The 143,858-nt window shown below is 31.6% G+C and overlaps 14 protein-coding genes, 1 long non-coding RNA gene, 1 other non-coding gene and 1 pseudogene across 21 annotated transcripts; 5 read left to right on the top strand and 12 right to left on the bottom strand.

The window, feature by feature from the left end:
- Positions 1-7,043: 7,043 nt before the first annotated feature.
- LOC108342976 (N-terminal acetyltransferase B complex auxiliary subunit NAA25) lies at positions 7,044-24,963 on the top strand. Its single transcript, XM_017580935.2, has 19 exons — positions 7,044-7,373; positions 7,462-7,618; positions 8,183-8,301; positions 8,436-8,510; positions 9,577-9,670; positions 15,286-15,404; positions 16,285-16,355; positions 17,263-17,404; positions 17,521-17,696; positions 18,395-18,600; positions 19,348-19,478; positions 20,223-20,299; positions 20,843-20,917; positions 21,057-21,249; positions 21,667-21,786; positions 21,872-22,010; positions 23,175-23,215; positions 23,345-23,596; positions 23,900-24,963. Exons 1-19 carry the CDS (start codon positions 7,227-7,229, stop codon positions 24,605-24,607), a joined length of 3,042 nt encoding a protein of 1,013 aa, XP_017436424.1. The 5' UTR covers positions 7,044-7,226; the 3' UTR covers positions 24,608-24,963.
- Positions 24,964-34,229: 9,266 nt separating this feature from the next.
- On the top strand, positions 34,230-36,935 carry LOC108341002 (laccase-3). Its single transcript, XM_017578598.2, has 6 exons — positions 34,230-34,533; positions 34,636-34,787; positions 34,983-35,227; positions 35,377-35,505; positions 35,750-36,700; positions 36,798-36,935. Exons 1-6 carry the CDS (start codon positions 34,420-34,422, stop codon positions 36,926-36,928), a joined length of 1,722 nt encoding a protein of 573 aa, XP_017434087.1. The 5' UTR covers positions 34,230-34,419; the 3' UTR covers positions 36,929-36,935.
- Positions 36,936-38,270: 1,335 nt separating this feature from the next.
- LOC108341003 (SWR1 complex subunit 6) lies at positions 38,271-39,557 on the bottom strand. Its single transcript, XM_017578599.2, has 4 exons — positions 39,281-39,557; positions 39,059-39,164; positions 38,652-38,758; positions 38,271-38,550 (listed from the first exon to the last, which is right to left on the bottom strand). The coding sequence occupies exons 1-4, from the start codon at positions 39,383-39,385 to the stop codon at positions 38,347-38,349; spliced, it is 522 nt and encodes a 173-aa protein (XP_017434088.1). The 5' UTR covers positions 39,386-39,557; the 3' UTR covers positions 38,271-38,346.
- Positions 39,558-42,329: 2,772 nt separating this feature from the next.
- Positions 42,330-45,966, bottom strand: LOC108341499 (cation/H(+) antiporter 24). The gene is made up of 3 exons (XM_017579174.2): positions 45,061-45,966; positions 43,939-44,979; positions 42,330-42,548 (listed from the first exon to the last, which is right to left on the bottom strand). Exons 1-3 carry the CDS (start codon positions 45,964-45,966, stop codon positions 42,330-42,332), a joined length of 2,166 nt encoding a protein of 721 aa, XP_017434663.2.
- A 12,371-nt stretch (positions 45,967-58,337) lies between these two features.
- On the bottom strand, positions 58,338-60,180 carry LOC128197423 (uncharacterized). The gene is made up of 2 exons (XR_008249957.1): positions 59,844-60,180; positions 58,338-59,336 (listed from the first exon to the last, which is right to left on the bottom strand). It is a non-coding gene; the product is annotated as an uncharacterized LOC128197423 (long non-coding RNA).
- A 12,015-nt stretch (positions 60,181-72,195) lies between these two features.
- Positions 72,196-72,516, bottom strand: LOC108341498 (anthranilate synthase alpha subunit 2, chloroplastic). Its single transcript, XM_017579173.2, has one exon. The coding sequence runs from the start codon at positions 72,514-72,516 to the stop codon at positions 72,196-72,198; it is 321 nt and encodes a 106-aa protein (XP_017434662.2).
- A 4,099-nt stretch (positions 72,517-76,615) lies between these two features.
- LOC108342247 (probable protein phosphatase 2C 26) lies at positions 76,616-79,345 on the bottom strand. 2 transcript variants are annotated; one of them, XM_017579993.2, is made up of 11 exons: positions 79,148-79,345; positions 79,005-79,056; positions 78,773-78,852; positions 78,492-78,573; positions 78,232-78,302; positions 78,033-78,112; positions 77,787-77,884; positions 77,319-77,442; positions 77,159-77,241; positions 76,895-76,943; positions 76,616-76,815 (listed from the first exon to the last, which is right to left on the bottom strand). In XM_017579993.2, exons 1-11 carry the CDS (start codon positions 79,342-79,344, stop codon positions 76,763-76,765), a joined length of 969 nt encoding a protein of 322 aa, XP_017435482.1. In that variant the 5' UTR covers position 79,345; the 3' UTR covers positions 76,616-76,762. The 2 variants fall into 2 exon arrangements, 1 of the variants encoding a protein (XP_017435482.1); XR_001833357.2 differs by having other exon boundaries at positions 76,794-76,815; positions 77,159-77,236.
- Positions 79,346-79,428: 83 nt separating this feature from the next.
- Positions 79,429-79,499, top strand: TRNAG-GCC (transfer RNA glycine (anticodon GCC)). The gene has a single exon. It is a non-coding gene; the product is annotated as a tRNA-Gly (tRNA).
- A 44-nt stretch (positions 79,500-79,543) lies between these two features.
- Positions 79,544-80,346, top strand: LOC108340902 (uncharacterized). The gene is made up of 2 exons (XM_017578467.2): positions 79,544-79,661; positions 79,734-80,346. Exons 1-2 carry the CDS (start codon positions 79,631-79,633, stop codon positions 80,159-80,161), a joined length of 459 nt encoding a protein of 152 aa, XP_017433956.1. The 5' UTR covers positions 79,544-79,630; the 3' UTR covers positions 80,162-80,346.
- A 135-nt stretch (positions 80,347-80,481) lies between these two features.
- Positions 80,482-84,221, bottom strand: LOC108340901 (uncharacterized). The gene is made up of 10 exons (XM_017578466.2): positions 83,854-84,221; positions 83,675-83,760; positions 83,525-83,591; positions 82,293-82,435; positions 81,827-81,875; positions 81,588-81,725; positions 81,425-81,505; positions 81,169-81,345; positions 81,007-81,093; positions 80,482-80,903 (listed from the first exon to the last, which is right to left on the bottom strand). Exons 1-10 carry the CDS (start codon positions 84,109-84,111, stop codon positions 80,841-80,843), a joined length of 1,149 nt encoding a protein of 382 aa, XP_017433955.1. The 5' UTR covers positions 84,112-84,221; the 3' UTR covers positions 80,482-80,840.
- A 1,419-nt stretch (positions 84,222-85,640) lies between these two features.
- On the top strand, positions 85,641-89,521 carry LOC108341497 (sugar transport protein 1-like; annotated as a pseudogene).
- Positions 89,522-91,053: 1,532 nt separating this feature from the next.
- LOC108341496 (UDP-glycosyltransferase 87A1) lies at positions 91,054-94,185 on the bottom strand. Its single transcript, XM_017579172.2, has 2 exons — positions 93,696-94,185; positions 91,054-91,928 (listed from the first exon to the last, which is right to left on the bottom strand). Exons 1-2 carry the CDS (start codon positions 94,156-94,158, stop codon positions 91,054-91,056), a joined length of 1,338 nt encoding a protein of 445 aa, XP_017434661.1. The 5' UTR covers positions 94,159-94,185.
- Positions 94,186-97,319: 3,134 nt separating this feature from the next.
- LOC108341019 (uncharacterized) lies at positions 97,320-102,084 on the bottom strand. Its single transcript, XM_017578622.2, has 5 exons — positions 101,816-102,084; positions 100,452-101,568; positions 100,035-100,178; positions 99,475-99,660; positions 97,320-97,665 (listed from the first exon to the last, which is right to left on the bottom strand). Exons 2-5 carry the CDS (start codon positions 101,517-101,519, stop codon positions 97,585-97,587), a joined length of 1,479 nt encoding a protein of 492 aa, XP_017434111.1. The 5' UTR covers positions 101,520-101,568; positions 101,816-102,084; the 3' UTR covers positions 97,320-97,584.
- A 10,682-nt stretch (positions 102,085-112,766) lies between these two features.
- Positions 112,767-113,594, bottom strand: LOC108341495 (LOB domain-containing protein 12). Its single transcript, XM_017579171.2, has 2 exons — positions 113,342-113,594; positions 112,767-113,263 (listed from the first exon to the last, which is right to left on the bottom strand). Exons 1-2 carry the CDS (start codon positions 113,495-113,497, stop codon positions 112,904-112,906), a joined length of 516 nt encoding a protein of 171 aa, XP_017434660.1. The 5' UTR covers positions 113,498-113,594; the 3' UTR covers positions 112,767-112,903.
- A 12,311-nt stretch (positions 113,595-125,905) lies between these two features.
- On the bottom strand, positions 125,906-130,402 carry LOC108323715 (protein DOUBLE-STRAND BREAK FORMATION). Of its 2 annotated transcripts, XM_017556288.2 has the most exons (5): positions 128,414-130,402; positions 128,137-128,344; positions 127,764-127,907; positions 127,283-127,427; positions 125,906-126,334 (listed from the first exon to the last, which is right to left on the bottom strand). In XM_017556288.2, exons 1-5 carry the CDS (start codon positions 128,467-128,469, stop codon positions 126,132-126,134), a joined length of 756 nt encoding a protein of 251 aa, XP_017411777.1. In that variant the 5' UTR covers positions 128,470-130,402; the 3' UTR covers positions 125,906-126,131. The 2 variants fall into 2 exon arrangements, with proteins under 2 accessions (XP_017411777.1, XP_052734995.1); XM_052879035.1 differs by having other exon boundaries at positions 125,907-126,334; positions 128,137-130,402.
- A 97-nt stretch (positions 130,403-130,499) lies between these two features.
- Positions 130,500-134,624, bottom strand: LOC108343209 (transcription initiation factor TFIID subunit 15b). 4 transcript variants are annotated; one of them, XR_008249888.1, is made up of 8 exons: positions 134,154-134,624; positions 133,945-134,068; positions 133,051-133,810; positions 132,615-132,765; positions 132,372-132,453; positions 131,940-132,144; positions 131,785-131,821; positions 130,500-130,697 (listed from the first exon to the last, which is right to left on the bottom strand). XR_008249888.1 is itself a non-coding variant. In XM_017581329.2 (6 exons), exons 1-6 carry the CDS (start codon positions 134,620-134,622, stop codon positions 132,033-132,035), a joined length of 1,698 nt encoding a protein of 565 aa, XP_017436818.2. In that variant the 5' UTR covers positions 134,623-134,624; the 3' UTR covers positions 130,500-132,032. The 4 variants fall into 4 exon arrangements, 1 of the variants encoding a protein (XP_017436818.2); XR_008249887.1 differs by having other exon boundaries at positions 131,785-132,144; XR_008249886.1 differs by having other exon boundaries at positions 130,500-131,821.
- An 829-nt stretch (positions 134,625-135,453) lies between these two features.
- On the bottom strand, positions 135,454-139,717 carry LOC108342063 (glucan endo-1,3-beta-glucosidase 9). The gene is made up of 2 exons (XM_017579768.2): positions 139,195-139,717; positions 135,454-136,706 (listed from the first exon to the last, which is right to left on the bottom strand). Exons 1-2 carry the CDS (start codon positions 139,539-139,541, stop codon positions 135,599-135,601), a joined length of 1,455 nt encoding a protein of 484 aa, XP_017435257.1. The 5' UTR covers positions 139,542-139,717; the 3' UTR covers positions 135,454-135,598.
- Positions 139,718-143,858: the final 4,141 nt, after the last annotated feature.

Here is a 143,858-nt window from a genome sequence, read left to right as displayed (position 1 = left end):
ACAAAAGTGAATTTCTGGAAAAATCTCCCACTCTCTCTCACGCGCACCTTCTCCCCTTCCAAACTCAGAATCTCCATTTCTCCTCCTTCTCTCTAGAGCCCTTCTCCTTCTCTCTTCTGCAACTTACCCCCTTTTTCTCCGTTCACGTTTCAGCACCGTAGGAACGTTCCCTGCACCGTGAGCTTCATTTTAAACCGAACAACTTCCAGTTCTGGTAAGTTTCACTTGGACGCTCGTTTCTGGAGTTCTGGTAAAACTGTATTCCGTTGCATGCAATGGTGTGGATTAAGCCCTTCATTTTCTTTTGGTTAGTTTAGTTGGAGAGCTTAAGAGAAACGTTGAGAGAGCCTCTTTTAGACGAATCAAGATCCACTCATTTTAGGACGATTACTACTGAATCCGGGTAAGGGAAGCTTATTAGATTTAATTCTTATGATGTTACTGTACTGCATGTGCGTTATGTGTTGTTTGAAGTATGATTTATGATATTGGATGTTGGGTATATGATATTGGATGTTTGGAAATGATGAAATGTTTTATGGTTTGGTTAAACTGAAATATGAGCTGTATGATGAGAGGAATGCATGAAAGTATATACTGAGAAAATGTATTTGATATAAATGAAACTTTGAATATAAATTCTCATATGATATGGAACGTTCGTTATTGAAACGGTCTTTGACCGTTCGGTATTCTCAGTAAATTCTTTGAAATAGTCGAACCCTTTCATTTGGAAAGGATTCTATTTGAGGACGAACGTCCTCTTATAAATAACTTTACGTTTGAACGTTCGGCCAAACGTAGATATCCTGAGTGTTGTGTGAGGATTTGAGAAGTTTGAGAATACACCTTCTGATACTTAGTCATATTGTCAAAAACATAACTTCACCATTACAACTTATATAAAATCCTATTTCTATGATTTTGAATCAGCAAATGGTCTCGACCCATAGACGTACGTCCCAAAGCGTACGTGATAAGTAGCGCTCGGTCTTATACCGAACGCTCGTCCCCAAGCGTAAGTGATAAGTAGCGCTCGGTCCTATACCGAACGTTCGTTCTTTATCAACGAGCTGAAATAGCATTCGTCCTGAATTTCCATAAGCGTTCGTCCATAAATTTAAATAGCGTTCGTCCAATAGATCTAGTAACGTTCGTCCAAGACTTCAGTGACGTTCGTTCAAAACTTCATTAAATGCCTATTTTCGCGCTCGGTCATTGACTGGCTGTTGGTCTCCTAAATTACCTCGTGTCCGGTTTATTTATCTAAATCAGTTTGTGATGTATCTATCCATTGGATTTGTTTCAGAGTTATTGAACTTAAATTATTCTAAGTATTTTCCAGATCGTACTAGATTCAGTTCATCTAACTGAGTCAAGTTAATATGAAGTCCATCTAATAACCTGTATTGGTTTTATTCCACTCGTGAACGAACCTTCTTGGTATTGTATTAACGTTCGTCCTCTATTACAAAGAGGGCTGGACGTTCGTCCTTTTATGAAAGTGGAACTAAGAATGAAAATGTGAATAAGAGGAAAGATTAAGATGTGCGAATGGGGTAAGAGATGAAATTATGATTGTTGAATTTGAACGAGCGTTCTAGGGAGGAACGACTCTTGGTTGGAAATTGAGATTTGTAAAGTATGAAGGTGGTAAGCTTAGCTGGCGGGTCATCCTGATATTCTGTGAGTGCTCGTTCTCAAGTAGAGAGGAGTATGTCATGTGTGGGAATGACAGGAGGTCTTAGTCCATAACTGTAACTTGGACAGAACGGACTAACCTCAGGTGGCTGCTGATGAGTATTCCAGCTATCCCACCTGGGTGCACGGACGTCGTAGCTACACATAATTCATACCGTCCGGACAGTCGGTCTAGTATCAGGATTTTGATTGAGTTAATGGATGAATTGAATGTATGTGTTGTGATTCATTTGATGTATTTGATATGTATGAAATGTATGTTTGACTTGAATTAAATTCAATAAGCTTATCCTTGCGTTTCCTTTGTGTTGTCTGTATATGTGTATCCGTCTTGTCCTTGCAATGATCATCCGTGTGGATGTGAGCAGAAGGAGAGGCTTCACTGGAGCAAACGCTTGAAGAGGAAATCATAGCTGGGGAGAATCTCGTAGAAGTAGAAGTGAAGGCCGAACTGTAGCGCGTTCGGTTTTTAGTTAGTGTATTTAGGATAGCGGCCGCTTGTGAGCGAGCGCCCTTTTGCTTGATGTAAATACTTGGACGTTCGGTATTTTATTTTGTAAACTGTTCGTCCTCATTGTTTTGTAAACGCTCGTAACTTATGTATATGTGTAAGGCCGTTCGGCCATTCTCGAATTTAACCCCTCTTATTTTAGGACTGTTTTGCCATATTAATACATGTGATTATTCTAAGTATATAGTTGATGACTGTATAATTTTGGAATGTTACACTATATATCTATCTCATTATTGAATACTAATTTCATCTCTTATTTTCTCCCTTTCTCTATCAAACAAACTCTTAAGCATAAAAAGGTATATTTTTATTCAAGAGAAATAAAATTAAAACGGACAACAAGACAATAAAAGAACATAATCAATTAAAAAATAAGCATAAAAAGGTATATTTTTAAAATGATCACTAAATAAAAAAACTGTTGCAAATTTTCTAACAAAAAGGAACTAACACAAATCAAACAAGCTCTTAAGCATGTGATTAGATGTTTAAATTTTAACTCTGTCGTATGAAAATGATTTAAAACAGAAAATCTGAATGGAGAATGAAAAATGTGAGAAGTGTTAAAAATATGATAATTAGCTTAATTTGGTGTATAAAGTATAAATGCAGCAGCATGCATAACCTCGAGGCTGGTTCTGGTATGAGTCAACTGAGTCAAGTGCATGTTGTTTTGGTTTTGTAGTTAACATCCCAAGAAGCTTTGATCTCTAGGCACGGGATTCAGATTCAGATTATGGTCTTCATCTTCCGCCATTTTTAACTATTGTCACTGTTTCAAACAAAACAACCAAAAAGGGAATAAAATATAATTAAGCATCTAATTAACAAAATAAAACAAAAACAGTTGGTAGTGGATGATGAACGTGGTAACCAGATTTTTATTTATTTTTTATTTGATGCATACGACAAAATTTAGGATTTGTACCTTAGTACCATTTCCCGTAATTCTGATACGTCTTGGACTTCGGATTACATTATTATTCATATTAATTATTTTTTCAAGATCTCCCATATCCTCATCACCCACCCCAATTTTTTCTTTTTCCTTTTTTTCCCACTTCCTATAATAACTAATACACATTTCTCCTTTCTTATATATATGTATGGAGAATTCAACCTTAACTTTTATTAGGGTTAAATGGATCATGTCAATTTTGTTCACTTCGTTAACCCAATACCATGATTTCAATTTTAATTTCCAGATTAAATATTTTTAAAAAATATTTGAGGGTGAAACTCCTTATGATAGCGTTGAATAGAAGAAAGAAGTAAGACAAACAATGGTAAACTTGAGAACATTAAGTATAAACCCCAAAGTTAAATGAAACATGAAGAAGAAGATACATAAATTTAGTATATTAAGATTTTGAATTAAAAATAATGTTATAATCTATTCTATGTATATATATATATATATATATATATATATATATATATATATATATATATATATATATATATATATATATATATATATATATATATATATATATATTAGTAAACCAGAGTCAAATTCATCTTAATAACGGTTTAAATGGATATGATATAGAGTAGTATCACATATCCAAGTAGTATCACATGACATGGTTTATTTTGAGTGAAAAATATGAGTAGTAGGTGAGATTAGATGTTTGATGATTATCTTCTTTCCCATATATATGGTTTTGCATGTTAAGTAAAGCTTAACCTCAAGTTCCTCGGGATGTTCTTGCAACTACCAAATCTAAATATAATTTTGTAAGCACTGCTTCATGTTTCGAAACATTGAATGGGATCTTGGAGAACGAAGATCGAGATCGAGATCAGTTTTAAGCATTGATGTTAACTGGCAAAAGCTATATAAATTGTAGTATATGATTTGTATCCACGAGTGGGTTAGTATCCAATCAAATCTAATATTAAAACAAGCACTTGGTCCTAGATAAATTAGGTTATGTAACAATCCATGCATATTTTAGATGGTGCATGCATCGCTTTAATTGCCATCAATCACATAAAATGGAGATATCAATTTCTTACTAATTATTATATAAATATACTTACTTCTTCCTTAGATGTCATACTTACACGTTGTAATAAGAATCATTTATGTAAAAAAACTAGTGCCAATTAATTACGTTTTTTATCGAAAAAAATATTATATTATAAATGAAACACTTGGGTGATTCGATGTACTTAATTAGATACCTAAACGATTATGCATGTGTTGAATTATCTTGTATTGTGATTGTTATCGTGTATAGATATGATTGTGTGGTGGCAGAACTCATGGGGTATAAAATATTGGTCAAAGTAAAGGTAGAGTTATGCTTATTTTAAAGTGTTGATTTTATTTGGTTGTAAAAATAGATAAAATCTCGAATAATTTTTTTTTTTTGAGATGTTTAGATTTATTACCTTTAAAAAATTATTTATAATGTGTTGTACAAGTTTTTTAAGATACAACAAGAATTTTTTAAAACTTTTTGATGATATCAAAATTATCAAGAAACTCTAAAAAGAATAAATATATCCGGAATAATAGAAGAATAACAAAAGAAAAGAGAAAACTAAATATATTTGAGAGGGAGATAAAAGAACATGTGTTCTATGATTTTGGAAAAACACTAGATACATTTTATAGATAGAGGAATGATTCCAAGATGGACTAAAACTCATGACAATCCAAAAACACATTGCACCTTGTGATGGAAAGCGAGCAACGATCTTCACAATATTTGTGGCTATTAAGTCTTGCATAAGAGATCGTTCAACAACAAATTTGTTGCAACGAGTTCGAGTCACAAATCTATTTTAACGAGTTCAAACAATAAACAAGTTCAACTACTAAAAAAACTTCTATCAACACAAACTCGATCAATACAAGCTCAATCAACATAAAAAAACAATAAAACTTTTCTAATATATTTATAACACAGATTTTATAATTGATATTATACTTAACTCGTTACTTGTAGTGTATTTTTTCTAGGAAAGTTATGAATGTTTGTCAAGAGAAGAAATAGATTCTGTTTTAATATATATTTATTTATCTGTTACACTCTCAAGAAAATAATTAAATGATCGATATACAAGTAATTCGTGATGTTAATATTTTTAATCATGTAAATGCAAATATTTATGGGTGTATTCTATATAGATACTAAGATCGTCTCTAACATATTTTGCGTATCAAGCGATGACTATAAAACTTTGTTTGACAAACTTCTTCACCTATGTAAAGCATCTACTTTGGTGCAAGTGAACATATGTTGCACCAATTCAACATCACATGTATAATTGTTCAATCTTTTTGACCTACATAAAAAAGTCCTACTCCCATAATTGATATCAACTACTACTTTACCTATTTTCTTATCCAATTATCTTGATTATTAACTTTATTACTATCCATAATAATGCTAGTGACAAATTCAGACACAATTTTTTCTTCTATAATAAAAATATTAATAGTCAATGCTAGTGTCCAATTTAGAATTTAATTAAAAAATTAATTATAATTTTTATTAATAAAAGATCATAATTTTTAGTTTATAAATTAATATTTAAATTAATTATTATAGTGATTAATTATTGTTGGTGTCTAAAATTGATTGGTATTTAAAGATTTTTTTATAGTGAAGATAATGTTATAATTATTATAACATATTTAGATATTGTTTTTGTATGTCAACTTATGGATAATTTATTTTATATACAACATATTTAGATCATAGTTTTGCAATTCTGGTAATTTATCTAAGTTTGTATTTCAAATCACAATTCAAGTTTTCAATCCAATTTTAAAAGGAAAAAAATCCTACCTATTTTATTTTTCATCCCATAATGGCAAGTTTGAGGAAGTTTCTAAATACAACACCCTTTTTTCTAAGTATACCTATGACATTTTTAATATAAATCCTAAAATCAACCCAAACCACCATTTTTGCTAACCACGCACTTGAATTTCTAGATAAGTTGGTTCACAAAAAGGAAATGGTATGATTTGGAGTATTTTGTGATTCGGGATAGTGATTTGTGATTTGGAGTATTTCTAGATAAGCATTTTTAATAAAAAATATCTAATAAAAATTTATAGGTCATCAAATGATTAATTGTAATATGGCACCTGGTTAGTTTTTTTTTTTTTTTGTCATCGTGACAAAGATAAGAGTTTTTCTTGAACTTTACTCTGTTTCTATTTATTTCCTTATTTTTATAAAATTAAATTAGGCAATCATAGAATAAGACTGAAAGAAAAATGATCCAACGTTCAAATAAAATACCAAAGATAGAGCAGCCATTTTAAAAGTTACAGGGGTGCAGGTAGCAATAAGTGGTGCAATAAGTAAAATTAAGGTCTTTAGGCCTATAATAAGGTATTACAAGAAATCAAATTGGACTTCTTGGGCCGATTTTAAATTAGAATATGACGAGTGAAATGAGATAAAATATGGTAAGAACAACAAGTATTTAAAAATAGAAAAAAATTATAATTACATCAAGACATGCGTATTTCTTTATTTAGTATCTAACATACCTTTTTGACAAAAACATATCTAATTTGGCTGCATTCCACGAAAGGGAAAAAATTTTCCCACTTTTTTTTTCAATCGAATTAAAAACATAAGTTATTCACTCTTGCCGCCAAGTCACCCTATAACAATTAATTATTTAAAATCAGATTTGGTAATAATTTAGAAGAGGAAATAAAAGAAGAAAAAGAATAAAGTGTTAGAAGAGGGAATGAAATTTAGAAAAAGAAATAAAATATTAAAAATCTTTTATATGAAAATGTTATAGTAATATTTTGATATCTTTAGAAGTGAAGTTCACTTTCACTTTATTTTAATCTAAGCCCATCGCCGCTGTTGTACTTTCAGTTTCAGTTCTTTCTTTCTTTCTTTCTTGCTGCTAGGTTAGGTTTTTCTCTTATTCTCTTTTTCTTCCTCTCTGTTTTGTTCGTGACGGATTCGACCAAGCAAAAAGTGTCACTCACTCACTCACCTGGGACCTTCGATTCATTCCAATGGCAACCAAGTTCGGCTTAGCCGGCGGCATTCCCGAACGCAAGGTTCGTCCAATATGGGACGCCATTGATTCCCGCCAGTTCAAGAACGCTCTCAAGCATGTCACCACGCTCCTCGCTAAACACCCTAATTCCCCCTACGCTCTCGTAAGAACCCTAATTCTCACCTTCAATGCATTCATTCTTCGTTCTTTTCCAACTCACGTTGTCTTCGTGCCCCTGCTTTTCCATTCAGGCTCTCAAAGCGCTCGTGATTGAACGGATGGGGAAGCCTGACGAGGCCTTTTCCGTTGCGCTCAATGCTAAGGAGCTTCTCTACGCGAACGATTCTCTGCTGATGGACGATCTCACCCTTAGCACGCTTCAGATTGTGTTTCAGCGACTGGATCACTGTTAGTCTCTTTTATTTATTTTTTTTATTTTTTTGCTTATTGCTGTTATCATTATTGTTTTTGTTGCATACAATGTTTTAAGATTGAAAGTAGAGATTGAACTGGCCAGAACTTCGAGATATTTGTCCGTTCAACTTACTAATTTTGATGCTTTGTAACAACTAAACTTAAATTTTCTATTAAATCTTACAATCTACCTACATTTTGTTTTGGTTCTTTCGTTGTGTTTTAATCCTAATGTTCGAATTCGTGGCTCTTTCCATGCCGTTGCTTAGCTTTGTTAAATCCTGAGATGCTTAAAAAGTCAGAGACTAGAATAATAAACACTAGGAATAAAATAAAAATTGTGGTCTCTGAATTAATTATTGATAACAACTATGTAACAACGAGGAATAATGAAAAAAAAAACATGACAGGGATTATTGAAAAGAAGGTAAAGGGATGACAATGAAAAAGTGGATTAATTACATGGATCTAGAACATATTTAAGCCTATCAAATAAACATGGCTATTTATTTAATTGGTTATTTGTGTGTTGGTTGACTAGAGTTTGTGTTTCTGCAGTGGACTTGGCTACTGGGTGTTATGAACATGCCTGTAGTAAATTCCCTGGTAACTTGGAACTAATGATGGGGCTGTTTAACTGCTATGTTCGAGAGTATTCGTTTGTGAAGCAACAACAGGTTTGTGTTTGTATGTATGAATGTATGTTTATGTTATATATATATATATATATATATATATATATATATATATATATATATATATTTATTTATTTAATTTTAAAAGTTATGTTTTTCTGTTGTCTAATTGGCAGACAGCTATCAAAATGTATAAGCTTGTTGGAGAAGAAAGGTTTCTTCTTTGGGCAGTTTGTAGCATCCAATTACAGGTTCTCCCCAGTTCAATTTTTAACTCTAAATTATCTTTTGCAGTGTCTATTAAAAGAGTTTATTTGAATGCACTGTCAATTTGAAAGGGGATAAACATGATCAGAATGTGAAATTTCATGATATGATGGATTGATAAGAAAATAAAGTATATTTCAAATGTCATGATCACTGCTAGTACATTAGTTGTAAGTTGGTATCTTTACAGTTAGTGGTGGCCTATATTTTAGTTTTTTTTTTTTTCATTTCTGTTATTCATTTTAGAATGGCCATAGGTTTAGTTAACTGTTGATTTTTTTCCCTTTTCCTGTTTCTTTTTCATAGTAGTTGTTATTAAGTATGTGCTTAATAAGTCTGTATATTTTTTGGCTTCTTTACTGCTCAGTTTCCAGTACATAATTCTTCAAAGAACATGCAAACTCTAGGGAAGAAAAGTTATGTAGTGCATGAGATTTGTAGTTCGCACCAGACATTTTTACACTATGCAATAAAACAATATAGTTTTAAGATGTTTTACATCAAGCTTGTGTTGATATCAAGGGATGTCTGACACCAGACTGCAGATCTATATTGCTGCTGATTGCAGTATTTCAACAATTTGATCTGGGTTTCAGGTTCAAGTTTTGGTCTCATTCATGATGAAACTGTATAAGTGTCTTAAACATATGTGAATCACGATTCAGTTATGAACTTAGTCATATTGCATTGCCTGTATTGCAAATAATATCCAACTGAAAGTCTTTGAAGCAATAACCATCAATGTCATTTATTATGTTGCAATAAGATGGTTTTGAGTTGGGAACTTTTGTTGATATCAATATTTGTTTGATAACATAAAGCAAACTTCTAATTGCCCTTGTGCTACTTGTTTGTAACTTGGCTTTAAAACATGCCGTACCTTATGCATCTAGGTTCCTTGTGAAATTTTCAAAATCAATAGTTCATTAATGTGACATTCTTTGTATTTTTTGTTCAGATATATTAAATTATTCATAGTGTTGGGCTTGATATTTATTCACTTAGAAAACATTTTATTTACTTATTTTATGGGAACTGGGCTATTCATAGGTACTTTGTGGCAGTGGAGAAGACAAGCTTTTATTTTTAGCTGAAGGCTTACTTAAGAAACATGTAGCTTCACATAGCTTACAAGAGCCCGAAGGTGATTTTCTAATGCTATTGGTTATTTTGATAAAAATAAATTCATCTAGATTGAAGGAGAAGATAACACAAATTTGAAAATAAGATATCCTCCTAAGCAATGAAAATACAAACGTAAGAGATAAAATCATCAAAGAAGCAAAGATAACCAATATGTACACATGTATGAGGAAAACCTTTATAACAAAACCACCAACTTTACGTTAAGTAGAAGCCAAACACCTCATCTTATCCCAAAAGAAGTTGCTCACCTGGGAAGCTTCCAAGAGATGAGAATTACATTCCAACCAAATGCTCTAATCTATGAAGATCGAACATGCCTCTTAAATGGTGCTTGTGTTCAACATGGTCGAACATTGACACACATTTGACCCTGTAGGACATGTATCGGTGAAGTGTTCAATTTGAATAATGTTTTGTTGGGTCTATGACACAGTTTTAACATGGTTTCAACACAATGTTAACAAGGATAGATACAATGATTTTCCAAAATATTAGAAACTTGTTGAGTAAGTTTCTATATGATTATAGAAGTGAGAAGAAAATCTTATATAATAAGAAATATTTAGATTATATATGTATTATTAGGAATGTATTTATGTATTCTCCTATCATATCTTCATATAATGTGGAATTTTTTGAAGTTCTTAATTTGTGTTTAAATGAATCTTAGCTAAAGTATCTTTTTCAATGATGATGATGATCAAGAGGGGAATGGAATGTCTTAAATGAATAAGACTCTTTTCACTTTTTGAATTTTAGATAAATGGATTAGATTCATTTATGTATTAGTTGACAATATGTTTAGATTGTTATATGTGGCTAACCTTTTTATAGATGGTTTTGAATATATAAATCTTGATCGTGCCATACATTTTGGAGATTATGCATATCATAGTATCTGTGTCCAGTGTCCATGTTAGTATGCGTGCTACATAGGCTCTGACTTGTAAGCATTAGCATATACTGCACCAGTGTTATCGAATTTTGGCCATGGTGGAAACTGTTAGAGGTTTCCCAACCTGTTGCCACAACAAGGCAGTGGTGAATCAGGTTTTCCGTGGTGGTCCATGGCGGCTGGTGGTGGCGGAACGGTCATGTGGGAAAAAGCAGGCTGGAAAAAGAACTTAACAAAAGAGAAGAGAAGAAATGGGTAGTTGAGGCTTGGAGAAAAAGAACAGCAGATGCAAGAGACATGGCAGTGGCGGCAAGGGAGAAAGAAGTGATAACCAGCAGCAAAAAGCCTAATTGCATCCATAGTTTTATGAATTTTGTAAAATAAGGTAAGAATTTGGGCCAAGCCCACTAACAAAATTATTTAATCTAACCTAATGTACAAAACTCCTTTTACCGTTCGTTACTGCATTCACCAGCAGCTGCAGTAAAATTTTATTTAACCTAAAACAATCCCTCCTCTCCCTTTTGCCTTTGCCACCTACAACCACTACTGCTGTTACTGACTGTCGCCGACTACCGACAGCCGCTGTGCGCCGCCAAGTCTTTTTCTTTTTCAATTTTGTTATTCTTTTTTCTACTTCTCTACTTTCACTATAATTATTTTGCAAAAAATATACCTATTTTCCAGCAACAATAATGGCCAATGATCGGGATAATTCAAGAGCATCTCACAAAAGTGACCTGGGTTGGAAACATTGTCAACCGATGGATGAATCAAATTTAAATACTACTGTTTGTAATTATTGTGGGAAAGTTATGAAAGGAGGAGTTATTAGAGCAAAAGAACATCTAATGGCAATGAAGGGTATTGTTGCTGCTTGCTCCGAGATTCAAAAAAATGCGAGAGAAGAACTTTGGAAATTATATAGAGAAAAAAAGGCTGTTCCTCCGTCAATCCTGGATATAATGCAGTCAATGATAATCATGAGAGTGAAGATGAAGTTGAAATTTCCACTTTAGTAATGATAAAGGGAGAAATAGGAGTGGAAGAAAAGGACCAATGGATATGTTCTGTAGAAATCCAACTGCTTCATCAATATATGGCCCACAGCCAATGATAATCGTGAGAGTGAAGATGAAGTTGAAATTTCCACTGCCAGTAATGATAAAGGGAGAAATAGCAGTGGAAGAAATGGACCAATGGATATGTTCAGTAGAAATCCAACTGCTGCAATGGAGAAGAGAAAAAATGGAAAAACTAAGGCAAGCATCAAAGAGGCATGTGACAAAATTTAAAGGCCTCAGTTCATCAATATATTTCTTGGTTTTGGTGCCAAGTAGGCTTGTCATTCAACCTTGTGAGGTTGAAAAGTTTTCAAGATATGATTGATGCCATAGGTGCTTATATGGACCTAATTTACCTGCTCCTACTTATCATGAAATCAGAGTTCCACTTCTCAACAAGGAAGTTGACTACACTGAGAAGTTGTTGCAGGATCATAAATTGCAGTGGAGCAAACATGGTTGTTCTATTATGTCAGATGCGTGGACTGACCAAAAGCAACGATGCTTGATTAACTTTTTGGTGAGCTCCCCTACAGGGACAATGTTTGTCAAGTCCATTGATGGTTCTAAATTTGTGAGACAGGAGGAAAACTATTTGAGATGCTTGATTCCCTTGTGGAGGAAATTGGAGAAGAAAATGTTGTTAAGTTGTAACAGATAATGGGAGCAATTATGTGTTTGGCTGGTAAGTTGTTGGAAGAGAAAATGCCCCATCTCTATTGGACTCCATGTACTGCCCATTGTATAGATTTGATGCTTGAAGACATTGGAAACTTCCTTTGATAAAGAAGACAATTCAAAGAGGAATTAGTCTTGTTGGCTTTATCTATAGCCATTCTAGTATTTTGAGTTTGTTGAGACAATTTACAAATAAGAGGGAATTAGTAAGACATGTTATAACAAGGTTTGCTACCTCTTATTTATCTTTACAAAGGTTGCACCAAGAGAAGGGAAATTTGAGAAAGATGTTCACATATGATGAATGGAGCAATAACAAGCTACTTAAGCTAAGGGGAGGGAGGCACAAACATTATTCTTATGCCTTCATTTTGGAATCATGTATTTGATCTCAAAGTCATGACTCCTCTTGTTCATGTGCTTCATCTAGTGAATGGGGAAAGAAAAGCAGCTACGGGCTATATATATGAGGCAATAGAGAAAGCCAAGGAAACAATGAAGTTATTCAACAACAATGCAAGTAAATACAATGATGTAGATCGCTGATAATAGATGGACATGTCAACTTCATCGCCCCTTGCATACAGCTGGTCACTTTTTGAACCCAAAGTTCTATTATTCCAACCTAGACATGGAATATGATTTGGAGGTTACAAATGGATTGTGTGCTTGCATGAGGAGGTTGGTGCCAAGTAAAGATGTGCAGCAAAATTTTTTAATTGAGTTGCCTCTTTATAAGAGTGTAAGTGGACTCTTTGGTGATGATTTTGCCAAAGAATCAAGGAAGACCACAACTCCATGTGAGACACTTAAACGCTTTCTAAACTGCACAAAGATATAATGGTTACATTCTAAGTTACTTTTTTTGCTTTTGTAGCTCAATAGTGGAAGAATTATGGGCATGCAACTCCCAACTTACAAAAGCTAGAAATCAAGATTTTAAGTTTGACATGTAGTTCATCGGGATGTGAACGCAATTAGTGTGTTTTTGAGCAAGTAATAAGATATGACTGGTTTCATTATTATCTTCTTTAAAGAGTGAGGAAAGAAATTAATTCACATTTTACTCATTCATAATGCAGATTCATTCAAAGAAAAGGAATAGGTTGGACCACAAAAAGTTGCATGATTTGGTTTATATAATAGAGAACTTGCTCAAAGATACGTTATTAGGGATGAAGTAGATGCTATTGTATTGAATGAATGTAATGAATGGTTAGTGGGAGAAGTTGATGATAATAATGATAATAAAGTGTGTGGAAATGAGTTGGTTTTTTATGATGATCCCACTCCTAATTGGGAAGTTGTTTATGAAGCTTTAGGTGTTGGAGAACTAGTAGTTTATACAAGGAGACAAGCAACCATTAAGTGGTGGTATTGTTATTGGATCTTCCCATGCTTCTAAGAAAGGTCCAGGTACAATTCCAACTCGAACACCAATTGGGAAGGGTTAAATAGAAGACTCAAATTGGGGTTTAGAATGAATTGCATGATAGCACTGATTCTGAGTTTGAAAGATTACTTAACTTTGAGAAGAGTCTCTCAGAAGGTGAAGAGGAGGGATATGCCCGTTGGATGATAATATTGAAGACTATGTTGGGATTGAAGAAGAATATGATGATTAGAAACTTAATATATTTATTTTATGATTTGTTGTTATTTTATGTTTTGAACTTCAAATTTGTGGTGTTTTGATACGATGTTATTATTATTTGAATTTTTAGACATAATATAATTACTTTTACATTAGAATTATATGTGGTGGTATTGTATTTCTTTTGACTGCTGTGTTTCTGCCATAACCCGTTATGGTTTCCATTATAATTTAATAAAGGATATCTGGGTTGCTGATATTTTCCAGTTATCTGATATCGATAACACTGTACTGCACATTGCTAGAACTGTTGACCTTTTTCACTTGCACCAAAACCAGCAAACTGTTCTTCAAATACTGGTAGAAGGTCCTTTGACACATCTGATATTTTCCAAAGGTGCTAAACAAAGATCATAAAATCCAGCTACAGATCAGTGTCAAATTTCATGTGGAACTGACCCTTAGCTTGTAACACTCCTTGCAACTCGATGAAATAGCATTGTGATACAGGGACTTATGTACTAACAGAGTATACTTTTATATGTAGATTGTTTAGTGATTAATTAGTCAGAGTTAGCCAACTGTCATATAACAGTTGGATGCAGTTAATTGGGTTATCAATTTGTCATTCTTTTTTACAGCTGGAGTTAGTTGGGCTTAGGTCTATCTTGTAGCCCAAGTTATTCTGTTGGAGTTAGATAGCCAACTGTGATTCTGTTATGACTGTTGGAGTCAGTTGGGGTTCGCCAGTTTTCTTTCTATTATGGCAGCTGGAGTTAGTTGGTCTTAGATCTAGCATGTAGCTCAAGCTATTCCTATGTATATATAACTGTGTTGTTAGCTCTTGTGTATTTAATTCAATTTTATATTTAATAAGACTTCATTTTCCTTTTTCTCTCATTTCTGAATTCTTTATGGTATTAGTAATTCTATTATGGAGAACTTTTCAAATAAAGTGTGGCCTTAGGGGAGAGGAGCTTTAGACTTTGAAATAGGTTTATCAATATGGAGCTTTAGGCTTCCCACTTTCTGGATGAATGATTTTCATTATGAAACCATAGAAGGGGGTCAAGAGACCAAATTCTTTTTATCTGGACCAGAAGATAATATAACAAAGTCAAGAAGGCTCAAAATGGACTCCAACTCGAAGGATTCCTTATCATTTAAGTAACAAAAGGTGAAAATTCCAAGAAATAGTAGAATCTTTAATTGAACACTAATTAGTGTTTAAGCAGAAAGATGAAAAAGACACGAGAAACCCTTTCTAGAAGAGGAATGTCCTGTGCTCATTCCTTCTTATCTATTATGATCAATCATTAATCTTTCTCGTGTAATTGAGTATACCATGTGTGCATGTTTTAAATCTTTGAAATTGGTTGCAGCTCTTACAATCTACATTTCTATATTGGAACGACAAGCTAAGTTTGGGGATGCCTTAGAAATTCTGTCTGGGAAATTGGGATCACTTTTGATGATTGAAGTTGATAAGCTACGGATGCAGGTAATCTCAATAGTTCTCTTCGAACTTTCTAATTTGTGTTTAGGTTTTATGTTCTGACTTTCATACATTGTTTGTTGAGTATAAATGACCATTTAGTTAAATTAAGGGTACATTGGTATGTGTATGTTGCTCGTTGGAAAGTCATAATCATGCAAATTAGTATGTTCCATAATGTTCCGTTTTGTATGGTATTATCATGATTTAATATTTGGAAATTGACCTTCAAGGCAAATTCTTCTTCAAATGTCTATTCAGAAATGAAAATCTGCACGGAAGTGGATTTTTAGATTCAAGCTATAATTTATTATTGAAAGTGCGTTTTTTTCAAGGATTGTAGGAAAAAATATTGGCTTTTAATTATGAAACACATCAGACGTATATAAGGAGTCAGAGATTTGCGAAATGTACTAAACTGAAAAATGTTGTTAGGCCTTAGAGGAAGTTTTGAACTTCCAATGTTTAACCTTAGAGGAACCTTTGAACTTCTAATGCACATAATAACATTGAAGTATGCTGCACTGGAAAAAACACCATAAGACTAAGTCTTTTGTACCCTTTTAGCTGTATTGAAGGATAAACCATTAGGAAAATTTAATTTGCTTTGTGCTAGGTTTGTTTTGATGGCTTTATGTGGCGTTCTTCACATATTTTCTTTCAATATTTTCCCTGTTTGAAATGCAGATTAATGAAAATCTTTTTTCTGATTTCAATTTTACTTTTCAGTATTGTTCTATCTTATCCTCCTTTATGTTTTCTTTCCTTCCAATTCCAATATTGTTATTCTTTTATAGAATAGAAAAAATCAGCAGAAATCAGAAGATTTTTCTTTTCTTATTTGACTTCTCTTATCAACCTCTATACTTTGACTTTAAGTTGACAGGGGAGACTTCTGGCTCGGGCAGGTGACTACACTGCAGCGGCTGATATCTTTAACAAAATTCTGGAGTTATGGTATGCCTGGGTTTTGCCCCTATTGTTTATACATAAAAAATAAAAAATTAAAATTGTTCACTGGTGGTAGTTGTTAATGGATAAAAGTGTTATTGGTTTTATCAACAGTATCATTAACACAATGTGTGTAAAGTCTGCTAAAAGTTGAATATGGAATAACCTACTATTATATCTATTCTAGCATCTTCTTTTCCCTTTTGGTAATTCTGTACTTCTACATAGTTCAATGTTCATGTTAGCCAGGTCTTTAGAGGTAAACTTATGGACTAGTAGTAGGAAGGTGGGTTCTGAATTGTTTAATAACCTGTGGCATGTAGGCTACAGAAGTCTCAAAGCTTGACTGTCCACGAGATGAACTCTTATTCTGTCATTGGCTGTGAAGCAAACTTGATTTTCATGATATTAATTTTCAATTGTAACACAGAAATTGTAAACTGTACTATTGACTTTCAACTGTTCTTTGTTCTTGTTTCTTATCGAAATTTGTGTTGTTGAGCATACTTAAGATTAAAAAGAGAGAAAAAATATATTTTGGAGGGTTTGAAAGACTCCTCTTATGATCTTCTATTTATAATGATAGAATTATGATACAACGGGAAGATGAAAGATCACTAGACTGCCCTAGACTCCTAGGCATAGAACTAGGTACAGCTGGAAGAGGTTTTCAACACACTATCCCCTACTTTAGACTTAATAATTACTCTAACATACATAGATTTAATAAACATTCTAACAAGAATGAAATTTTATGTTGTACTCTAAGATATGGTTGACTTGTCAATGTAGTTGTGAAGTGATTTTAAAATGTTTGTCCTGAATTAAACTCATTCATGGTTTTCTTTATGCACGTCTCTTATTTTTGTTCCCAATTTTTTTCTTCCATTGATATTGTTTCATCATTTGGCAGCCCTGATGACTGGGAGGGTTTCCTTCAGTACCTAGGCTGTTTGTTAGAAGATGATAGTATTTGGTGTGATGAGGCTGTTAATGATCCGGTTCATCCCCCAAAGTTTGTCAACTGCAAAGTCTCACACTTGACGGAAGAACAGGTGAATGTTTAGTCTATGGTCGCCATTATTTGTCATTTATTTATGCATAGAGTGACCATTGATTATTTTCACAGAATTTGATTCCTGAATAATTGCAAACTACTATATGAATGCAGTTTGACCGTCAAATATCAATCGCTTCCACATGTGTACAAAAGTTGCTAGCAGATACTGTTAATAACTTGATAAGGTGTCCATACCTGGCAACTATAGAAATTGAGCGAAGAAAGCATTTGTATGGGAAAAGAAATGATGACGATGTAATGGATGGCATTGTGCAATACTTTTGCAGGTACGTTATGGTGCAGAAGTTATCATTCCTGTGATTTCTTTATTTCCTTTTGAATATCTTGCATGTAAAGTGCTTTACGGGAATGACATTTGACATTGACTAATGCTACTGGGGAAAAATCCAATGGATTTTAAAGTCTAGGTTTGTGGGTTCAGATCTATTTATTCGAGGGCTTAGTTTTTTTAATAATTGTAAAGTGTGAAAAATCCATTTTTGATTTCTTTATGTCTGCATTACTTTTGTTCTGTTCGAATATTTCAATTCTGTGCCATTTGCCTACTTTTGTGGAGGTTTTTAACATGATTTTCTGTTTTAGGATTAACTAGCTGTATTAGTTATTCTTCTTTAGTAATGTTGTCCCTTGTACTTTTAAAGTAATGCTTGTAAAAGTGAAGCTTTGTGGGTTCAGATCTATTTATTCAAGGGCTTAGTTTTTTTAATAATTGTAAAGTGTGAAAAATCCATTTTTGATTTCTTCATGTCTGCATTACTTTTGTTCTGTTCGAATATTTCAATTCTGTGCCATTTGCCTACTTTTGTGGAGGTTTTTAACATGATTTTCTGTTTTAGGATTAACTAGCTGTATTAGTTATTCTTCTCTAGTAATGTTGTCCCTTGTACTTTTAAAGTAATGCTTGTAAAAGTGAAGCTTTTACAATTTTTTTTTTTGCTTAAGAACTCTGCTTAATTTTTCACAGGTTTGGTCACTTAGGCTGCTTTACGTCCGATGTTGAAATGTTTGTTCAAGTGCTCACTGCTGATCAGAGGACAGAACTTTTGGAGAAGTTAATGAAAGTTCAGGACACTTTATCAGCTCCGCCAACCAAGGCTCTTGGGCTGTCTATAAGCTTTTTCAAAATTAAACAATTATTGCTTGGGGACATCTCCACACCTTGTGCAAGGGGTGGGTGTTGTATTGTTGCATACTAACTTGTCTGGATTAATTCTTTAAATCTTCTCATTGTTATTCCAATGCTCTGCCCTTTAAGATATATAAACCATGTCTGCATTATCACCTTACAAATTAAGCTTTTAGTGAGTTAGTCTTTCAGTGTTAGATCCTCTATAATCAAATGTAAGTAATTGAATCCTTTTGTTCATCGTGCTTTAATGAGTGAGCATGTATTTGATCCTCTAGCCCTAAGGATTATTTTAATGAACAGGAGAAATTATTGTTTGATACACCTAATATTCTGTCTATAAAAATTTTTAGTACATCCTTAAGATATACAAAAAAAAACAAATTTATTATCAGTAGTATTATAAACTGTCAAACTTCCTTTTTGTGTTCCATGTGTCACAATATGCTTGACTCTCCTTTTTATTTTTCTTTTGCATTTTAGAAGTGCAGGCCTCCTTGTTTGCTTCTCCTACCAATGCAGAGGATAGGGTCATTGTCTAGATGGTTTAATTCACTTCTAAGCTTGTTCATATCTTTTTGATTGAAATTATACTATCTGTTGAAGTTGATATCTATGTTTTGCATTCTTTTCTCCCACCTTCATAATGGCGCTCCTTCCTGATTATTTTATTCCAATATAATTTTCTTTCTTTTTGGATCTATCAGTGGAAACCTGTCTTGCAGTTCAGTCTGTGCTTCATATTTTAATTGTTAATGTAATGAATACAAACTATTCTAAACTTGTCTCAGATCTTGAGGCCTCTTGTGTTCAAATGTTTGAGATGTATTGCACAAACCTTCCACTTTCAAAAGATTTGGATCCACAGGAGGGCACATATGGTGAGGAGCTGCTTTCAATGATATGTAGCATTTTGGTCCAGGTATGTTGTATTAAATTTATATTTTGTAATGCACACTGAAAAAAAAAAGAAAAGTGAAGGTATTCTATTCTTATTATAGTTTTGATTCTTTTGGTTGATTCATGAATCTATATATTTTCCTACTTATTTTGGGTGGGGTGGGCAGTGCCAGGTCGGTAAGGAAACAAAAAAGATTTAATGTTAGGTTTCAAGGCTGTTGCTGTCAATGTAGAATAAGTAGAAATATTGACTAACTATTTCTTATTTTATGTATCAAACTCTTATAACAAAAGTCATTTGTCAATTTTGTCTGTGTTTTCTTTCCTTTTAAATTGATATTTTACCTCTGCTCTTGTCAGTTGTATCTTACTGTTTTTCTTCACTGATTTCTTGTTTTAAAAGAACCCAATTATGGCTTTAGTACGAGGGACTGACATGGGCCTACATGCTTAGTTTAACATTGAACTTGGTTTTAACTTATTAAGAGTTTCCCATATTGTATTCATTCTAAACCTGAGTCTTTTATTCATTCTATAGATTTTTTTTTTCATAAAAATAACTTAACCAAGTGTAGTAAGAGAATTTAAAACTACACTTTCTCAATTTAAATTCTTCAGTTTGCTTTTGAATTGTAGGATTCTAATGTGCAATATATGTGACATTGGTACTCATTTCATGGTTTATAAGTATGCATCATCTGATTTTTAACATTTCAAATATCTATACAATCATCTGACCACTGTTCACCTCTTCTTGTTTGTATAGTTATTCTGGCGTACTAAAGACGTTGGTTATTTGGTTGAGGCAATTATGGTTTTGGAGTTCGGCTTGGCAATACGGAGGTTGGGATGACTGTTTTGCCTTATATATATATATATATATATATATTGGAATCTCCCATGAAAAATGTATTAACTTGAGAAAACATTTCAATGTGTCTTGGGATATATTTGGCAAGTTCATTTTTGTGCCTTTATATGTTAGTATACTAGTTTGTGACACATGCTCAGTACTGTAATAATACCATTGTGCATTTTTTTGAATTACTACATTTAGGAAAGCGAAATTGCAACTATATGATGTGTGAAAAAAAAAAACTGTTATTGGGCTTCAGCTCATCATTTACAATTTAATATCAACATTTTTAGGATTTGTCTTGATTTTCAAGTTAGTATTACATGTTTTTTGCTGTCTTTTAAATTAGTTGACCGAATTAGATCTTTCCATATATATTATTTCTTGTATTTGAAGAGTTGAGTTTATCACTACAAGGTTACCTATAGGTACATGTTAGCTTTTGACTTATGAACCAATGGATGTTGCTATTGGTAATGGTACAGTGTATCGTTGACTTTCTCAGTTTCTTACTCCTTGTCTTTAATCAGATATGTGTCACAATACAAGATCTTGCTGTTGCATTTGTATAGCCACTGCGGTGCTCTTTCAGTGGCACATGAATGGTATGGTAATTCAATTTTATAATTTTACATTATTTCATAGAATGTCTGTCATGCTGATTGGTTTATGTACATGTATTTCTACTCCTATGACTAATTTCTTGCCACTATCTTATGTAAAGCATATTTTTCTTCTCTTCAGGTACAAGTCGCTGGATGTCAAAAATATCTTGATGGAAAGTATATTGCACCATATGTTGCCTCAGATGTTGGTATCTCCTCTTTGGACCGAATTAAACAATCTGCTAAAAGATTACTTGAAGTTTATGGATGACCACTTCAGAGAATCTGCAGATTTAACGTTTCTTGCATATCGACATAGAAATTACTCAAAAGTATGTATACCAGATGTTTATAATTTCTAGAGACTTTCCATTGAGTTGCAGATGCTTATAATTTCTAGAGACTTTCCATTGAATTGAATTACGTGGAGCATATGAATGCATAAAGCTGCAATTGCAAGTTGGTTTTCTTTTTTGGAACCCTTTATGCATAAAGTGGTTTGATTATCTATGCTAAGTTACAGTATTCAAATATGAGAAGATCATCAATCTTCCTCTAGTGCCCCTCTCCCAAAAGTAAAAATTAATATGAAGCACAAAAGGGTTTTATCAACGTGGTTCTGCTCATGTTAATGTAAAAAAAGATGTACTCATTGCATGATAATTTTCTGTTCATGTCAGTTCTGATGTAATGTTCAAAGAACAATGTCATGGAGTTGATTTAATTGACGATGCAATGTGATATTCCAGGTAATTGAATTTGTCCAGTTTAAAGATAGGTTGCAACACTCTAGTCAGTATTTAGTGGCCCGAGTTGAAACATCCATTTTACAACTAAAGCAGAATGCCAATAACATTGAAGAAGAAGAGGTGATTCATGCTTGAATGTAGTCTATTTTATCACCTTTCTTGATAAACTTGAGTGGTAGGGTTAACCAGTTTAGATTTTTCTCAGGGTGTTCTTCAAGGCATGAAATGCGGTGTTCACTTCCTTGAGCTGTCTAAGGAGGTAGGGTCAAAGTCTTTGACCTTCAATGAGGACTTGCAGTCACGGCCCTGGTGGACACCATCTTCAGAGCAAAATTACCTTTTAGGTTAGCTTTTCAATCATATTTCTAGCTTAGGTTGTTGTATTCTTGCAACTTTTGGCACCAATATATTAAGCAAATATCGATCTGTGAAGTATGTGCTAAGTTATCTTATGTCAATTTGATGTCTTGGCTTCAATGAAAGGTAATGAAAGCTTATGCAGTACTTGTTACCTGTGTATGTTGTTGTTTCATTACAAGTAGTTTAACTTGATATTAAATTGTTTCTTAACTTGGTTTCCTTGAGTAGATAGTTGTTAGGGGCTGGTGAGTATACGAGAGAAAGAGATATATGAGGGAAAAAGAAGGGAACCGAACGGTAGAGGACGTGGGCCAAAGGGTGGAGCACGATGGTCGAACGGTTAATAACAGGAAGCGAGCTGACCAGTTGATAGAAGGTGGAGAGGGACCTAGCCGAGCGGTAGAAGGAAGAGAGAAATAGGACCGAACGGTTGGGAGTAGTGGGAAGCATCCTAACTGACACAGCAGTTAGGATGGGCGGGACATTTATTAGAATTTATGGTCGTATCTCAGGATATAATTATATATAGGCTAAATAAGGATAAAGATATTCTTACCAGATAATCATAATAAATAGACATAATTATGATTATTCTTTACCTTTTCGGGAGGGAGTGATTAGGAATAAGATAGGGGAAACCTAGGGGGAAGGGTATGCTTTTGATAATTAGCTTTTGTAAGAGAGGTTATGCTCTCAGGTAACTGACGCAGATCCTGCTCCCAGTTATTGGTTGTTATCTTTGACTCAGTATTTCTATTCAATAACAGTGGTATATTCAGTAAATTTCCATTGTTCCTTATCATTGAGAGTGTGTGAGTGAGCCTGCTGGTTACGTCCCATACTCGGGTACGTAACAATAGTCAATTTAGAGTGATTGGACAGACTTAAAGAATAGGGTTGCTTGTATGGAGGAATATGTGGGCTTGTAAATCTAAATAAAATGGAAAATTATGTGATTGGGCAATTCTTATAGCTAGTAGGGCTCAAACGTATGTGTATGTGTGTGTTTTTGTGGCGTATAACTGACTAAATGCAGTTCCAAATGTCATGGTTTGAGCTTCAGGTTATAATCTGGTATTGTTTTTGTATTGTATATAAGTTTGTTGATCGCTGTAATATGCATAATGGATGGTTGCCTTGTGTTTCAGGGCCATTTGAAGGGATTTCTTATTATCCGAAAGAAATATTGGTAGGTCAATCCTGTCCTTCATGTTTTGTGGTTGGTTTATGTTCTTTTCAGTAAAAAACTGAACTATCTATATGGGTCTTTTTTTCTCACACCCCTGCCTTTTATTGCATGGTTTGTCAATTGATGTAGACCAAAGATAGGGAAGCAATTTTAAAGAGAGTCGTTGAAAAGAAATCCCTACTTCCTCGGATGATCTATCTTTCGATTCAAAGTGCTTCAGTATCAGTCAAGGAGCATGCGGAGGTCAATGGTTCGGTTACCCCGGACATTACATCGGAGCTAAAATTGTTGCTGGAGTGCTATGCAGAATTTTTGGGCTTTTCTCTGACTGAAGCAATAGAAGTGGTCATGGGTTTCCATAATGAAGAAAGTTCTTCTGTGGTATGTTTGTTCAGTTTTTATGCTGCTGTTAAACTATTTCTTAATACAAAAGCTACATGATTATTTTTCCTCTCAGGAGCTGAACTGACGTAACTGTGCCATGATATAAACATATTTTATATTTGTATTAATAATATAGAAAATGATGCCTGGTGTTACAGAAAAATGAGCTGTGTGAGGTATTATCTTTCGGAGTTGTGAAACTGTTTAGGCTGTGTTCAAGTTATTTATTCTGCTTGAAATATCTTATCTTACATGGGTGCTTCTTGGAACTTAATCCATCTCTTCAAAAAATGTTGGCAGGTTTCTGACTCCAACTTGATTGACTGGTTGAATTTCACTGTATTTTTAAATGCTTGGAGCTTGAGTTCCAATGAATTTGTGAATCCAGAAGGAAATGGATGTAGGCCTCGAATTTGGAATATCTTAGATTCTTTGCTGGAAAAGTATACTCTAGAGAAGATTAGGTCCATAGGGCCTCAGCTCTGCTCTCCTTGGAGTGGCATTGAACTTCTGATACAGTTAGTTACAGAACCTTTGGCGTGGCATGGACTTGTTATCCAATCTTGTCTGAGATCCTGTTTTCCATCTGGTAAAAAGAAAAAGAAAAGTGGATCAGCTTATCATCAGTCTAGCTCGAATATGGCTCATGCTATAACAGATTCTGTGGTGCATTTATCTCATGTGTTAGAGGATGTTATGAAATGGATTACTGAATGGATGAGAAAACCTGAAGATGAGAATATGGAGAACATTTTTTTCCTTCTTAACAAAGACGGGAATAATGATGGACCAGGGAAGGTCTTTCGCATGCTAGAAAAATTTATTTCCTCTGTGAACGACGCTGAATTCGGTGATCATATTTCCCCACCTCTCAAGTCTTGGAGTCCTGCTGATGTTGCCAGGAAAATGATTTCTGGGAAGCTTAGAGTACTCATGGAATTTGGAGACATATGTGACTCAAAATGGAAGTTATTACATTCTTTGAAACAGCAGATAGCTCAACTATGAAGAATCCTCCATATTATTTCTGCATGACAAACCGCTTATCAATTTGAAAATACATATATCAATGCCAGGGTTTGAGAAAATGTGTTTCTTTCCTGCTGTTATTTTCATTGCCTTCATCTACAGAATGCCATATTGGAAAAGCCTCTATGGAACAGTTATCATGGTTTGTGGCTAGCTCATTGTTCGCTTTTGTTATTTATGGTCCTTTTCTTGTAAAATTTTCTGGAGTGTACATTAAAATCACACCCACCCACCCCCTTTTGAGCTGTCGCCGGATTTTCGTAAGTGTAGTCTGAGCAGAAATTTTGGCAGTGTATTGATTCGAATTTTTTTAATGAAAGTAAAATTTTAAAATATTCTCATGATGATATATGCATCATTATTGCAAAATCCCATATTTGGTTAGTAACGGTGCAATTTTCATTCTCGAGAGTGAAATGTTCTCGTATATTGCATTTTTATTAGTATTTCGTTTTATCTTTTATTGCGTTTATATTCCACTCTAAATTTAGTTAATTTTAATTTTTGCATTTACTCTATAACTTACCATGAATTTGGACTTTAAATATTTTTAAGTATGAGGACAAAGCTTGACAGAATCTGTATTTATATTTTTTCTTAATCTTAGAAATTTCATTTTTATTTAACATAATCAATGAAATGGATTATTAATAGCATGTGATTAAAAGTTAAATCTCAACTGGTAGTATAAGACTTGTTAGTAGTTCTCTTGAAAAATCTCATTTTAATTTTTTTCTTTAATGTGTAACAATAAAGATATTTTGTTATTATTAGGAAAAAGGAAATATGTTGTTAGATGCATAAAATCCTCGTATGATAAATAAAATATTTAGGAAAAACGAAACATGTCCGTAAATATATAATGTTGGCTTTTAGCTCTTAAAAAAAATATTTTGCTTTTGTTTTTCATTTATGACAATGTAAAAAGGTCCCATTTGACGTGGTTTTGTAAGTGGGGGACTAAAAGGAGTTAGTTAATTAGGAGATTAAAAGATGAAAACATGAGCAATCACTATTCACAAGGAAAATTGTCTTTTTAACAATTTTCTTTATAACTTTTATATAAAATCTGCATAGTGATTTGTGATTAATTCATTTTAAATATTTCTTTAAAAATAAATTTAAATAAATCAATAAAATAATAACATGTAACTTATTATTAAAAAAATGTTATAAAAATTTATTAACATATCATAATCTCTTCACAAATTTCTAATTGAAAGAAACTATTCATAAAATGTTGCAACGGATCTATGACGTGAGCAATGACTTCCACGGAATTTTGTGTATCTACCATTTGCAATTGCATTTAATCAAATGATTTTAGTTAGGTAAATCACAAGGTTCACAATTTTAACTCAAGTGGGCTCATTTAACAAAAATTCAAGCAGAGGGGGAAAAATAAATTTCTTTGGAAACTGTGTAGGGAGACTTGGCAAATACATAGGTATTAAGATCTGTGCATCGTACGCACAAATGAAATAAATACTAAAAATTCTTCTTCTACGGTTACCACTTCTGCTTTTTGTTTTTAAATTTCAAATGCTCAGAATATAATTAGGATGCTTTCGTAAGAGCTCCGATATTTTAAATTTTTTGAACGGTCTATTACAGTTCAAACTGAAAATGGTAATGTCACTAAATGGCTTTTATGATGCAAGTTTGATTTCGGATGGTGCTTAGTTTCAAAGCTTTTGTTGGTTTGTACGTCTGATATTATATTCAACCAACAACATTGAAACTTCATTTCCCAAGAATTTGAAAAAAAAAAACACTGTTGATGGCCACAGGACAACCTATGCTTTTGAACGAACCAAGCATCCAACCTATCCAATTATGATTGCTCCAAACAAAGCAACTTCGGTCATTACTTTCTTTTAAGGAATGGGTGCTAATACCTGAAACGTTAAAAATTAAAAATAAAAAAAAATAGAAATTTTATAATATAATTTACTTTGAAGTTTCTATATTTAATTATATAATTTACTTTGAAGTTTCTCAACTAATCGAGTGACACACGCACGGATTGTTTATTTTTATTTGTTAATAATTGTTTTTATTTTACATATAAAAATAATAAAGTAGGAAAATTATTATATAATGAGATATTATAAAAATTAGGTTACATTGTTATAATTGTAATTATTGAAATAATTATATTATATGTTTGTTCGATTAAGTTCTTTCAGTTAGTTTTTTTGGTCGAGCTAACTAGGCTGAGCTCTCTTCAGGTACACCTCTTCCGGGCTAAGCTCCTTCAAACCAAGCTCCCCGAGACTAAGCTCACCAATATAGAATTCCTTCAAGCTTTGTTGTCTAGGTCGAGCTCCTCTAATCTCAAGGCCAAGATATCTAAGCATATCTCTTCTAGGATGACCTCTTTTAGGTCGAGCTTTATAAGCCGAGCTCTCCATCAAGGATAAACTCTCCATCAAGGCCGAGTTATCCTTCATGGCCGAGCTCTCCCTCCAAGTCTAGCTCTCCCTCAAGACCGAGTTATCCTTCATGGTCGAGCTCTCCCTCCAAGTCCAGCTCTCCCTCAAGGCTAAGCTCTCCCTTAAGCCAAGGTCCTCCAGGTCAAGCTCTATAGGTCGAGCTCCCTTAGCATGAGCTCCCTTAGCTTGAGCTCTTCTAGGCCGAGCTCCTCTAGGCCGAGCTCCTCCAAGCAGAGTTATCCAAGGCCGAGCTCCAACATACTGAGCTGTCCAAGCCAAGCTTCGCCAACTCAACTCTCCAAGGTCGAGCTCCTTTAACCAAGCTCTCTAAGCTCCTTTAGTCGAGCTTCTCCTAGGTTGAGCTCTTTAAGGTCGAGCTCCTTGAAAGATGAGGTCCTTCAACTGATCTCTTAGGGTTGAGCTCCTTCAGCCAAGCTCTCTAAGGTCGTGTTCCTTCAGCCGAGCTCTCCAAGGTTGTGCTCCTATAGCCAAGCTCTCCGAGCTCCTTCAATCGAGCTCCTACAAGGTTGAACTCTCCATGACTTCTGTAATATCCCGTTTTAGGAAGTCATAATTAAAGTATAAAACACTCTATAACACCCACATGACTCATCGTCAAAACACTCAGCATCACCCCAAGCGACCCATCCATATTGTCTGATAACTGAGTTACACCCCTAAACGAGCTATTGTTTAATAACTCAGCTACACCCACAGACAACCTATCCTCTAACAATTCAGTTACACCTAAAAAAGATCCATTGTCTAACAACTCAGTTACACCTCTAGATGACCCATCATATAACAACTCAATTACAACCTGAGACTATTCGTCGTCTAACTGTTGACAAAAGAAGAATTTTGATGATAATGATGTTTAGAGAAGTTTTGAAGACTTACATAATGAATCAATTCAAGATAGACATTTAAAATCAAATAATCTTGTTGTTGAAGTCTTGTACCCCCTAGATGTGTTTAGGCCCCTAGACGATCAAGAATCTAGAATTCAAGTGTCTAACTACTCAAGTGTCTATGCACTTAAGTGTCTAACACCCGAGACGCGTCTAAGACCTCAGATGGTCTAAGACCCTAAATGCGTCTAACACCCTAGATGGTCTATCATCCCAGACAGTCTAACACCCCAAATCATCTAACACTCAAGACCATCTCACACCTTAGAGAGTCTAACACTCTAGACACATCTAACACCTTAAACGGTCTAACACCCCAGTCTGTTTAACATTCTAGATCGTCTAACACCTCAAATCATTTAACACCCTAGATGTGTCTAACAGGTAAACGGTCTAACACCCCAAACTGACTAACACCTCGGATGCATCTAACATCCTAGACGGTCTAACACCCCAGACGTGTCTAACACCCCAAATAGTCTAACACTTAGACGGTCTAACACTTAGACGGTCTAACACTTAGACGGTCTAACACCCTAGAAAGTTTAACACCTTAGACCATCTAACACCCTAGATAGTCTAAATCCTCAGACCATCTAACACCCTAGACGGTCTAACACCCCAAATGGTCTAGCACCCGGAACAGTTTAACACCCAAGACCGTCTAACACTTAGACATGTCTAACACCCGGGCGATCTAACGCCCCAAGCTGTCTAACACCCAAGACCTTCTAACACTAAATGGTCTAATACCCTAGACAGTTTAACACCTCAGACCATCTAACACCCTAGATAGTCTATTACTTCAGACCATCTAACACCCCAAATGGTCTAGTACCCCAAACGGTTTAACACCCAAGACCGTCTAACACTTAGACACGTCTAACACCCCTGGCGATCTAATCTCCCAGGCTTTCTAACACCAAAGACCGTCTAACACTTAGACGGTCTAACACCCTAGACAGTTTAACACCTCAGACCATCTAACACCCTAGACAGTCTATCACCTCAGACCATCTAACACCCCAAACGGTCTAACACCCCAAATGGTCTAGCACCCCAAACGGTTTAACACTCAAGTCCGTCTAACACTTAGACACGTCTAACACCCCTAACGATCGAACGCCCGAGGACGTCTAACACCCAAGTGTTGGGTTATTGGGCTGCCTTCTTATGTGGAGAATAGGCCCAAATAATGTGGACTTTTATGTCTCACTAGGTCAAATAGAGATGGGTCAGATTAGTAGGGCACATTAGAGTCATTTGAAGAGAGGCAAAAGCCAAGTAAGAGAAAAAGAAAGAGAGAAAGCCATTCCCGCATAACCCTAAACCTGCACTGGTGTTTTCGTCGTTGTGAAGTCGTTCACCGTTGGATCGAGCTGATTTTTGGACAGTAGGTTCCAGACATATGGTTCTTCATTCTAAGCATTCGGATCGTCAATCGGAGGTCTAGATTGGGAGAAATCGGTCCCACACCAGCAGCCCTGTTTTGGAGATTTTTCATCTTCTTTGTTCTCATTTGTAAGCATTTGTGCTTATTTAAATTGTCTTATTGAACACATCATTTGGTGTTATTATTAGAGACTCTTTTGTACCTTATTATTGATCATAGTGGATTTTTCTTTGGTATGGACGACTCGAAGTTTTTACCCTTGCATTGAGGGGTTTTCCACGCTAAAAATTGTTGGTGTCTCTTTGTGCTTTGGATTCTATTTTTGTTCTATTTGTTTGGTGCTCCTCACAGATTCTCGCAAGAAAGGGGGATTGAATTTCCGCTGCGTTATTACTGTTTGATAAGTTGTTATATTTTTGACCATTTCCCCCATCACCAAGACCGTCTAACAATCAATAAAAAAATTCACCTCCTCTTGGTTTTGTATAGACTTTAAACATTCCGTTGTATATTTCTAACACCAACAACTTAGTTACATCTTCAGACGACCCATCATTTAACAACTCAGTTACATCTCCAGATGACCCATCATCTAACAGCTTAGTTACACCCTAGACAACCCATCGACTAACAACTCAGTTTCAAGCTTAAAGCACAATACTACTAAAGAAAATTCTCTAGACTCCAAGTTTTCATGTTAAAACTAATTTATCACTTAAAGTATTCAATACACCAACCCAACTCTTACATGTTCCTCTAAACTGAGTGTGAAAAGGGTTGAATAAAATAACAACTCGTAACATATTCAAAATTTCAAAAGTTGTTAAATGTCAAATCAGTATAATGAAAATGAAAAAAAGATAATGGTTTGGAACAAGTGTCATTCATGTACAATGGACAATTTTAAAATTTCTCTACGAGTAGTAGTGAGTAAATGACAACAAAACCTCATAAACACACAACTGTCATATTTTCAAAGGGAGCATTTTTGAAATTTCACTAGGGGCTTGTTTTCTGAGATAAATACTAATTAAATCTTAATATATTTTAAATAGAATTAATTTGGTATCTTTCGTTAAATTAATGTTAAGACCATTTGAAAGGTGACACGTTTTAAAATCTGGATCATCTTTTATCTTACCGTCTTTCTAATTTGACATGGAGCATCTTTTAAATTTTGACACATAACATCTTTCAAATGATTTAACACGTGACGACTTTATTCTAATAGTAAATTCTTTAACATCTTTATTATCACCTCTAGACTTACATACATCTTATTTTCTCAACTAAACACTTTTAGTGTAGACGTAGTTTAATTATATTTTTTGTTTGAAAAAATATAAATTTATATTTTGAAAAAAATATCAAAACAATATTTAAAATTATAGAAATGTAGAAATTTTGTTTAGAAAAAGGTTTTATTTAGAAAAAAAATATAAAATATAAAAGATTTTAACTTAAATTTATAAAATTTTTAAAATAGAACAATTATTAAAATTTATTAAATATATAGAAAAAATATAAAAATATAGCAAAATGTAGAATTTTTAATTGAATTTCATAAAATTTTGAAAATATAAAAATTATAGAAATTTATCTTAGAAATTTTATTTTAGAAGAAATATAAAAATATATTAATTTAAGATATTTGAAATAAATTTTATTATTTTTATTGTATTTAAAGATGTAAATGTAAAGAAATATTTTTTTAAACATAGAACAGTTAGAATATTTAAAAGGATAGCATGACTTTGTTTTTATGTCAAAATTCAGCTTCAATCTCTCAAGAGTTGAATTTCAATGTGATCATTCTGCACCAGAAAACTAATCAAAATTTAGTTCTCATACCGGATTTTTAAATGTACCTTTGTTGTTCAAATTATTAAAAGAAAAAGGAAAAACAAAATTTTGAAAAAAAAAAGTTGCATATAGAGACTCTAACTTCTATTTTTATATTTATTTTCTAAATAATTTTTTTAATAAATTTTAATACTTTTTCTATTTGATAAATTTTGTAAATTTCAATTAAAAATTTGATATTTTGTGATATTTGTAAATTTCTATTTTTATATTTTTTTGTAATTAATTTTTTTCTAAACAACATTTTTATATTTCTATAGTTTTAAATATTCGTTTTTAATGTTTTTTAGAATAAAAAATTATTTTTTCAAATAAAGAATAAGAAAACTTGTCAACAGTAAAAAGAAAAAATAAAATGCATGCGGTGGTAATAATAAAAATGTGAAAGAGTCTACTATAGCAAAAAAATTCACACCTAATTTTATATAAATTTTGACACGGTGACATCTTCTAAACGTCGTAATGTCAAATGAAAAAAAATTAATATTCATTCTATTCCAATTGAGTAAAATAAATATATAATATAAAAACCAAATTATTATATAACTTGATAGAAAACTGTTTAAGCATGTTTTAGTCTCCGAAATTTTGGATAAACATTTTTTTTACTTTTCCAAATTTAAAATTAATTTCGTAATTTTAAAAAATATTTTATTTTTATTTTTCTGCCCAAAACATCATTAAAGATTCTAATTATATAATTAACAATTACAAGTCGTTGATATGTTAATCTACTTAATTTTTTTTTTGTTATCATAAAATTTTTAATCAAACTTATTTCGTTGATATGTTAACAAATATTATAATAAAAATTGTTTTAGTTAATCTAACTCAGAACTGGAAAGTTGGTAGATCGATTGGACCAAACAATGTCCTTAGTTTGGTGATATAAAAAAATGTGGTTGAGAGGAGAAAATGGCACAATTGTATTTGAAGAAGTATGGTCTTAAAAGTTGTATGACTTCTTTAAATTATGGCATGAAATGATAGAAACAATTGCCACTTGTACGTTGGAATCAACCACGACTTCTCATCACTGCTACTTTTTTTTTTATGTTCAAACAAGTACTCTGTACACTTAAACCGTACAAAAGAAACAGTGTTCTTTCTAACCACCCAACAAAATCTAAAAATTCAAACTCATCTTAATTGCCTTTATTGTTTTTTCTTTCTTCTTAGCTTTTCTTTTTTCCCAGCTTAAGTTATTACCATATGCCACTGTCTCAGAATAAAGGAAATGGGGACTCTCAGGTTTATATGTACAAAATCTCAATCTTCACCACGATATATTTTTCTTTACAAATGTTAGAGAATGCTTTTTTTTATTATTGATTAAATTTTGTTGAAAATAAAAAAATGTAATGGATTTTGTATTTTATTTAGTAATCTCCTTCGCCTGATTTTATAATTTTCAATAAATATTGTATTAGTTTCTTATTTATTTTATTTATTTATAGAAGTGTACGAGAGTTAAGTATTGATCTTATTAAACGTGTATTTACGAATAGGTAACATCTTAATGGTGACTTTAAAAACATTTATCGGTGGGAATGAAATTCTTTGTTATTTTTAAGACCTTTGTGAATATAATAAGTATGCATGTTATGAAATGAGTATTTCTCTCTTTAAGAAAATTAGTTGTATTTATAGAATCAACATAGACTATAAACTTATGTTTTTATTAGAATAATACTTACCTCAAATATATAATAAGAGTGTAATTAATGATAAATATTTTATTATAAATAATAAACATATATAATACTAAACTATTAAAATTAATTATGACATATGAATATTGTTAAAATAAAAGTAAATTTAGACTAGTTGATAACAAAGAAGCTTAATAAACCTTATTATCTCATGTTTTTTAATATATCTAGACCAAATAACAACATGTACAAAATCTCAGCATAAAAGTCATAACAAAGGGCTTACAAATATACAGAGAGATTTATTATTAACAAAAGAATTTAAACTATATACGAGTCATGTCTTTATCAACTAAACCAGCCTTTATCCGCTTACCATATTAGCATTTGGATTGTTGAATCAAATCTAAAATTCTATTATCAACATAATCAAGCCATTGCTAGATCCATTAGTCGTGTATATCAAATTAGAAGAACCAATTTATAATCACATAAATTGCTATAATTAGGCAACAATTTTGAAGTATCATGTCCATCGTTTCATTTGAGTATGATTCTTACCATAAGACACATGGCATGATTACTAACCTTTTTATTTTGAGATTAAAACAAGAAAAAGAAATATTCATAAATTAGAACCAATTAAGGCATAAGTTAATTAAAAGGAGAATGTTAAGTATGCACATTTTACACTAGAAGTGGATTTTTTTTTCTGGTAACATTACTGCAAGGCTTGACAAACTGAAGTAAAATATGCTATTGCATCAACCAATATGTATCCTAACTCATGTTGCTCCTCTTCTGTAGTACATTATTTAGGTTACAACTTCCAATTTAAGTTCAGGGTCAATATCATCATTCACTGCTAATGAGACTGCACCCGAAAAATTAATTAAATAACTGTGATTCTAGCTAATTGTTACTCTGGTTTTGACCAACTGAATAATGCATTGCTCAGTAATCGGGGAATGGAAATAGGAGTGATGAAAATTGAAAATCATTAACCTTCTCTAGCTTAAAAGAAATATGAATGAAGACAGTTAAATGATAATTATAAATTTGCTCCCAAACTCTTAATTATTGAGATAAAGAATTATGTACCCTTGCAAAACAAATATTGAAAACTTCCTTTCTCTCTCAGTAATGAGATGTGGAAATATTGGTTTGGTTGAGTCTAATCTTTCTATTTTCCTACACATAGTTTGATGGACCTGCTTAGAAGATTGCAAGTATCTTACCATAAGAAAACACATTTATTAACTAAAGATGTATTTCTAATCTTTTGCGTCTCTTTTCATCTAAAAATAACACAATCTAGTATTCATTCTACAGTTGATTGCTCTGTGCACCATGCATGTCCTCTACTTTGTTAGACTAATTACTAAATATTAAGAACCTTGTTGACTAAAATATAATGACTCAACAGAAGTATTTCTCTTTCCAGGCATTTCCCTATTTATAAGTCTACAAAATAGCTGCATTTTAAAACAAACCCCCTTCAGCACAAGAAACACAATTAAACAAAACCAGAACAACAATGAAGACTTTCCACCTCCTTGGTAAGCCATGTTGTTCTTGGTTCGTACTAGCCCTGTTTGCTCTCATTGCTTCCCTGGCTTCGGCTACGGAGTTACATTTCCATGAATTTGTTGTAAGTTCTGATTCAATTATATCATGAATTATTCTCTACATTTCTTTAATATGGTTAGAGGTCTTTAGTAATTATCATTCCATCATAATTTGAGTGAAATAGGTTCAAGCTAGGCAAGTGACGAGGCTGTGCAAAACCCAAAGCATAATCACTGTCAATGGGCAGTTCCCGGGGCCAACAGTGGAAGCTAGAAACGGGGATTTTGTGATAATCAAAGTAGTAAATGCAGCACAGTACAACATCTCCATCCACTGGTACATAGCATCATCTTTCTCTTTCACTTTCACATGGAACTAATGCTTGAATATCATACTCTTCGGTCAGAACTTTTCCCCACACTAATGTAACAATAAATAGTTGGTCCATAAGTCGATATACTATGTTATTGATACATACTGAAGCATAAATCTGATCTTCCTCACAAAGTGATAATGGGTTATGTGCTTCAGGCATGGGTTAAGGATGCTGCGAAATCCATGGGCAGATGGGCCGAGTTATGTAACTCAGTGTCCCATTCAACCGGGGGGAAGTTACACATACCGATTTAGAATCAGGGATCAGGAAGGGACATTATGGTGGCATGCTCATACTGGCTTCCTGAGAGCCACTGTTTATGGAGCTTTCATCATCCATCCCAGATTGGGTTCTGCCTATCCCTTCTCTGTGCCTAAGCAAGAATTTCCCCTCCTTCTTGGTACATCTCTAAAATCATCTTCTGCTCAATTCACTTGAATGATGAATCTCCTTCCACTGTGAACAAACTATAACTTAGAGAAAAACATTTAAAATGCGAATGAGCTTCTCATTTAGTGTCATGACAGTTTTACCGTGTTGCTGCCACAGGGCAATGGTTTGATTCGGATATTGTGCTTCTCCAAAGGCAGGCAGACTTTGCAGGATTACCTCCAAATTCATCTGTTGCATATACCACTAATGGGCAACCTGGTGATCTTTACAGATGCTCAAGCCAAGGTGTGAAAATTACTACTCAGTGTGTGCCAGCATTCCTTAACGGTTGAAAAGGATATTAAAATGATTGATAACTTATTTTCAAATGGCAGATTTTCTGAACCTTTAAAGTTTATTTTTATTATAATAAAGTCTTAAAAAGGAAAGATAGCTGAATAAGGTTAAGGTTAAATTCTTAACTACCTTAAAAGCAGTTCTATTTTGAGAGAGGTTCCAGATTCATTGATGTAACGAACACACAATGCAGGAACTGTGCGTGTTCCAGTAGAAGCTGGGGAGACAATTATGTTGAGAATCATCAACACTGCACTCAATCAAGAACTTTTCTTCTCCATTGCCAACCACAGCATGACTGTGGTTGGTACAGATGCAGCATATACCAAGCCCTTTAGAACCACAGTCCTCATGATAGGACCTGGTCAGACATTCAATGTCCTAGTCACTGCTGATCAACCCCAAGGTCTCTACTACATGGCAGCACGCGCCTATGAATCTGCTGTGAATGCTCCGTTTGACAATACCACCACCACTGCAATCCTAGAATACAGATCTACTAGACGCAGTAGCCAAAACAGATCAAGGCCAGTCTTGCCAGCTTTGCCTGCCTTCAACGACACTGCCACTGCAACTGCGTTCACTGCTAGGATTAGGGGGCTTACTCAGATTAAAGTCTTTACGAAAGTTGATGTGAATCTATATTTCATAGTGGGGTTGGGATTAATCAATTGCACGAATCCTAATAGTCCCCGGTGTCAAGGACCGAACGGAACCCGCTTCACAGCCAGCATGAACAATGTATCATTTGAACTTCCAAGAACCACCTCCTTAATGCAAGCGTACTATGAAAGAATACCCGGTGTCTTCACCACAGACTTTCCCCCTGTTCCCCCTGTACAATTTGATTATACTGGGAATGTACCAAGGGGGCTATGGACACCTTCACGGGGAACTAAGCTCTACAAGGTGAAGTACGGCTCGAAGATGCAAATTGTTCTGCAAGACACAAGCATAGTGACCACAGAGGAACACCCTATGCATGTTCATGGATTCCACTTCTTTGTAGTCGGTTCAGGTTTTGGCAACTTCAACCCAGCTACTGATCCACTCAAGTTCAATCTTGTAGACCCACCTGTCAGGAACACCATTGGAACGCCTCCTGGAGGATGGGTGGCTATTCGTTTTGTGGCTGACAATCCAGGTAACGTATTGTAGTACTGTAAAACTTTGCTTCTGCAGTTTGTACCAGCATCACATATTAATCTATTCCATGGTTTTCTTTCACTAATGCAAATCAGGAATTTGGTTCATCCATTGCCACATAGACTCACATCTGAATTGGGGTTTGGGCATGGCACTTCTGGTAGAAAATGGAGTCGGCCTTTCACAGTCAGTACTACCTCCACCGCCAGATCTACCCCAATGTTAAGGTTAAGAAAGCATCAGTAGTTAATAAATTTATTGTTGTGTACTACAAGTTCAAGAATTTGCCAAACAGACAGTATGGCTTTCTGCAGTTCCCATACTAGAATTAAATTAAGCTTAATTGAGCTGTATGTTTGTGGTATGTTGATTAGACGGCACTGTAACTCTATTTAAAGAAAAATAATATTTAAATGATGTCTTATTATTACAAATTTAATATTTCAGTGACAAAAACTATACAATTCTGACCAGTGATAGAAAAAAAAATATTTCAGTACCAGAACCCGATTTCATATCCTACAGTGGAAGAATTGTGCACTTGTTGCAATGTGAAGATGTACTATTCTGTAAAAAGGAGTCCGAACAACATAAAACATGGTACATTTAATTTTTACCAGGTCAACATGAACAAAAATGTGAAGTTCATCCTGACTGTTCCTGATACCTAACATGCAAAGAAATCATTGGACCTCTATGATGGTCTAAATCCACAGCATGCATCAACTGCCATGTTATAAGGTTCATGCACAATAATAAGAAACTAAAGAACATAACAGCAAACTCTAGCAAGTAAGCTTCCCTGGAGATAGTCTAATCAAAGACATGCAGACAAAGTCACAAACAAAGATACTCCATAAGAAAAATACAACAGAATAATCCCAGTGGCAACTAAAGATGATCGAACTGATAACTTAAGTTATTGCAACTACGGACATCAAGGTCACCAAATCAATATTCAATTTGTTAATCAACAAGATAAAACTTGAATCTTAAGATTCATAAACAATGAAAAATTACTTCAAATATATTATATAAATTGTTCAATGTAATAATCTAAAAGTAGAAATAAAAAAAGAACAACTTATATGTCATTAGCATTACAAATCAAAATTATTAACTATGAGTTGGTAAAGCCTTTATTTCAAAAGAATGCAAATGGAGCAATGAATATAACCCAATAGAGTGGATGCACTGAATGAAAAATGTTGAGGAGGAACAATCAACTAAGATAAGTCTAGATACGGTCATTTAATTTTTTTCTTGAGAATTGGTGAAAGAAGTAAATGGAAAGATGACAAATTGTTCAATCGTGTGACACGTATCAATTATAAATCGTACGATCCATGTTGATAGAAAAACCAAATCACGTCAAATTGTAGGATTTGAATTGTGAATCATAGAATTTAATAACTTCGAAGGACATCTTTAGCAAGGTTACATAGATCAATAGGATCAAATAGGGGTCAATATATACAATTTCACCTTGTGACTTAATAACTGAACCACTAGTCTTAAAAGGTAACAAAAGAGGAAAATTGAGCAAAGAGCTTGCTTGCACATAGTGCTGGTGAACACTGATATATAACAAGTTACAATAGTGCGTCCAATAATGTTCTTGTGCGCATTTTTGTGGGCCATGAATTAGGCTACAAATTTTAAGCAACGAGTATCATTGTGCACATTTTGACATCTATAGGAACAAAAGCGCATACCACATCTCACACAAGTGTAATTAGCAGAAAAACCACAAACGGTACAGAAGGGGCGACGGGAGGTTGAGCTTGGAGGTCCAACTGCGGCTTTCCAATAGGAGGGCACGTGAGGTGACAATGATTCTAAGTTAGCCTACAATTGCAGAAGGTTGGTTAACAAAAACATAAACCAAGGCAAAAGTTAAACAGGAGTGTCACTAGTGTGTGTGAATTGTGGTCGATGTAATAACTGACCTCATGCAAGAGCTCAAGGAATGTTCTCGGGGCCCTCCTAGCTTCAAGTGCTTTTGCCTGTCTGGTCTTTCTTTTTGTGCCTTTAGACTGCTTTTTCTGTATATAAACTGTAAAGAAAAGGAACTAAGAGAATTTCAAATTTTGACAAGAATCAAATAATTTTTAAAATCTATACATAATTTTTATAATAGTTTTTAAAACATACAAATTTCACCAAAGGATCTTTAAAAAATTACACTCCCTGAATTTCAATAAAATCGAAGTCCGTGCCCCATTTTACCCTAAAAAAGCACTTTGACTCAGGAAATATCACGTTGGAATTTACTTTCATTCAAGCAGTCGTTAGATGAAGATTGCATGACTCAGATCTTGAATGAATGTTTTCAAAGTAGAAAAGAAACACTAACATTGATCCTCCTCGTCGAGAGAAGCTTCATCATCATCGTTATTGGCATCTGCGATTTCAAAACCCGCATTGTCATTCTCCAAAGCATCCAAGCGTGCAAGTGCCGCCTGAATTAAATTGTAAGAGAAACGCACTTCTATCAGATTCCTCATTCAATTTTATGTTAATACATTTTTTTTTGAGAAATTGGAAAACAGAAGAAGAATTGAGAGGAGATAGCTGCCTGAGTGCGGTTGTCGGCGCTGGCAAGTGCGGCGGCCATTTTGGACGCAACTTTTCGCGTTCGGCTTGACATGCGGCGGATCGAGCTGGAACCGTCGTCCTCCATTCCTAACTCCGTGGAATCACCGACTGAAACGCGTCACCTAAACACGACCTTAATCTTAAAAGATGATATGTGAGAGCTTGACGAGTGCGATTTGACGTCACCACACCCCTGTTTTCGAGGATTTCACTACCTTTTTATTTGATTTACTGGCCGGTGACCCCTGCATCCTCACGGATTTTTTAAATAATGATTTTCAAATTGTATATAAAAATAATAAAGTAACGGTATTATTACGTCTAAACCCTCATTTATTACTCCTATTTTTGTGTCAATCTCAAGTGGATTATCGTTTTTTTTTGTCAATCGAGTCTATAAACTTATTAAAATGAGTTAATTAAGTCCTCTTCGTTAATTTTATCAGTAACACCGTTGTGATACACATATTATTAGTTCAGTTATAAGGATTAAATTATGTAGATATTTATATTTAAAAAAACAGTTTTTGATGTGATAGAAAATTAGAGATTTTTTTCCTGAACTTGCATTAGGGATATGTTTTTTCAGAGTCTTCATCATTATTCACCGTCTTCATCTTTCCTTTTGAGTCTTTTCCTTTCTCAAGGTTCTGGTTTGCACGGCGGAGATGGATGAGCTGAGGGAAAGAGGTGTGTGGTTTCAAATTGGGCCATACGAGATCCGACTCTGGATCCGTGCCGACGCCGCTGATATACTCCGGCTAGATTGCTACTTCGCCAGTGATGAATGTTCTCCCCACCGGGAACATCTACTCCTCCGGGAAGATCTTCGCATTCATCTACCCCACCGGCGATGAATGTTCTCTGATCATGTTATTTCTCTTCACCATTTACCATCCTTACCCAGTAGAATTTTCTCTAATGGAAAGAGTCGGGGTTCGTGCATCGCAGTAGGGCCGCCAGGGTATTAATCAGGATGCCATGATTGTGTGGGAAGTAAGTATGTTCATCCTATTTCATGTTGAGTTGAGATTAATTTTAGAGAAGGGGTTATTTTTTGTTTCGAAATGTCAAAAGAAGCAATTATTTCTTGAAAAAAAAAGGGATTAAGCTAAGCATGCATTTATTGAGTAGGATAATGCATGAGTTATTGCTTAAAGAGAGACTGTTAATTTTAGACATTGAATCCTATTTTGGATCTGTATCTGTGCAGGATTTCATGTCTGAAGATATGATCTTTTGTGGTGTTTTTGATGGGCATGGTCCGCAGGGTCATCTTGTTGCATGCAAAGTTAGGGATGCTCTACCTCTTAAACTGCTATCATTTTTGCATTCTTCTGAATCAAAGCGAAATGGGTCTGGTAAAACTTGCTTCAAAGGGAATGTAAAATCTGATAGTGTAGAATTTGAAAAGGATTCCTCCACAGAGGATAAAATGAACTCTATGGGGATTGCTTCTGTAGTGGGAGCACTGTTGTGACTATAGTGAAGTGGGTAGTAGAAGAGCACCATTTTACTGTTATGATTGTTTCCCATTCTTTTTCAATTTTCTTGATTTCTTATCTTACCAGGGTTCCAATCTGTTCTTGACAATGGCGCAAGGGCAAGCTTCCTTTCCTCTCCATCTTTCTCTGATTTTTGATTGGGTTCTCTTGGGATTTCCTGTTAGTGTATTGCGGTCTTGAAATTGGGATTTCTGGGATGGTTCATTGGATTTTCTATGCATGTTTTTTATCACATTTTTGAAAGTTGGAGTTGAATTGGGATTTTGATTTTGTGTTCCCATCTGTGAGCTTGAAACTGTTAGGTTTAATTGAATTTGTGAGTGGTGGTTGTTGGTGGTGGTTGTTGTTGGTGGTGCCAGTGGAGTAGCGACGGGGGAGGATGCAGAGGGGTAGGGAAGAGAATAGTTGGTGGAGCGTGTCGTGCGGGAGACGTAGATCAGAGGCTCTTTAAATGTTAGGTGGAATTGAGATTGTAAAACACATCACTCACTAAATTTAATCACAATGACACGTCCTCTTAAAAATAATTACAGCCCAACATCTGTTAACACCGTTTGAGAACATTTAACGAAATGGACAAAATTGGCTCAATTTTTCAAAATGTTGGACTAATTTAGGCACTTGACAATATGAGGAACAAAAGAGGGTTTAAACCGTATTATTATGTAACGAGATATGATAAAAATTAGGTTGTATTATTGTGATTATTATTATTAAAATAATTGTATTATATATTTGTTTGGTTGAGTTTATCTATAGTCAAGTTTTTCATATTAAGTTTTTTAGGTTGAGTTTTTTTATTAAGTTGTCAAAATTATACAAGTTGATATCTATTTGATCACTTTCCTTTAAGGAAAGTTCTTTATGTTAACTTCTTTTAAGTTGAGCTTTTATAGATCGACCTCCTTCAAGTTGAGATTTAGAGACAAGGTCTCTAAGTCGAATTTCTCGAGGATGACCAATTATATGAATGGATATTTAAAAGCATGAATTTGAAGTGTCACATTCCAATCTTTTAAAAGCAATGAGTTGTTAAACTAGTATAGATGATAATGATCAAAAAAGTCATTATTTGGAACACGTGTTAATAAATTACAATGAATATTTTGGAACAGGCTAACCTCCTTTAAGCCAAGCTTTCCAGGTCGACTTCCTTCAAGTCGAGCTCCTCAATACCGAGCTCTTCAAGCCGAGCTCTTAGAGGCCACCCTCCCTCAAACCACTCCCTTCAGGCTGAGCTCTCCCTTCAGTTCGAGCTCTCCCTCTAGGCAAAGCTCCTTCCCAAAGCCGAACTTTCCCTCCACATGGAGCTCTCTCTCGAGCCCGAGCTCTCCTTCCATGCGGAGCTCTCCCTCGAAGCTGAGCTATCCTTCCGGACTGAGCTTTCCCTCTAGGTCGAGCTCTCCCTCCACACGAGATCTCCATTGAGGTCGAGCTCTCGATCCAGGCGGAGCTCTCCCTTGAACCTGAGCTCTCTTCTAAGTCAAGCTCTCCCTCGAGGCCGAGTTCTCCCTCAATGTAAAGTTATTTCTTAAGGCTAAACTCTCCCTTCGACCCGAGCTCTCCCTCTGCACCTAGCTTTTCCTCCTCGCCAAGCTTTCCCTCCAGGTCGAGCTGCCCCCACAGGTCGAGCTCTCCTTCCAAGCAAAGCTCTTTCTCAAAGCCGAGCTCTCCTTCCACGTCGAGTTGTCCCTCCGGATTGAGTTCTCTCTCAATGCTAAGCTCTCGCTCCAAGCAAAGCTCCTTCTCAAAATTGAGCTCTTACTCCAGCTCGAGCTCTCCCTCTTGGCAGAGCTCTCTCTAAAGGTCGAATTATCTCTCCAAGTTGAGCTCTCTCTTGCAGCCTAACTCTTTCTCCATGCCTAGCTCTCCTCTAGGCCGAGTTCTTCCTCCACGGCAAACTCTCCTTTTAATGAACAACATTAAAATTCATTGCCAATAATTTGAAATTCAGAGACTAAGAAAAGCACTTTGATGGACACAGGACATCCTATGCTTTTGAACGCACCAAGCATCCAACGTATCCAAACATAATTGCTTCAAACAAAGCAACTTCAGTCATTACTTTTTATTTTTTTAAGAAAATGGGTCCTCAATACTTGAAATGTTAAAAATTAAAATTAATAATAATAATAATAATTTGGATTTTATATTTAATTATATTTACTTTGGAATTTTATATTTTTTACTCGATTGAGTTTTAATATATTTTAAATAAAACTAATTTGGTCTTTTTCATTAATATTTGGAAGGTGTGACATTTTAAAATTCTTGTTATCTTCTCTAGTTTGACTTGTGGCATTTTTCAATTTTTGACTTTTGGTTTAATACCTGACAAATTTTTCCTTTAAGAAACTCTTTAACATCTTTATTATCATCATTAGACTCACATCCATTTTATTTTCTCAACTAGACTCGTTTAATGTAGATGCAGTTTAAATATATTTTTTATTTGAAAAAATATAAATTTCTATTAGGAAAAAATATAAAAATAATGTTTAAAATTAAATATAGAAATTTTGTTTAGAAAAAGGTTTTATTTAAAAAAATATATAAAAATAGAAAATTAATTTGCTTTGAATAACATGAGCAAAAAAAATGTATTCCAAAATTTCTTTTTCTATTGAATTTAGTTAGACACAATAATAACACATTCTTAGACCTCCCACGACTTCACGCCGAATGCTATAACAAAGAAGTTATATCATCATCCCATAACTTTTATTGAAATTGTCTTTAACTCGTCCTATGAGAAAAATGTAGATATGTTATCTGCATAATCAACGAAGTGAACTTGACCCAGTTTTATATTTCATTAATTTCAGTTGTTATGTAAAATGTAGATATATTATCTGCATCAGTTATCATTTAACTGTTTATTTAGTTTTGAATGTTAACGCATAACTTGATAAAAAAGAATGATTTTTTTTTTCTTTTCTTTCTATTTGATCTATACACTTACCTATGATTATGAAGTAAGAGATTCATAACTCTAGAGAACATTTACATTTATCTATTGTTTTGTGAGAAAAACTAGGGTTTTTGTCTTCATCTAAATGCTATTCTTGATATTCAGGTTAATTTGTCTATCTAATAGTTAGCCTCTTAAGATTTGTTGTTGAACAACTAAGACAGAAGCCGAGCCAAAAAAATCTGCAGAAGAAATATAATCTCCTATGAGTCCCAACTCTTCAGTTTCAATCCAATCTGATAAACCAGTGAGAAGAATAGGGTTTATCCCATGTTTCCTTCCCACTATCAAAAGATCAAAAGCACCATCATTCATAGCTTGAATCGCTGCGATCGTTTCTTCTCCATTTCTAACCACCACTTCTCTATACACCACTCTCTGATTAGCCTCATTCTTAACCCAGAACCAAGTCACAATTCCATCATCAAGCTTCTTCTCGATTTCGTTGTACCCTACAAAGTTGTGAGTGAGAAACCTTATAACTGTGAGAGACACCTGAGGGCGAGCAAGCATCTTATCTGCATAAACAAGAGCCTCTCTAGAATCTCCACCCCCAAGAAACAACACGGCAAATCGATATTTACTTCGTTGAAAACTGCCTAAGGTGTTACTGGTCTTAAGAAGACCCTTGTCAACGAAAATTGCCACCGAGCAAGGTGCATTGTTCAAGACTTGCGAATCCATATGGTTATGGACATTCCTGTTGAAAGGTAAGATGATCAAAGAAGCTTCTTGTTCTAGGGCAAGCTCGCATACGTCTCGGAACATGGTCTTTTTTGGGGTGACAGCCGTGAAGAAATGAAACTTCATGTAGGGTTCTTTGAGTTCTTGATGACGTTCAAGCACGTGTATGGTGCTACTCCATTGATAATTGGGAGGCACTTGTTGCTTTTCATGGTCTATGAACAAAGGGTTGACTCGACCTACGAGCTCACTCAGTCTAACAACTGAAACTGAAAAAGGGATGTTTTCGGTTGGATTGGAGATATCAAGTAGATGAGTGAGACCATGTATGTCATCCTGTTCAAAAATGCATAACACTATTCTGAACTCTTTGTCTGGAGGGTGATGTTGAATGTTTCTCCTTTGGTTCACCATGTATGGCTTTGTTGGATCATACAATATAGAGATCAAAGGACAAGAAATTGCTGTCAATGATAATGTCATAAATATCAACAATGAGAAGCCAGGCACCTCTACGAACTGTAATTAAGCACAAGAATTGGGTCAATCATTTACACAAGTGAATGAAATTAAGAAAAAGAAAAGAGTGTAGTTTCTTACGCTTTGTTCCATATAATAGACAAACAATATAAGTTCAGTTAGGCCTCTTAAGTTCATGATGAGGCTCACGGTTAGTCCATCCCTTAATGGCATTCGAAAGAGATGCAAACTAATCCAAGTGGTAAAGAATTTCAAAAGGTAGCCAACAATGATCATGGTAATCAATGGTGATAAAGCGGACCAACCAGAAGCAGTTATGGAATAGAAATCAGTATATGATCCAACCATAATAAAGGAGAATGGTAGAAAGAAATCACCCAGAATTGCTGAGGTTTTCTTTTCAAGTGTTGCTCCCACATAAGGCCCATCTGGAATTGCCAACCCTAAAAAGAATGGTCCAGTGGCAACGGCCATGCCCACTGCATCAGTTACCAAACCCATAACAAAAGCCCCTAGAAGCATCACAACTACAAAGTATTCGTTCACTGGGTGCCCTTCAGCAGTATTCTTGTTGATCCTTATCATTGCAGGTCGAACACAAAATAAAAGGAACGTTATGATCAAGGCAAGAGAAAACATAAACCCGACCGCGCTCATTATCCCAAATTGTCCCATGTGTGCTGCATCAAACGCTAAGAAAATAAACAAACCAAATAAGTCACCAATTATTGCTATGGACAATGATATTCGCCCAGCATCTGAATTTAGAAGGTTAAACTCTTCCAGGATATGGTAGATAGTAAGGAATGATGATGTCCCCAAGTATGACGCAATTGATCCTAGTGACGAAAACTTTGCCAAATTTTCGTCCATGTTCTTTCTCATCGCTAGTGCCACAGCCAACACTGTCGCTGTCGGAATTACAATGCCAACAATTGCAGTAGATATATGCACTTTCCTTGTTTTTTTTAGAAGACCTAAATCTATTTTCACACCATAAAGGAAAATAAAGTAGACGAATCCCATTATTCCAAGGTTGTTTATTATGAACGTTGTTGTCTCTGTTCTTATGTGACTTTGGTACCATGTACTTCTACCCAGAAGGGAAGGTCCAATGATGATTCCACCCTTATACATGAAAATTTTAACAACATATTCGATTAATTAGATAGATAATCATAACAATAACTTTGTTTATAAGGATATATATATAACAGTCGTATAAATGTATTAAAATGAAGCTTACTATTAACTGAGATATGAAAAAAGGTTGTCTTAAGGGCTTAAGAAGAAATCTGATACAACGTGTGATGATGCTGATGAAAGCGAGATTCAACAATATGAATGTGAATGAGTGAGAAAAAGGATTGTCAGTATAAAATATGCCTATAGAATGAGAATGAAATATTGAATGACAAGCAATGGGGAAAGAAATTGTGGAATTGTCCTTCGTAGTAAGCTCAATAGTTTGTTGTTTTTGCACGACCGTGGAAGGATCGAAGAGTTTCTGCCATCCATTGTAAGCTTGTACAAAACGGTGTGCAGGGTAAACCCTTGTCATGCATGAATCTTTCTGAAAACCATGAAAAAACCAGAAGGAAAACTGAAGAGAAACGAATGAAAAAATTATCTCCCAAACGATAGTGGATATACGTTAAAGTAGGAGAACTAGTGTTCCCTCTTCCTTCTATTTCAAAACCCTTTATTCTTATTCTGTGAAATTTCTCTATTTAATGTCATCTAACTCTCCTATCAATATCTTCTGTTTTATTTTTATTAAACAAAAAATATAAAATAACATTTTATTTTGTGAAATTCAATTATATATATCGTATTAATTAATAGATTCATTAGATCGCTATGAATTAATTGCACGAGTTAGTTAGAATATTATAGTCAACTTAAACTTGTACAGATCACAAATTTCTTCAAATTATATATTGAACATAATGCTTCATTTTTTTAAAAATAAATGTACTTAAATAAAAGTGAAAAATTGGGAGAAGCAAAACAATATATTTAAAATTTATATAATTTATATCTTAATAAGTTATTCAACCATCATAAACTTACTCAGCAAGTTCCGTTGTTTTAGTCTAACGGATCCCATATTGGAATAAAGTTCGTTGAACCAAAAATATGTGCACCCAACCGTAATAAAAAAACAATAATACCATAACATATTTTGACACACAGTAAAATTGATCATAAAATATAAATTTTTATATTTAAAAAAAGAAGAAAGTAAAAAATAAATAAAAATAATATAAACTAATATAAAAAATTTAAATGTGTGAAATAATACTTTTCAAATTCAGTTTTGATTAGAGTTGAAGACCATTGCACTAGAACCAGCAACCACTGGTCAAGCCTGACACCCAACTCCCAAGCCACTTAAGATCTCCTGGGATTTAATTTGGGATGTTTCACCCTACACCTCTCCAAGTGTTTCATACCTTCAAGTTCCACATTTGTCTTTGTGATTAATGAAGTTTGGTGAAAACTAAATAAAGTAGTTAACCAAATTATTTAACTATTATTGATAAGTTTATTTAAAATTGATATATTTAAAATTGATATGAAATATTTAAAATATTTTTTAGAATAGTATTGATTATTATTATTTTGGTGTTTTTTTAAGTATATTAAATTATTTATAAATGTTTAATTTATTGTATTAGTTTATGATTTTATAATTTAATTATAAATAATTAATTTACTTTATTAGTTTTTGATTTTTTAATTTTTTTATAAAATAAATTGTATGCCGTTTTTTAATTTATTAAAAATTAAATTGGTATTTAAAATTGATATGAAAATTTTAAATAATATTTTAATAATTTTAAATTTATTAAAAAGTTATAAAAAATTAAACCATAAAACAAAAAATTTATAAACTAAACATCGGATGTCATAATCCAATGCTTCTCCTTTCACATATTAGATATCTGATATATGTTTTTCACAGTTTTTTTTTTATTTTTTATAAAATAAATTGCATGACATTTTTTAATTTATTAAAAATAAATTAATATTTAAAATTGATATGAAAAATTTAGATAATATTTTAAGTAGTTTTAAGTTTATTAAGAAAAGTATAAAAAATTAAATTATAAAACAAAAATATTTACAAACTAAGCATTGGATTTTCATATCCGATCTTCTCTTTTCGCATATAAATATTCTATTATATTTTTCACAGTTTTTTTTTTTTAATTATATTATTCATAAATATTCATTAGATTATTTTAAAATATTTTATTATATTATTTTTAAATGTTTATTTAGATAATTTGTATGAATTTATTTAATTTATTAAAAATTAAATTTATTTAAAATTCATATAAAAAATGTAAAATATTTTTTAGTTAGTCTTAAGTATTATTATTTTGGTGTTTTTTTAAATATATTTGATTATTTATAAATGTTTAATTTATGGTATATGTTTATGATTTTATAATTTAATTATAAATTATTAATTTATTCTATTAGTTTTAAATTTTTTTAAATTTTTTTATAAAATAAATCGTATGACGTTTTTTATTTTATTAAAAATAAATTGATATTTAAATTGATATGAAAATTTTAAATAATACTTTTTAGGTAGTTTTAAGTTTATTAAAAAGCTATATAAAAAGTTAAACTATAAAACAAAAATAAGTTGATTTATCAATTTATCTGGAAAAAGATGGAGAAAGTGAAGAAGAAGAGAGAAACAGGAAAAAAAGCAAAGAAAGGTTTCCAATGAAATTCAAAACCGAAAGAGAAATGTAATAAATATTTCCCAAAAAGAGAAAATTGGGTAAAAGAATCTGGTCAAAGATTCTTTTCGTTTTATTAAAAATTAATGACATCTTAATGAGGGGCATTATAGGTATTTAACAAAATTTTGGGGGTGCAAGATAAAACTCTTGAAAGTATAGGGTGAAACACTCTTTAATTTACTATGTAGTGCCCAATGATACCTGGGTGGCGCAGGATGCTAGAACTTTAAAATGTTAATTTTCATTGGCGCCCAAGTATTGCAAAATATGTCAAATTGTCCAATTTATCTATCTAGGCAAGGCAATTATACCTTTTCTTTATTCAAAAACATCATGGTTTAGTTAGAAATAACTTTAGAGAGAACAAATTAAACTATCTTGTTATAGCTAATCAATGTCGCAGACCATTAATCATATCAAAATATCAAAGTTTAATAATGCCTATCATGGGTTCATTGATTTATTAGAGTTCTTTTTATTCTTTTCAAACATTAAATAGGTAAAATTTAGTTCAAGGAACCAATTTGATAACATTAAAATTTATAACTCAAGTCACAACCTCCATAGTTGAAAAATATATATATATTCTTCAACACAACATATTAAGATAAACACTTTAACTCAATACTTTAAAAGGCTAACAACATGTAATATCTTTTTATCCAAATGAAAATCACATATTTATCATCTGAAGCGATAAAGAGTATCATTCACAGAGCAACTCTTCAATTTAAGATAGGTTTAATCATTTTCGACATCCCTATTTGTGTAGGAATGTCTCAGATAGGTCCTCATTTTGTAAAGTGTATCAAAATGGTCCTTAATTTTGAAAATTGAGATCAATTGAGTCCTTCCCGTTAAGTTGGCTGGACGGCGTTAAATAAATTGATGAGTGGGATGCTGAGATGACGAAATGTTACTGACGTGGCATTGACCTGGCTTAATGGTGAGTTTTTTAGATTTAAAAAAGTGAAATTTGTAAATCAAAACGCAACGTTTTGATTTTTAACATAAACAGCGAACGTTTTATGAGAAGGAGCACTGAAATCGGAAAAGCGTTAATTGATAGTTAAACGAATAAATCAACACCGGTAAAGCTCTTCTGCGTGCTCATCTTCCCCAGCGAATCGGAACCCTAAATCGCTACGCGCAAAGTTCAATTCAGAGAGAGAAGAGACGGAGAAAGGGGAATTGGAGAAATCAAGAGAGGAAAGGAGACAAACCCTAGCGACGGGGCGAGAAGGAAGAAGCGATTGGGGAAATTGGGAATTAGGGTTTTTGAGAGTTTAGCTCAACATCGGCCGCCCCCACCCGCTGCATCACGGACACACCCCAAAACAGGATTTTCTGTTGCCATTTTCCGAATGTGAATTCTCCATCACTTCTACAATTGAAGATGTAAGTAATTAGAGAAAATGAGGAAGAGAGAACCAGAAAGAAAAGACTGAAAAGAATTGTATTATTGAAAATTACAGAAAATACAACAAAGCAAATGTATTTATACAGAAAAAAAGAAACTACTAAAAATGAATCGCAGACCAAGCGACTTCCTAGACCGATCGTCCTAGAGAGGAGACGATCGGTAGTGAGAAGACAATTGAATCTAACGAGCGGTACGAGCGGCAACAATAAGATCTCAATCATCCGAGTGTTAAGGACGAGCGACAACAATAAGATCTTTGTCAGAAGACATCCATTCCACATTCTACTCCACCTCCGCCACTCGCCCTCCAAGGTGCACCGGCACTGCCATTTCCGTCGCCCTCGGACTTCTAGAGTCTTGCCTTGTCACCACAGGCTCCAGGATCATGCTCTTCACCTCCGGACCTGCCACTATCGGACCTGGAATCGTTGTTGATTCTGATCTCCGCCAACCCATCAGAACCCACCATCACATCTTCAACAACCAAGTCAGACACCACGCCAACTAGTGCTCTTTCTATAACCAACTCTCCAAGAGGCTATCTGATGCGTCTGTTATTCTTGATCTCTTTGCCTGTTCGCTCGACCAAGTTGGGGTCGCCGAGCTTCGACAACCTGTTGAGCAGTCTGGTGGATTCATGATTGTCTCCGAATCTTTCGAATCCGATCAGTTCAAGAAATGTCTCGGGCATATGTTCAAGTCTCCCATGGAATCGAAGGTGAGGAGAGCGACGAGGGCGTGATCGGGGAAGTGGTGGTGGAGGAGGAGGAGGAATCCCTAAATTGAAAAAATCAGAACAGATGAATCAGATAAACCAATATAAACTTATGTCTAAAATGGCGAATGCATTGTAGCAGTAGCAATTCTCTTATGCTGAGAAGGTATATAGAGATCGTAAGGTGCCCAAAGAAAGTCCACTGAGCAAGGCTTCTTAGCATCAAGCCTTGTCCATGGCTTCCCTTTCCCACTCCAATGCAGCAAACTGACAGAACCAGGATGCAAAGTTCTGTAACTGTTTCTAACATTATCCCCTCCAAGACCATGTTGGTTCCATCTATGATCAATAGCCTCAACATCACCACCAAAAACTAACAAAAAAGGAGGGAGTGACCCTAACTTGTAGATCCTTCTCTCCTTTTGAATCTCCACCCACCTGCGTCAACAACCTTCAACACGAACCTCGCTCTCGTCAACTAATTTGGGGATTTCTTCAATTTAGGGATTTACAAATTTCACTTTTTTAAATCTAAAAAACTCACCATTAAGCCAGGTCAATGCCACGTCAGTAACATTTCGTCATCTCAGCATCCCACTCATCAATTTTTTTAACGCCGTCCAGCCAACTTAACGGGAAGGACTTAATTGATCTCAATTTTCAAAATTAAGGACCATTTTGATACACTTTACAAAACGAGGACCTATCTGAGACATTCCTACACAAATAGGGATGTCGAAAAGGATTAAACCTTTAAGATATTATACCAGTTTTATACCATACAAAACGGTTTTGAATAGATGATAAATTTTCATCAAATAGTTCTTATAATCTCAATATACCATTATAATCATCAATTTTACTATCAATCAAACCATGTTTTGTCACAACTAATCAAATTCAACTAATTCTATTATAATTTACTAGCTTTTTCATGATTGGATAAATATTTCTAAACTCAAAAGGGTTCTATATAAACTCTATTATATCACAGGTTACACACAAAAAACTCTAATCAACGATTATAACACATCCTTATAACACATCCTTATAATTCATCTTTATAATTCATCTTAAGCGTTTTAACATCACATGTAAACTCTTACACCCTAATATACAAGAAATATACTAACAATACTCAAAAGAAAAGTAAAAGATAAACTTACTTTGTTAAAAATTTTGATATGTTAGTATTGTAGACCTTGATCGGCATCAAAAGTCTAATGGCATATTTCGACTTTCAAACTTATGAATGATAAAATAAAAAATCTAGAGAGAACTGAAAAACAATGTTTAAAAATTAAAAAAAAAATGGTGATTCTCGTGAAACTCGATTAATCAAATATCATCTTTTAATATAACTATTACTTTTAGCATAAATTCATCTTTTTAATCAAATCTCACATACAACAATAACCCTCTCCATGCAACAAAATCAAAAATAAATAATTTAATATTTGAGAAACTGAAAGTTTACTCAAATTAAAATTTTAAATAGGATTCGTTTTTGTTAGTGTTTTCTTCTATCTAAGAATTTTTGAAAGAGAAAAGATAATTGTCTTTCAATTTTAAGAAGAAATTAAAGACAACAGAGTTTTAGAGATATGAAACTTTATTTTGGATATAACCTTATAACATAAAACAATAAAATATTCATTCTTCACTTATATTAAATTACAGCCTTTATACTCATAAAACCCAAGTCCTTACAAGAGTATTCAAGGTTACACTCACCGAAATATTGTACCTCACATGATCTATCTATCTCTCGTATGTTGATTCTTTGGAATTTGATCAATTGGGTATACAAAATTTGATAAGTTCTAGTTTTTGTTATGCCTATCCTATTGTTGTTGCTTCTCATAACAAGTCAAAATTTAATTTTGCTTATTGAACTTTTGGTGGACACAGTTAGAGTTTTTCTAAAAGTGTTTGTATTTTCTCTTATATGAATACTAGCCTTATCCCATATTTTGAATTATTTTTCTTTTTTTATGCTATTATAAAATTATAAAAAATGATGGACAAAACAAGAAAAGTCAAGATAACTTGATTTTAATAATGCTTTCCGTTTCATTAAAAGAATACATTGTAATGGTAAAGAGTGATGCTTCCTCCACAACCCCATCTTCTCTCTCCACCTTTCCAATTTTTTTAAAATTCTAAATTTATCCTTTTTACTTTTTACCTTTACCAATTTTACTTTTTATTTTTTAAAATCCTAATCTTAATTTCCTCATACTTTCACTTTTCCTTTCACTCTCAGCAACAAGCCCCCACCTCCATTATCACTTTTTTTTTCTCTTAATTTCCACTTTCGTTAACACAAAATTTGATAGAAAAAGCAAATTATGCATTGTATAAATTGAAAACATTTATAACTTCTGATGAGTTTTGAAGTATCATGATTTCATGCTAAAAAGTTATTCCCCACTTCCTTGTCTTTTAATAACCAAACTTGAAAATCTATGTTTAAACTTGAAACTCTGAACCACCAGGAAATAACCCTTACCGTTGTAAACCAAATTGTTTAGGTCGCGGGAGCTGAACTTTTCTTCGATGATCACGGGGTGTTCGGTGAATCTCGCAGAATTTGAAAGGAAATGAAAAATGTCCGGTTAACGGAAGTGAAAATTAAGAGAAAGAGAGAAAGTGACACTGGAGGGGCAGGGGTGGGACTTGCTGCTGAGAGTGAAAGGGAAAATGAAAGTGAGAGGAGATTGAGATTAGGGTTTTAAAAAGTAAAAAGTAAAATTAGTAAAAGTAAAAGATAAAAAGAATAAATTTGAAATTTAAAAAAATTGAAGAGGTGTAAGGAGAAGATGGGGTGATGGAGGAATCATCACTCAATGGTAAAATGTAGGAGGAAGAATAGAGGGTAGAAACACGAGGGCCCAAAATATAAATTCCAGGACAGTTGTAGGGCCCTTAATTGCAATCAACAGTAGGCCCAAGAAGAATGAATTTTCGGGAAAGCATTAGAGGAATTGAATATGGTGCAGCTCAACTTTAGCCGCCAAGTGTCAGGGTACAGAATTAATTGAAACCCAGCCCAGTGGAGCCCGTTTTCCTAATCATAATAAATTTATAACACACGTATGAAAAATGTTATTCCGATATCTGTTTTTGTGAATATTCCATTTGTAATCATAAAGATATGGAAAATGATTTTGACGTATGAGTATCCCATTTTTATCAAGAACAAACAATAATATATATCAAATAAGTGCTTTTATCAAATAATGAATTATTAATAATTTGTATTGAAGTTTTCATAGATGTTAAATAGGTTTCATGCCAGAGAGAAATATTTTTATGCACGTTTTTAAGTGTTAATACAAATACTATAGGATTTAGCTCCATCGCACAAAAAATAGATAAAAATATATATATTCATTATATAAATTGATTTAAAAACCATTTTAAAAACTACAAGTTAATTATATGTAAATTCAGTTTTATTGTTATCAGATAAATTTCTGAAATAATTGTTGAATTATACTCCAAAGATAGTGATACTTTAGGTACTTTTAAATTATATTTTAATTTCTTTCTAACTATTTTAATGACTATTTTTTTAACTTAGAAATTTTAGTTTTATAAACAATTTTTCTTTTAATGTTGAAACAACTTCTCAAAATAAAAATTAATTCTTTTTGTAGATTCTATTTTTAAAAAATAAATAAAGAAAACACTTTTAAAAATTGATGGTTTTCAAAATAACTTATTTCTTCTATAAAGGAACTTTAACTATGGGTAGCTGGTTTCTCTAATTTGTTGTTTTCAAAGTAAGAAATGTCAATTGATTTAATATGCTATTTTCCATATATTTTGAATAAATGTTATGACAACTAATTATTTAATTTGTAATATTTTATTAAATATACAGAGTTTCGAGTATTAATTTATGATTATCTTACGGTTGTTTGGATAAATTTTTTATAAGATTCTGTAAGTTAAATCAATTTGTGTGCTCCTTTTTGGAAAACTTAGATAACAAAACGATTAAAAGATCAATTAAGTATATAAATTGATTTAAGTTTATAAGATTTTAAATTTATTTATTTTCTATAAGTTCATGGCCTAATGTTTCCTTATGCTTCAAACTCCTAGCATCATTCATAGACGAAGCTATAAATAAATAGAGGAGGGTTAGTATAAAGTTTTTCATTTGATAAATACATGCTATTGAATTTCATGTGAAATATTTATAGTTATATATTTAAAAACATTAATTAAATCAATAAATAGTTAAAATACATGTCATTAAAAAATCTAAATCAACTTTATACTTAAAATTTCTAACCATTTTTCTAAACAAATATTTATCTAAAAAATAGCATAATACGTATTGTTCTAACATTTTGAATAAAAATTTAACTAAAAGAAATAAGTAAACTGCATTTTGTTTTTCTTGATATATGCAAGTTAACATTTATCAGTCCTACCTAACAAAATGTAAATAAATTATATTATTATTTACTTTTACTTGAATGTTGTACATTAATAAATATTGGGTTTTTTGTTATAATTTATATAATTTAATCTAACATATGTGGTCAAGTTAAGATTTTTATATTGTAAGATTTCGGCTAAGATGATATAAAGTTTAAAACATTGAATTATAAAATAAAATAATATAGTTTTCTCTCGAAAATACTAATTATTAAATAAAATATTAATTAAAGTATGACTCTTTTCTTTAGTAAAATAAAAAATTATAAAAAAATATTATTATGAACTTAATTTTTAATATATAAATAAATATAATATAGAGTGAATTTAAAAATCAGTTTTGTAAAAAAATAAGTTAGAGCAATAGTAAAACTTACCTTTTAATAAATCTTAAAGTGATACTATTAAAAGTAAATTAAAATGCAATGGCTCTTTGAATCTAAATAAATCACAGCAATAATTTTCTATATGAACATGTCCAACCCTAATTAAAGTTAAAAGTTAGTGTGTTTATAGATATAAGTGAGATTTGAGTTAATGGAATTAAATAAAATGGATGGTGTATTGTATTAATTAGGTTTAAAAGTTTGAGGCATTGATGGTGGAAAATGAGTAATTTTCACCAAGCACAATCATTCTGGTCTGCCACTCCTTCCCACTCCCATACTTCAATGCACAAATTAATAAGTTAGCTGTTCTTACAAAAAGACATCACCATCTTCAATTCAATGACACATCTATGCTCTGTTTTTTCCAAACCTTCACCTATCTTCTTAGATGCACACTACCAAAACACACCATCACTTCATCAATTTTTTCTTTCAATCTTCACAAATCAGTTGGAAATTCCTGGAAAAGAACCTCCAAAATTTATTCACATTATAACTTATAGATATTTATTAAGATTTTTACTTATCATTACAAACTGTAACAATTTATATATTTTGGTTAACCAATTAATTAAACTACTGCATTTTTAGCAGTTTTCATTTTTAAATTCAATTGATTATCACATTTTTCAGCCATGTCTTTATGAAGCATGGCTATAAATGACCTTCATTAATACTCCTCTCAGTTTAGTGCTTTTAAAAATGTTTTAATTTTTTGTTTCACATTATGTCCCTAAACATGATTAAGAAGAAATTCATTACAAAGAAATACAAGTCATAACAATAAATAGTCTGAGGAACTGAAAAATAACTAGGTGTAGAAGTGATTTTTTAAACAATAACACTATATTCTTATATTATTTAAAAAGTCATATAAATATAATTCTCTATTAATTTCATTTCATTTTATAAGAATTTATCTTTCTATAATTTTTGTAAACATTTTCTCTGTAATTTCTTTAGAAAGCAAAACTCATCCTTCATCAGAAATCATGTGGGGTTGGAAGTTGTTGAGCTTACATGTGTCATTGAAGGACTTGTTGATATGGATTTTCTACATGTAGATATTAAATCATATACGAGTATAGGTTTTAAGGGATAATAGAACTCTTTGTGATAAAAACTCATAATTAAGGTAAAAGAAACTAGTTTAGTTATGTAAAATTTGGAATTTTTTAATGAACGGAGCTATAACGAGAAATTGAAATTGGTTATATGTAAAATTGATTAATTATAGCAAGATTGTCCAATTTTTCCTATCTAAAGTTTATTTTAAACAAAATAATGCTATTTTTGAACTAAGAAAAAGATATATTTGTCTGTATAAGCAAATTAGATAATCTGTTACGGTAAATTAGTTGGGTGCCCATTGACACGGTTGTGTCCATGAGAGGCGATGTGCGGCAAAAGCACCATAATGGGCACAAAGTGGAACTTATGTTCTAGTGGACCTCTGTGCTACCTTCACTAGGTGGAAATGGGTTAACGATGAATACAAATAATTGAATTATGAATTAACATTTTTAGATTTTGTATTTATGTGTATGTGTTGAATAATTTTTGAGAAGTAAAATGTGATGTATGAATTGTTTCAATGAGTAATATTAAAATGTCTTTGCATATATATATATATATATATATATATATATATATATATATATATATATATATATATATATATATATATATATATAATATGAAAGATTGGCCTATGAGAAGGTCAAACATAGCATCATCGTCTATGGGAACTCAAGTTGCATGAACTGAATTATTAGAAAGGAATGATTTAGGAGTGAAAAGATTGATTAAGAATAGAAAGAACATTAGAACATATTTACAGTGACTGAAAAAGAATGAATTGAATGGCTCATCTTTTTGCTTCATGATTAACTGTAAGATATAAGGTTAATATTGTAGACAAAATTTTCTTAATTAAGCATGTTAATGATGATTCAATTTTGGTTAAATTCATTTTATAATTTCCAAAATACTTTTTATCCTTGTAAACAAGCTATTTACACATATTTTATTATGTAGTTATCACCTCAAAATAAATTTAATGATATATATAGAGAGAGACAGAGAGATGGAAGAAAAACTCAAATATCAATTTTTTTAATAAATTTTAAAATATAAAATATAGTCTTCGTACACTTTAGATACTTGCACAGTAAAATATTCTATTGATGTTCGTATTTTTTTTTTCTTTAATTTGTTTTCTTCTTGCATATCATATTACACAAGAATTTTTTTTATTTGTTTTTTATGAAATCATATATAACTTGTATATGAATAAAAATCTTATTTGCGTTAAATAAATAATCAAATGTTTCATTGATATATTTAAAATTATTTGTATGTTCTAGTATTTATAAATACGGATTGAATTCCACTATTCAACTGTTTATAAAGTATTTTGATCACTTTGAAAACCATAATAGGTTAGCTTTTAGATCTGAAAAAATGATCTGAAATTAAAGTTTGTTGGCAGGAATTATATGGATGGACGTAGGAGATTGAAGGGTAAGTGGTTGTTGTTCTTGTAAGTTTACTTTTAGTGGAAATTTAATGATGAAGATTATGAAAATGTTAATTATGTAGCAGAAAAGAGAGTGATGAGACCGAAGGCCTGAACCAAGTTGCAAAACAAGTCAACATCAACAGTGTAATTTATAATTGATGCAAAAGTTTGTGCAGAAGTTGCAGTTGAATTTCATAGAAACCCTAGACACATAGCTTTCTAGTTCCAAGGTAAAAAAAAAAACAAAAAAAAAAACACATACTAGGGTTTGGCTTTAGGCCAGAAAGAGAAAGACTGCTACCCTCAGAACTCGCCATTAAAAATCGAACTAACTCATTACTCTTCAATAACCCTTTTCACAGGAAAAATATAAATAAAATAATTCAAAAGCAATAATTCAGACCCTTCTTCTCTGCTGTTCAGAACAGCTCGTATCTTTCTTGTGTATAATACTTATCAGTCAACAGGTCAAGCTTCAGAGAGTAACTGCCTTCAAAATATGCGTTACGAACTTTGTAGCAGAATAGGTCCTTCTGAAGAAAAGCCTACAAATTCTAGATCACTGAACAGGCCTCATACAATTAATGCCATCCAAGCTAATATATTATTATTATTATTATTATTATTATTATTATTACTGTATTACTGCATAGTAGGAGTACTGTGAAACTATGATATAAATATAGAATCAGGAAAAAATAAAAATAGTTTGTTATAATATTCAACATTTTTAAATATTATCTGCAATTATAATTTTGACTGCAATATCCCAATGTCCCAATGTTTTGAATCCTGTGATGGTATTGTCTGCAAGTTTTTCCCACAGTGTATCAAGAGAAGTTTGAAACGCTCTAACTAAACCTTAAAGAAATTGAAGGATTTTGTTACAGATGAATAATTAAATAAGTTGGCACAGCAGCAAAGAGATATATATATAGAGAGAGAGAGGTAGAGAAGAAAAGGAAAAAGAAAACATTTTTCTCAATAACAATCCAAAATCCCTTAAATTTTCAAGGGTAGCATACAATTTCTCAAAAGAATTTGCATCACTTGATAGATCTCCAGGCCAATATGCAGATTTTGATGTCCATTTGGCAGAAGCCCTTCTTTTTCCTTGAAAAAAGCACATCTGACAAGAAATTGTGAGCATTAACAGAACGGCTATGCAAAAAAAAAAGTTGTTAAAATCTAAAAAATTGAACTTCAACTCCTGATGGCAGTTTAAAACCATGCAGCAAATTCTGCTTGAAGAACTTCAATCTGTCTTTAAGATGCATACAACAACGTAAGAGAATTTAGTGCAGATAATTAGCAAATTCTTTTCTGCAAAAGAGTTCTTCCACAGCACGAGAAAACGAGGCAAGCTTTTGAAAAAGTTCAGGCAATGAAAGAAAACAAAACAAAGCCAAAACATCAAACGACAAACACAAACAACTAAAAAGTACAAACCATTTGTTTTGAACTAAATAGATCAAAAACAAAGGAAATTAAGTAGGAAAAACAAAGAAACAACATGCATGAAGTTACAAAACCTGAGATGGGAGGAATAATAAAAAAAAAAAAAAACCTTTGCAGGAGATAAAAGTCGAGTCAAAATACATAAAAAGAAAAGAGGTGGTTAAGGAAAAAATCGTACACTCCCAATCGTCATCATATCTTTGAAGATCTTGACTTCAGAACCGCCATGATCAGAACCTACAAATCAAGTAACATTCAGAAAGAGAGTGAGGAAGAAAGAAGCATATATAGAGAATAGTTTTCAGTGAGTCTTCTCTTGCAAGAACATGCATCTTTGAAGATGTATATACAGTAAGAAGAAGCCATGAAACTCAGGATAGACAGCGCCAAAGAACACGATGATGTGAAAAATCATGGCGCTATCCCTCCTGAGCTTTACAGATTCTTCAGTACTCTGTCGGCTACGCAAGGAAGAGTGAGAAATTCTTGGAGAGGATGAAATGGAAGAAAAGAAGGTGATGATGTTTGAGGAGGTAGAATGAAGGGTGGAGAGGGGAATTTATAGGAGAGAAAGAAGGAACGTGGCAATTGAAATGTGAAGATTTTTGAAAAAGGTAAAAGGGTTCTTACTTTTGCACTAGAAATGAGAAAGTAGCAGCAAAATTAGACTGGTGAATGCAGCATGCCATGGTTAATGGTTCCACATGGTCTTGTGGCTGATTTAGTGACCAAACAACTTTTCTTTTTTTAATATCTTTTGTCCAAAAAGGTTATCGCATAAACTATATTTTAATCTCTGCTACGTATTCTTAACCTTGTACGTTGCCGACTACGTATTTTTCTCATAAAAAGACATGAGCTACAGAGAAAAATAACTCATAAGGATTGGAATATAAAATAATAAGATATAAAAGGAGTATTGGAAAGTCTTTTATGTCGCATTTGACTTCTTTTTTCTTGAGGAGAATGTTTTGAAAATGCTACCTCATCATTATACTTATTGATGTTTTTATTTTGTTTCTCCTTAAAAGGATAAGATACAGAGATAGGCTATATACGTGTCAATTCTTATTAAGAAAAATTAATATATTTATTGATTAAAACATCATTTCTTTTTAATGTTGATTTTTATAATTTTGAATAATCTCTGTTATGTTGCTTAGTGAGTGATAAGAGTTTGCATAACTTGGACAAAATTAGATTTGAATTCGTAAAAAACCCGCCTTGCACAAAAATAGTGTGTAAGAAAAAATTAACTTACACGAATAAAGTTTTTTATTATATGTATTTATGGGGGAAAGTACTTTTTAAAATGATTTAAATATATTTTAAAAATTAGGGGAACCATGGTCCACCGTATCACCTCCGTTCCCTACTACAAATTACAATCCTTTCATCTTTTAAATATATTTTAGGAATGATGATAATAAATGTTTAACATATTTATTTAAAATGTTCTTGTTACTTAGTAAAAACTATTAAAATGTAAGTAAATGAAGATATATTAAATAAATTGTAAGACTTGTATAATTACAATAGTTCTATAGTAACTTCAACTGACAACAATTAGTGTGCTTAAAATAACATATCAAAATATAATAAAATAGGACAATTATATAACTTCACATTGATTTAATATTTTGTACTAAATCTTATAAAAAACATTTAAATCTTTTAAACATAAACCACTTTATTTTAAAAGTGATTTAAATTAAAATCAGTTCTGTAAACTTGAAGTTATAAAATTAAATTAGAATGCTTATTCATTTTTTTTTGTTATAGTCACTCACTCTTTATTGTAGGACTAATATTCCTAGTTATAAGCACAACTCTATGAAGTTTTAACATAAATTAAAAATTAAGAGAGTGTATTTATTTATATATATATATATATATATATATATATATATAATTTTTTTTTATAACATAAAGGTGAATGGAATGTTTAATTAATCATTATTTAACAATAAAATATTTATCTTAAAATATAATCAGTAAAATAAAAATAACTTTTTTTACAAGATACAACTTCACAAGCTTTATCAACAACATCCTTCATGCCATTGGCCAAACAAACACAAATAAATGGCCTCATTTATAACCACAAAAATAAAGAGGATTTTGATATAAGAATAAATGAGTTTTTTACAGATGTAAGGGTAATATTTTATTTTTCTTTGAAAGAAAAATAGTTGAAGTTGTGGAAGATTCTCTTTGACATAACTATCATATATAAATATAGTTGCAGAAAGATGACATTGCTCATTGATGATAAAAGTTCGGTTAATGTCACTTATTGGCTGCTCGTGCTTTCTGGTTTCGGTTGATTATTGGGTTTTTTTTGGCATGCATGCTAACAAAACTATTGGCAGAGAAGTTCACGAGATGTAGAACACTTGCATCAATCTTTCAAAATTTGAATCTATTTGAATGTTAAGAATATTTTTCTCATGAGGGTTTCAAGTTTTTTTTTATGCTTCAAATTATTCACATAATAAACTTATATATGTTTTTAATTATTATGAATTTATTGTAATATGTTATTGTACTGTTGAAAGAAATATTAGTATGCTTATAAATAATGTTTACATGATCTTCTTTTTATATATTAATATAGAAGATTTTTATAACAACTAATAAAATTAAAATTTTGTCTGTAATCTTAAATAAAATGTTTGTATTAATAATTTGATGAAATATATTAGTACTGTACAGTTAAATTTTAATTGGAATACACTTATCAATAAAGATTATATTCAAACTCAACTCAAATGTGATCAAAATAATTTTTTTTCTATTTAAAATTGAACTTCAATTGCCCACGATCTGAGAAGAAAAAATTATCTTTCAAGATTTAAATAATTGCATTTATTTGTGTAATACTTCAAACATTTCTTTATTATTATTAGTAATGATAATAATAATACTTATTCGACAGTCAATGATTTCTGATTTATGTAAAAATGAAAGAGGTTTTACGGAAATAAAGTATCCAGTGTGGGACTTCTAATATTAGAAAAAGAAAAAGAGTGGAAGCAATGTGATATTGGCGTTTACAGAAGGTTATATATAACTTATTTCAAAATTGCTTTTCATCATAAAAGTTTATTTTAATTATTTTAAAAACAAAAGAATAATATTATATATGATGATGATGAAGTAGCCACCGTCATCATAACCCTAATAGGAGGTGGAAATAAGTTTTGGAAGTACTTTCCATAGTTGGGCAACAATTTTTATATTCCTCCTACATTTCACTGGATATTATAGTTCGGTTTAACAATAAAAAGGATATTTAGATAAGTTAAAAAAAAAGGTTATTTTTAGTTTTGATCATGAACAAAAATAAAGTTTTACGTTATATTTTAGTTATGGAAAAATTGAAATATCAAATCATAAATAAATAATGGAAAGAAACAATTTGGTTATGGTTTTCAAAATAACCAAAACTTAATCTCTCGTTGATTTAAAAAAAAATTAAAAAATTATTTAATTTTAAAAATATTAGACTTTGATTATTATTAAAATAGAGACTTAATACTTTTAAAATTAAATAATATTTTTAAATCATAAAAGTTATTAGGTTTCAATTATTATAAAATTCGAATCTAATATTCTTAAAATTAAATAATATTTTTAATCAAAAAAATATTAAATTTCAATTATTACTAGAATTAAAACTTAATATTTCTTTATACTTCAGTTCCAGTCATACAAAAGTCTAATGCAGACACTTCTTATAAATGATTTTTTTTTTCTATTCACGTATTAAACCAACACAAAAATCAAACAAAACCCACACATTATATTTATCACATCCAACAACAATATGATTTATCCTTACAACAAGTAAATATGTTAAATATTATTATACATGTATTTTGCACAAGTTATATTTAAGTGTTTAATAAACTTATCAAGTATTTAATTTAATGCAATTATTACTGTTTTTCAACTAGTTGTTATATCTCAAAATGACAGATTATAATTACAAGTCAACAAACTACATTCACGCAACAATTTAAGGGACAGAATATTTTTTCTTCCTTTGTTCAAAGCATTTGGTGACGTATGCTTGAATGTTATCAAACTTATTGTTTTCATGAGTGAGTTTGGGGTCTATGAACCCATATACATCATTCAACCATGTATTATTACTGACACCAAACATATATTTGAACACAACATTTATTTGATAAGTAAATAAAGAAATCAATTAAATATAAAGAATGATTCAGAGGCTTACATCATTCATGAATAAGGGTAATATTTAGTTCTTCTGTCCCCAACATAAGTTTTAAGACATCTTGCTTATATCGGTTGATAAGTGTGAAAAATATTTATTATTCATGCTTATTAATACTCTTAAAATTTTAATTATTCATGAGTTATGTGTTTCCGCATAGAAAAATGTAATAGTTGTTAAGAAAGTTGTGTTATCACATTGTATAGGAAATTGTTACATCATTGAAGGATTTGTCAACATTTTCTTGCTCAACCAGTGATGATTCGCTCAACGAGCATAGTGGTTTGCTCAACGAGTGAGATTAGTTAATAGAGGAATATTTGAGTTTTCGCTTAACGAATGAATACTTGTTCGCTCAACGAATTATGTATTTCAGGGAGTGGTTATTTAGTCAAGAAAGAAAGTGAGGGGGTTCTGGTTAGAAAAGGAAGAGAAAATTTACGGAACTTGATAGAGACTGCTTCAAGACATCAAGACGTTGTTTGGGAAAAGATATACGATGCTTTGAATGAGGGTGTGATGGAATTCAAGTTTGGGGAAAGAAAAGATGTTTAATAAATAAAAACAAAAGCAAAAAACAAAAATATTTTGTGTTGATCAAAATGGTGCATAAATTAAAAGAGAAGGTTGAATTGTGAAAGAATATAGTATGAAATGAGTGATATACATTGGAATTTGATGATTGAATTGAGAATTGAAGCATGTATTTGTTTTCTCTTCTTGAGTGATGATTTTGGATTCAGGAAAAACTATGATTATCTTAGCCAAGCCAAGTTTAACCCTAAAAATACCTTTTGACTTAACCAATGGTGTGTGAAGTGTGTGAACTAGATGATTTGCAAAAGATGATGAAATTCTATGACAAATTTATTGATAAACATGTGAGGACAAACACTAAATTGGTGAGTAATGTTGAATCTTTGATCTGGTCGTTCATATTCTATGAACATGTGAACTTTTGAGTGATAAATGTGTCATGTCATACTTGTTTGAAATCTTTGGGAATGCATATAGCTCTTTCTGGTGTGCAAAATCGTTTTATAAAAAATGTCAGATATCTATTGTGTTGTATGTGTTGTGATTTCATGAGGACATGAAATAATTCAAGTTTAGGGGAGTTGATAATGTGAAAAATACTTGTTTTCATACTTATTAATTATCTCAAAGTTGTGTTTATTCATGAAACAATGTGTTTTCCTCATAGAAAAGTTGTAATAGTAAGTAGGAAAGTTGTGTAGTCATTTGTACAGGAATTTATACATTGGAGTACTGTTCGCAATTTCTCGCTAAGTCAATCATCATTTGCTCAACTACAAGGAAGAATTTTCGCTCAACTCACCATGACAACTCCTTGAGCGAATTGCATCAATTAATGGATAAGTAGTTGAGTTTTCGCTCAACGAATGCTTAGCTGTACACTGAGCGAATTAATTAAGTTTGAATTGGCTTTTAGTTCAAGAAAGACAGAAAAGGAATAACTTCTGACAAAACAAAATACGAAAACATCTGAGGAACTCCAGGAAACTACTTCAAGACACCATTTTCGTCAAGGAATTGATTCAAATGTGTACATTCTAGATGACTAGGAGTATCTAGAACTCTATTTCATTAGAATTGGATGTATTGAATTCGTTTTGATGTAATCTTTCTAATCAATATCTTGTGTTCAAATGCTCTTCTTACTTTTCTTGTCATTTTATAAAAATATAATGAATTTTTAAATGTTAATGTTTACTGAAAAGTAAATTTAAATGTGGACATAAGTAAGAGCAACCAAAAGGAACAATGTTAGCAATAACGCATTTTCTTCTGGTCATTCGTAAGCATCAGATTTTAATGTAAATTATATGTTAAGTTGTTTAAAGAATTAATAATTTAACATATATATTTAGAACTTGATTTAAGGAATTGAATATGAATGATTGAACATATGAAATATTGTTCAAGATGTTACTCTAACGTGATTCAGAACCCAATTTCAGTGAAGCTTTCTTTAAACTTTTAATCTTAATTTAAAGTTTATTATTTTAATATTATTTTATCACTATGAATTCCACAATTATTATTAAATTGATTTTGATAAATGAGTTTAATTAGATTATGTAATTAAATTTTCTTGGAAGAACGATTTTGTATTTACTTTTATTAGTATAATTGAAAAAAAAATGTTATCAGACATTTGTAATCGCAAGTATAATATACGAGTTCCCACCCCCTTAGAAAAGTGAACTTCAAAATCGCATCTATGATTGGTAGATTTGCATATCTATTCAATAGTCATCTTAGATTTTATCTTTATGTATGTTCTTTTTTGTCATCTTATGTTGTCATAAACATAAAAAGAAATTAGTTAACAAATCATAGTAAAACTGGGAAAGAAATCTAAGGTTGTAACGAATATTCTGTTAGTTTTTTTATCTGATTAAACATGAAAGAATATATAACATGTGGTTAGGTTCTCTCTAAGAAAGAACTAGAAGGGAAGAAATGATTACATGTGTATAGGGTTCTTCAAAACATAATGATGTTTAAAGAAGAATATCTGTCTTTCAAGGAAGAAATTGTCTTCTAGATTTACTTATATTCTTATGATAAAGTTTCTGTCTCCATGATAACTTTCTTGCACATTTCAGTCACATAAATATTCAATGAAAATAAAGAATGGAAAAGAAATTGCATCATAATCCAAAAAATTAGATTATATCGAAAAATTGTATATAATTAATTACTTTCATAATTAGTCTTAGTTAGAATAATTTTTTTAAACAAGTTTCCTGAAAAATATATTTATATATATATATATATATATATATATATATATATATATATATATATATAAAGGGAGACAACGGTGGTTTTCTATAAATAAATCATAAATTACAAATTTTAATGTCATAAAAACAACTTATGAAGTTTTTAATAACTTTTTATTGATAAATTTTATCAATAATTTTTTTATTATAATAAAGTATAAAAAAAATTATAAATTTTATTTATTTACTAAATTTGAAGATTATTAACAAATTTATTTTATAATAAAATTATTGTTTTATAATATAAAGATGCAACGTTTTTTTTTATTTAAAATGAACGAAATTAAGAAATTTAATTTGGTGGATCTAAACAAGCCTATAAGGTGAGGTATATATAAATGATGGTGCTAACATATTAATCAAGATTATTAAGTCATGATTATTACTTTTGAAGCATTAGAGTCTTAATGTAAACCCCACAGAGATAGTGAGATTAGTCCTTTGGCCACTAATGTAATGACAACTTACTCATACTTTCCGTATTTAAATAATTAATGACAAGATGTTGTTAACTATTATCTTAACAGAATTAGTAAACGAATCAATAGTAAAAAATAAAATAATTTTTATAAAGTTATATTAGAGAGCCATAAACATACGAGAAACATAGAAGTATTATCTATTGGATCTTGAGTGTTGTGTTCATCCATCATAAAATATATTTTTAATTTTTAAATTTTGATATAAAATTAAAATTTATTCATATCTTAAATTTTAATACAGTTTATTTTTGAAACTTTAATATAATTTAGTTTTTAAATTTTAAAAATATATTAATTTAATTTTCTTAATTCAATTAAGTAATTTTTTATATATAAAATTATATTTTTGACATTTAAAATATGTATATTATTTGATATATTTTAACTGAAATACTAACGTAAAATATTATATAATATAATCATTAAATTAAAATTAAATTAAACTGATTGTATTTAATAATTTTTTAAATTTAAAAATCAAAATATATTAAAATTAAAAAAAAAGTTCTAATTTCACATCAAAATTTAAAAATTACAAATATAAATTAACTTTTTAACAAATTTCCACTATAAAATAAAATACTTTTACAATAAGAACATACTGTGATAGCTTCTTATCTCCGACCAACCATCGTGTCCAAAACAAAGGCTAGCCAATTACCTCTTTCACCCTCTTTTCACGAAAAAAAAAGCTTCATGGATAAGGGGTAGTTTTGGAATATTGAGATGAACTTATGCATTGAGATGCAATTTTTTTAATCAAAATCACCAATATTTCGTCTTCATTATTCAAGCACAATAATCGTAATTAAGGTCAAACATATGTATGCATCTCCAGTACATAATCGTAATTAAGGTCTTAAGCTTAAGATATGAATTTTATTAAAAGAAGTTATTAAAATATACTAATCATTTTTAAATACAACTCCAGTTTATCGAAATACTTTTTTCTTATTTAACAAAATGTAGTTACATTAAACTATAACAAGTTACAAAAATATTAATAGTTGTGTACATGTAATTATTATATGTGTTTGTTAAAAGAAACCTTATTTTCTTTACTTTTATTTTTTGTTTGGCAGTTTTATATTGTTGAATGAACAAGACAGAAACATAAATGGAAAAAAGAAAATTGATGTGGAGAACATAAGAAAAGAGTTTATGTTTTGTAGTAATGTTTGTCGAAACAAAAGTGTGTCAACATTGTTTCTTTTGCAATGTAAGTTCATTGCACTATTACTTTTCCTTTAGTCACACTCAATCTCCCTTTTTCTTTACCTGAATCTTCAATTATATGTCAGAATCTTTCTTCCTCAGCTTCTTCTCTTTTAATAATAATAAAACTAAATAAAAAACATATCATTTTTTTCTGGCTAGCATGATTTAGGTCCTTAGCTATGGCTTCTTTCATGGAACTAACATCTCAAAATATATTAAACAAATTTAGGTACAAATTATATCATCTTTGATTGCTAAAATGTAAAAAGAGGGGTCTAATACTAACATGAGTTTATTAAAGAAACTAAATTATGCCTGGTTGATAAATAAATTATTTTAGAAATGTCAAAATAAGTTTTAAAGAGAAAACTAATCTGATTATCACAAATTTGAGTCAAATTAGATTGAAAAGAATCAATTTTTTAAAAACGATTTAAATTGAATTTATTCATTTAAACTTTAAATAAAATAAGTTTAAACCAGATTAAAAGTGGATAAATTATATATGTTAGTCTGTTGAATAACTTATCAAATGATAAGTCAAATTAAATTATAAAATGTTTTATATTTGTTAGTTTGTCAAATAAATGATAAGTCAAATTAAATTATAAAATGTTTTACTTAAAAAAAATAAGTTAAATTATATATGTTAGTCTGTCGAATAACTTATCAATGATAAGTCAAATTCAATTATAAAATGTTTTACTTAAAAAAAAAGTTAAACTATTTACTTTTACTGAAATTCGTGATCAAATTACTTATATACATTAGTGTTGAAATAATGTTTAATGTGACGTATTTAACATTTAACAAAATAAAATTTAAGGTAAAAAATGACTGGTGACAATTTTATAAATAAAACCTAATTATAGAAGTCGGTTAACCGAGTTCTCCGGATCAAATGTCAAATGATCTGATACAAAACTGAAAAGTCACTGTTTTATTGTCTTTAAACGTCGGTTACCGGCTTCCGACGTCTAACTCAAATCAGACGTCGGCTTCCCCTCCACGGACGTTAAAAAAGTTCGAAAATATCACATTTTAAGCACTAATATTAATTTTTTTACGGCATAAACGTCGATTCTCCCAAACCAGACATCAAATCCTCGGTCAGAAACTACAAAATCAGCATTGAAATGTCACTTTTTTAGACATTAAACATCAAACATAGAAGGGACCGATGTCTAATACACATTAGATTTCAGATCCCCTTCCACAGACGTCAATAAGTTGCGACAATACGCCAAAATGGATTTTTTTAGCAATTAGACGTCGGTAGTGGAGGGGAGCCGACGTCAAATGTCCTTTTAAACCCCAAAAGCTCAGCGAGCTTCATTTTATTTCCCATTTTTGTTTGAGTTTTCGTTTTGTTCGCGTTCTCCATTGTTGCTGCAAAGTATGTTTGATTGATTTTCTTCGAATTAATTTATTTTACATTGATTAACTTTAGTTTGCACAGATTAAATTTCATTTGCACAGATTAAATTTCATTTGCACTGATTAAATTTCGTTTGCACCGATTAATTTTGGCTTATAATGTAGTTTTTTGCATGAGTTGACGTATCTCGACGACGACATTGAGTGCCCAATCTCCATTGCTTGAAATTCATAGTATATAAAATTTTGTGATATGTTGGAGTCGTTTTTTGTATTTCAGGTATGGTAATATAGTAAAAACAAATTAATTTTTTTTTAAAAAATGGAAGTCGCTTTAGGAGGAGTCCAACAATAAAATTGACGTTTGAAAAAGGGGATTCGACGTCAAAATTGACGTCTCCCAATAAAATATTGGATCTAGATTGAATGTTGAATGTAGAAAATAACAAACGTCATAAACTTTTTATGCAGTAATGATAAATCATATTAACTCACTTTAATATTTCATTTCATACTCTTATTATATATATTTTAAAAAATTGATAAACTTAAGGAAATATGAAACATCTAAACAAAATTAATAAAGTAAAATATCAATAATTAAGATAATGAGAAAATAATGTTTTGTATCCAACGTATTATTCTTCATTAATGAAAAATAGATAACATTTTATTTATTGTTTAATATTAATGAATAATATTTAAAATAGTTTTAAATAGAAAGTGAGATGAAATGCATTATTGACAGCACTATGTTGGTAGGTGTGCAAAGCAATTGATTTGAGATAAAGAGGCCGAACCTCACAATTGCCCACCACATTAATTCTCCAAAAATATCTCACACTTATATACCTATGTATGAAAAACAAATTGTATGTTATTCTAACAAAAAAGTAAAACTCTATTTTTTACCTAGTTTTTAGAACTTTAATAAAATATTTATCATTTAGAACTTTAAAATATTATAAAGTACGCGACTTCTATCGTAGTTTTACGCTGTGTGATATGTAGTTTTTCGCTATCGTAGTTTTTTTTTGGTTATTAAATTCTCACCAAAAAAAAATGAATTAAATAAAAATAATACATATTTTTTTCTTTCTAAACAAAGAGGGAAACATATATAAAATTGATAATTAGGCCAAAACTACGAATTATTTAAAAAAAATTAATTTAAAATCGGGAGACCGAAATCACAAATAATAAAAGCTTAAAGAGAGACCAATATTACAATGTAACCTAATTAAATTACTTTTTATAGAAGAAAAAAAAACACGTACATTTTCGTCAATCTAGTTCAGAATATGTAGTTTTAGATCACATAATTGAGTTTAGTGAAAAAGAAGATTTTCTTGTAGAATGAGGAATTAAAATTTTAGTGAAAGAAGATATTTGATGTTTGTGTTTGATGGTATTTTTAACAAAAGTGTCTCTCAAAAAGAAATTGTAAAAGGAAAAAATAAAGTGACGACGCAGCTTGTGCCCTACAATTTGAAACCACTTGTATGGTATATAAAGATGTGACAGGCTTATCCCTTCCTAGTATTTATTTGTATTGCGATTAAATGAATAATTATAAATTTTGTTTGAAAAGAATAAAACTAAATTCTACTCAAATCTAATTCCACATACAGTTTTTGTTTGATAAGTACACAAAATATATACGAGGGAGGGTAAGAAATATTTGTATCATTTTGTATGATGTTTGTATTAAATGACTATCCGGTAGATTACATACTAGATGTTCGATATTCAATACTTACATATTGAAGGGTTAGGAGAAGAATTAAGTGTTCAGTTTATAATGAGATGGGCTAAATATGTTTTTAGTTCTTAAATTATCAAGCGAATTTGTTTTTAGTTTCTCCTTTAAATTAAGCTACATTTTGATCCTTCTCCTTAAAGAAATCATAATTTTTGTCCTCCAAACCCAACGATGATAAAGAAAGGCTAAGGTGGCTCACGGTGGAGTTGCACGATTTTTTTTTTCTGACATTGAGTCAGTCTTTCTCAGCTTTTCTCCCTCCCTCCCTCTCCTTCATCTCCTTCCTTCCATCTTCCACTCCCTCCATCATCTTCACCAAATCCTCAATCATCTTCTCCAAATCCTCTAAACAAAGAAATCCATCACTGCCACCGCAATCACCATCTCTACCTCTCTCAACCCAACCTCCCCACCCAACATCCCTATTTTGTTCCTCGACTCAAAATGAAAGAAGTGAAATCGCTTTTGTTTCAAGACGGGGTGTGTGGGCATAGGCATCTTTGCTAACGAGGTTAGCGATGTGGTGATGGTCGGGGTAGCTGCGGTCTTGCACGTGCGCCATTTTCCGGAAGAAGGGGTGCTTGATGAACTTGTCAGCCTCCTCCGCCACGTGTATGATAAACACACTGAAATTATTGTTTGTTAACTAAAGAAGATTCTGCAAGATCGATGGCACGAGCAAGGGCTGCAACTTTATTCTCGCACTCTCTCTGCTCATCAGCTAGATCACTGTCAGCTACGATTCCCGCCCCAGCTTGGAGGTGGGCAACCCATTCTCTACGTTTGTTCATATGATCCTTGTACGAGTACATCGTATCATAACGAGCATTAGTACGGAAAACTATGGTTCTCAGTGCAAGGGCTATGTCCATATCGCCATTAAAAAATATGCCTCCAAATCCCCCGTTATATGGCCCTCGTCTTGCCACTTCCAACTCATCAATCAACTCCATTACTTTTACTTGTTTTATAACAATCCAATCATTTACATAATGTTCAGCTATAACTACCTCCCAATTAACTCTATTTTTTAAGCACACGTAATATCAGAACTGAATGTGAGTGCCTGTCGTATGATGGACAAAAACTACATTAGCAAGGGTTCTAAAATTGACCTTCGGTGCTCCACTAACTGTACCAACAGGTAAAGCAGCACGCAATGCATCCCAGCTTGTTAAGTTATCTAACAACTCCCCAGTGACCTGCAAATACAGGTGTACTTTACCATCATCTCAGAATAAGCTTCACCAAATCCACGAAATAAACTAATTTTAAAAGTAATATTCATGTTCAACATCTCACGAAACAAGCTCTTAGTCATAATTTCTTTGGCAAAAATATATAGGCCTGTTGGTTTCGATAAACACTGTCCTCTTAGGATTAAGGGAAAACAAAAGATAGGCGCATCTTTTCTAGTTTTTATTTTCAAAGTTCTGACTAAAAACTGGAAAGTGATTAGTCAATATAAGAGTAAACGTTCACTTTCCCTACAAGTGATTGTAAAACAAATGTTGTTGTATCTGACATTAACGGAAACTCGCGACAGTTTATTCTTCAATTTGATAAGAATGACCAATAAAGCATAAATATTGAAGAGATCATCAGAGCATAAAAAATGTTAGATTTTCATGTGTAAATAGAATAGGGATGCTAGGTGGGTGGTGGTGATGGATTTCTTTGTTTGAAGGATTTGGAGAAGATGATGGAGGGAGTGGAAGATGGAAGGAAGGAGACGAGGGGGAGGGAGGGAGAAAAGCTGAGAAAGACTGACTCAATGTCAGAAAAAAAAATCGTGCAACTCCACCGTTAGTCACCTTGGTCTTCTTTTAACGATGTTGGGTTTAGAGGACAAAAATTATGGTTTCTTTAAGGAGAAGGATCAAAATGTAGCTTAGTTTGAAAGAGGGACTAAAAACAAATTCGCTTGATAGTTTAGGGACTAAAAACATATTTAACCCTAATGAGATTAACTCTAATCATAAACAATTTAAGATAAAGTGTAATTATTACTGATTGAATAGTGATTAGGTTGTTATTGATCAAAGACTCACTTTAAAATCTATAAATACAAGTTTCAAGTAAAGAGATAAGTGATTACATTTAATACGAATATAATATCCGAACTATCGAACTCGAGTGAGTGTTTAAATGTTTCAGAATGTAGGGTTAAAATCAACTCCCATAAGCAATGTCAAAGTCCAAAGTATTCAAAGGTTTTTCTTCGCTCCAGATTCAATATAGTCATTCGTCCAAGACCACTTGAAGGACAGTTACAAAAGATGCTCCAATACTAAAGTCTTGTTCAAATACCCTCTAAGGAGTCTTGGACAAATGGTTACAACAGATTTGGAGCAAAGGATATCGTTTGGATACTTTGATTTATGATATTGCTTGTAGGAATTGACCTCGATCCTACACTACGAAACATTTTAGTGTCCATCCGAGTTTGATAGTTCAGATATTAAATGCAATCATTTATCTCTTTACTTTAAACTTGTATTTATAAATTTCAGAGTGAGTCTTTTATTAAAGGTGGTTCAATCACGATCCAATTGGTAGCAATTACACTTTGTCCTAAGTTGTCTATGATTAGGTTTTATTTCATTACAAACTAGATGTTTGATTTTCCTCTTAACCGTTCGGTCTGCAAGTACTGAATGTCGATTGTTCTGTTTACGGCTGATTGGTACAATGTTATTTTATTTTATAAAGCTAAAATGTATTTTATAATATTTTATGAATATATGAATTTTAATTTAATATATTTTTTTGTATATTTAAAAATTGAAATTTAAGATTAAAAAAGTTTAAATCATCATATAATAAAACACGTGGGGCAAAAGAAAACTTAATTAAAAGAATAGAATAGAATATTACATAAATTAAAGGATATTATAATTCACACCTTGGAAGCTTAAGCAAAAATGTCAGAAGAAATTATGTATAACTATAAATTTTGTGGGTAGAGTTATAAAGAGATTTAATGTGTTAAATATTATTCAGAAGCTTGGGTATATCTACCAAGTGAATAAATTTATAAAAGGGTAAAATTATAATTATTTAAAAATCTTATAATAAAAACAGATTTTTCAATAAGCTTTTCTGATATTTGAATTAGACTTTAAAAATAATTTTATAAATGTTATAAGTGTAATCTATCAAATTCTTTTGTAGTGGTTCCATATTTTGATTAATACTGATTATAAGCATCAAAGTGTATTGTTCTTGATTCCAAAATCAAAAGCAACATTACCACATGAAATTTCCTATATGATAAGTTAAAATTACCCAATAATGAACAAAAAAGAGACAATACTAAAAACATATACTGTATCAAACTACATTACACAAAAATGAAAGATGTGTTCATAATTTACCCTCTTGGACTAAAACAATTTGTTGTTGAGGCAAACAAAGACGTGTATTGTTGCTCTTGATCTAACTAATGTAATTTATTTAATATGAGAATTTCAATTTATATTTAATTTTCTAACAAAAAAATAAATATGTATTTTTTTTCCTTAAAGAGGTTAGGTTAAAAGAAATATAAATTCTTTTAAATATAAGTTAAATTTAATTTAGAAATTAAACAAATTCGAATTAGATTGAAAGTGAATTAATCCAGTCACCAAGAATAATTTTTTATTAATTTCTTTATATTTTTTTACAAAATTTATATTTTAATTATATACTACTTCTAATTATGCAGATTGATAATTTCATCTTTTTAAATATTAGAATGATATTCAACAATGTTTAAATAATTTAATATTTAATTTATTTATTTATCAAGTTGCCACTTTAACTTTTAATTATTATCTTTATAATAATAAATAATATATAATAAAATAGATGTTTAATTCTATTCCTGTTATTAAATAATGAGTCCAATCAATTTATTCTATTGTACTATAATAAATATAATAATAAATTAAAAAATTAAAACATTTTTAAATAACTTGATCCAATAACAGGAGAGTAAGCCAAATAGAATCGTGTCATTTTTAATTAAACTAATTCGTGTGAACCATATCATTTCACTGTGATCCCCTGTTCAAACCTAATTAGTAAAACAATTGGTTTTGGTTGTACTGCAAAGATATATTCAATATTTTATCAGAAAATCCAGAAAAAATATAGGGTTAAATATGTTTTTTTTTCCTTAACTTTTAGCGAAAATTGGAATTAGTCTCTCTCTTTAAAACTTTGGCCTAATTTAGTTCCCAAACTTTCAAAATATGTGAATTTAATCCTTTTAACTAAATTTTGTTAGATTTATTTGATATTTCAAATGCGTTTCATGATAGCATTTGAGTTGTTTACACCGTTTGACACATTTTTGATTCAATGTTCACTAAGAAATGCTTTTAAAACATCAAATAAAGTTAACAAAATTTGGTTAAAAGACTAAATTCATACATTTATAAAGTTTGGGAACTAAATTAGTCCAAAGTTTTGAAGAGAAACTAATTTCAATTTTCACTGAAAGTTAAGGGACCAAAAACATATTTAACCCAAAAATATACCATCTTCACTATCATCACCAAACACCAAACAGTAAACTTAACTTTCTTTCTTAGAAATTTTTTTTGAAAAGAATCAAACCTGTAATAAAATTCCAAACACCAACAGAAAAAACTACTTTTAAACAAATATTATCCAAAACATTTACCCACGTTTCCTTTTTTGACATAGTCAAATCTTGAACTCATGTAAAATGGATTTGAAGATTTACGTCTATATTTGACCACTTCAAAAATTGACCAAAAAGATCATAGTCATATAAACCAAATTATTTTATAATCTATTTTTGACGTGTTACTTTACATTCAATTTGCTTTATTGAAACAACTTTACTAACTTTTGTTTGATGTTGTTGTTTAGTTTATTAACTCAATCCAAAAAAAGTCTTCGACCAGCAAGAAAATTCCATTTAAGTATTACTTTACAGAAAGATTGCTTTGATCTTAATACTAAATAATTTATACATTTGATCTCAGCCTTTTAACAGCAGTATAATAATTTTCGTTGGCAGAGAATGTTAATATTCCGTTTATGTGCCTAACAGCCTTTCACTTAAAATTTCAAATTAATAAACTTATTTTACCTGAAATTCTTCTTTCTTTCTTTCAAGTGTTTATGAAAAAAAATTATCCAATGAAAAAAATTGTCTTCTTTCATATGCATAACAAGCAAATCTCATGAACTCACAACCTGACCAACTATTACTGTAATATCATCAAGCTTTCCACCTGGTAGAAAAAAAAAAGGGGTCTGTGAGCTATCTGTAAGGGAAAAAAGAGGTATGTTTTAGAAGATTTTATGACATACCAGTAAGCTTCATTCCAAGAATCTTCTTCCATAAGGGGGGCTTAAAACCCTGGAAAGTTGTAAAGAAAAAACACAACAAAAATAGATAGTTACTTCCTGGTTAGTGGTTGCAACTCTTTCCAAGAATGAGAAACAGGTTTCCCTCACAAGAAGTCATTTTCCAAAATGAATCAAATGATGGAAAGCTATAAGGAACATATAATTTTCTATATAAAAAAAATATGTATTGTTAAGCAAAGGAAATCAATTATAATCTTTTCTTACCCTAGACCTGGCTTCCAAGGAATAGGGGGAATCAAAATTTGAATCCAATGCATGACTGCTTGCCAAGTTAGCTAATGACTTTGCTAGTAACAACATAAATTTCAAATCAGTGAAACTCACAATATCATCAAAATTCCTCAGGTTAATCAAGTATTTATACCAGTTTCTGCAACATCTTTGTATTTAACAATTGTTTGAACAATTTCGTGGTCAAAAACATTGTCAAAAAGGCCATCGGATCCCATGACAATTGTGTCTCCTTCCATCAACTCAACATTGCATACCTGTTTTCCTGCAGAGGTTAGTAAAAGAAAAATATAACAGAAGAACCACATCTATCTCAAATGGAAAATGAGACTGTCCCCTTTGGAAAACGGTGTATTAAATTCTGACTCAATAAAGGTACTACACCCATGGACACTAATGAAGGGGTGTCTCTGCCCTCCAAAACCAACAGTTTGACTGACATGTGAGCTCAAAACACCATCATAACAATACCAATTTAGTTCTTCATTTGACATATGAAACAAAAAATTAAATCTTGCACAGTTTGAAGAGTCAAAACAGATAGAGTGGAAGAGGAAAAAAAGGTTAAACAATAGTACTAGCAAGGATTGTTAAATGGTACCGCTGCATCAAGGTATGTTTGGCCAGCTCTCTCAGAGCTTAGTTGGAATGGACAGTCAAAGTAGTGCTCTTGGGGAGAAATAGAAAAAACTACGTGGCCTGAAGAAAAGCACATAAGGAAAATCATTGGAGAAGGAATTAAGTGTTCTGGAGAAAGATAGGTCCAGAAATTAAAATACACTAAGCAAATTGCATTGCATCTTTTAGAAAATATTATGATTGGATGAAATATAGCACGTGATATTACCATTACGGATGAGTTTTAATCCACAATCCCCAACATTAGCAATCCTCAGAGTCCCATTCTTCTCCAGCATAGCAACGATGCTTCTCAGACAAAAGTACAGATGAGGAAATTAATGGTAGAAAGAAACATCCAACGTGAAAGTCAATGTTTTATTACTTTTCTCTAAATTGGAAATCCAGATAAAATAGGATAAACTTACACAGTAGCTGAGCCTGTGGAGGAAGTAGCAGCATGTGCTTTCCTTATAAGAATTTGAGGATCATAGTTCACCTAAATTCATAAATATTTTAACATGTGTTGAGTTGTTAGAAAACAGCATTACATGCACAGAAGCATTGTTATTGATATGCCAATGAAAATGATAAGAAAAGCATTAAATTCACAAATGAATGTACTTATAACCAAAATTATTCTAATTTAGCAAATTCCTCAACAGAAAGTGTGTTTGTGCTATGCTACCTCCTCGTCTTCAATAAAATTGGAAGCATTAGCAAGCAATTCACGAGGGAACAAAGAAGGATCCACGTCCTCTTCAGCCCAACTGCGACACATAACAGAAAAGTACCATTTAAGAGAGGTTTTTCCATTTCACAAAAAAGAATATCTCAATAAGAAGAAACACAACACCATTTAAACGAAACAAAGGATTATCAAAATTAAAGCTTCTATATTCTTGGGGTTCTTTCTTTTTGGTTTTCGAGTCTTCCACTGTGCAAGAACCAGAAAAGAAAGTAGCATACCCAGAGACCCCATCAGCAACAGCAATGACTCCCCCATTATAGTTGCTAACAAAGAAAGCATCTTCCCCACCTGTGTTAACCTTTAGCAACAAAGACCAGCACTTGGTTAACCAAGAGTACATGTGTTGTGTGCGTCTACAATGATGTTTTATTATTATTCATAAATAACAAAGCATGGAAATGGCTTGATGTTCAAGGGTTTCAGTTCAGTTGGATTGCTATTTGCTACAACCTTTTTTGGATGTGGAATGAGGCAAGTCCCGACACAAAATGATACTTCTGACCTACAATCTCAGAAACAGAAATCAAACCAAAAAACATATTTTAGAAAGGTTCAAAAACACATCAAGAATCAGAAAATGAATAGTAGCTCACCGAATTAAAGGGTTAAGTTCTGAAAAAGAAGAAGAGAACACCACTCTTTTCCTCCTCTTAGCAGTTTCATTGATAGCAGATAGGGAATGAATGAGTTGTTGAGATTGAGAATGAGATATCATTGCAGCCCTCAACATGGGAATTGCCATTGTTTCCCGCTTCAACCTCAGCACTCTCTCTCCGTCACACACTGCCATGAAAATCGAAGTTTATCGTCAATTTGATTTTGCCAAGAAGATATTTATAATTATATAATTTTATTAAAATAAAGTGTATAACAAGCACCAGTGGTCTAGTGGTAGAATAGTACCCTGCCACGGTACAGACCCGGGTTCGATTCCCGGCTGGTGCAAACTTTTTTTTTATTTTTCTGTTTTTCAAAATATTTTTATTATTTTTGAAATTTTCGAAATTTAATTACTTCTTACTTCACGTTCTTCACTGCTTGGTTTTCTTTCTTCATCTTCATTTCAAGTTGCAGAAATGAACGGTGGCGCCATGGATTTTATCGAAGGTAAATAATCCTTTCATTATTTTCTTTGTATTTTCTCAGGAAAATAATTCAATCGCTTTCATGAATACGTAGAAAACGGAAACGGAAGCGACTCAGACGTCAATTCCGATGACGCGCCGGAATACTACCAGCCGATCTCTGCCTTGGACGACGACGAGAGCTCCGACGGCGGGGAATTCAGGCAGCTGCCGAACGGATTCTTCGTGCACGGCGTGACGGAGAATGGGATCTCATCTCTGGATATGAACGATGTCGTAGAGAAAAGCAGCAGCGACGAAGAGAACGAAGAGGAGGAAAGCAGCACAGAGGAGGTCGATAGGGCAGTGGTGGAGGACGAAAACCGCCGGAACGCGCCGCTCACGGAGGAAAACGCGACGAGAGTGATGGAGGCGATGCGCGGAGTGTCCTTTGCCGGAGTGGTTCCGGATTGGGCGGCTCGAGATCCCGATGATCGCTGGATTGATCAGCTTCGCAGATTGAGAGGATCGCCAAACACTTGAGTAAAATAAGATACTCAGATTCGCGCCATTTTCATTTCATTGTTCAGAATTTGTCATAATTTTGTTTTTGTTACTCGTTGTCCTTGTTGTCACAGATCCTAAATGTGTTTTTGAATGAAGATTTAGCATAATTGTTTTCGAAATAAAGGATTCTGTTTGAAAATTTTGATCTTAACAATTTCTATGTTCGGTAGTATTTTCTAGTTATAATTACCTCTTCAACTTTTGAAATATCTTGAAATTTATGGTGTATGTATGAAGCACTGGTTTAGTAATACTGTTCTCAATAAGCCTTACACAATCTACCTGCAATAACAATGTAACATTAGGATCGTTTCTTCTATTGACTATTAAACCAACATAAAGGCGGAAATCTACATTTGGCACGCAGAAGCACAAAGCTTAATTAACTACGACATACGTTTTATAATATAACAAGAAATGAATGTTTCTAAAGCCGAGTACAATGACTTTATCTTACTCGTTTTTAATAATGTCAATTCGTGAATTATAATTTAACTTCAAAACTTCAAATGTGACCGTAGCTGTTCCTTGCTAACAGAGTTTCATGATCCATGTAATCAATCTCTTGATTCAGCCCACGCACATTTTCTCTAGTAAAAAATGTTATGTTACTTTTGTTCATTGGAAGCAGAAGGAGCAAGTTCCTAGTGCCTTCTTAAGCACCAATATTTTCAATATCCGCGCCTTTGTCTATTCTTTTGACAATTCCACTAATAACCTGAAATGAGTTCAGTAAAACAACAATTAACAATATTCAGATCTATGGAACTTCCAAAGATAAGCAGTTCCACAATGTTGTTACCATACTAGTACCACACTACCTTTCCGGGTCCCAATTCATAGCTTTTCTTCAGACCCTTGGTTAGAAGGGTCTTCACTGTTGTTTCCCACTGAACCGGTGACGTAACCTGCCAATTGCATTACAGATGCAATTATTTCCCATTCATGGTGTCATCTTGGACAAAAACAAGTATGACCGGTACCTGACGTGCCAATGTCTTCTTTATTGTGACAGGATCTGTATGCGGCTGCGCATTCACATTGGAGATGACTGGTATTCTTGGGGTTCTGATTTCTGTTGCAGCCAATGCTGCTTCCAATCTTGACACAGCTGGATCCATATAACTAGTGTGGAAAGCACCAGCAACAGCTAGGCGAACCTGCCACGGAGACACAAAGGCATTATTTCTTTGAGGAAAGATGGCACTGGAAAGAAGAAGATTAGGAGCAATGACATACTATCATTCGAGCCTTGAAAGACTTTGCCTTGGATTCCACCACTTCTATTCCTTTTAATCCTCCAGAGACAGCATAGTTTCCCTACCAAAACAACTAATGGTTAAGAAATCTAGAAAATGACTTCTTCCCAAGCTGTAAATAGGTAGACTCACAAGAACCTTACTGGACACAGGTAATTGGCAATCTGAACCTTGTCAGCTTCAGAAACTTCCTGATTGGCTGCATCACACAATTGTTGGACCTTCTCGGAGTCCAGTCCTATCACACTAACCATTGCACCTTTAGCAGCATCCGCGGCATCCTGGAAAAAGAACAAAAGTTTTTCCCAATATATATTCCAATTAGAATGCAGACAATTCGAAGTGAAATAAGACGCTAGACCAGCTACCAGATATTGCTTACCTGCATGGCCTCACCCCTCAGTTTGACCAATTTAAGTCCATCTTCAAAGCTTAAAAATTAAATTAAATAAATGGGGTCAATAGCATGTCAATTTTTAGAAAGTTGAACCTCAAGTAAAACCACTAAAAGAACATTTTAGGCACATGACTCGTGTTCAAAACTACAGGGGTTACATAATATTCATTTCCTCATACTTTTCCCATAGGCTGCAAACAATTTCATTGCAAGATACTGATGACATTCGAAGCAAAACAGAAAACCTTGAGTCAATTATTCACATTCAGAAAACCCATGGTTGGCTCACTAACACAGACCATCCACTGCCAGACTCAAAGTAAAGTTTTCTTCAAGGCACATAAGTTCCATGCCCCAAAAGTGAACAGGCACACATGCCACAATCACCAGTCATAATGTTTTTATTTTGTGAAGATTTCTTGATAAATAGTAATTAACTTCCGTTACTCACCTGAAAGACCCAGCAAATGCCAGAGCAGTATATTCTCCCAAGCTTAAACCACATGTAACATCCACAGAGTCAATAATCTGCTGACCTCCTTCACGCGCACGAAGTAGCTCTACAGCAGCAAGACTTGTGACGTAAATTGCAGGCTGAAACAAAGAATCAGATGGTAAACATCGCATTTATGGCGTAATTAAAAATAGAAATTTAATCAATAACATAATTATGAATTGATGCGGGCTTGGTACGGTAATCAGAAAAGAAATTTTTAGCCAATACAGCTGTTTACTTCAAAAATAATCTTAATTACAGAGAAGGAGATCTAAAAGTAAGGTAAGGAGGGAACTGGATGCAGAAGAACAGGAAAAGTGGTTCAGGCGAAATTTGACTCCCAGGATCAAGAACTTCAAGAATGACTTAGTGCCACTCTGAAACATATAGCTACGGGTACAAATTTACTGAAAATTTTGAACTTAGATTCTGAAGTGATCCACCAGAAATATTTACCCTTCAACTTCCAACCATTTAAACCTAGAGCTGTTATTTAGCATATAAGCTTACTCACCAAAGTTCTAATATGTTGGAATCATCTTCAGATTTTAAAATATCTATACTTATTAGATTAATTATTGAACAATTCACAAACAGGATGAAAATTGGCAGCACACTATTTTTATATGCCATTTACGCACATAAAACGCATGCACGCTTTTTTTTTTATTTTTCAACAAATAGCAGTCCAAAGATTCTTTCGTATTGGAAGGAAGAGTACCTTGACCAATAAATAATTAGTACACAATATAAATTAAAGCTTATTCTGAGTTAAATGAAAATTCACTACAACATTATTGAACTTTTTTTATATCCGTTACTGACCATGAGAAGGGGGCAGGGGAATGGAACGCAATTACTGTACCATTGTCTGGATACTCTATATTAGAACATAGGAAAATTTAATTGTTTGTGAAGTAAATGGTACAATAATGAAGTCAATGTATGATGAATTAGTCATCATTCCATCCTGTCTCCAAAATTGGGGGATTGGAAGGAATGATACGGAACAGATTTCATTTCATAAGGTTCCAATCAAATCGATTCCATTATATACAGAGCAATCTAAAGAATGGAAACTAATATCATTCTGCACTATTTCTCTCCGTTCTGAAATCCAAAATCAGCCTAGATAGCCAGTTTGTACTGTACACATAACAGTTTAACAAAGAGACTGAAGTCCACACCTGGCTAATGACAGTTGAATCTAGCTTTTCTTTTGGCCCATTGATGCATATATCAAGAAGATCAAACCTGAATGCAGAAAGCACGCCAAATGAATCACACACAAAAAAATACAAAAATAAGTATAATTTATGAGTTAAACTTGTGAGTACCCCAATATGTCATTTGCCTTGCTGAACAAAAGTGCAGCAGCAGGCACATTCTGGGCTTCCTTCCCCATTCCAAGAGCTTGAGCACCCTGAAATCACAGAAACATTACATCCAAACTGTCGTGTATGCTTTTTTTAGCATAATTGGGAATTGGAACCGACGCAGTTTTGAGAAAGTGTACCTGACCGGGGAAGAGGAATGAAGTGGAGGGTTTGTAATCGGCGAACAGAGTTTGTTGAACGGAAGGCTGAGATCCGGTGGAGACGCTCATGGAAACCCTAGATCGAGGGAGAGGGAGGGTAGCTCTTCCATTGGAGGAAGGGGCGAGGAAGGAAGCTGATTGAAGAAAGAGAGAGGAAGACATTGCAGAGAGCGAAGTAGAAGAAGCGTGGCGAAGGAAAAGGGAATGGGAATGAGAATGGTGAATCAGAGCTTGCATATGATACGAATATAGATAGTTTTTGAAGGCGGAAATTACAAGAGGAACGTTGGTATTGCTGTTCAAATTGCGCAACTACTTCACTACCATTTCCATCGTCACATCATCACAATAGCCACCCATGAACACAAAAAAAAAAAATAATAATTAATTAACTAAAATACTAACATAAACCTAGTTCATATCATATTATATAAAAAGTTTACATGTTTGGTTTAGTTAATTCAGTTTAAAATTAATTATAAGTTAAAATATATCTAGGTTGTTAAAGTACAACTATTATAACTTTATAAATAAATTATAGGGGTTGTCTAACGCGCACGCTATTCAGTTGGTACATTTTAACAATGTGTACTGGGTTTTAGTAGACAAAAATACCCTTATATATCATGGATTCTAAGTTTTAAGGTTAAGGGTATTTTAATAATGGGTTGAGAGGAATGAGAGAGGTGAGTAAAGGTTTAGGAGTTCTTTTTTTAGTTTTAAAAATGAAAATTATTAAAATACCCTTAATCTTAAAACTTACCCACTACACATTCCTAAAAATGTGCCAATTGAAAAATAGGCTTACAGCAAACCCCTAAATTATAAATTACATTTATTTATTTATTTCTCTTACCTAGTACTATATTATATATCTTTCCGTGCTTTTAAAATCTGTCTTAAAGTCATTTAAAAAGAAAAAACAAACTCATTAACTATCCTTTTAGTGTTTACTAAAAAAAAATATATCATTCATTTCTAATTATCTTTTCTTAGTTTCATTATCATCCAATACATATAACAATATACATCCTTTAAATTTGCTTTTATATTATTAATTAAAATTAATTAGAATGAAAAAAAAATTGTATTTGTTGTCTTATTTAATTACGTTCCTATCCAAATTCTATAATTTAGAATGAATTTAAGAAATAAAAAATATTGAGATGAATAGAATAAAAAATATCCTTTGAATACAATTTTAAACGGAAATTTAACAATTAAAGATCTTAAAAAATGTATTTTCTAAATTAGGTTTCTAAAATTGTCAACTTAACTCATAAGTTATAATTGAATCTTAGTTCACTCTCAAATAAGTCTCTTTTTGGAGTCATATAAGCTTCTTTTTAAAGGCTTCCAACGGAAGGATTAAAAAAAAGAGTCTCACGATTTTAATCCTCTTAATTGAGTTAAGGTTAAGGTAAGAATTAAGATGAGTTTAGTTTTATTACAAATTTTAATTAATTCTTAAAAAAATAATTTCAACTTTGGTTATATATCAAGTCAGACTTTCTCAAGTCAAAGACTAATACAGGTTGGCTTAGGCGAAATGTCGAAATGGATCATTTTAGACGAAAATTTCACACTGACTTTGTTGAACTAAGGATCAAGATGGGCTGACTCGAACCAAAGGTTGAGACAAGACAAATCAAACTGAGAGTAGAGAAAGGTCCACACAGGGCGAAGATCAATTTGACAAGGTTGAAGGTCGAGATCGGTCTACTTGAACCAAACATCAAGACAAACATTTTGGACCAAAGATTAAGATGAGTTGGCCTGGATCAAAGAACGAAACCAGAATGAAGGTCAAGACGAGTCAACCCAAGCCGAAGGTCTAGATAGGTCTAGTATATCTATTTATCTATCTATCATGCATTGTTATTTTGTTCATTACTCACATGAACATATGCAGGTGGCGTCACTTCTATGGATCCTTTTTTGAAGAAGTTATTCCCAAAAGTGTATGAAAAGGAAAACAACATAAAGCCATCAGACAACCAGTACTGCAAATTCGATAGTCAAACATTAACATTGTTCAGATCATCTTTGTATTTGCATCTATTGTCACTATAACTATTTGGGAGACGCCTTACGATGATTTTTGGGGGTGTATTCTTTCTTATAGGTGCTGGATTGAATGCTTTTGCTCTAAATCTTTGGATGCTCACCCTTGGTCGTTTATTTCTTGGGTTTGGAATTGGTTGTGCCAATCAGGTAATATACCTACATCAACTTTTATTTAGTTTTTGATAAATTATAATTAATGTCATATGATGAGTATTAAAAATTGGTGTAAAATTTCTTGTTTGTGAATGTTTTTTAATCACAATTCGCTTATTTGTTGTAGTTTTAGAACTAAAATAAATATTCAAATGAAAGATTTTTAAAAATAATAAACTTAATTGATAAACTTAGTGTTTAAGTGATTTTTTTTATTACTTACGTTGTATATACCTTTATGAAAAACAGCTCTAATTGTAACTATATTAAATATTATTGTATAATTAATAATAACAATAATATACTTATATCAAGTTTTTATTTTATTTTATTAAAAAATTACTTAGATTATATATCATGATTTTATTTTCTTATCATTTTTAATTTTAATTTCGTAGATGTATTTTTAAATTTAATATGAATAAAGATGAAATACTTTTAAAATCAATAACCTTAAAAGATAAATTAAGTGTTAAAGTTATTTTTTACCGGTTACATATTTTGTATAAAAAAAATAATATTGTCATCACTTTAAATAAATATTACTGTATACATTAATAATATATAATTTGTCTTATGAAGTTCTTGTTTTGTTTTCTTAAAGAAGAATTAATTATGCTATGTATCATAATTTTACATGTTTTTTTTCTTATGTGTCAATATTTTTTTTTTTAGGTTGCTCCCTACAAATACAAGGGGATCTTAACATGATGTTCAATTGATAATTACCATAGGCATTTTTGTGGCAAATGTCATCAAACTACATTTTTGCTAGGATGGAGAACGGAGAACGGTGGCGTTATAGCTTAGGCCTTGCAGCAGTTCCTCCCTTCATGATCAGAATTAGTGCAGGTCTTCTTCCGGATTCACTAAGCTCTTTGATTGAACAAGGTCTTGATGAGAAGGCTAAGATAGAACTTATTAAGATTCGAACACTAGTAAAAAATCGTATTTTTAACTCGCACGTTACGTTTCGATTTTTCTGGAACCGAAGCGTATCAGAACGCGGTGGCAGTCTTGTAATTTTTAAAACATTATATGTTTCGGTTGTTAAGAAACCGATGTCTAAAGAGAATACTGCCTCGGTTGGTAGGGTGAACCGAGACATAAACCTCATAGGGCAGAGATACTGCCTCGGTTGTCAGGATGGACCGAGGCATATAAGCCTTTCTAATTGGACCGTGGGACCTTCAAGTTAGGAAACTTTTCCCCAAATGCCTCTTCTCCTCTCCTCTACACGCGAGTCTCCCTCGTTCTCTCGCGCTTCACTCGCACCCGCCATAACTTCGTCTCCCTCGTTCTCTTGCGCTTCACTCGCACCAACCATAACTTCGTTGTCCTCAGCTTCACAGATCCAACATCACAGAACCTTCAACCGTAAGGCAGATCCACCATTTTACCTTTCCTTCATTCTCACCGATTGAAATCGGGTTCTAGCCATTTACACCGGTTAAATCTTTGTTTCCAGCGTTTTCCACCGTTTAATCGAACCATTTCACCGATTAAACCACCATACAACCCCGATCTCTAACCTTCACCGAACAATCCTTCGGATCTAGGGTTTGCTCGTTCCTTTTCCTCTTCAACATCGAAACCTAGAGTTTATAGATCTGTGTGCTTCTTCCGCTGCCTCATCTTCTCCAACCACGTGTTCAGCTCCAGTTCTCGGATGGTGCGACTGCGATGGCGGTGAGAGCGTAGCGACGATGCAGCGAGAGAGCAGCGACGATGGTGCGATGGTGGTGAGAGCGCAGCGGCGATGCGACGAGGGTGTAGCCGGTGGATCTGTGTTTCTCTTCCTTGGGTTTTTGGTTTTGTTTCTCTGCAGGTGGATGGCGAAATGGATAGTGTTTGCGGTTTGGATGGCGAAAGGTCTAGTTCCCACCGACTGATGGAAATATACTGACTACCTGGCGTCAAAGAAGTCATAAAGAGCTTGGCCCGTCCGTAACCTTCCTCCGTAAAGAAAAAGAATCTTATTCAATTGGCCTATCCGCTCATTGGGTGGATGGTGATGGGCTCCGATCGGTCTGTCATGCAGAGTTGGGCTCCAAGTATAAACTAAGTTCATTTCGTAATTGATCTCTTCTCTTTGTAACTTGTTTGAGAGTTAAATAACTGATGTAAACCACAATTTGTGCAAAATGTTCGTGGATGCAATGATGCACAGATGTATGATTGCAATGCATGCAATGGAGTTAAATATTGAACAGGACACTTTCCTTTGCCCCCACTTGTGTAAAAACATTTGCAGGATAAGCTTGTGATTAAAAAATAGAGAGAGAAGTTTAAGGCACAAAAGACAAGGAAAAGAGAAAGTAAAAGAACATAGAAAAACAGAACAAAATGAAGAACCAAGATTAAAAAAAATTAGAAACACTCTACTACCTCGGTTGTCTGTGAACCGAGGTAGAATCCGAACCTTTTTGACTCGGTTCAGAACCGAGGCAAAAAGTTTATCCATTTTTACCTCGCTTGTATATGTCTCGGTTGCAGAACCGGTGTCTATTAGCGAAAATAACCGGTGTCATTTCCCTTGACTGCACTAGTGGAGGAACTACGGATGTAGAGCAAGAGTTTGAGGATCTTGTTGTGACTAGTGAATCCTCTAAAGTAGTGAAACACCCTTAGATTTCTTTATTAAAGAGGCAGTATAGGCCTCAACTCTCATTTGCTATAGCAATTCCTTTCTTCCAACAACTTACTAGCATGAATGTGATTGTATTTTATGCTCCTATTTTGTTCAAAACCATCATATTTGGAGCCAATGCCTCTCTCATGTCTTCCATGATCACCGGAGGTTGCAACGCAATTGCTACTCTTGTCTCTATATTCACGATTGACAAGTTTGGTAAACGAACTCTTTTCTTGGAAGGAGAGATACAAATGTTTATTTGTCAGGTAACCATATTATTATTATTTTTCAGCGTTATTTTTGTAGTATAATGTGATTAATTTTGTTGTTTTGAATTGGTTCGGTGTAGATTTTCATAACTGTGGCAATTGGATACAAATTTGGACTTGAGGAAAATCCATGAATGTTGTCAAAGTGGTATGCTATCGCGGTTGTGAGTGATATATGTGTATATGTGGCAGGAGTTGCATGGTCTTGGGGTCCTCTTGGATGGTTGGTTCCAAGTGAGATTTTTTCACTTGAAGTACGTCCAACTGCACGAAGTGCCAATGTCTCTCTAAACATGATTTTCACCTTCGCCATTGCACAAAATTTCACCACAATGCTTTGTCACATGAAGTTTGGATTGTTATTTTTTTTGCATTTTTTGTCATTGTGATGACCACATTCATTTACAAGCTTCTACCAGAGACTAAGAGTGTCTCCATTGAAAAAATGCATGTCATGTGGCAGAGTCATTCTTATTGGAAAAAGTTCATCAAATCCGGTAATGTCAGAACTATTAATAAATAGTGTTAGGAAACTATATATTTTTAGTAATTTGGTAGGAAATACATTTTTTTCATAGATTTTTTCAATTGTGCCATGCATGCACTAGACATTTTAATTTTTCATTTGAGTTATCTTTTATATTTTAATTTTTTTAATATTAATGTATAATTTACTTCAAAACATATCTATACAAATTATAAAGAATTAGAAATTAAAAAAAAACTTGTTGATATTCGCATATCAAATTTAAAAATACTACATACAATAGTATTCATACATAATTAGTTTTAATCTTATAAAAAAATTAAAAAAACATCAATTAGTAATATATAAAAATGAAATATATTAAAACGTTATTTAATAAAAATCTAATAATTTTATGAATAATAAATTTGATCTTAATTTAAATAGGAACAATACTATTTTTTGTTAAAAAAGTTAGAATTAAATAAAATAAAAAAGACGTATATAAAAACTATACTGATATAAAAAGAATGACACTTGTCTTAAGTGAAAAGTCCACAGCATTAACTTGTTCCAACAAAAAAGGAAAAAGGTGAAATGATTAAACCTTTCTATATTTACAATTTTTTTTACAGCATTTTTATACGTGCACTAAATCTTTGCTTTTATAAAATACGTTAATTTGAAATTGAAAAGATTACAAAAGAACGTTTGGATGAGTCAACCCTCAAGTTTATAAATTCAGTGTGAAACAAGCTAAATCTACTAATTTGCATGTCTTATTTATATTATACATGTTAGTCCATTCGACCTATCATCACCTTTAACCAGTCTACAACTTAAAAAAAAAAGTTAAAAATCACCGTGATTAAAAAGTATATCCATAATTACATTCCAACTCCTTTAATTAAATTATAGTTATTAAATACAAATATATTTTTATCGTGATTGATAACTACTTTCAAATTTATTTAATAAAACATGGTAATTAAATACAATGATTTTATCATTGAAACTTATATAATAAATAATCTCACAAGAAGTACGTTGCTTAGAAAGAAAGAAAAAAAGACAATAAATATATAATTTTCATTACAAATAGGTGTACATACTCGACTTAAAACCAGGTATAATATCATCAGCCTAAAAATTGGTTCCATATCATATAAGAAAACCCAAGAATAAAAGACTCTTTATAGTAACAATAATCTCTAAAATATTAAAAAAAAAATTATTATAACTGTGTTTCAATTATTATTCATTAATAAAAATATTAACAAATCGCTTATATCCATAAACTCAAAGTCTATAAATACATCATTCTACCACATGAAATTATTACCATATTATTTGAGTGATCGAAAATAAGTGTACTTTCTGTCTGCTCTCATCAACAGACACATGTCATCATCACTTTGTTACGGAAATCTGGTAATCAGATATCTTTGATTCACATCAGAAACAACCCTTCAAAAATTTCAGTAAAAACAAAGTTATTTGGAGATAATTATCCAAATTTATTTTCTTTGCAACAAGACATACATTCAATGGTTCATGGAAACATAAAGGAAAGAACAACCTTGGAGAATTCAATCAAGTCTTTTTGCTCCAGTTTGAACTATGTTGTCGAGAAAGGTTCTGATATTAGTATGAGAGGAGCCATTCTCAGAAATTGCAAGCTGAACCATACGTTGAAGCTCCTTGGCTCTTCTCCTGATTTCACTCCCAACATCACTCTGCAAATCCATGAACTTCCTCAGCAACACAACAATGACATCTCTTGTCACCAAATCCTCCATGTTCTCATCCTTCTTCACTCTCCAACCAACCTTCCAATACTGAACAATGAGTCTACTGATCAATGGCTGATCCAAGGCAATTGGAAAGGTCAAAAATGGCAGCCCAGAAAAGATCCCTTCCATGACTGAATTCCAGCCACAATGAGTCCAATAACCAGCCACAGCATGGTGCAACAACACCCTCAGTTGATCACACCATGCCACAACCAACCCCATCTTCTTCTCATTACAAATCTCTCTCAACTTTGGACTCTCCTCTCTTGTCACCCACATGAACCTCACATTCCCATCATGCAATGCAATGGCAATTTCCTCCATTTGAGCACTTGAGATTGAAAGATAACTTCCATGTGAAATGTACAAAACTGAATTTGGGGGTTGCCTATCTAGCCATTCCATGTAGCCATTGTTATTAGGGTTTCGTGAATTCTCAGCAACACTTGAATATGGTATATTTGGACCAATGGTGTAAATTGGAATTGAGAGGTTTGCTTTGAAGGCATCCACCACTTTGGATTCTAACTCATAGATTGAAGGCAGTAGAAGGTACTGTGCTTTTGGAAGCCATTCACAGCTTTTCAATGCCCATTGCAGAATTTTACTGTTCTTCCCATTCAGAAGAGGATAATCTGATCCATCTATCCAATAGGTTGATGGAATATAATCTACAAAATTTCAGTCAACATTCAGATTCACAAAATACTCATATAAATTATATCATACAAACAGACAAAAAATAAAATAAAAAATTATAAATTAATTAACATTTTTTTTATTTTATCTTACGTTTTATAATTTAGTGTGAATACTTTATAACTTAATTAGAAAATCAGTGTTTTTCAATTACAAAATAATATGTCTAATGAATTTATTGATTTTTTTAGTAATTATTTTAAAAGTTATACTTAATATAATTTTTAAACTGTATATAAATATTTTACATTCCTAATATTTATATTTTTCAATGTATTTTGAATTATAAGTTTTATGTAAAATAATATGTACGTGCTTTCAAAATACACAAATTAATGAAAACAAAAATCCCGTTTCCAATAGCATATTAATATGTATAGGTATTTTATTTTTTTATAATAATTTTTTAAAATAATATACTTGATATGAGTTTTAATTGATTGATAATATAGTTTTCTCACACGATATTTAAATGTTAAATTCGTTTATTTATATTTATCAAAATATTTTGAATTGACCAAAGTAAGAAACAAAATAGTACAATTTTTCTTGTAAAAAATTACAATTGGATCAAGATTCCTTTACTTGCTTCTAATACAAGATTTTTTTTTTTAATTTTAACATTTTTCAAAAAGTTTCCTTTACTTGCTTCTAATACAAGATGAGAACATGCAGGCCAAGGGCTGACTCTTCTGAATAGAGTCACACAGTTATAGTTTAATCACATAAAATTAGGAATATAAAACCTTATTATATACAATAGCATTTTAAAAACATTAATTAAGAAACAAACATTTAAATAGAAATCATTGATCTCATTAACTACATTTTAATAATAATAAAAACGTATTATAAAGTCTTTAACAGAATAATAAATTGATTGTAAAATCTTAAAAAAATAAAATACAGATAGTATAATATTTATTATCATTAAATATCAAAAACATATTACTACTGCACCAATTTTTTTATATTCTTATTATCATGCTATATATTTTAATATTTAAATTTATATTAATTTTGATTTTACGTTTATCAAACATTATTTTTATTATTGTTTTTATTTTATGCGATTTTGTTTAGTCTATTCAATATTAGTTAGATATATAGCGAGATACATAATAATATATTTTTAAATTACGATTTTAAAACTAAAAAATAATGTATCCACAAGAATCTTATATATACATACATATAATATATATATATATATATATATATATATATATATATATATATATTACTACCATCTCATTTTAACATATTATTTATAGAATATGTTCTATTACATACAATTTTTTTTTCAATTTGTACCTAAACTAATTTTAGTTTATAAAAAAGTTATCTTTTATAAATGCTTATGAAAATAGCATGTTTAATTTTTCTTGGGTTTCTTTTCGATTTATTTATAAAACATTAATATTTAAAGTAAGGATAATTTAAAATAAAGTGAAAATGACGATAAATATTGGATGGTATATTAATTGTTTTTGATAAAAGAATAATTTATTACGATATTTTAAAATGTTTGAAAAAAAGTAGTTTTCTTTTTTTAGACACAACTCATGAAAACAGATACAACAAAAAAAATAACCAACTATAAAAATTACTTAAAATTAAATTATTTATAAATATCACTTTTTTTTTCACAAACAAATACCATTAATGTGTCTAATAAAAAGAAAAGCTTTGAAAAAAACTAGAACGTGCATGAACATATACAGTGTTCGAAACTTCACCTAACTTCGTTTGACGACAGAGTTGGTTCCGTTGGAAAAGATGGAAATACTGCAACCACAGCTCCGCCGTGGACGTCGTCCAGAACGCGGCCACCGGAATTTTCCTGCGGTTGGCCAGGGCGACAGCCCACGAGAGAAACGCGTCGCAGATGAGGAGCGTGGGCGGTGGGTGAAGGCGGTCGAGGAGGCTTTGGAGCGGCCCTTCCATCTGCGTCATCACGGCGTGGATGGTGGCTTCGAAGGTGTCGGCGGAGGGATGAAGATCAGGGAGGGCGGCGAAGGTTATGTTGTGGGGTTTAGCGTTGGAGGTGATCCGGGAAAAGCAGTGGTGAGTAACGAGAAAGGTGACGAGGATGTCGGAGTTTTGAGAAACGAGGATGTTGGAGAGGTTGATCATGGGGTTAATGTGGCCCTGTGATGGGTATGGCAGCACCACGACGTGAGGTTGAAGATGAAACTCCATGGATGGTAATGGAACTCAACAACACAGTGATTGTGTACGAGTGGTGTAAGTTGCTATCATGTATGGAATGAACTTTTATAATACAGGCCAACGCTGTCATTACTGTTTCAATTAGTTAATTAACTTAAATAGTAAATGTAATTCAATTCTTTATTAATTATTACAATAAAGTAGTGCAAACTCAGGCTTTCCATGTACCCACATTTATATTTAGGATGATAAAAATAATTATCGTTAAATAAAGGTAATTAATTATCAATAGCTAAAGTAAAATTTTAACATATAAAAAAATAGTTACTTGGTCAATGATATTATGAAGTCCACTAGACGTTTCAAACGCTTTTACGTTTCAATCTTTTGGATACTTTTTTTTTAGTTGAGTAAGTATTATGTGTGCACAAAATACTTGATTTCCAAGTCAAAGTCAGTATAATGTATAAAAAATAATAAATGTAATAATTAATTAATTAATCTATGTATATAGTAACGTGTTATTTATATTATTATTTATAAATTTTTATTTTGGATGGATCTAATCTACAAACTCAAATACTTATTAGCTTATGAATTATCACATTTAATTATAGATTATTGTGATTAAGTGTTTTGTATAATGTTATGCTAATTAAATAGGGATGAATAATCAATATATATTTGACTATGAACGGATCTCACATTATTAGGAAAGAAAATGTTTTTTAATAACTTTTTTACAACTAATGGGTTGTAATTGATCTGTTTCAAATAATTTTTTAAAAATAAATTCAAACAAACCAAAAATAAGTCATACATAATCTATTGTCAAAAAATTACTATAAAAAATTATTATAAAAAGTTATTCATATATCACAGTCCTATCAAGAAATACTCGACCATATATAATATATTAAAAAAATATAAAATAAAAGTAATTTTATAATAACTAAAGTAAATTTATAAGTTATTGGTTATAATAAAAAACAATTATTATAAAAGTACTCACTAAAATAAAATATTAGTATATTAATTAGTATAGAGGATTATTTTAACAAAAGTTTATAGTTTAATATCCTTCACACAATATGTAAAATTATCATTTTACATTTCACTCTAATAGTATAATAATAATATATATTATAAAATAAAATATAATTGAAATATTAATATATTAATGGTTTAATGAATTTTTTTTAAGGATGTGAAAGTATCACCTCCCTATTTTAACACATAAATATAAATATTTAAACAAATGTGACATTTGTCTTACAAAGTTGAATTAATTGTGAAGTATGTAATGTGTAAACCAAAATTATCGTAATTGTTATTTTTTTTAAGTACAAAAATTATTTTGACACGTATTATAAAGTTCATTTAAGTATTTATAAAGAAAGAAAAATATTAAAGAATAAAATAATAAATATAAAATATGCGTAAAAGTTTATTGATGATCAAATTCATAATACTTTTTAAAAATATTTCACAAATGGATAAACTGTCACACGTTTGAGGAAAAAAGTATTAATAAGCTGAATGTCTACACAATAATTTAGATAGTGAGAAGCAGTACATTATCACTTATAAAATATTTTTCTTTCTTTTTTAAATAACTAAAAGCACAATTCAATGTTAGTAGCAAGATTAAAATAAGAATAAGGAAAAAGATAATTGACATCTGTACGTAATTAAGCAGTGAGTGATAGACAGCAATGTTATTCATCACTAATCAACCATCATTACTCCTTTACCATTCAAATCAGGCAACTTTTTATCAAGTATTCCCTATCAATCATGTTTAAACAATTTTATTTATTATTGTTATTATTAAACTAACTCAGAAATTTATATATAAATCATGTCACGCATCAATATAATATTTATTTTTTTCAGTCAAAGTTATTTGTAATTATATTTCACATCAGTAATAGCTTTAATTTTCTTATAAATAAAAAACATATGATTAAATAATGTTTTAATCATATCAAAATTCTAATGGAATGGTTGTAATAAAATATCATGATTGAATTATGAAGCTTATAATCACAAGGTAATAAATTAAAAACAGCAGATAAGTTTATTTATGTTATTCAATATTTAAAATTAATATTTATCAATTAATGTGATTCAAATTTAAATCAATAATGACTCGAATAATATAAAAAATTTAATCATATATTTATACATAATAAGATTGGACAAATAGTTTGAGAATAACTTTAAAAATAATTTATTGTCTACTAAAAAACTTACTTTACTTTCTTTTGTCCCAAATCAAATAGCACCCTAATTTAGTTGCAAAACAATAATTATACAAAGTAATATTTAATAAATAAAAATACAAGTAAATTGTATGTAAATGCTCTTAATTTTTAAATTGATATTTATCAATTTTATATTTCGTATTCAAATCAAATGTGGAAGATGGCCTGGCATCATCGGTGGATATTTTTCTTTTTGTGAATTTTATTTGTATGTCTGTTGCGCCTGAAAGAACATTAAATTAACATAATTTTTTAATTTATACTTCTTTTTCATTGCATTACCATATTTATTTATTTCCATTTAATTAAAATTATTAGAACTAATCTTCATTTTGTTAACATTATTATTACTATTATATTATCATTCCTTGGATTTTGATGGAATGATTCCTCTCCCAAAACAAAAAGAAAAATCATTAACTCTGTTAGAACAGCTTCGTAGTTTTAACAAGACTAATCTTGATGTCTTCTATTCACTTAACTAGCACAATACTTTTTCTAATATTATTTCTTACTAGATTTCTATCTAGGAAATAATTCAAATGTCCTTAAATAATCCAAAAAAAATAAAAAGATATAAACATTAAATCTTATTTGAATGATGAAATTAAAACATAAATATAAATATTTCTAAGTAATAAGCATATAAGTACTAACTTTTAATTTTTTTTAACTATCCATAACGATCCATGTTTACATACAATGAAAAAAAAACTGAGTATGCAAAACACACCCAGCAATAAATCATTCATTCATAAAACAAATAAAATTCTGAAAAAGTCATACATATATAAAACTAATTGTGAAATTATTAAATTATAACCACTATTTTCCCAATCATCAATATTATGATCCCACATCTATACATTATAGATGTGCAAAACACACCCAGTAATAAATCAGTAATTCATAAAACAATTAAAATTCTGAAAAAGTCTTACATATATAAAACTAATTGTGAAATTACTAAATTATATCCACTAATTTCCCAATCATCAATATTATGATCCCACATCTTACACTTTTGGAAAGTCTACTAAAAATGATAATCCATTTATTACAAAGTATAAAAAGGTGTAAAAATTGTTAGCAACAACACTAAAAGATAATTATAATTAATATTATTACAAGAGTCATGGCAGTATACCACACAAAACCCACCATGTTTAAGCTTGAAAGAAAAAGTAAGTTACTTGTAATGCCGAGACGCTTCCCAAACCAGCTTATCCATGAAATGACATTTCTTGTCAAATCCCCAGCCTGGATTACTCTGCATCATATTTCAGACCAACCATAAATAATGTGCAGAATATTCCTTCCAGTAGTTTTCTCAACAGCATCTCTCATATTTAATTGAAATAAAAGGCAATAAAAACTCAAAAAGAACTTAATTGAAGATAATATATATATATATATAGATATATATCTGATTCATAATTTTTTAGCATTACGTGTTTACAGAAAGAATATAATGAAAATAAAGCATTCAAAAGCAAACAGGTTGTTTAACCTTCCGAATGCCATTGTAGTTCTCGTTTCAACATAAGAAAACTACTTTAGATTGAAGATATAACCCGCTAAGCTGTAACAGTAACCAACAATTAAAAATTTAACTGTCCATCATTCTGGTTAATATTTTGTTCTGATGTACATTTTTACGTAATTGACACTTTTAAGTTAGTAAAATGTTATTTCTTCCAAAGAGGTGACTGCAGTAGTGACACCAAAGAAAACTCAGCCACATGAATAACACACAACAAAAAAGTTACAAACATACCATTTTATATACGATGCCCACTGAGAAAAAATAAAAACAAAACTAGATCAACTTTAAGAGCACTGCAAAGAATTAGCCTAGGGAATTATTAAATAATTCATCGAGCAAACTCCAAAGTCCGAACTTTTCAGTTATATTCAATCTCTTATGCGAAGAAAATTGTTAGCACATATTTATGTGCTTGTAATTTTATATAAAGAATCTGCAGTCAGAAGTGGACAAGGCATATATATATATATATATATATATATATATATATATATATATATATATATATATATATATATATATATATATATATATATCTGAATTCATGAAAGGATAAAAAAGACAAAGAAGGATTATAAATCAATCTCAAGACAAGTAAATTAATGCCAAACTCAGGAAACAAAACCCTCAACACATTAAGATTCGATATTAGATATAGGAGAAATGGTATCATAACACACTTTTACATTCATTCGACACAGAGTATAAGGATAAAATAGTCTTAAAAGTGTAAAATTTTGTATTTTTTCAAGAAAGAAGAGAGTAAAAAGTAAGTAAGGGTAGTGTCAAATGAATGTAAAAAATTTAAGTGTGTCAAAGAATCATTTTTCTTAGATATAGTCTCCTTTCCCGATTCAGATTAGTGCAACTCCAGCAACATTTGTGACTACAGCCAGAATAAATTGATTACCAAAACAGATGCAAACTTCATACAATCATGAAATAGCAAGGTTCTGAATCAACTCTTTAATGTACAGTGCCACAATTCACTTTAATATGGAGAACTAAAGTTTGGGAACCCCTGGATTTCTAATCATACAGTAAATAACTATCTCATTCCACCAAAGCCAACTCCAATACCTAACAATCTTCGTGCATTCCTTGCCAATATCTTTCAATAGATTTAAACAAATATTAAGCTTTAGGCAGAGAATTGATTTTTCTATTCATGCCTTGTCAATATCAACTGTTCAGCCTTGGTACAAAATCAAATACATATTCTATTCTCTCAATACATTTGGGCTTCATATTATCAATTAGAATTAGATTGGGGATTCATAGACAAAATGGCAAATATTTGTTGGAATTTCAATTGATTATGCAACTGTTGAGAAACAGTTTCTCTTCTGATATAAAATTACAAGATAACTATACTGAGAAAAGGGGTTCATTTACCGCTGAGTTACACGAGAGAAAGTAGAACATAATCCGTAGAGATACTTATAATAAGAATATCAACACAAGAGGTAAACAAGTAGCCAAGTATTAAGACATTTTACGCCCAACACAATATCAATATTTAGAGTTCCAAACCTGAAGGGAGACAACAGCACGGCTAGTGAATTGTTTCAGTGAAGAAGGTGCATTTTCAGGAAGAGTTTTAGCAACTCTTTCTAATTCTTCTTGTTGCTTCTTTGCAGTTACCCTGTCTGGTCCGCTGTAGTGATCAACAATCTTTTTCAACAATGGAACTCGTGCCATTGTCTCTTCCATTATTTCCTAGTATGATACAAAGTTAGAAAAGAAAAAGATCCCAACACATGGACACACACCCATAAACTGCAGTAGAGAACACTAAAAACAACAGCCTTTACCCGCTAGCATCTATAAAATAGACAACTATTTCGAAACATAGTAACTGATACGGTACTTGTTCTATGTAATTGCTACACAGGTTTGATATGACAAAGATAGTGGCAACCAAGCCACAAAATTACTGTTGAAGAAGATAGTGATGAATTAAAAGTTCAAAAAAAAAAAACAACAAACATCAGTATCAAAACTTGTGCCCCGAAACATTTGCAATTAGTGTTACGGTTAGAATCCTAAGGCATAAGGCAAGGATAATGGATAAGATTAACAACAAAATATACCTCCCACTCTTCCTGACTTTGGATCCCCTCATATGCCATCAAGAATGGTTTCATCTTCTCAAGTGCATCCCGAAGTGGAATTGGTTCCTTCTCATCAATATCTGGATTATCAAACTCCACCAAATATTCCGGCTCAAATTCAATCTGCAATAATCAATAAAGAAGCGAAAAAAATACAAACAATTAAACATGGAAATATGGGTACTAAACATAAAATAGGAGTTTGGCTCACAAAACTTCCCCGAAAGAAATGTTGTCTTTAGATCTAGAGAATTGGATGATTATAATGAGTTTCCTATAGCAATTCAATTAAGACTGGAGAATTTCCCTATATGCAGCTAAGCGACAAAATTATACTTCCGCTACCTCTAATTATGTCTCAACAAATAAATAATGATGTCTGTAGAAACCACTTACTGCATAATTGATGTCTACCGCATCCAAATACTCATCCTCTAATGGCGATGGCAAAACTCTACAAGCCATCTCCTCAAATCCTTCAGTTAACTGATTCATTATCTCTGGCCCAAACTTTTTGGCTAATTTCTCACCATCTGCATCATCTCCAACATATAGCCCTGTAGCATATGAATCCTCGGCATCCATTTGTTTTCCACGTCTTTCATCCACATCCCTCCCTCTGAATCCTCCTCTTCCCATGCCTCGACCTCTGCCTCTGCCCCTGCCTCTGCCAAGCCCACCTCTCCCTCTAAATTCTCTTCCTCTTCCAGGGCCACTTCCATCGTCGTCACCTCTTAACAAAAATCTCCGTGCATTCCTCACTGCATCATCCCGGCTTGGTATTGGTTGTTTCTCAGACAAAGTGTCGGATGCAGCTGCACCAGGAGCTCGCGGAGGGCGAAGATGCCTGTTGTCTTCTGTAGCTCGCGTTTCCGGATCTGGCTGCTTCATGGGCTTCCCCCGTCCAAATCCAGACAACACTTCTAGTATGCTACCTGGAAGTTTGTTAACATGCTCAACATCAACAGGAACACCATCTGTCGCTGCTGGAAATACACTGTCCTCTCTTCTGAAAAAAATGGGCTTTTTGGGTTCTGGTGGCCCCAAATCGTTTGGAGGTTGAGGTACAGTAGCTCGGCCACGACCAGCAGGTGGCTGAAAATCACTTTCACGGTGAGGCACAGTAGCTCGGCCACGACCAGCAGGTGGCTGATTTATGGAAGATAAAAACGATGAGAAAGAATGAAGACCTGACTGAGGCACTAGCTTGCCACGGCCATGGCCATGGCCATGGCCAAAACCAGGAGGAATGGGAGACTCTGTGGCGTCAGATTTGGGCTCACTGGAACTAGGCTTACCAGGAACTCTTTCATTCAAATTGAACGGCCCTGAACCAGGAAGGGAGCCTCCACGACCACGACCGCCGTTTCCAAAACCAGAAGATGAAGAAAATGAAACTACCGTTCTTCTGGTGGCATTTGAAATAGTGGGGTTTGGGATCCTTATTCCAATATTGCCTCTCATTGACACAGTGAAACAAATGCTTAATTGGAAAACTCTCAGCTAAATCAACCTGATGCCCCCAAAAAAAAAACACAATACCAAGTTTATATGAACTGTTACATCAAACTAGCACATAAAAATTCACATTTCAGAACACACCTGCATTGCATATTTATTTTTCTTGTCCTGTTTATATACACCAGTTTTAAGTTTACAACAACCAGTGCAACAATTGATGATTAAAAAAATTTATCCAGTTCATTTTTCAATAATCTAAAACAAAATCAATACTGGCCGTAATTATCAAGATCACGAACCTAGTTAAGTGTAGAATAGTTTTTTGTAGGCTCCTGCAAACTCGAACAAACTCGGTTAAACTCATGTAAAACCGTGAGTTTAGCGGCGATTCAGCGAGCTGAAACGACACTGATTGTTGCGTTTTCCTATCACGTCGCTTCTTCTCAGCTCCGCTCCATTTTGTGATTTTGATTCTCGTCTACACTCTGTAATCTCACTGCACCCATCTCCTTTCTGTTGTCTGAGTTTCAGACGTTAGGGTTTTAGTTCTCTTTTTTTTTATTTCTACCCCTCTTACTACTAAGTTGAACTGGCCTACTTTCAAATCCAAAAATATAAAAGAATAATAATATTAGAACACTATGAAAATTTATTTAAAAATATATACTAATCATAATAATAATATTACAGTAAAATAAAAAATAGTTATAATATCAAATAATATTAAATTATTATGTTATGTTTTAACGGGAGTGCACCCAAGGCCTTCTTTGTATTGGAACGCAAGGCCTACCATTCCATTCTATATCAAATAGTAAAAAAAAAATTAGGTTTCATTCCATCTTTTTAATCTTAAGTTTTTTTCAATTTAAGGTAGAAAATATTATTCCATTTCAGAGTGTTATGGTAGACAAAAATAATTATTATTATAATTTAATGTTTAGATATTTGATTTTTCAACATAATATTGCTAAAAAGAAATTACTCTTTAAAGAAGTTGTACGATCCAGCAGTCTCTTTCCGAAGTAATTGGTTGTGATAACTTGAGTCTGAATTTGAAATAAAAATGAGTGAAATTAAATTGAATATATTTAACTAATTTAAAAGGAATTGAATGTATTTAACTAATTTAAAAGGAATTGAATGTATTTAACTAATTTAAATTAAATTTAACACATCATCATAATTTATTCAACGTCTCTCTGAAAAATGTAAAATCTGGAAAAAAAATGTGCATTGTAAAATCTTGACAAGGTTTCAAACTAGGTAGAGGGAGGTAAACCTTGTGTGCCTTCAATTTTTGCTTGAAGGAATGTGATGAAATGATTGTCTACATTGTATATCATAAAATATTTTATTGTTGGCTGGATAATGTTATGATATGCTTGGTTGCTTTTGATGAAGAATCTCATAATATGTTGTCTCCTTTTGAAGTAATTTTATATATTAGTTGCAAACAGATCATTAATAAACGTCAATATGTTCGGTCGTTAATGATGAACTTTGAACTGAGTGTGTTGTTGTCTATGTTCCATGGTGCATTGATGATCTCTACATATTTGTTGAGTCTTTTCTAATTATGAAATTGGATTCATGTCATACATTTTTTTTCCTGAATTATTTTATAATGAGTATTACAAGATTTATGTCCGCATATTTATTATTATTATTATTATTATTATTAGTAACAATACTATTCTTATAATTAATAAAATTAGTGTTATTATTGTGGTTACTATATGTTATTATTATTATAATAATTATTAATACTAGTAATAGTACAAAAATTATTATTGTTACTGTTATTTGTATTTTGATATTATTTGTCTAACCCCCAATTTCGTCCGGATAAGTTTAAAAATAATAAAGAATAAGAGAATAATAATTAATGGTGGATAAAAAGGGATAAAATAATGACTTTAATACCAAACACAATATTTTTTGAAATGTTAGTTTAATATGGTAATAGTTTGAATTAATATTATGCTAATAATTATAAACAATAATTAAAATAGTATATTAATATGTGCTTTTAAAGAGGAAAATATGATTTTCTGACAATAATGATAATCAATGTTTTGAATATTATTTAATTTGTTTTCTGACAACCATCACCATTTCTTTCCCGTTTTATTCAATTAATTCACACTTAAGGTAAGATTTCCATAATATTATAATGTGTGTATATAAATGCGCACTCTGTTATAGAAGAAGGGAAACGAATAAAATAGAGAGAAGCATGCAGAAATAATAGAAAGAGAGTATAGAAAAAAAAATAGGTTCTCACCAATAAGGGTTGGGCAATCATATGAAGAAAGAGGAGAGTACTGAAAACTAAAAAGATATGTCACCTCTACACCATTCTTTTTTTCTTTTTAGTGTACTATAAAGTTTTTTTCTAAAGGTATTTTTTTCACTACATAATGTTTTTTTTAAATCATAATTTTTTTTATAAGTATTTGTCCGCCTATGGTCGGTTTCTTTCTTTTTCTCACCATTCTTACATAAATAAAAAATACAAAATCTTCAAAACCAAAAAATATGTCAATTTTGTTAAACCAAATATTTGTTCGGATTCACATAGGCCGACACATACTTATAAAAAAAATTATGATTTAAAAAAAACATTATGTGTGTAGGAAAAAAAATACCTTTAGAAAAAAAACTTCAGAGTACAATAAAAAGAGAAAAAGAATGGTGTAGACATGACATACTTTTTTAGCTTTCAGTACTCTTCTCTTTCTTCTTTGATGATTGATGTTCGCATAACCCTTATGGGTGAGAACTTTTTTCTATATTCTCTTTCTATTATTTCTACATGCTTCTCTCTATTTGTTCATTCCGTTATTCTATGAAAGAGTGCATATTTATATACACACATTATAATATTATGGAAATCTTGTCTTAATTGTGAATTAATTGACAATAAAACGGGAAAGAAATGGTCATGGTGTTAGAAAATAAATTAAATAATATTCAAAACATTGATTATCATTATTGTCAGAAAATCATATTTTCCTCTTTAAAAGCACATATTAATATACTATTTTAATTATTGTTTATAATTATTAGCATAATATTAATTCAAACTATTACCATATTTGATATTAAAGTTATTATTTTATCCCTTTTTATCTACCATTAATTATTATTCTCTTATTCTTTATAGTAAATTTTGTAGCATTATTATTATTATTTGTATTATTATTATCATTTGTAGTATTATTACTACTGTTATTAGTTTTTGTTGATATTTGTAAGAATATTAAAATTAATAATAGTATTATTATTTGAATTAATTATAGCGATAAAAAAAAGTTAAATGCAAAAAACATAAATAAAGTCATTTCTGTTCAACTTTCTCATCAAGATTTATATCCAAAATATTCAAAGGCTGTTCAAACATATATGATACACGTTCATGCACAGCTATTCGATGCAACTCACCACGCATGAAGGAAAATTGGTGTTGGAAATATTTTCCTAAGAAATTTAGATCTTCTGCTACAATTGATGAAGATAGATATTCATTATATAGACGTAAAAACGATGGCTTATGTGTTGATAAAAGTGGACATAAATTAAGTAATGCAAATGTGGTGCCTTATAGTCATCTTTTGTTGATGAGGTATCAAGCTTATGTTACAAAATATTGCAACAAAGCAAATTCAATCAAGCATTTATTTGAATATGTCAATAAAAGTCCTGGTAAAGTCATAATGAAAATTACAAATAATGAAACACAGTGTACAAGAACATTATTGATGATGAAATAAAGAAATGCTATGATTATATATATTTATTGCTAAATGAAGTAGTTTGACGAATTTTTAGCTTTAATATCCATCATAGATGACTGACTAATCAAAGGCTAACTTTTTATCTCCAAGATCAAGAAACAATATTATTTGAAGATGATGATATGTATTGAACAAGAATGAGATTATGAATACAATGTTTTTAACTTGATGCTAACAAAAAATATCAAGAAGGCATAAATTTGACTTATGCTGAATCTTGATCAAAGTTTGTTAGGATGATATAACAAAAATAATGGAAACCGAGAAGGTGTGTTCCTTCAGGATCAAGTGAATGTTACAACATGAGGATTCTATTAATAAAGCAAAAAAGGTTGCATTGATCATGATAACATAAAGACAATTAATGGAACATCTTTCGCTACATACGAAGAGAAACTTGTTATGCTTTATGATTGTTGGCAAACAATCAAGAATTCATTGATGGAATCAAAGAGACAAAAGAGCTTGCCTCCAAAAATCAACTCAGAAAGTTATTTATTACTTTGTTAATAATAAATACAATGTCAAAGTCAAATGTAGTTTGTGATTCAACTTTGAAGTTGCTTACATATGGGATTTTACATCATTTGCAATTAATTATTACTTTAAAGGGAATTGAACCTACTGGATACTAATTTTAAATCATTTGCAATTAATTATTACTTTAAATGTAGGTCTTAAAATTGGAGAACATCATTTACATAATCTTTAAGATGACAATTCAATCTTTAGTATTCATTAAAATTGCAAAATAAGATTATTACTCATGAATTGAATTATGATAAACAAAAGATATAGAATCTTCATCATTTTGTATTCCAATTACTAACTCATGAGCAATTACATGTGTATAAAGAGATCACGACAACAGTGCATTCAGAAATAGGTGACTTCTTTTTCTTATATAAATATGGTAGTATAAGAAAAAAAAATTTGTGAATTTTGTTTTTCAGTTGCTATTAGATAAAAGGGAATTGTTGTCCTAAATGTAGCTTCAAGCAATATTGCATCTTTATTGTTTTCTAGAGGTAAAATTGTTCATTCTACTTTTTGCATACCATTAAAAATCAATGATAAATCAACTTCCAACATCAATCAAGAAAGTCTTCTTGTTAAACTTTTGATGGAAAAAACTTATTATATGGGATGAAACACCTATGATGAACAAGTTATGCTTTGAAACTTTTGATAAAACCTTGAGAAATATAATGAGAGCTAAAAATGAAGATAATGCTAAAAAACCATTTAGTGAATAAGTTATGGTGTTGGGAGGTGATTTCAAACAAATTTTGTTTGTTTTCAAAAAGGGATTAAGATTTGATAGTGCGAAGACATCACTAAACTAGTATGATTTTTTTACAACATTGCACAATTATAAAGCTTTCAAAAGACTTGAGATTAAGACTGCAATTTCAAATCAAAGTGCAAGAGTCATAAAAGAATTTACTGGTTTGGATTCTACAAATTGGAAATGGACATACTGATTTGAATGAAAATGGTGAAGGCAAGATTTGTATACCACTAGATCTTTTAATTCAAGAATATGAAACATATTGACTTTCTTTAGTGAACTTTGTTTATCCTAGTCTATTAAGAATATCATGACTCATGGTTTATTTGATGATGGGATTATACTTTATCCTACAACTAACTCTATTGAACAGATAAATGATTTCATTTTATCTTTGATACCTGATAAAGAACAAACTTATTTAAGTTCAGACACTTCTTGCCAATCTGATAAAGATAAACAAATTCAAGGTGAGTGGTTTACTTTATAGTTTCTCAATGATATTAAATGCTTAAGGATTCCAATGATTTAGGAAAGAAGGTTATCTCTATTACGGGATGAACGGATTAATGGAATGGTCGGAATGAGCCAGGTTTACGAAATGGTCATAATAGACAAGTTGACGAGATAGACAGACTAACAGAATGGTTGAGATGAACCAAAATAACAAAATAACCAAGAACAAAATGGATGCAATAGTCGGATTGCCCATCAAACCTAGGAGTCAAGATACTAGGAAAAAATACTTTGAATTTCTAACTCTTTTAATATTAATATTCTTTGCAAAAAGATTAATTTTATGAGTCTTATGTATTCTAATATTTTTTTAAAAGCTATTAGTTCATAATAAAAATAAAATAAGGTTTCTTTAACTGTCACTAATTATTTAAAGTGATAATTAAAAGAAGTACAAACACGCGGATGAGAAGATATAGACATGAACATCTTGATTTTAGTGGTTATATAAAATTGATTATATTTATGGTGAAAATATTAAAATAAAAGTGATCATTTAAAATTGTAAAATGAGAAACAAACATTTTCTATATATTTTTAATAGGAAAAGATACATCATATTAGGAATTACAACAAAATAAATAAATCCGTGTGAGTTTGACTATTTTTTATTTGTTGTAAAGTAAAAATTTATTTTCACCTTTATCTTTATTCTTATGTTAACAGAAACGAAAATTTGTCTTATCGAAAATTAGATATATTTATATCTAATGTAAAAATAAAAACATATTTTCTTTTCTCTGATAATTACAAAAAAATAATAATTAGATGAGTGCTTTAGGAATAATTTATGAAATTAATTACAAATGAATACAAGTTTGTTACATTTTAAAAAAATTAAAGGTATTTTTCAGTAATTTAAATCTGAAATAGTGAATATAAGAACAAAATTAAGTATGATAATGGATGTGTAACCATCCACATAGGTATTAAGTCAAAACAAGAATTTTTTGTTAAAATCAGAACAAATTTATAAAATATTAATCAAAATAAATTCATTATCATCACTAACCTACATTTATTTTTATCCTTATTTCTTCAATCAAACTAAGAAAATTTTATAACTTATTCCAAAAGAAAAACAAAATTACATCCTAACAAAATAATTATTACATTACTTTTGAAAATAGGGAGAAAATATTGGAAAAAGAATAAGTGTAGTATTTTACTTCTATATGTTGTGCTATTTCTATTTGATAAATTCTCTAATCTTTTTCTTTTTTTTATTGTATGGTATTTGTTTTGAATAACATTGTTAATGTTATATCTACACATTTCAGTAATATGTTTTGAATAACATTGTTAATGTTATTCTATCTACATATTTCAGTAATGTTGATATAGCAAATAATTTTGATAACTATATGTATTACACAATTTAACTTTCAATTACCGGTTATCTTTTAATTTGAAAATTTTGTCCAAAAAGTTGTTGTAATTTCCATTTTTTTATCCATGCACTTTCGCTCATAAGCGAAGCGTGAAGTTTTCTGTTTTTGTTTTGGGCTATTTCATGGTCCTTTGTTTATCTCAGCGGGAACAAAATATTATAACAGTCAATCACACACACGAACATCATCATTTTTTTTATCCTATAATATAAGAACATTTTTTCATTCTCTTTTATATATATATATATATATATATATTTTTTTTCCAATTTTGCATCTTATAATTTTTTTATAAAAACAATTCATAACTTATATAAAACACAATTTATTTTTTTATCATTTTATTTATATAAAAAAGCACATAATATGTACTTTTTCAATGAGAAAGATATTTATCTAACATATTTAATGTATGGTTTATGTTAATCGGTGACTATGACTTCTTATATAATGAGTTGTAAAATGTAAATCTTTCAACATTATAGAGACTTAATAAATTCCCAATTTTATAAAGAGTAGAGTAGTAAAATGGAAAAAAAAATACAGGAATCAATAATAAAAACCCAAGCAAAACCAAATTATTATTTAACCGAAATAAAAATTATTAATCATTATTATAAAACATAAACACATCAAAACCTAGTACATTGACTTTTACAAGGAGAGTTTCATATTTTTTTCCCATTCTCATTGTTACTTCAAATGGACATTAATTCCCCGAAGTTCAAACTTAAGCAATTATATAGAACAAGAATAAGAAAGAAAGTGACAAAAACTCATAAAGAAAGTGAAAATCAAAAACTAAATTTGAAGTAAGGAATGTTTCAATAAACTTGTTCGTAAAACCTATCTCTTAAAATGAAATAAAATAAAATAACTTTTTAATACATTAAAATTAATTTATATATAAGTAAATTTGTGAAAGCTTTTTATATTAAAATATTTAAATTTGAGTATAAATTAGTTTTATCTTATGAACAAAATCACTTCACTTTCTTCAGTTTTTTTTTCTTTTAAAAATGTTCATAGCGAAGTTTGTTCAAATATATCAGTCACTTTAATTTTCAAACAGTGGAATTTATAATTTTGTTTGGTTAAAAGTTCTAAGTATATGAATATAATCTGACGTTATTAACGAATAATTCAATATTTTAAGTGTGCGATTAAAAGTATGATAAAAAATTGTCATGACATAAAATAATTATTAATTTAAATCAATTTAGGGATACTAATATTTTATTACTTATTTCTTAGACGGAATATATATTAAAATATCATTAACTGTTTTAGTCAAGAATTGTCTTCTCTCTCTCATTAAATTCTCATCACAAAAACAAATAATTCAAATGTAATGATATATATTTTATAAGACCCATGTGCTAACCCTACTTTAGTATTTAATCCGTCATTGTTTCTAACTTGATAAGTTTAAAAGATGTTGAATTGGTGGACACGTGTTCCCACTTTTCTAATGCTAATTAAGAATCAAATTGTAGTGCCCAAAAAAAAAAAAAACAGATGAAGAATCACGTTTAGTCCTGCCCAATTAATAAAATAATTTATTCATATAGTGTAATATTTGTTTGTAAAATGTGATTAACTATTAATAAATTATATTAACTATCGTCTATATGAATACTTTATTATAACATATTACTTACTTTTATAAAAAGTAAATTTTTATCATACACTAAGAGTGATTTTTAAAATAGTAATGAATAAAAATTATTGTAATAATTTGGCTAACTTTTAGAATAATTATTTTAAACATATTTCTACCGTTTTTATTCATAGACATTGCAAAACTATTTCTACATTGTCTGTGTATAAAACTAAGTAAATATACAGGTAACCTGTTTTCAATTTCTAAATCATTTTATGTTAGATTAATTTTTTTTTTAATTTATAAAGGGATGACCTAATATGTCAAAATTGGTACATTTGACACATACCCAATTTCACAGCAAGAAATGATGCAATATACCAAAGTTCAGTCAGGGGTTATTTTCATTCAAATAAACTCATGAGCTTAATTATGAGTTTTTACATCCAAATTTTGTTTATTCAAAATTTATTAATCATTTGTTATTACATATAAAAATTTATTAAAATAAAAAAAATGTAAAATATAGAGATCACATTAAACTTATGATAAAAATTACATTTAACTAAAATATAAATAATTATATCTATTATGAAAATTTAAATAAATACATAAAACTAAAAAATTAAATTATTATTTCAATATAATAATTTATCTCAAAAATTAAATGATTATAAAAATTAATTTATCAATATAATAATTTATTTCAAAAAAACAACATGAAAAACTTTATGTTACACATATTTATAAAAATATAAACACTAACGTTATCATCTTCTAAAATTCTAAGAAATTATTTATTGATTCAAAGAAATCATAAAAAAGTCATGTAAAATAAATTTTATCCAAATCTTTCATAAACTCTCCATCTAAACATTATTTAAAACATAAATTATTATATAAACTTAACATAAATAAATATCTCACTCCTAAAAAAGTTGAGAAACTAATCATATATGTATCTTGACGGCCTCTAAACCAAAATAACCTCTAATTATATAATTAATATTTATTTAGACTCAATTAATAGATAAAACTTATCGTATTATATACTTAAATAAAACTATTTTATCTCTAGTTTAAATATCAAAAAGTTTTTACATAAAAATCGAAGATATTACTCATATGTTTTTTTTCTTCTTTGTTTTATTTTAAAGTATATAGTAATTAGATATCCCAACATTTAATTTTCTAAATTATTTTATATTATATACTTTTATTTTTTAATTTATAAAGAGGTGGCTATATGTCAAAATTGGTCTATTTGACATATATACCAAATTTCGCAGCAAGGTATTAATATACCAAATTTCACTTAGGTTGTTGAAAGGTAATTAGATGTTACTTCCTTTATTTTATTTTAGGTGTAATTTAAGTTTTTTTAATAATATATTAAATTAATGGTTTTTTCACATCTGCTAAGGTAGTAATTATAATTATTTTAGAAATATCTTAAATAAATTCTTATAGCGATAGAGTTTTTTTATTAATTACAAATAAACTACAAAAAAATTATTTAATAATCACAAAATATTATTATAAACTTAAAATTTTACTTGAAAAAATAATTATAAAAAATAACATCTCATTTACCTCAACATACTTCTTAATTAGATTTTTAGTATAAAATCAGTTATGGTACTATTGTTGATTTTTTTTTCTTCTTTCCAGAATTCAACTCAAAATAAAAAAACTATATCTTTACGAGTCTTTATTTATTCTTGACTCAAATTTTTGTATTTCTATATAATAATTTTTTTTACGTTTCATAGTTAAATTTATCTTAAAAATATAGATATCATACTAAGTGGTGCAGATTTTAATTTTTGGTAGGTAGTATATGATCGAGAACTATTAACTTCTAATGCAAAAACGTTATGCTTCAATATGAACATTCTGCTTTTAAATAATGTCTTAGGAAGATTTCTTTATTAACAGATAAAAACGATCTCACGAGAATTAAATACTACAGCCCAAACTCTATTTTTAGAAGTAGAAAATAATAAAGAAAACCACAAAATTAATAAAAAAGTTACAAAGTCCCCTAATTGGAAAGTTACTTGTTGAGTCCAACTTATTCATATGATTGTGTAACTTTCTTTTAATTTGTTCCAACTTTTTCAAATGATCATTACTTAGCTTTTTGCCTTTCAAGCAGATTCCTTCAATATACTAATTATAATAACTTCTCCTGTAAGACAAATTGCACATGCATGATTTGACCCGTACATTCTGCTTCTTCTTTTCTACGTTTAATCTTTAATTATTTATACAATATTTTATAATATAATGTCCCTCATCCACCACATTTATAATAAGAATAAAGACAGTGTTAAACGTATTTATATTCATTAGACACATATGATATAGATATAGAAAAATGAATTTTTATATTTTCTCAAAAAATAAAAAAAAAATGACGTTAAATAAATATTTATCAAAAGTATCATTTATATTAATTCAGCTCATATTTTTCTCATCTCATCTTATCTTTCTTATCTTTCTTTTCGAGACACTTCCTTTTTTTATTAACAATTTTAATATTTCACATGATATAATTAAATCTTATAAAATAAGTTTGTAAAGTTTTAACTTTACTTAATGTGAATCTGTTGTATCTTGTGTTTTATTTTTAGTGAAAGTGAGATCTCCAGTAATATTCTATCTTAATCCTTAATACATACATGTGTGAACATTAAGAATAAGATAAAAGAAAAGGTCCACTAAGAGACAAAAGAGAAAGAAAAGATTTTGTAACAGTTAAAATCCATTTCACATTGGTAAATTCAAGCCCAAAAAGACTCTCTCTTGAGAGGCTCATGAGGGTCATGGAAGACATTTGAAGAGGAGGAAGAAGATGAAGGAAAGTTAAGATAGTGAGGAAGAGTTTCATAGTTATTGTTTACAGACAGAAGCAGTGATTTTTGATCTTGGTCTACTTGTGTGGTTATGGTAGGTTCTTGTTGCTGCATCTGAATGCATAGAATCTCTGCTTGAGCCACTGCAAGTTGCATTTGCAACTGTGAAACCTGGTTTTGTAGGTATGATATGGCTCCAACACATCCATACACTGGATCTCTCACTCTTGCATTTGCCTCGTAAACTAAACTGCTCACAGCATCTGCTCTTTGATGAACACCAAGTTCCTGAAATGAACACATTTAGTGAATACTATTACATAACCATTACATGAAAAAACACATATATCAGGAAGTTAGAAATACCTGCAGCATTTTGCTGACATTGCTAGCACCAAACACCTTATGCACAATGGCAAACTTGCGTGGGTCATCAGAAGGAAAATAAGGAGCAAAGATGCATTCCTTGGAGCAACGACGTCTCAGCAACTTGCAAGAAGCACAAGGTGAGGTACCCCCCATTATATATATATAGAACACTGACGAAGCAAAACGAAGAGGATGAGATTATGCCTTTGTTGTCTTTTTGATGTGTGTGTTGAGAGGAAGAAAAGTAAGCCAAAACACAATGAAGAAAAGGGTTTAAGAGAATGAGCATAGAATTTCTTATTTATAAATGGTGTGTGAGATTTGAATTGCTTGCCTAATGGAGACTAGCTAGATGCACATGCCCTTCTTCTAAAGTATGAATTGAAAATATGAAATTAACTTGCATGCACAATCAACCGCGTAAATCAACTTGTTCCAACTTAATCAACAAGTCTCGAGTTTGAGTTTGACTTATATAATTGTGTTAAACATTTGGAGTAAAAAACAAAACATCATCTAGGATATCTTATGTCTCTTGAACATGGAATTAAATGTTTTAAAAAAAGAAACCAAGTTATTTAGAAACCACTTCTTCTAGTGTGAACGTATATAATATGTATTTCATATTGTAAATTACAAGTTTAGTCAAAAATATTTGCAGCATTATAATACATTAAGAGAGCAATGAAGTCAAAGAATGAAGGTAAATTGTTCTAAGAGGTGATGAGTGAGGAAGAAGTAAGAAAATAGGACAAATAGGAGAAGATTAAGTGGTTTGTTGAAACCATAAGTGAAAAAGATTGAAAAAAAAAATAAGAGGGTGAAATTAACTTCAAACTTTGTACTTAAAATAAAGAAAATGATGAATGTTGATTGAACAAATAAACTTAAAAATAAAATATATTTTTTTTGTGTTAGTATTTTAAGGAAAAATATTTTTTTTTGTACTATTTTTACTTATTTGTTTTCTCATTCTATCACTATTTTTTATGAGTAATGAATAAAAGATAGATTAGGCGGTGGTCAAACAGTGGGGAAGGCGCGTGATAGGTTGGCAATGCACGCAGTTGTGTAGTATTTACGTCCACATTTGACTCTTCACTTTTATATATATGTACTAAAGTACGTACACATAACGTATTTTACACTCGTATGTACTATGTAATCCAGTTGGACAATTTTACATACTTTATTTAAACACGCTGACAGATATTCAATTTTATAAGCATGCATACCATGAAGAAAAAATATTGAGTTAATTCATTAAATAAAATCTATATCTAAGTATATGATATTTATGAAACACATACATTATATCATACATCAATAAAATATTAAAGATAAATAATGTGAGTTATAAAATAGGACATACCCATTAGTTGGTGTGCGTTAGGAGTTATGGAGAATGATAAACATAAGGACAATGATACTTTGACAATAATTTTTTGACATATTTTAATATCATTTACGTGTCATTATGTGATTGGTCTAAAATTATTGTACAATGATACGTAGATGGTGTTAAAATGTTGTGAAAGTATCATTATCTTAAACATAAATGTTTAATTTGATTTGTAATAATTTATAGATTTTGAAAAATTAGTTTTATGATTTAAAAGTTAGAAGAAAAAAGAAGTATGATGTAAGTAAAAGTGTTGTTTACTATTAAGAGTTGTGGACATGAATGTTTGTTGGCTCAGCCACATGCAAACCCTTTTCAATTCTTCTTTTCTCTATGCATATACCAATTGCGTGTTTAAGTTGAATAATGCTAACAAAACAACACATTCAGGGTTCATATTTTTCTTTTCACACTTTTCTCCATGCATTATTAGGTTACGCACATTCATTTTTAACATAATTCAGTAAAATATGAATGATTCTCTTGTTTCCTGATTTTTTTACTAATAACACATATATTTAATATGAAGCAATTAGATTGTCTATATATATATATATATATATATATATATATATATATATATATATATATATATATATATATATATATATATATATATATATATATATATATATATATATATATATATATAAATGAATGTATTTTTAATTTTATAGTTTTATGGAATTATAGATTTAAAATTTATTTTTTAATATAATACCATAATCATTCAAATTTATTAACTACGTATTATTTATAAATATCTAATAATTTTAGATATTAATTAAAGTACTCTTTTTAAAAATATAATAATCAAACCCCTTCATATCTATATATATGAAAATATCACGATCAAGTTCATATTCATAAACAAAACCACTTCAACTACGTTTTAACAATATATATTATTGTTAAAAATATTTTGATATCTTCTTTCAATTTTTTATTTTGATTTTCTATTAGATTTCTGTTATGATTTGTTGTTATTTGTATTTCTCTTTTATATTCAAATATATTTTATTTTTGTAAATAATTAAATTCTCATATTTTTAATAAAAGATTTCTCTTTAATTTTTTCTCTCTGAGTGTTTCATCAAATACTCACATAGTGTGTATGTATTTGTGAAGAAAGTGGACGAGTTATATTTTAAAAACACAAAATTAATGTTTGCATAGTCGTTAATGCGAACCATGCATACGTGGCCATGTTGCATTACTCATCTCCATATCAGTACGTAGTTATCGCGACAATATAAATTATAATTACTAATTGACAGATGTAAACAAATTAAATTAGTTAATTAGTGGCATTAATGATCTGACATAGACCAAGGCCTTCTGAATTTTTAGAAAGAGAGGTTGAAATTAAAACTGTACATAGCTGTGAAACCCTAAAACCTGTTCTTTCTCTTTGCATTAAATGCTCTCCACACGAACCCTATCTCAAATATTCTATTTCCTTTTGAGTCAATATTTGCATATGGCTTTGTCTTGTACATGAAGTTAATGTTTTGTTCTTAGGAATAATTGTAATTAGTTTATAGATAGGGAAAATAATAGACATGACGATGATGGGGCCATGTGTTGAGGTAAATTCCCTTTTTGTTTTTCAACTTTCAAAACACTAATTAAACTCTTGAAAGTTGTGAAAAAGTGTTTGAACTGAATCTAAAGCTACATTCTTTTATTAATGGTTGCGTGAATTAATGTTACTACTCAAGAGAAGAAAACAAACATCTCTTACTGTTCTCGAAGAAAACGTGAGACATGCAAGCTCCAAATCTGAACAATTAATGGTTGCCTTGGTGATATCGAAGATTCGATTCTTGAAACCAGTGTGCTCTTCAAAATCTAGAATAGTGGAAGTGGCAAACCAAAGTTGCTAGGTTGGCAAGTGTTGTCGTAATTTGTTGATCTATAATATAAAAGTTTAATTAAAAGAAAAACAATATCTTATATGCTGTATTTTTTGCAGTTCATGCTATTTTCATGAGTTTAATTAAAAATATGTGATATATTTAATAAAACATAAATTTCTAAGGTATGGTTTCAAATTTGAATTGAAAAATAACACGAACTAATATTGATACTGTTCGTTCTATTAATTTCAAACAATTAATCATTAATCAAAGGTCAAATTCTAAAACGATAAACATTTTAAGTCGAGTTCTTCTCAACTGACTATACTATTTGGATCGATCTTCTTTGCGTTGAGCTCCTAGATCGAACTCCTCTAGATTGACCACTTTGGATTAAAATCATCTAAACCAAGCTCATTTGACTAAACTCATACGACTTCTTCGACATATTACACGTGACCACACACCCTTGGCTTATCACCTTGACTGAATGACCTTGTCAACTGACAGAAAGTCATTAACAAGAATGGAGATCACGAACCAACCTCTTAATTGCTGATTGATTGGGTTGTGATTAAGCCGATAAAGAGGTAAAAGCTCATAACAACTACTGTATATTAGGTCTATATGACTTTAACCGATATAAAAAGTCATTATATATATATATATATATATATATATATATATATATATATATATATATATATATATATATATGATCCATGTTTTTTAAACCTGTTGGGACTTTAACCAGTTTAAAATTTTCACTTTTCATACTGTTAGTAAATGAATCGATATAAAAAATCACAGTTTTTTAATAACAGGTTTGTATGTTCTCCCTATAACATAGTGCTGTCAAAATGAGTTGTAACCCGCGAGCCAACCTGACTCACCACGGGTTTGAGCCGGGCTGGGTTGGAAAAAAATGTAATTTTTTTATATGGGTTAGTTTTCAACCCGGCTCACTTGGGTTGAACCTATGGTGAGCCGGGTTGTCTCACCAATCCACCTAATTTAATTTAATTATTTATTATTTTGTGTTTCAATATTATTAGTTAACATTTTTTTAGTATATTGTAGATGAGATAAAAAAAGATGTTTCAAGAGAGAAAAATATTATAGATTTATCTATTCAAGACTCTAATATTATAGATGGACAAGTGATACAAAATATATTAATATTAAAAACTTATTTGTTCGTCTTTTGTTCTTGTTTTTTTATTACGCTTGGATTGTATGATATTTTTAATTTTGAATTGTCTTTGAAGTTTAACATCATTTTAGAGTGAAACTTTTTAGATTTGCATTAAAAAAATTATAATTTTTTTTATTTAAAAAAACTTATAATTAAGTGAGTTAATGATGAAATTCGTTTAACCCACCAACCCGTGGTGGGTCGAGCCGAGTTCGAATTTTTTTCAACTCGTTAATAAGTGAGCTGAGTTGGGTTGGCTCACTAAGTGACCAACCCGTGGTGGGTCAGGTCGAGTTGAACTGGGTTGCCCGTTTTGACAGCTCTACTATAACATTGTTAAAACATGTAACCTGGCCCGACTCACATAGGTTGGTCATTTAGTGAGTAAACCCAACCCGACCCATTTATTAACAAGCCAAAAAAATTTGAACCCGGCCCACCGCAAGTTGGTGGATTAAACAGGTTGGCTCACTGACCCATTTAATTACAATTTTTTCAAATCTAAAAAAAATTACAATTTATTTATAATTCAAATATAAATAAATGACACAAAATGATGTTAAACTCCAAAGAAAATTCAAAATAAATAAAAAAAGTATCATACAATCCAAATGTAATCCAAAAGCAAGCACAAAAAGCGAACAAATAAGTTTCTAAAATTGATCATTTTTGTGTCACTTATCCAATTATAATATTAGAGTCTTGAATGGATGAATCCCTAATATTTTTCTTTCTTGAAACATCTTTTTATTTATCCCCATCTACAACACAATAAAAAAAGTATTAACTAATAATATTGAAACACAAATTAATAAATAATTAATCAAATTAGATGGGTTGGTGAGCCAACCTGTGGCTCATCACGGGTTCAACCTGAGTAATTAGGATTCTAAGTGAGCCGAGTTCAAAATTGACCCGAATCAAAAAATGACATTTTTTTCAAACACAACCCTACCCGAACTTGTGGTAGACTGGGTTGACCTGCGGGTTCTAACCCATGTTGACAACACTATCTCGCTATCATATATAAACCTACATACAATATAGTTCAGAATGTATAACAGTTCAAAACAACCAACCAAAAAACACACACACACGCGCACACGAGTAACCCGGTTCGACCCACCACGGGTTGGTCACTTAGTGAGCTAATCCAATCCGGTTCATTTATTAGCGAGTTAAAAAAATTTGAACCCAGCCCGACCCACCACGGGTTGGTGGGTTAAACATGTTGGCTCACTGGCCCACTTAATTACAAGTTTTTTTAATCCAAAAAAATACAAATTTTTTGAAATTCAAATATAAATAAATTTCACTCTAAATGATGTTAAAATTCAAAATAAAAAAAATGCCATACAATCTAAATTTAATACAAAAGCAAGTACAAAAAGCAAATAAATAAGTTTTTAATATTGATCATTTTTGTGTCACTTATGCATTTATAATGTTAGAGTATTGAATGGATAAAATCCATAATATTTTGCTCTCTTGAAACATCTTTTCTTTATCCCCATCTATAAAAGAATAAAAATAATGTTAACTAATAATATTGAACACAAAATAACAAATAATTAAATTAAATTAGGTGGGTTGGTGAGCCAACCGGGCTCACCGCGGGTTCAATCCGGGTGAGCCAACCCGGCTCACCACGGGTTCAACCTGGCGAGTTGGGTTCTAAGTGAGTTGGATTGAAAATTGGCCCATATGAAAAAAATATATTATTTTCAAACCCAACCTTGTCCGAACCCGTGGTGAGTCGGGTTTACCCGCGAATTCTAACTCTTTTTGACAACACTAATATATATATGTATATATATATATATACACACACACACTAGTAAAAAAAAGTCTTTTTAACGCGCTATATACGCCTCGATTTTACTGAAACCGAAGCGTATAAAAGCGCGATGTCATTTTCGTAGTTTTAAGGAAGTTATATGCCTCGGTTCAAAAGGAACCGAAGCGTAATGGGTGTACTGCCTCGGTTAAGTCAACAATTGAAGCATAAATCACTAATAAAAAAAGGTTATATGACTCGGTTTAGGAGAACTAAAGCATAAGGTGTATATTGCCTCGGTTAAGTAAACAACCGAAACATATAACCCTGCTGAGAGCACATGTCTTTTTTGCAAAGTAGACTGTTCACCTGACGCAATGGCTTACTATCTTAATTGACCGAGGCATAAAAGTCTGTCCTACCAAGAAATTCTTCTCACGCCACACGAATAGTGTTTTTTCTTCCTTCTCGAGCATTGATAGCTTTCTTCTTCCTTCTCCACGAGCTTTCTTCATCCTCCACAGCACAAACAGGTTTTAATTTTTTTTTTCTGATTTTTGTATGAGATAACCCAAATTAAGGGGGCGTTTGTATCAGCACAAAGAGGGTTTTCTCTTTCGCGTCGTCGAAAGGGAGGCGTGTCGGAGACGCGGGGGGGGGGGGGCAAAAGGCGCGATGGTCGTTCTTGTTCTTGTGGCGGAGGCGCAAGGGCGCAAGGGCTCCTCCTCGGGTACTTGAGTGGTTCCTCCTCAACCCCAAAACGCCACCTTTTGCTTCTCACAAGACCCTCTTCACGTTCCTGTGCGTGGCGGCGCTGGCCTCGCTTTTCATCTGACAGAGGAACACGATCAGCGACTTTCTGGTGCTAGGTGTTCCAGTGTAGCCGCCGTCGAAGCTGCGATCGGTGGTTTTCTGTTTGACTGAGTTTGGTGGGGGCGGTAACAACGTTACTCTTAACACTGAGGCGTTTGAGAAAAGTGTTAGGGCCATTTCCAAGTTGGGGAATAAGGGTGGCGGCCAACTCAATGTGCCACCTAGACGTTGGCTCACAACACCCTTCAACCTCACCAGTCACATGACTCTTTTTCTTGCTCCTGGTGCTGTTATACTTGCAATTCAGGTGGGTTTTTTTTCTGTTCTTTTTCTTTCAAATCTCAATTCAATAGTAATAGTATATAACCTTGATACGATGATAACAACACTGAAATGATTTTGTACTTAAAGTTTGTTACTTTCGTGGATCTTATTATTGATGCTTGAAGCTTTTTCATTCCTGTCTCTGTTTATATTTTCCTTCACCTTTCTTGTGAATTTGCCCAATTTGATAAATGGGTATGATGATTCCACTGTGCTTTGTCCTTTCTTCTTTGAAGAAGAATTTTCAGTTTTAAAGAACAATTACGATCCTTATTCTCTTTCTTTTTGAGTTCGGATTCTTACATACTTGCACGGTTGAAATGGTTGCTGTTATTTTAGTTAATTGTGTGTTCTTCTGACTTATGTTCAAATTTTTGTATTTTGCAGTGAAAGAGCTTGAAGGGGGAAAGGAGAATTGGTATGAGAAAGTGTTATAAAATTAAAGATTAGATGTTTGATTGGTTTTGGGTTTGGTATTCTGCAGATTTTTCTAGAAGAGGCTATGTTGGAATTCCGCAGATTTTTCTAGACTCCTTGGATGACAAAGAAAATGGGAAAGAACAAATTTTGAAACCTGTGAATGTGAATAATGTTCTGGTTCAGAGGATGCGCAATCTGAAGGCTCTTGGAAGAACTGATATTAACTCGGTTCAAAGAGAACCGAGTCGAATCCTAGATATTGCTTCTGTTAAAGAAAGTCGAGGCGAATCGTAGTGACTTTTTACCTCGTCTACATATGCCTTGGTTCCCAAATCGAGGTCTATGGCCAAAAATAACCGGTAACAATTCCTTTAACTGCACTAGTGATATATATATATATATATATATATATATATATATATATATATATATATATATATATATATATATATATATATATATATATATAAATATATATATGTAACATTAAACACTAAAGAGGACGAAGTCCATTGCTCACGAACTTTCTTTAGGAATTTTTGTTCCAATGAGATGTGTCACAAAAAATCTATACAATGAATAGTTTGAGTCATATAGTAATAATACTTAAGATGTTAATTATAAATTATACACACTACCAAATCCCATGAGTCAACAACGTTTGCCGACATGATTTTCTGCATGGCTTTCATCATATAATATATGCACTCAAAGCTCATTAGTTGACGCAAGATCTACAAGTTAAATTCATAGATTATCATAAACTTTATAATTGTATTCAATAGACTGAAAGATTAACTTATAGTTGACACAATGAATTGAAAGTTCATTATAAAGGTAATATTTGTTCCTTGCAATCTCGAATAAACCTCAACCACATTGTAAAAGTTAATTGTACATCAAAATTTATATCTAGTATGAACATAGTAAAATTAAATTATATAACACAACAAATAAATATTAAAAAACTTAAGCTATTAATGTACTTTTAATTGTCAAAGTGTTAGATTTATTATGTAATGAACATAAGATAATGTTGAAGGCAAATTGCTAACAAAGGTTAGTGAGCCTGCAAATTCAAACAATATTAATTAAATTTTACATAAATATAATTTAATTTATAAAAAACATAGTTATTATTAGAAATAAAATGTTAAGTAGATTTGTTTTTTTCTTTTTCTTTTCAAAAGTTTTTAATAAATATTTTACCTTTACCTTTATTCCTAACTCCTTAATAACATGTCAATAAATCTATATATTTGATAGTTTTTCTTTATATACCATGAAAATACACATTGAAAATAAATAATATTAAAATAACATTTTTTAAATCGATAAAGTTTGCCAAATATAAATATTTATTAAAATATAAGATATCAGGCTAAACAATGACCTGAAACACGTATCCTTCTAAATTAATTTTAAGTGAAACCAGGGGAATAGCAAATCTATATATAATAAAATCTCTAGTGATGAATTTGGTAGAGAAAGGAAAAGGCTGATTGAAAATAAAATGTATGAGTAAAAATAGATTAAAAAGTTAAGGTAAAAGTTAAAGTATTTAATGAAAGGAAATAAATAAAATAAGAGAAACAAAAAAACAGTAAAAGTATATAAAAAAAAACAGTATAATGAAACTATATTTTAAAAATTATTATTTTTTCGTTTAAACCACCTAAATTAATCTCATCATCCCCCAATATCAAATACATAGTAAGTTATTCTTAATGTTTTAAGTGGTGCTAGCTGAATTACTTGTCACCCAAAATTGACTCGTACGCATCAATTTAAAAGATTAAACATACAAAACTAGATAGAAATAAATATGCTTATATTTTACTTTATTTTTAATATAAACGAACTTTGTTTTTTTTTCTTCAAATTTGATGATATTAAGTCCCTTTCTCCACCAGCTAGTAAGCGTTTTGCTCCAGTAAAGTCAAGATTTGTGTTTGATTCCGAAGACAATAAAATCCATCCGAAAGCATAATCTTACCATATTTTCTTGAAAATGATGATATTTTCTAACCTTATGTGCACAATTGGTGAGTTTTGTCCAAATCTAAACTTTAGGTTCCACAGAATGTGGAGAATAAAAGAAAAAGAAGTAAAGCAAAATTTTCTTTGAAATAATTAATATATAATATCAAGAAAGTGAAAAATAAAATGATAATGCAATTCAAAATATTATCAAGTAAAAATGTTTAGAGTTTTAAATTTAGGGTTTATTAAGTAATATTGATTTCAAATATGAAGCAGTATAGAAAATGTTGAACAGTCTTTGATCCAGGTCTTACAAATCAGACCAGGTTTAGGCAGCAGCTAAGAAATGGAAGCCTAGGGTTTGACTAATGAAGCAAGACAGGAAATTTGATAGCTATTGAGTGATAAGTGACAAACTGGCTTGAAATTGAATTCACCTGCAGGAGTTGATGGAGTTGGGTTCCCAATGTGATCATCGTAAAATTTCAACTTGTTTGTTTCATATGACCAAACTCTGCACAATAATATTAATAATTACGAAGCACATGATCATGATCTGTTACCTGCAGGGCAACCTCAATTCCAATAATTATCAACTTAGACACCCTATTTTGAATACATTAGATGATAAGAAAAATTATAAATAGTGCTAAAATAAGAAATTATAAAATTCAGATGGAAATTTGGACAGCCATAAGGTTTAAAATATCCGAGGGCCTTCGTATAAAGTTTCACCATAAAACTAGTGGCATAATTATATATATATATATATATATATATATATATATATATATATATATATATATATATATATATATATATATATATATATATATATATATTATTTTAAATGTTTAAATGGAACACGACTCAATTTAATTATATCTAAATTAAGGATTAAACTTTGATTCTAAACCACAAACTTAATTCAATTTATCTATTATGTTATACATTTTGAAAATTTAATTGTTATGTTTGAATTTCGTAAGAAATTAAAACAGTTCAAACTTAACCTAAACATATGAAGAACTCCTAGTCCGTGGACAGGGGGCAGAGTATTAAAAGTTTGAAAATTCCAGTCAATTCTTTTGTTCGATTTTAATTAGACCTGCAAGGCACGTGAAAAATGGTATGGAATAATGTCGGATACAAATTGATTTCATCCATACCTTTTTATACGTTTACACAAACATATAATTTATTTTTTTTGCATATGGTAGTAAATCAAGCTAATTAAACAATTAGATATTGGTGTATGATATTATATAGGATGGTAAAGTATAGATTATTTATTTATTTTATATGAATAATTTTATGAATACTTCTGTATAAACTCTTTCAGTACTTATATATTTACATTAGAAATATTGCGGTACAATCCATTATAAAATGACGTTCGATCAGTCTTAACTACTTGACATCTAACATTTATCATACTAAAATCTATTGGTGTAAATGATTTGATACTTGGATTTGTTAATTAAATTCTTTAGTTATATCTCTAGCCTAAAATGAGATTATGATTGAAATATTACTTTACTCTAAAACAAACCAATTCAATAAAAAATTAAATAGACAAATACTGAAGAAACTAAATTGAATCCTGATCAGAGCTGACACAGACACAATGATCCTTCTATATATACCTTTTATACCAGCAGTTTTAGAAATACTTTATTTTTAATTGATCTTGATATCATAAGTTTATTTTTATTTGAACTTTATGTTATTCAATTAAGCGGACTATTAACTATTTACATAAATATTTTAACTTAAATAATTAAAAAGTGATATGATAACTACTTATTTTCCATTATATGAAAAGAAGTTTTTTTAATAAATATATTGATCTTTTTTATTCAGTACCTAAAGTTTTTATAATTTTGGCTTTATCACATTTCCATCCATCACTGGTTCTCTCATACATCCTTCTCTCATACATCCTTTTACTTATCAACATCATTAAATGATAACGCGATATTAAGTCTTATAATATTTTATTATGTTGAATGATAATTCATTTTCTGATAATTTTAATATTCCAAAATTATTGGTAAAAATATTTACTTAATTTCTAATCGATATAAACGAATCCGAAACGTCTACATGCATATATATATATATATACATGGAACTGAAACATCATACAAAAACATAGTCATAAACAGAATTAGACAAGAGAACTTAACTCTACATTCAACTGAAACACAAAATATAGAAACCTTTATCACTTAAATATAAATCAAAATATATGTTTTTTATTCAGGATTTTTTACTCACATTTACACGCTAATAATGTTTCATGTGATATTGGTAAAAGTTATTTTATTTGAAAAAAAGACCTACATGTAAGATAAATTTTATATATTTTCAAGTTTATTTAATAGTTTTCTATGAAATAGACTTTTAAATGTTTTTTTAACAGTATTAAACTTGATATTGTATAAATCAAGTCTTAAAACCTTTGGTTTATAACCCAAGCTAGGCTCCTATAGTATAAAAATTAGCCTATGCCGAACCCTTTTCCCACCATTGCTCGATTATTTCTACGCCTGGTTTAACGTCATAATTTCTAGTATGGTCATCCATCGAACATTGTTGCAGCTTTTAAAGATGGATACATGCTAATTGCAGTATAGAGAGTCCACGTAGATATTACCAGACAAACAGACGTTACTATACTTGTCAGAGTGGGGAGAGAGTACGAAACAAATTACAATATCGATCACAAACCTTTGAAGGGGAGTTCGAAATCTGCAACATCGGCTTCAACTGATGACCAAAAAAAATGTTTTTTTTGTTTAAAGAAACTTAGATATCCAATTAAAAGGGTCCATAAATGATAATATATTTATATAGTAGTACCACCTTGTTATATGGTTAAACGACTTGCTTTTTCAACCCGTAAAAACTAAAATCACCAGAAACTAACCAAGATTTAACAAACAGATGGAAGGAATGAAATTGAAAAAACTTTATGTGCTTAGGCGTTGAATAAGTTCACTGAAAAGAAGTCAGTCAAATTGATCATTTGACCTCAAATTTGGATGCTCGCTGACCAGTAGGAGACTTTGGTGTTCATGTAACTTCCGTATATTCTGTCTCTTAATTCCATTTCTGAAAGAAGTGCTTGCTAGACATCGTTTTTGTTTGTTGGGTAAGTCCGACTTCTGCTCTGTTGTTTTCCTTTTTAGGTACTCGGCTGTCTGAACCTGAACTAATATCACGAAGCAGCACTAACAGTGAATAAATGACTACCCATAAAGCAAAAATCCATTCGGAAAAGCATATGAAAATCCACTTTACATATCAATGTCCATGGCAATAACATATACAGTATCCTATATACCCATATAAAGAAGTGCATGACATGACATTATAAATAAGGCTCTTCTTCGGTCTTCACAAGCAAAATAAATAAGAATAGGAATAAAACACCATTTTGCAGTTACGAATAGAATACAAATTGAGCCGGTTAAATGACAAAACAGGTAAAGCCCTTCCTTTATAACTCTAAGAAAAAAAGGAATAAATTTTTCTTAGTACTAATTACTTTAGACTTATAAGAAAAACATCTAAAAATTACTTCGAAGAACTTAAAAAATAAATTTTAAATAAAATGATGATATATTTTAATAAAAATTGTTTTATTAATAAATAAAAAGATTTGTTTTTGTTGTAAATCTTTCAAACTCTCCCAACAAAAAAGTAAGTAACATCAGATTAACCAAATACGAAAAGTCTAGAAACTTGAACCAAAATACATTCTTCAGCCTATTTACAGTATTAGAAATAAATGATAGAAAACATGAGAGAAATTTGGGAACAAGAGATATCCTATGCTCTTGGGACGGTAAGATGTCAAATCATCAATAGTGTACACGAGGTAACCAAAGTGCAAACTCCTATCACAAAGCAAACCTCGGGATAAAAGATAACTTAGAAAACCTGGGCATTTTACCAAACACAACAGAAGAGAACCAAATATGCTGCGCAATTCTAGAGAATTTTGGCTACTTATCGCAACCAAAATCTTTAGTTCAAATAATGAAAAACTGTGCCAAAGAGGAGAAGCTGAAAATAAGGGATGGACATATGTTTAAAAGAACATTAATAATCATAAGAACGCTCAATGAAATCAATTAATGGATGAGTGAGGAGATACCAGATCGTGAAGAAACCGAAGTCATTGCACAATTCCTGAGTCTTGTAATCTCACTGATAATACTCTTCAAGTTTTTAGAAACCATGTCTCCTCCAGGCTTATGATCATCGTTATTCTCAAGGCACGACAAAGCATTTTCACATGCCTAATCGCCAAGCAGACATTAAGCACACCGACAAAACTAAATTCTCTGAACGCTATGTTCAGAAAAACTTTGCCACATGTACTTCTACAAACTCATAATTGATTAAAGAAAAAATTATCCAAATAGATTCTAAATCTGTTTAAGCATCTTCATGAAATCCTAATTACTTACACAACAAACCCTTAGCCATGGTTCAACAATACAAATGTATAAGTACAATTTTATATCATGCAATCAAAACTCTACTATTTTTTGTTTTTAAGAAAGCATTAGCCATGTCTCATGTCGAAGATTCTAATATACACTTAAAATATCACTAATAAGTATCACTCGTACCTTCTCTGCAACGGCGTGGAAACCGTTGCGCACCGCGTCCTCCACAAATCTTAACCATTCCTCAGGCAAAACTTGCAGCCACCGACAACTAGCGGACTTGAGTTCCCGCATTACTAAAGCCTCGTATCTCAATGCCAAACAACTCTTGGATAAATGAAATCGAAAACGCACGAGAGAGAGAGAAAAAAAAAACTTAGCGCGAGTAGTTTCATGGCAACTAAGTAAATCGGCACGTCTTTCGAAAGTATTAATTGTTGTTGTTTGATGTTTTTGAGATTTAATAGAAAACTACAGAAGATAAAATTCACGGAAATGGAACGAGACAGCGTTTTTTTTAATAGAACATTATGAAACTGAGAAGCGGTAAGAGAACCTGTTGATCTCCGACGAGAGCGAAAGCGCGGACGAAGAATTCGAGAACGAGAAGCTTCTCGTGGACGGTTTTAGAGGCAATGGAGCGAATAACGGAGAGAGATTCAGATCTGAGGAAGTCCGTCAAGCTGGAGCGAACTTCGATGAATGATTTCACGTCCTTGGAGACTAAAAGCGATTCGAGAAATCTGATGGTTGCATCGCTGAAACTGCCAAAAGTTAAATGAAATGTTAGATGACTGGACAGATACACAGACAGAGAGCAAGAGAAAGAGAACCTTCTGCCATGGATTAGAGAGCGAAGAAAGGAGAGCTGCTCGTCAGAATGTGACATTGCGCGGGAGGTAGGGATATTTGGCGGTCAAGGCAACGTCTTTCGAACTAGATTCAACTTTGAAATTTTAAAACGGTATAGGTTTGAGTATAAAAAAAATGGAGTGTGACAAACACACCTTTTTACCATTAAAATTTATTCAAAAATAAAATTCAGAGTATAATTTGTTCAATAAAGACTGAAATTCATACAATTTATTTTAGAGAACATTTGTTATTGTATTTGTGTAACTAGCTCCTTTAGGCTTTGTTCTTTTGGGGTTAATTGGGAGAGATGATTTGGGGGAGATGATTTGGGTGGATTTGAGGGTAATTTTGTAGTTATTTTTTTGAGTGGATTTGTGAGTAATTGAGAGTGGATTTGGAAGTAAAGTTTGTAAGAATTAGTGTAGGATTTGATTGATGTGATAGATTTAAAAAAATAGTTTAATTGTTAAAAATGAAAGATTACCAAAATGCCCCTAGTTATAAATATAATATAAAATGTTATTTATTAATGTTATATTTAATTATAAAAATGTTTATAAAGAGACAAAAAAATATAAAGAATTTTTAAAATAAATATTTATAAATTATAAAATTTATAATGTAGTAATAGGTAACCAAAAAACCCAATACCCCTCCCCGTAACCAAAAAACCAATTTCATGGCGTATGTAACCGATTACCACTTTCACGTAACCTATTACACAAGTGCACACAATCCTTCACACCACTGTAACCATATACCCAATGCCTGTAACCGATTACGCCTACCACTTTTTAAGAAATAGGTCAAGGACACACAGGACATTTCGCTCACAATCCGCGCAAATCTCCTTCCATACGCGGGTGACCAAAAGTGCATGAATCCTGCAAATTCATCTTCGCTTATCCCTCGTAATCCTCTCAAACGAACAGCTCAACGTTTTCAAATAATCGTTCTCTAATTCGCATGAACATTAAATTGGTTCATGCGAACAGAGGCTTAAAGTTATTGACTTGATGTAGGACGCAATGATGACGATAAGTTGGTCTCTTACTCCAATTTAATATTTTAATTTTTAAAGTACATTTTTCACTAATTTAGACTAAAACCATAGGTCATGGTTATGGAAGTTTGTAAAATTTAGTAGGTTTATAGCATATACATCGCGACGGGGATCGGAGGAGATGATGATAAATCATTCAATACATATAAGATGAATTTAATCATTTATTTGTTTAAAGGTTAAGAATGTGAAATATTGATGTTTGTTGAAACCTATCTAGGAATTGTGTGTCCCTATTTGTAAATTCGTAATACTAATACTATGCCTTGGGTTGGGGTAACATTAAGATCGTGCATCCCTTCATGCGAATTTATTCTAAATAATTCCTTTTGTAAGCTCCTTTTCTCTACTTATTCTGGCATCCTTCACTACTTTCATTTAGAATTTAAAATAAGTTACTTTGCTCCCGTATGCAGAGGTTAGTTTTTCAACACAAACGAATTCAGATCTATTTGGGATAACAAAATAAAGTTGATTATCGAACTTTTGCGTTTAATTTCGACACAACAGTTTGAGTGGATTTTGCTAATTCAACCTATAACGTTTCTAAACAAAATTGACTTCTATAGTAGACATTCTAGCACTGTTTTGTTCGGTAAACCATGCCAGCATTTCACAATTTCTGGTGAATTATTATCTCCTCAGTAAGTAACACAATTTATTTTAATTTCTATGCACCCCATATTATTCAAAACATTAAAATTATGCACCATTAACAAAAATGGGACTTCACCACCTGCATCGTTTATCTGACAACAGCTCGAAAGTCTTACTACGGAACCGGCCTTAACATATCCATAACCAAGTGCTGTCATACGAATGCATTCATTTAAAAACCGATCCTCCCGCAAATGCAGTACGCAAATGACTATATTTTAGTTAAAATAAAAACATGCCGTCCAATTCCAGGTTTTGATAAAGACCGTTATATCGACCAAATTATCTGAAAAATATTACAACGCCGATGATCCCTTCAAAAACAGAGAACCCAAAATTCGGAATAACAGTCAGAAAGGAAGGGGTATTCTAATAACTGGTGAAACAAATGTTCACAACCGACAAATCAAACAGGCCACAATCTACACTAGGGGTCAAAGTACATTTGAATTATATAGCATCCGTTGGTAAGGAACTAAATGAACAAGCACGGTTTAGAAGCAACGACACTTGTCACCCACAATAGCCCAGGGAAGAAAGTTCTGCTCGCAAGTACCAAATATGCAAAAGCCACCGGATATAGATGTGTGAACATTAAAACTGTACTAATTTTATCAGGTAAAAGTAGAAACAAACTTGAATTGCAGAGAATAAGTGGCAGAGGAATGCAACTGTGAAGTGCGGACTCCAATAGTTAGCTTGCCAAAAGCAACACATGCCGTATAATGAAGTCCAAAAGATACTTGACTTCCCTATTGGCTATTCGGTAAATTACAGTTACAAACGGACAAAACCAGTGCAAAAGCAAAAAATATAAAATAAGAATGCAAACCATAAGATAGCTAAACAGGATTCAAGACTAAACACGAATGGCTTCTGCATTATTTACATCAGACAAAGTATATGCAAGAGTCCATTTTCACATCTATATGCTATTAATACAAGTTCATGATCTACTTAATCATATAAGAATATATGGAACTATTTCACCTAGTTAATCTCCAAAAAATATTTAAAAAACCTAGATTGAAAAACTTGATCGGCTATATCCATAGAAAATGCAACAGCTTTGCAACTCTACACATTGAAAAATTTCATCAAAAGTGTGGTTTTTCAACACTTAAAATGAAAACAGTTTAGAGTAAATTGAATTCTTTTCAGATGTTAAATAGTAGCTTCAAAGGCTTGGCTTTACCTTGAGTTGCTTGGATGTCAATTAAAACAGTTAAATAAAAACTCCTGAAAAGTTGCATGTAAACAACGAAAAATACAAGACTTCATAAAGCCTCAAGATCAAACAGACTACGATAGAATAACTCATGATAGATTTGATTACAAAAGGCTTCAATTTAAAGTAAAATGTCAGCACAATTTAATTCATTCCTTACAAACAACCAATTTTACTTGAAACTTGAAACATTGTAATTAAGATTTATTGATTTATGGAACAATGACTAACATAAAAACATTCTATTAATTAATGCCAACACCCGCTTGTACCACAGATGCCACATGGGATGAGCCAGAACTGCAAGCATTTATCCACATTATGACACAAGGAATTTCCAAGCAAGTATTAGGCACATTTTTACGTGAAAGCTGCACTCACCTGAAATATTCAACACCTACCTTAGCAGCAAGCAATTGGGAGACTATCCACTTGCCTCTATAAAAACATTCACATGATTAAATTAATCCCTGGCTAAATTCAAAACCCACCATCTAGACAATTGAAACAAAAAAGGAGCGGAAGAGGTATTGCTCAAAGTAAGTGAACAACCTACCTCTTTGCTTCCAGTTCAAGAAACCAGCCAACTGAAATAATTAAACCCTCAGCCCACAATTCATAGTACATAAAACGTTCAATGTCCAAGCTCCTAGTACGGACGAGAACGATTTCCATAATGATCACGCCTATCAGGCCCAGAGCCACCTCCATCTCTATAGTTGTCTCGGCGTCTATCTCCACCATAGCCACCCCTATTGCCCCTATAGAACAACAATTAATTACAGAATATTCAGTTTCAGAAGAAAAATAAATTTTTGAAAAAAGAAACAAACACAGTGATCAGTTGTGTAATAAAATATAAATAGCACATAATTGCTAAATTTACAGAACAGTTCCCAAAATAATTTATCAACCAAACAATTTACATAGCAAATAATTGACAAATACTCTTATAGAAGTCCAAAATAGTTCAGTCTGTGATGCATACCCTTGGTTATAAGCAGGTGCAGCTCTTGGAGCAGATTTTTCTGCCATTGCAACACTGATTTTGTAACCCCTCAAATCATAATCTGAAATGAAATATTCATTATTAGTGTATGTTTACACGTGAAACACCGTGTGCCTGTGTGTGTTCATATATATATGTTCATATATATATATATATATATATATATATATATATATAAGCTAGACGTAAAGATAAAAATGAAGAAATTGTTCAATTAAGTACTATTGTAAAAACCGCCAGCTGAATGTGCTGCAGAAGGGTCTTCATAAGCAAGACAAGCATCTCCCTTGTTATTTCCATTCTCATCTGTGTAAATCTTAATGTTCCAAGGCCACTGATCCTTGTAGCCCCTCTTCTGCTTTATCCTTCCAACCTATATAGTTAAAACATGCAACAAAATTACTGACACATTAAGCCTCTTTCAAGGAATAGTAAGGAAAAATAATCTTATTTCCCACAAGATAGGAAATATTTCTTGTATAAAACATTATTGCTAATATAACTCAACAATATGCTTACGCATCAAAAAGACACGAGTCTACACTGAAAGTGGCATTCCATTTAATTATATATAAGATTCATCAACCAAAACTCGCAATATGACTCATCAAAGCTAAAGCTTGTGAAAAACTCTAAAGTAAAAAGATCATAATATTACTTGTCCAATGCCTCCAAAAAGTTCCCTCAATTCTTCAATTGACACATCTGGTGGAAGGTTTGAGATGTATATTCTAGAGTTGTCGCAGCTGTCATCACAATTATCATCACACTGCTTCACTGCAGCTGGGGGCTCGGCAGAAGACCCACCAAATCCACCTCGATTACCAGCACCATGACTATTGTCATACCCAGACGGAGGCCCAGATCTACCACCACTCCGCCCATTCCCTTGATTATCTCCCCCATAACCACCGACATTACCCCCATATGATGGAGGATAGGAATTAGGTCCGCCAGTATAACTCGAAGGTGGAGGAACTGCATCAGTTCCATAACTTGCATTCCCACCATAAGAATTGTAAGAGGGTGGGAAGCTTCCACCAGCACCACCATAAGATTGGGCATTAGGAGCGGGAACTTGACCGTAGCTACCATCTTCTCTACCTTGATTACCTCTATATGAACCACCTCTACCATCATTACTACCACCCCTTCCACTATTATAGTCATTACCCCTTCCACCATCATAGTTACCAGATCGACCCCCTCCACTGTTATAGTCATTACCTCTCCCTCCATCATAATTCCCCGATCTTCCCCCTCGAGTGTTACCATATCCCCCACCGCCACCTCCGCCTCTACTAAAGCCACCCCCACCGCCACCACTTCCACCTCGTTCATTGGAACTATTCGGATTAGGACAAGGAGCACCGCATTTGTTACATTCAACCCTTCTCGCAAAGTTCAAATTCCCACAACTACACATAATAGCAATTCCGAATCAAATGACCAAACAAAGAAATCAAAAGCAGTCAATTCTCACAGTTTTATATCTAATTTAAAAAGAGAATCGGTTTCAAGAGCAAAATTTAAACAGTAAGAAACCAAATACCTTTGGTTAGGGCAACGCCAGTCTCCATCTCTGCCGCTACCGCCACGGCCGCCTCCGCCGCGACCGCCGCCACGACCCCCGCGATCACCGCCTTGATATCCACCACCGCCACCGCCACCTCCACCTGCAGAATTTCGCATCACATATGAACACGACAGGGCAAAAATAAATTCACAGTTAGAACGATATAAAAAGCAGCAAAAGCAAACCTCGACCGCCATATCCACCACCGAACCCTCCACCTCCCCGGCCACCTTGACCACCGCCTCTTCCTCCATAGCCTCCGCCATCGTTTCCACCGTAGCCGCTCCTTCCTCCATAACCCCCGCCATCGTTACCACCGTATCCGCCGTCGTTTCCGCTGCTTTTCGCTCCGTAACCTCCACCGCCATCCGTACCACCATATCCTCCACTGGCACCGCCCCCTCCATAGGTTCCCCCTCCATAACTACCACCACCGGAACCGTATCCGCCGCTGGCTCCATATGACGGTGGCGCAGAGCCGCCGCCGTCTTGACCGTATGCTCCAGACATGATCCGATCTAGGGTTCGTTGGGACCGCGAAAGACGAAAAATCAGTGAGATTTTTGGCAACGAGTTTGTGAAGTGATGTAAAGAAAGCACTGTGAAATCAAATGGGCCAAGCACTGAAGGCCTTAAACCTCTTTCACAAGGCATCGGCCCACGTTATCTTAACAATTATTTACAAGACCATTTAGGAAAATAAAGTATTTTAATTTTTTTTTCTTTTTGCAAAACTAATAAACAGTATACATATTTTTTAAAATTATCCTTTGTATTTTTAAGATTATGACAATCGTTAAATAATGTATTGTGTAGTAAAAATAAATTAATTAGAAAGATAAAGAATACGTTAGGAAAGTACATAATATTTTTTTGGAACTTAAAATACTAATTATATTCGTTAATATGAGAATTAAACCTAACAAGGAGTGAAGAGAATTTTCCAAAAGCCAACGTGCTTGCTTTCATGTTAGATTTTCATAAATCACGTTAAAATATTGTTTAAAGTTATTTAAATATTTTTTAACATAAAAGAATTTATTCTAGATCTATTACGATTTTTTATTTGAAATATCAATCTCACAAAATTCCAATATCAGCTGCCTTTAAAATAAAAACAACCATACACGAATAACACCATTTTAAAATCAATTCAATTTAAAGTCAACATTAAGTCATCCCTTCCTAGTCAAGCTTCTTATTAATTCTATCTTGTAACATAAGATCAAACACTTCCCCAGATTATGTGTTGTTAGATTTTCTTATTAATGGGAAGAATTGAATCAACAACATCTCCCACCTTTATGCATAGTGATCATGGACACCTTGTCCCTGCTGCTTCCAAGTTTTATATGCGTTAGAACATAATTGCATATGCATTGTAAATCATGAAGATTTGTGATAATTCTTTCACTCACTTTCTGGCACGGTAATCTCATATCAGCTACATGAAATTGATTAATCAGAAGAAATGTATGCAATGAGTAAAAGAGAAAAGTGGCATCCTTCAGATTTGACCTGCATGTGTAAATTAAATAAAATGTGCTAACCATTTTCGATTCAACAATATACATCTGCAACAAAATTACAGCAGGCAGGGATGCAAAAATGATCCTCTTTTTTACCCATGTCAAACAGCAAAAGCTGCAGCCAAGAGGGTTGTAAGAAGAAAAATCAACCACTGGAAATTACACAGCCTGTGAAATTCTGCATGAGAGATGCGAATCTCAATAGGAAACCTGCAATGATCCATGGATGGATCAACAGTTGTGATCAAACCTAGACCTGCAAAGTCACAGCTTTCAGCTCTCTGATCATGCTGCTGATAGTAACTATTAAAAGCATATGATATGTTACTAGGCCAACTGATATTGAAGCAAGATCCACCAGGAGACAGTGCAGTGCAATCGGCATTTGCACAAGCTTCTAAAGCACTGGCAGTTGCATTTGACAGGTCTTTATTATTGTTCACAACACACCACTTGGAAGAGAGATACTCAACATTTTGAGCATTCACTAGGCTGCTTGAACCTTGGCCAAGATCCACATGGTACTTTGCTTGGCCATCGAAAGTGAACAAACCCCAATGCCTTTCAAAGTTTCCAGAAGCAATGATCCTTTGATCTTCATCAAGAAGGCTCAAAATGTATGTTTCAAGAGGGGGCTTATGTGGCCTAAGTGGGGTGCCCAAGTTACTACGAAGGTGGTTTATGAGGCGTTTAATGAACGTTTCAGCAAGGTTTGAGCTTGCATTGGCAGCCCCATCGGTTGGCCAGCCAATCTTTGCCACAACAATGTCCATATTAGGATATCCTGCTGATGATAATGCAGTAACCACTGTATCATAGCTCAAATCAAAGCTGTTTTTGTATGTTTTATGGCTAAAATTATGAGGGCGTGCAGTTTCTCTGAAGAGGGAAAAATCCAGTGAAATGTTTTTGGTTTCAAGGTGGGTTATGAACGGAGAAATGGTCACAAAGAAAGGTGATCCTAGTTTACCAAGAAACATGAGGAGCTCAGTCATGGTTTTGTTGACATCAGGCCTGAAATGCACTTCTGAGGACGTGTTAAATCCTGTCTCAAAACTGTCAAAGCTGCAGGGAACTACAACTTTCACTTTGCTGTCCAATTTTGCTTTCTTTAGAGCTGCTTGAATGTTCATAGCAGCTCCAATTAAGAAGGGATGAAATTGTTCACCGTAGCTTTTATGAAAAGGCTCATCACCAACTGCAACATATCTGCAAAAGTCATATTTAGAGCCATACGAAGAGGGAACCACATGCATAACTCATTTTATTTGAACTTTGAGTTGCAATTCAAAAAAATAGGTCCAACATTGCAGCTTAGTGGCCCTACCTACCTTCCTGCTAAAGCATACCTCCTAGATGAATTTCTTTAGTAGCTAGTTCCCATTTCTGTTAGCTGATTAAATCCTAACCAAGATAACATGAGACAAGATTGTTATTCCATCTTCCCCAAAAGTGAATTTCATAAAATACATTGTTCCCTAGAACAAGAATGGGGCTTTTTTTAACTGCATCGGTTCTGTTATCAAGTGGTGAGCATTCTATTATGTGATTATATTTTACCTTCTAAAACATTCCACTAATATTACTGTGACCAATGGAAGGGAGAATATTCTTCTTCTACAACTACAGGGCAAGAGCCGTATATAATAGAAGGTGATCTTGAATTGCCTTCTCAGAAACAAAGCAGAGCCTAAAAGCTTGAAGAACAATTGGAAATCAAAACCCATTACAACAAGTGTTTCAAAAAACCATGGAGGACAATTGGATTCAGTTCAACTTCTGTGAGGGAACTTAAGAAAAAGTTGAGATAAATGAGTTAATTTAACTTCCATATAAGAACTATTTTCATTTTGTTTACTCTTCAATAGGTACTTATTAAAATTTTATTCAAATTAATGTATTTGTACATTATTAAGGCATAGTAGGAACTAGATATCTACAGCATTAGCATTCTCAGGGATGCAGCACCGTTGTATTTGTAAACTAGCTTTTCATTCTCCATGCACGCAATACTGAGAAAACAGTAATGTTTTTCAAAAAAAACAAACCCTTGCACTGTGTTGTTAAATGAGAAATGACGCAAAAAATGAAGAGAAAGAGCATTATTTGGTAGAAAAGAAATGAAACGAAAAAATAATTTGGAAAACATGTGGACCCCACACAAAATAAATTACTCTCTCGGATGCACGGAAATGAGACAAAATTATGATTGTGCATTTATTATACCATCTTACTTTCATATGCTACTTGTGCAACTGGCAAAATGACTATTCCAACATTCAATCCAGTGATGTCCTTGCGTGAAAACTGATTGTGTTTATTGGCATAATTGATTAGCATAATGGACTATGCCTACAACCATAAGCATAATCTGTTGTGTTATCAAACATGACAGATTATATTTGCAAGCATAATCAACTATGTGCAAGCGTTATGTTAGAAGTACGATCTGTGTTAATTTTTAAAAAGAAAAAAAATATTACTATTGTTTTGAAAAAAATAGGCATTGTTGGAAGAGTAACAAGGTATTTTTATTCAAAACATATTTCTCTTTTTTTCTTTTCTCTCAAACCAACAATCATACAATTTTGTTTGCACTTTATTTCTCTTAATTCAAACATACTCCATTTCTTACCTATTTCCCTTTTTTTTCTTTTTTACCCACCTACTTCTCTCCCTCTACCAAACAAGCGCTATTGTCAAAATCCCACACTCAGGGAGTATCCTCTGAGGTTAAAATAACATGCAATTTTTTTGTGCACAACACTAACTGCTGCACTGTCTTCTGCATAAACAAAGCAGTGCAACACATCATAGTTATTCACCTGTTATTATTTGCTTGAATGGACTACCTACCAAGACAACTTTGACAATTTGCTTCTAGGATCCGAGTATACTTGAAGTGGAAATATATCAGGAAGTGAAGGTCAAATATATAGTGAACCAAAAAATTGGCATTAACAAAAGCAGTAAATTCAAGAAAATTGGTATTATCCTGATTTCCTCCTGGTATACAGTCCCAATGGTCCAAGTACAGATTCTTGCATTCTGTAGTTACTTATTTCCATTTCCTCTATGCTATGAGCCTATAACAATCCTCGTATGTTTATAAATAAAAACATGCAGCATGACACCTGTGGAATCGTTCTATAATATAAAAACCTATCTTATCCAGACACTGATGTTATTTCACTCTTCAGAATGTCTCATCAACGGTGATAGGACACCCAGCAGATACAGAAAGATCCAAGACAGGTTCTTGGATGCTTTTATTATGAACTCAGCTGTTCTGCCAATGTGGCAGGGATACAACACAAGATGTCTCAAAACACATGTTTCAGAGGACCTTAACTCTCCCAACCCTTCTCCTCCTAAACTCCAAAAACTAACTAACAACAGCCTAAACACAGACTATATATAATAGTCTATTTTACAAGGTTACAAACTGCCTCCTTTATTTATTTCTCCTAGTATAAAATTTACCACTGAACCTATCAAATCGGCACAATAACAAACACGGAATCGAAACCTCCCCTTTAGAATGTCCATGATCATCAATCAATTAAAAAGTACAGAGCATTTAGAATTAAATTACTTAACAAAATGAAAAATATAAAACAAAAATAAGAAGAAAAACACAACAAAGCACCAGTACGAAAAGGGCAACAAAAAGAACCCAAGAAATAATTTGACTCACTCAATTCGAGTTACACTGCCCCCATTAGGCATGTAGCGGGTAACGTTATCATGGACCCAACTATCCGCCGCTTTCTTGGAAGAGTTCAAGCTTCTTAGCATAGCGTTGGGAATGCCCACAGTAACAGCAATGTTGGAACCAGAAAGAGACTGAAGAACATCAGAGTTGGCATCAAAGAGCTTAACTTTATTGATGTTGTTGGACTTCAAGAGCTTCACCACCTTGACGGGTGGAAGGGGGTGAGAAGCCATGGTGCCCCAGTTCACCCCAACAGCTCCAACCACACAGCCCAAGGTGGAAGTGGTGATGAGGAAGGTGAGTAGAAGGAGGCAAGAAATGGGAGGCATTTGGGTGGGTCTGGAATAGGAGTAAAAATGCAATCTTGGTCACTGTGAGTGGCAACTTTCGTGGGGGGTTTCAACTTTCAAACTCTTGGTTTGATGTTTAGTTCAATTTTTTTGGTTTAGTTTAAAAGATATTAGGGACTAGTATCTGGGTATGAAATATGAATGGTGATTGGTGAGAGTAGGTGCTGAGTGAAGTGGGGAAAGGCAGCAGTTATTTATTTAAGGACACTATTATTTAATATCTAACAATTTTTTATACATATTTTATATTTATTATTTATTTTTCAATTCTATCTTTTTAGAAATATAAAAGTTATTTTTTTAAAGACTAAAATACTTTTAAAAGTGATTATCAAACGTAGGAGAAAAAACATTTTTCTTTGTTTAATATGTGGTGTCAGTGGTGTGGACTAGTCTGAGACCCATGGTTATTCATTATGGTATGAAAGTACAGGACATCGGAACAGATATGCTCATGCTTTTGTTGTTGTTTTTATTAGTTTATATTACTATTTTGTCTGATTTTGTGTCTTTATTCATCTGTATTGGGGTGTGTAAAAAGAAGGAAAAATAAAAAATCTGTGTTGGGATAATAGCTGATGGTGGGCGAGGCTCATTAAGATCCACTATACATTTAAAGGTTCAATTTATTATATAGTTTCTATATCTGCGTAATTTTTCTAGTTACTATATTATTATTTTTTATATACTTCTAGCCTTTACACAACTTTTTTTTTATATTTTAATCTTTATTTATCAGTTTCCTTTTAACTCTGTTAAAAAACTGAGAACAGAGACTGAAACGTAGAAAGGAGGAAAACGATTATTTTATAAGAAAAGGTAAAAAAAAACAAATGGAATTATTACACTTAGATAGTTTTGTCCTTCTATTGTTAAAAGAACTTGTGAAGAAAGATCCTATTCTAATTGACGTGTAAAATTCAGTAGCTGTGAGCTTGTAATAATTTGATTATAGTTGAGAGTTATGGTTAAGACTGACCTATGATAAATCGTGACACTATAATGTTGATAGTATTTAGAGTTATCGAATGGGTTATTCAAAAAATTTATATTGGTTAATCCATTTTCTAAATGGGTGGTAACGTTTTTTTTATTTGACTTGGTGTAAATTGGGTCAGAGTTTATTTTTGATTTATTTTTAGAAATGTAAGAACAATAAAAGTAAAATAAAAATACTAAATTAAAGCAACATTGTTGAATTTAAATTGAAATTTTAAGTATAAGTGTGATAATCTATAAAGTGACATGTGTTTTAAAATAATCAAACCGAATATTTTAATATTCAAATAATTTAATAATATAAATAGAATTTCATAAATACGTTTCATTTCTTAAAATACATACCATCTCTCTATATTCCTTTTCTAGATTTCCTTTTTATTCTCTCTAAATTTTCTAACACCTGAGTCATCTCTTGATGACCAGAAAGTGTCTAAGAGATCACGGTGGTGATACCTACTAGTTCATTTGATCAGTTTTCTAAAAAGAGTAAGTTCATTTTTACTCCTTTTCTAATATAGGTTCTTTCTCGCATGTGAACCAAATTTCTGATCGCATGTGAAATTCTAGAGCTATTTGTTGTTCTTCTAGGATCATTGGTCGTAATAGTTGATTTGGATTAAATTATGTGGTTTGCAGACCATTTTAGAGTTCCTTGTACTAGAAGCAATTGTGGTGTGTTCTTAGAACTTAGTAGTTCTCTTTAAGGTAATGGAAGCTAGTAACTTTGTGCTGATTTTATTTCTATATAATGGGTATGATTTAAGATTGGTTATAGATTTTGTTGGCTTGGTTGGAAATAGGAATATCTATTTTAGTAGAAATTGTGATTTTGCATGTTTGTAATTAGCTTTTGGATGTTTGATACTTTAATGGATGTTCTTGGACTATAATGATTTTGTTTGAATTGAGTTGGTTATGAAATTTTGTGGTTTTGAATGTTGGTGATGTTCATTTGAGTGAAATGATGAGAAGGAAGTATTAAGATGATTTACCGGTCGATTTTGGTTTAAAATAGGGGGTTTAACAGGTGAATTTGAGAAATATTGGTCTAAGTGGAAAAATGATGAGTTAGGTTCTGTTGTATGGTTAATTGGAACTTGTTTGAGTTGTGAATTGATAAATTTTGTTTTAGAATGGAGTAGTAGACACTTGGTTATGTTTTGAATGATCTTTAAGTGTATTTTAGAGGTTTAGAGTAGTGAATTTTAGAAATAGTAGGTCTATGGCCTATTAGAGAAGTTAGGGTTTGAAGTTGAGTCATTTTGGACTTGTTTAGGCCCCTAAGTAGCTTAAATATGAACTAAAACTTGTAAAATTCAATTTTGGTCTCTAAGGTGAGGTTTTAGTTGTTTTAAGTTGAAATATTGTTGTGAAACACTTGAAAACTAGTTTAAGTTGGCTTATACACATTTAATTTAGGTCCATGATAGTTTAGAATCAAATCTAGGAGTGTTAGAAGTTGGTAAAAGTGTTTAGAATAGCTCACTAGAAGTTTAAGGATGCAATTTCTATAGTTTTAGTGCTGTAGAATTATGCAGTCTCGTTGAACGAGTGTATCCGCTGAGCTAGCATAACTATATCCAGTTGAGCGAGTGTAGATGCTGAGCAAGCAAAACTCACTGTTTCTGTATTCGCAAAGCGAGCCATGGTGGCTGAGTGAATGGGTTGGCACACACTCTTAGCTAAGCAAACATATTTTGTGGTTGAGCGAAAATATCATAATTTTCAACTAAGTTTTTATGTACTTCTTAAGATGTGTTTAATATATGTGATTGTTTGAATGATTAATTTATAATACTTATTGTGAAGTATGAATTGATTTATAATATATATGCATTGGAAACAAGACTATCTATATGATTATGTATGATATATGATTATGAGGAGTTTGTTGTTCTTTTCTCTCATATGATTGTTAAGCATGTAAAAAGGAGTTCCATAGGAAAGACCCTTATGGATGTTTTTGTGTAATATATTGGGGTAGGAGCTTTGAAATGAGAGAATTTTTTTGACTCCAATAGATATCCGAACTCAAGTAGAGTGGGATGGTTATTGGTGAGGAGTAGCATATGGTCCTTAGCCTTGGGTCAGATTGACCATAGGTGTTTGACGGACTAACCTTGTGTGAAGATTTGGATAGTGCAAAAATAGCATTTAATGTCACACGTTTAAGGTCTAACGAAACAAAAAATCCAACATAAAAAATGACCGGTGACAATTTTATAAATAAAATGTGACTATAGGAGTCGGTAAAAGTGGGGCCGACGTCAAATAAGGTATAGACGTCAGCTCCCCCAGGATCAGATGTCAAATGGTCTACATATAGAACTGAAAAGTCATTATTTCATTGCCTTTAGACGTTGGCTACAGCCCCCCGACGTCTAATTCGAATTAGACGGCAGCTCCCCCTTTCCCAGACATCAAAAATGTCTGAAAATATCTCATTTTAAGTGCCAATATTAATCTTTTGGAATTAGACGTCGACTCCCTCCTCCACAGACATTAAAAATGTCCAAAAATATCTCATTTTAAGCGTCAATATTAATTTTTTTACGACATAGATGTCAGTCCCCCCTTACTTGACGTATACAAAATCATATTTGAAAGGACACTTTTTCAGACATTAAGCGTGGCACATAGAAGGGGTCGACGTCTAATACACATTAAACGTCGGATCCCCTTCCTCGGACGTCAATAAGCTGCGAAAATAGCCCAAAGTAGCGCCAAAATGGATTTTTTTTAGCAATTAGGTGTCGGTGGTGGAGGGGGCTAACGTCAAATGCCCTTTTAAACCCCAAAAAACTCGGAACGCGAGCCTCACTTTCTTTCGCGTTTTCGTTTGGGTTTTCATTTCGTTCGCTTTCATCATTGTTGTTGCAAGGTATGTTTGATTGATTTTCTTCAAGTTAGTTTATTTTGCACCGATTAACTTTAGTTTCACCAATTAAATTTCATTTGCACTAATTAAATTTTTTTTGCACCAATTAATTTTGGCTTATGATGTAGCTTTTTGCACGAGTTGACGGATCTCGATGGCGGCATTGAGTGGTCATTCTCCATTGCTTGAAACTTATAGTATATATAGTTTTATGATGTGCTAGAATCGTTTTTCTGTACTTCAGGTGTGGTAATATTGTAAAAAAATTATATTTTTTTAAGAAAAAATGGACGTCGATTTAGGGGGGACATCACAATTGACGTCTAAGAAGGGGATCCAACGTCAAAATTGACATCTCCCAATAAGACGTCAGATCTAGATTGGACGTGGAATGTCGAAAATAATAGACGCCAAAA

This window comes from Vigna angularis, chromosome 6 (assembly GCF_016808095.1).
Source record: "Vigna angularis cultivar LongXiaoDou No.4 chromosome 6, ASM1680809v1, whole genome shotgun sequence".
Lineage (NCBI taxonomy): Eukaryota > Viridiplantae > Streptophyta > Magnoliopsida > Fabales > Fabaceae > Vigna > Vigna angularis.
This window is presented reverse-complemented; position numbering and strand designations above follow the sequence as displayed.

Bases quoted from the DNA above. Each gene is read 5' to 3' on its own strand.
- LOC108342976 (XM_017580935.2), top strand. From the start codon at position 7,227: ATGGCAACCAAGTTCGGCTTAGCCGGCGGCATTCCCGAACGCAAGGTT. The intron at 20,300-20,842 runs GTTGGGATGACT...GTCTTTAATCAG, and splicing joins TTCGGCTTGGCAATACGGAG to ATATGTGTCACAATACAAGA. The intron at 23,216-23,344 runs GTAGGTCAATCC...CAATTGATGTAG, and splicing joins ATTATCCGAAAGAAATATTG to ACCAAAGATAGGGAAGCAAT.
- LOC108341002 (XM_017578598.2), top strand. From the start codon at position 34,420: ATGAAGACTTTCCACCTCCTTGGTAAGCCATGTTGTTCTTGGTTCGTA. The intron at 35,506-35,749 runs GTGTGAAAATTA...CACACAATGCAG, and splicing joins TTACAGATGCTCAAGCCAAG to GAACTGTGCGTGTTCCAGTA. The intron at 36,701-36,797 runs GTAACGTATTGT...AATGCAAATCAG, and splicing joins TTTTGTGGCTGACAATCCAG to GAATTTGGTTCATCCATTGC.
- LOC108341003 (XM_017578599.2), bottom strand. From the start codon at position 39,385: ATGGAGGACGACGGTTCCAGCTCGATCCGCCGCATGTCAAGCCGAACG. The intron at 39,165-39,280 runs GCAGCTATCTCC...AATTTAATTCAG, and splicing joins GCGCCGACAACCGCACTCAG to GCGGCACTTGCACGCTTGGA. The intron at 38,551-38,651 runs GTCAGTTATTAC...CTGCAATTGTAG, and splicing joins TCCTTGAGCTCTTGCATGAG to GCTAACTTAGAATCATTGTC.
- LOC108341499 (XM_017579174.2), bottom strand. From the start codon at position 45,966: ATGGGATTCGTCTACTTTATTTTCCTTTATGGTGTGAAAATAGATTTA. The intron at 44,980-45,060 runs GTAAGAAACTAC...GCTTAATTACAG, and splicing joins TCTATTATATGGAACAAAGC to TTCGTAGAGGTGCCTGGCTT. The intron at 42,549-43,938 runs GTCTTAGTTGTT...AATTTTGAGAAG, and splicing joins ATTTTTTTGGCTCGGCTTCT to GAGCTTTGCTTGGAGCGAGA.
- LOC108341498 (XM_017579173.2), bottom strand. From the start codon at position 72,516: ATGGAGTTGATTGATGAGTTGGAAGTGGCAAGACGAGGGCCATATAAC.
- LOC108342247 (XM_017579993.2), bottom strand. From the start codon at position 79,344: ATGGCAGTGTGTGACGGAGAGAGAGTGCTGAGGTTGAAGCGGGAAACA. The intron at 78,853-79,004 runs GTTGTAGCAAAT...TTGTTGCTAAAG, and splicing joins TCATTCCACATCCAAAAAAG to GTTAACACAGGTGGGGAAGA. The intron at 78,303-78,491 runs GTAGCATAGCAC...TTATGAATTTAG, and splicing joins ATTTTATTGAAGACGAGGAG to GTGAACTATGATCCTCAAAT.
- LOC108340902 (XM_017578467.2), top strand. From the start codon at position 79,631: ATGAACGGTGGCGCCATGGATTTTATCGAAG. The intron at 79,662-79,733 runs GTAAATAATCCT...ATGAATACGTAG, and splicing joins CGCCATGGATTTTATCGAAG to AAAACGGAAACGGAAGCGAC.
- LOC108340901 (XM_017578466.2), bottom strand. From the start codon at position 84,111: ATGCAAGCTCTGATTCACCATTCTCATTCCCATTCCCTTTTCCTTCGC. The intron at 83,761-83,853 runs GTACACTTTCTC...CTGTGATTTCAG, and splicing joins CATTCCTCTTCCCCGGTCAG to GGTGCTCAAGCTCTTGGAAT. The intron at 80,904-81,006 runs GTAGTGTGGTAC...AACTCATTTCAG, and splicing joins ATGAATTGGGACCCGGAAAG to GTTATTAGTGGAATTGTCAA.
- LOC108341496 (XM_017579172.2), bottom strand. From the start codon at position 94,158: ATGGAGTTTCATCTTCAACCTCACGTCGTGGTGCTGCCATACCCATCA. The intron at 91,929-93,695 runs GTGAAGTTTCGA...GAAATTTTGTAG, and splicing joins CTGTCGTCAAACGAAGTTAG to ATTATATTCCATCAACCTAT.
- LOC108341019 (XM_017578622.2), bottom strand. From the start codon at position 101,519: ATGAGAGGCAATATTGGAATAAGGATCCCAAACCCCACTATTTCAAAT. The intron at 99,661-100,034 runs GTATATTTTGTT...GTATCATACTAG, and splicing joins AAAGTCAGGAAGAGTGGGAG to GAAATAATGGAAGAGACAAT. The intron at 97,666-99,474 runs GTTTGGAACTCT...AATATGATGCAG, and splicing joins GTGCTGTTGTCTCCCTTCAG to AGTAATCCAGGCTGGGGATT.
- LOC108341495 (XM_017579171.2), bottom strand. From the start codon at position 113,497: ATGGGGGGTACCTCACCTTGTGCTTCTTGCAAGTTGCTGAGACGTCGT. The intron at 113,264-113,341 runs GTATTTCTAACT...TGTTCATTTCAG, and splicing joins ATGTCAGCAAAATGCTGCAG to GAACTTGGTGTTCATCAAAG.
- LOC108323715 (XM_052879035.1), bottom strand. From the start codon at position 128,469: ATGTCACATTCTGACGAGCAGCTCTCCTTTCTTCGCTCTCTAATCCAT. The intron at 127,908-128,136 runs GTTCTCTTACCG...CATTTATCCAAG, and splicing joins CTCTCGTCGGAGATCAACAG to AGTTGTTTGGCATTGAGATA. The intron at 126,335-127,282 runs GTATCTCCTCAC...TCGTGATATTAG, and splicing joins TTCGGTTTCTTCACGATCTG to TTCAGGTTCAGACAGCCGAG.
- LOC108343209 (XM_017581329.2), bottom strand. From the start codon at position 134,622: ATGCCTTGTGAAAGAGGTTTAAGGCCTTCAGTGCTTGGCCCATTTGAT. The intron at 133,811-133,944 runs GTATTTGGTTTC...TATTATGTGTAG, and splicing joins TGGCGTTGCCCTAACCAAAG to TTGTGGGAATTTGAACTTTG. The intron at 132,766-133,050 runs GTAATATTATGA...TTAACTATATAG, and splicing joins TTTTTGGAGGCATTGGACAA to GTTGGAAGGATAAAGCAGAA.
- LOC108342063 (XM_017579768.2), bottom strand. From the start codon at position 139,541: ATGCCTCCCATTTCTTGCCTCCTTCTACTCACCTTCCTCATCACCACT. The intron at 136,707-139,194 runs GTGAGTCAAATT...TGACTTTTGCAG, and splicing joins GGCAGTGTAACTCGAATTGA to ATATGTTGCAGTTGGTGATG.